General features: G+C 44.2%; 2 protein-coding genes across 4 annotated transcripts; one reads left to right on the top strand and one right to left on the bottom strand.

The window, feature by feature from the left end:
• Positions 1 to 14,667: 14,667 nt before the first annotated feature.
• phyhiplb (phytanoyl-CoA 2-hydroxylase interacting protein-like b) lies at positions 14,668 to 59,604 on the top strand. Its single transcript, XM_078413199.1, has 5 exons — positions 14,668 to 14,901; positions 46,666 to 46,862; positions 49,111 to 49,285; positions 54,193 to 54,310; positions 57,763 to 59,604. Exons 1-5 carry the CDS (start codon positions 14,805 to 14,807, stop codon positions 58,295 to 58,297), a joined length of 1,122 nt encoding a protein of 373 aa, XP_078269325.1. The 5' UTR covers positions 14,668 to 14,804; the 3' UTR covers positions 58,298 to 59,604.
• Positions 59,605 to 59,672: 68 nt separating this feature from the next.
• On the bottom strand, positions 59,673 to 107,674 carry fam13c (family with sequence similarity 13 member C). Of its 3 annotated transcripts, XM_078413198.1 has the most exons (11): positions 107,596 to 107,674; positions 107,292 to 107,406; positions 96,313 to 96,523; positions 85,429 to 85,567; positions 80,851 to 80,932; positions 77,382 to 77,584; positions 77,194 to 77,277; positions 72,457 to 72,552; positions 66,572 to 66,774; positions 64,649 to 64,750; positions 59,673 to 62,620 (listed from the first exon to the last, which is right to left on the bottom strand). In XM_078413198.1, the coding sequence occupies exons 2-11, from the start codon at positions 107,395 to 107,397 to the stop codon at positions 62,497 to 62,499; spliced, it is 1,350 nt and encodes a 449-aa protein (XP_078269324.1). In that variant the 5' UTR covers positions 107,398 to 107,406; positions 107,596 to 107,674; the 3' UTR covers positions 59,673 to 62,496. The 3 variants fall into 3 exon arrangements, with proteins under 3 accessions (XP_078269324.1, XP_078269322.1, XP_078269323.1); XM_078413196.1 differs by having other exon boundaries at positions 107,292 to 107,665; XM_078413197.1 differs by lacking the exon at positions 77,194 to 77,277 and having other exon boundaries at positions 107,292 to 107,665.
• Positions 107,675 to 144,179: the final 36,505 nt, after the last annotated feature.

Consider the following 144,179-nt stretch of genomic DNA (forward strand, 5'->3'; position numbering starts at 1 on the left):
GAACATACCAGGATTACAACCACCTTCAGCAAAGGCTATGGGACTTGACAAAATTCTGGCTGTACTGCATAAAATGTGCCTTAGCCAGGCAACTGCAGTGGAACTAAACACTGGTGCTCATCTGACAGAGTGGAAATCAATCACTACCCCTTGACTACAAATACTAAATGGATAATCACCACCCCATTGATAGTACCACCAAATGACATTTATTCACCAACTAGAACCGTTGGGCCCAAACCTCTCCTGCATTGGTGCAGCACCTTCGCCTACCCCCCTCCCCCCTCCCTCCCCTCCCCACTTCCCCTTCCCCCTCAACCCCCCCTTATCCCCCCCCCCTCCCCCCTCCCTCCCTCCCCCCCCCACCTCCCTCCCTCAGGCAGCCCCCAACTGCGCATGCGCTGGTTTTTAAAACTTTTAAAATGTTAATAACTTAAAAAATATAACACCAATTTCAATAAAACTACCATTGTTACCATTAAAGTGATGACGGTGAGTAAGGTGGGCCTAAAATTGTTGTGCTATCGTGTACCGTTTTGGCTGAAGTTCAGTCACAAACAAGATAACAAACGAGAGTTTTTGTATATAATAATAATAATAATAATAATAATAATAATAATATTCATTTATTGTCATTGCAACGAGTACAACGAAATTAAAAAATAGCCAATCCTGACGGTGCGTACAAACATATATGCAATAAATGCAAAAACAAATAAATACATAAATACAATTAAATACAATTATATTAAGTACAAGATTTTTTAACGGTGTTGCCTAGTGCAAAGGTAGTGTTCAGTTCTCGTATGGCCCTGGGGTAAAAACTGTTCTTAAGTCTGTTTGTTCGGGATTTGATCGACCTGAAACGTCGACCAGAGGGCAGATGAACAAACAGACGGTGGCCGGGGTGGGATGGATCTTTTATTATTTTGCCTGCTCTACTGAGGCAGCGTAGTCTGAACAGGTGCTCCAGGGAGGGCAGTGAGCAGCCGATGATCTTCTGGGCCGTCGTGATGACCCTCTGAAGGGCCTTCCTGTCCTTTTCTGATGCTGAGGTTAGGGTTTACCGGTACTATTCATGTCCAGGCCTATTTGGACCAAATATGAACAAAAGAGAGGTGAGGTGGAAGTGATTGCCCCTGACAGCAAAGCAACATTTGCCTGGGACAAAATCCTGGATCTATACTAAACAGACCTCTGGGCTGTTCGTCAAGACTGGGCTGTTCGTCAAAACTGGGCTGTTCGTCAAGACTGGGCTGTTTGTCAAGACTGGGCTGTTCGTCCCACCACATTCAAGTCAAGACTGTTTTATTGTCATGTATCTTTTGTTTGTAAAATTAGAGATACAATGTAGAAACAGGCACTTCGGCCCACCGAGTCCACGCCAAACAGCGATCCTCATACACGAGCACTATCCGACACACACTAAGGACAATTTACAATTATACCAAGCTTTCAGCAGTATCACATCATCAAGCATCCACCAATACCAATTATATTTATCAGCACATGATCTGTAACCTTCCATGTCTTACTAGGTGTGCTTATTTAGTTACTTCATAAATATTGTGAGAGCACTTGCCTCCAAGACCCTCTCAGATACCACTCACAGAATACCGCTTGATGGGGGTAGCGCTAGAGTTGACCTTACTGCAGTGAAGGTCAAGACGAAATGAGGTATTGTGTTAAAATCATGAAGGATTTTGTAGTAGTGAAGGTTTTGAAGTAGAGAAATAGTTTCCAGTATCAGATGGACTGGTAACTAGAAATCTTGAAGTTAATGTGATTATTAAAAGACAGAGAGCAGACAATAAGTGCAATGTTCATAGGTTCTTCGATATTTCCACTTAGTCATTGTCATACAGCACTGAAAGAGGCCCTTCTGCCCAATTTATCCATGCTGATCAAGATGCTCCATATGCTAATCCCATTTGCTTGCATTTGTCCCATATAAATCTAAGCCTTTTATGTCCACGTGCCTGTCCAAATGTCCAGTAAGGTGAGCTTTTGAACAAACATCCTTTATTAAAGGTAATCAACATTCAGCCAACATCTGTAGCAATGATAGAACAATGTATTAAACCACATTGTGCACTCACAATATATTTATATATGACATTAAGCTTTTTTTTAATGTGGCCAGTGGTGATCTTAATTTTTTTTTAGATTTAGAGAGACAGCGCGGAAACAGGTCCTTCGGCCCACCGGGTCTGCGCCGCCCAGCGATCTGCCATATATTTCCTGGAAAGGCAGTGGAGGCATATTCAATAAAAACTGGAATGGGAAAGGAAATTGGGAAAAACAGAAACGAGGCACTGCAGTTGGTGTGTAATAAAAGACGACATTAAGTGCTGGAGTAATGTTGCATGAGGTCATGTTGCAGTTGTATAAGATGTTGGTGAAGCCACATTTAGAGTATTGTGTTCAGTTCTGGGCACCGTGATATAGGAAGGATGTTGGAAAGGGTACAGAGAAGATTTATGAGGATGTTGCCAGGATTAGAAGGTCTGAGCTATTGGCAGAGGTTGAATTGGGTGGGGCTCTAATTCTTGGAGTGCAGGAGGATGAGGGGCGATCTTACAGAGGTGTATAAGATGATGAGAGGAATAGATCGGGTAGATGCACAGATTCACTTGCCCAGAGTAGGTGAATCGAAGACCAGAGGACATAGGTTTAAGGAGAAGGGAAAAAGATTTAATAGGAATCTGAGGGGTAACTTTTTCACACAAGGGTGGTGAATGTATGGAACAAGCTGCCAGAGGAGGTAGTTGAGGCAGGGACTATCCCAGCATTTAAAAAGCAATTAGACAGGTACATGGATAAGACAGGTTTAGAGGGATATAGATCAAATGCAGGCAGGTGAGATTAGTGTAGCTGGGGCAAGTTGGGCCAAAGGGCCTGTTTCCACACTGTATCACGCAATGACTCTATAACTCAGCAGTTCAGGCAAGGTGATGTTTTGGGTCACATTGTTTGATAGGGAGAGGGAGTGCAGGGATTACTTGTACCCCTCCCTCGCTACTCCCCCTCTGTGATTCCTCCTGCTCTCTGACTCTACCACCACATTTTAACACAGACTGGCTCAGCTTACAACCCAGTGGTATGAATATTGATTTTTCTCACTTCAAGTAACCCCTACACTCCCCATCTCTCAATCCTTCTCCCACCCAAGTTGCACCAGGTTCCCGTTCTCACCAAGCAGACAGCTAACAATGGCCTGTTTCCTTTATCATTGTTACTCTTTTTGCATATCTTTCTTTCATTCTATATCTCTCTACAACTGTCTATATCTCTCGTTTCCCTTTCCCCTGACTAGTCTGAAAAAGGTTCTCGAGCCAAACGTCACCCATTCCTGCTCTCCAGAGATGCTCCCTGTCCCACTGAGTTACTCCAGCATTTTAGACAATAGACAATAGACAATAGGTGCAGGAGTAGGCCATTCGGCCCTTTGAGCCAGCACCACCATTCAATGTGACAAATAAAGCTCTGTTGAACTGTTGAACTGTCGTTGATCATGGCTGATCATTCTCAATCAGTACCCCGTTCCTGCCTTCTCCCCATATCCCCTGACTCCGCTATCCTTAAGAGCTCTATCTAGCTCTCTCTTGAATGCATGCAGAGAATTGGCCTCCACTGCCTTCTGAGGCAGAGAATTCCAGAGATTCACAACTCTCTGACTGAAAAAGTTTTTCCTCATCTCCGTTCTAAATGGCCTACCCCTTATTCTTAAACTGTGGTCCCCTGGTTCTGGACTCCCTCAACATTGGGAACATGTTTCCTGCCTCCAACGTGTCCAACCCCTTAATAATCTTATACGTTTCGATAAGATCCCCTCTCATCCTTCTAAATTCCAGTGTATACAAGCCTAGTCGCTCCAGTCTTTCAACATATGACAGTGTCAATCTTGTGTGAATCTTCGGTTTGTGTCAATCTTTGGTTTAAACCAGCATCTGCAGTTCCTGCCTATGTTTCTTTTTTTTTTTTCCTAATCAGATGTGCAGCACTTTGGTCAACGTGGGTTGTTTTTAAATGTGCTATACAAATAAAATTGACTTGACTTGACTTGACTTGACTTGACATAGATAATAAGTTGATACAAGTAAGGAGGTTTTTTTTGATAGGGAGAAGGTTGGACAAAGACAAAAGGTGTGAGATTATTATAGAAGTGCGAATTGTGCTTGAGGTAGGAATAGAGGTGGAAGAGGATGGCAAGGGGAGAAATGGGTGCGCAAACAGGTGGTGTCGAGGGAAGAGATGGGGAGAAAAGGGGGGTTGTTCTAGGTGAATTATCTAAAATTGGAGAATTCAATGTTCATACTGTAAGGTTGTAAACTACCCAAGCTGAATATAAAGTGCTGTTCTTCCAGTTTGTCTTGTAATGGAGGTTGCTCAGGCCAGAAAGATCAGTATGGGAGTAGGAGGGGTTATTAAAATGGTTAGCGAACAGGAGATCCAGTAGGCCTTGGTGGACCAAGTGCTTTCTTACCGGGGGGAAAACACACTGCTGTGAAGAACAAGCCGAAAAATTAGCCATTTGAAGAATCCTCTCAAAGATTAAGCGTAATCACAAAGGGGTGAATGTCTCTACACATGCTATGAATCTTTGGACCTGTGTTGCTGTAGACAGTTAATAGCAATTTAAGAGGTTGGATTAGGAGTAAGAGCACCCATTGATGACGTGTTTAGGATTTTGGGTTTTGTGACGCAATCTATATATGCAATGTGGGAGGAGACATGTGGTGCATAAAAATAATCTCAAATAAGTTGTGCTGAATTACCTGATTCTGCATTATCGATTCTATGTAATTCTACAAAGATATAGCCACTGATTCTGGGAAATGGTAACAGGCTAGTTTCATTCGACATTTGGTAAAGGTGGAAGAATTACGTTTTCTTCATAATTTGCTATTGGTTAGTTTACATATACTTTTTCCCCATCCTCTGGACATTGAGAGAATATTACCAATAAACTCTTTAATATCCCCATTTCGTTAATTCTCGTCTGGCATGCAAATGATCACATCCATACTTTTAAGTCATGCCCTTTGGTCATTCCTTACAATACTCAGTATTTCCTGGTTTTGTTCAGATTTCAAGCATCTGCAGATTTTATTTTGATTTTTCTCTGCTCATTCCAATATATCAATGAAATGCCTATTTCTATTTGTTCCTGAATCCAGCCCACCTACCCTGCATTCTTTTAAAAAATGTTTCTATTGATTTCTCAATTTAATTTGTTCTTCATCTGCACTGAATTTGGTGAATTCAGTTTTCTTCCTCCACCCCAACCCACCTGTGTACTCATGTTTTGACTGCCCCCTTGAAACACTATTTTTTAAATTCTCCATTAAGAGATTTAAAGAAGTAGAAAAACTTATTGCTATGTATTATTGATGAAGCCTGGAGTGCTTTGTTGCAAGCCTATGGTATTACATTTTCTGAAGAAAGAGTGGACAAACCAATTAGGAAATCAATGCATGATAAAAGTGGTGAATGAATTCATGATTTTCTAGTTTAATCTACTCTGTTGAGAAATATCTCACACAAGGTTATTTTAGATCCAATGAGAGTGAATTAATTAATAGTCTTGTGATTAAAGGACTGCAGGGAGGAGTAATTACAATAAGGTAGAATTTTATATAACGATTGAAAATGATTTAGTTCAATGTTCATTAACTTTTAAATAAAGTATTACAGACGTGTGAGATTTGAGTTGGAAATAGATAATAGAAAACTACATTAAAAGAGATGATAGTAAACAGATCATTGGTAACATTTAGAGGGCAAATACATAGTTTGCAAGTAAACAGACAAAAACTAACATTAAATGAAGGTGACATCGTTTACAAGTACCTAACACTACAAAACCTTTGCAACCTAGATAAATGTTTACAAGAGAAATATATTACACCTTCTTATTTTGAATGATTGTTGTCTTTTTCCACGAGGACTGATACAAAATATTTGTCTAATTTCTCTGTCATTTTAATTTCCCTGTTCTTCAATTCTTGTCTCATCTAAAATTCCTGCAATTTATTTTCTTTTTACAAATAGTTTTTTAACGTCAGATCACTCTCATATTCTACTTTCACTTTTCTCAGGAATTTCTTTGTACTCATTTGCTGAATTCCAACATTTCCCCAATCCTTGGGCATAGTGCTCATTATGGCAACACTATAAGCATTTCCTTTGATCGAATAATAACTAAGGTTCCCCAAGTTGATTCCAAAATTGGGTGATTTGTCCCAAGAGGAGAGATTATACAAATTCTCGCAACTTAGGGCTCAGTCAGTAATTAATTAATGGCTGAGATATTTTTGGATATTTCCTCGCCTCTTCGTCAACAGTGTGAGATTGATCAACTTTAACCCGTAGCCGTACCTTGATGAAATCCAATCTAATCAAAGTAAAGTAAGTAAACCGAAGATAGAAACAAGATGCTGGAGTAACTCAGCGGGACAGGCAGCATCTCTGGAGAAAAGGAATGTGTGACATTTTGCATCGAGACCTTCGGACTGAAAGTCACGGGAAAGGGAAATGGGAGATATAGATGGTGATGTAGAGAGATATAGAACAAATGAATTAAAGATATGCAAAAACAAAAGTAACGACGATAAAGGAAACAGGCCATTATTAGCTGTTTGCTGGGTGAAAAAGAGAAACAGGTGTGACTTGGGTGGGCGAGGGATGGAGGGTGAGGGGAATGCAGGGGTGACTTGAAGTTAGAGAAATCAATATTCATACCACTGGGTTGTAAGCTGAGCCAGTCTGGGTTAAAACGTGGTGGGAGAGCAGGAGGAATCACAGAGGGGAGCAGCGAGGGAGGGGTTCAAGTAACCCCTGCACTCCCTCTCTCTCCATCAAGAGATCTGACCCAAAGCATCACCTTGGCTGAACTGCTGAATTACAGTGTCATAGTGCTGTTACAGTGTGGAAACAGGCCCAACTTGCCCACACTAGCCAATATGTCCCAGTTACACTAGTCCCACCTGCCTGCATTTGGTCCATATCCCTCCAAACCTGTCTTATCCATGCACCTGTCTAACTGCTTCTTCAACGTTGGGATAGTCCCTGCCTCAACTACCTCCTCCGGCAGCTTGTTCTGTGTAGGAACGAACTGCAGGTGCTGGTTTAAACCGAAGGTAGACATAAAAAAAAAGCTGAAGTAACTCAGCGGGACAAGCAGCATCTCTGGAGAAAAGGAATGGGTGACGTTTCAGGTCGAGACCCTTCTTCATACCACTGGGTTGGTTGTAAGCTGCCTTTCGTTATCTCCTACACATAAAGTAAGTGAACAGCGACTTACAGTGTTGGTGGCTGGAGGTCGGACGGGTGGCGGTTGGCGGGAACCGCGCCGCGCGGCGAGTGAGTGAGTGAGCCAGTCAGTGAGTGAGCCAGTCAGTGAGTGAGCCAGTCAGTGTGCATGAGTGAGCCAGTGAGTGTAAGTGAGCGTGTGAGCGAGCCAGTGAGTGAGTGGGTGAATGAGCCAGTGAGTGAGTGGGTGAATGAGCCAGTGAGTGGGTGAGCGTGAGTGAGTGAGAGCAAGCCAGTGAGTGGGTGAGTGAGTGTGAGTGGGTGAGTGTGAGTGAGAGAGCGCGAGCCGGGGGCCCTGCCCACGTGCCCACCATCCGGGGCTTTGAGCGGCCGTTGGCGGCCACAGGCGACGACGTCAGCGGGGAGGCGGCGGAGGTCGAGGACATCACCTGGGCGGCGGAGGTGAGGGGATGTCACCTGGGCGGCGGAGGTGGGAGGGGGGGGGGTAGAGGACATCACCTGGGCGGCGGAGGTCAGGGGATGTCACCTGGGCGGCGGAGGTCAGGGGATGTCACCTGGGCGGCGGAGGTCAGGGGATGTCACCTGGGCGGCGGAGGTCAGGGGATGTCACCTGGGCGGCGGAGGTGGGAGGGGGAATCATCTGGGAGGGGAGGGGAGGGGAGGGGAGGGGAGGGGAGGGGGTAGAGGACATCACCTGGTCGGGGGGACACCACCTGGGCGGCGGAGGTCAAGGATATCACCTGAGTGGCGGAGGTCGGGGGGCATCACCTGGGCGGCCGGTGGTCTGGTGAGTCTCGCCCCTTCCCCGGGGGAGGTGGCTTGATGGGGATGAGCAACACGGGGGTTGTGCTGCATTAGAGAACGGGCGTGCAACGCCTGGAGGTTGTAGTTGGAGAACGGGTGTGCAACGCCTGGAGGTTGTAGTTGGAGAACGGGTGTGCAACGCCTGGAGGTTGTAGTTGGAGAACGGGTGTGCAACGCCTGGAGGTTGTAGTTGGAGAACGGGTGTGCAACGCCTGGAGGTTGTAGTTGGAGAACGGGTGTGCAACGCCTGGAGTTGTTCTGGAGTTGTGGTTTGAGAACGGGTGTGCAACACGTGGAGGTTGTGGTTGGAGAACGGGTGTGTAACGCCCGAAGGTTGTAGTTGGAGAATGAGTGTGTAACACCTGGAAGAGGGAGAGAGGAGGGATGAGTGTGTAACACATGGCTTTAGGAGTTATTGGGAAATGGGTGAGGTGTTTTGGGGATTAAGATTGTAGAGGTGATGATTGTGGAGGTGTTGAGTGTTCAACACATGATTCTTGGATGATGGATGCGCAATTCTTTGGGATTAAGCTCGTGGGGATGCTGATGAGTGTGTCACACAGCTTCACAGATGTATGGATGGGTATGGAGGGAATGTTTGAGTGTGCATAACACAACTGGGAGGTATCACAAAATGCTGGAGTAACTCAGCAGGTCAAGCAACTTATGGGAGAGAGGGAACGGGTGACGATTCGGGTTGAGACCCTTCTTCAGAAGAAGGGTCTCGACCCGAAACGTCACCCATTCCCTCTCTCCTAGATGCTGCCTGACCTGCTGAGTTACTCCAGCATTTTGTGATACCTTCGATTTGTACCAGCATCTGCAGTTATTTTCCTACATAACAAAACTGGGAGTTTTTGGATGATGGGTGTGCAACACGTTGGAGGTTAAGATTCTGGAGATTACATGAGTATACATGGTTTGGGGGTTTTTCTAATGATGATTGGGATTTGTCACGTATTGGGTTCATTTAATTTTGAGATGCAGCGTGGAAACAGGCATTTGGCCCACCGAGTCTGCCTCGACCAACTATCAACCGTATACTGGCTCTATCCTACTCACTGGAGACAATTTTTTAACCTATTTTTGGAATGTGGGAGGAAACCGGAGCACCTGGAGAAAACCCACCGGTCACAGGGAGAATGGACAACATACAGACTGCATCTGTAGTCGGGATCAAACCCGGGTCTCTGGTGCTATAAGGCAGCAACTTTGCCGCTGCTCCACTGGTCATCAATGGATGGTGTGGACTGAATAAACTATTTTTCTTTAAAAACTAAATAGGCATACCAATAATTGGATGTGCGTGATTCAAGATGATTTCCCTAATAAGCAGGGGGGCAGGAGTGGTGAAGATAAAGCAAACCGGCCCATTGCTAGACACCTCCTCCACACCCATAATCCTACTTAGTTTGGTATTGCCTGCAAATTTATAAATCTAATATTTGCACTGAGCAAAACACAAAAGTGTTGGAGGAATTAAGTGGGTCAGGTAGCATCACTTTAATGTCATTTCAGGTCAGGACCCTTCTTCAGACTCGGGTCTTTGTGTTTTGCTCAGAATTCCTGCATCTGTAACCTCTTGTGTCTCTGTCTAACATTTGCACTCTTTGCAAATAAAATAGAGAGACCAAGTTTGTATGGTGACAGGATGAGGGACAAATTACATTGGCTTGAAAAAACACTGGATGGATAGATAACTTGGAGCGTATGATCAGGTAGCTTTAGCTGCAAATTGCCCAGGGCTGAAAATTTAGGGGCAACATGAAACCCAAGAAAAATAGTACGGCAGCTAGCATAACACTAGTGATTAGGGTAGGGCAGAACAGGTGAGGATAAAATAAGGAGTAAGCATGCAGAAGATAATTTGGCATTTGAATTATAAAATAGGAAAAGATGGAAGATATGTATAGGACCACCAAATAGCAGCTGTGGCATAATAGCTTAACGTCTAATCATATGTATTCTGATCCTCTTATGTAAATTAAAAGATTAGGCAAGCATGTAATATTAATGTGGGACTTTTTACTTTGATTTGTATTGCTTTCAGTGACTAACTGTTGTCATTTATTTTCAGAGTATGTTCAGAAATAGATTTTGGAATATTAACTATTATATGACAAATTATTGATCTTACGAGGAAATTAGGTGGTCAACAGGAGAATGGGACTAAATTGAATGGTGTTGAAAAATATGCTTTGACATCACAATGAATTTTTAAAAAACCATGTTTGTTTTGTTGCAAGAAATAAAGTGTTGTCAGTCTTGTTTGCCGCCTGAGTGCAAATCCACGAGGTCCACCTTTGTGAGCAGCTAATTGAAACAAGGCCTGCGCTTCTTTGTAATAAAAAGGAACTGCAGATGCTGGTTTACACCAAAACTAGACACAAAGTCCAGTCCGGTCCAAAGTCCGGACCGCCCGCTCGCTTGGTCCAATGGAATAGTTCCTGATCCTGGTAAGCCCCAGGCTCCTGCAGGGTCCTCTTCCGTCGCCTTTGACCGGATTGACCAGCAAACTGACGTCCCATCTTTGTGTGCCTGGGCCGCCACCTGCAGACGATTTTGAAGGTGCTGGAGGCAATACCCTTGTTCACCCTCCTCCTGGCACTTGCTCCTCATATGCAACATCTCCAGTGACTTCCTCCTGGTACCGCGATCTGCTGAGCCTTCGGGTCTTCAATATGACCGTTCGTTATGTCATAAGTCATAGGAGCAGAAGTGGGCCATTCGGTCCATCGAGTCTACTCCACCATTCAATCATGGCTGATCAATCTTTCCCTCTCAACCCCACTCTGAGAACCCCTTCTCCCCATAACCCTTGACACTCCTACTAATCAAGAATCTGTCAATCTCTGCCTTGAAAATACCCAATGCCATGGCCTCCACTGCTGTCTCTAGTAAAGAATTACATAGATTCCATCTGATATGTTGCTCACAGCTCTGATACGGATGGACACAAAGTGCTGGAGCAACTCAGCAGGTCAGATGGCATTTCTGGCGAATATGGATAGGTGACGTTTCGGTTCGAGACCTTCTTTGGTGCTGCTCACTTAATATCTGAGATAAAGAATCTGTAAATAGTGAAACTTTGGGTGAGTAGCCTGCAGCCAGGACAAGATCGTGCATGTAGCAACTTCTTGCTTGGTGAGATTGTACCAGAGCACTCTGATGAGGATTTTGATTGGACAGCACACAGAAGGAAGGTGATGGATAAACAAAATGCTTGTTTTGTTGGCAGACATGCCTGAAATGATGTCCAGCTCCAATCTTAAACAGGTCTTTATGTAAATATTGATCGTGCAGTCTATATTTCTCTGATGACAACCACACCGCCCAAGGGCGGGATCTTTTGTAAGTGTTTTATTTTCGATGTTAAGGACCTTAAATTTAAAAAATATATATATTTTGTATAATGTAATGAATTTTGGAAGCTTGAAAATAACAGAAACATTTGCAGAGAAAGTTATTTGATAGTTTTGACTGCTAATAAGGCCAAGTTACCGCTCAATGCTGTGCTGTGCACTCTTGCCTGAATTGGCAACATGGCAACATGGCTTCCAAAGCTAGCTCATGATTCGAGAAGTGCTGTACATCGCAAGGCCTCCCCACTGAAAATAGCAAGCCTTATCCCAGAAATGATTTGGCAATTGGCTAATTCATGCCCTCAATCTGTCAGAAAAAAACCTTTCAATGTTGCTGATAGTCACAAAGTTATTATTTTTAAAAAATAAAAATATTAATCAGTTCAAAAGTAAAGCATTTAACTAAAATGTATTTAATTGTATATGTTTTTACATACAAACATGTGAATTATGTGAAAATTACCTGTCTCTCATAATTACAACTCTATTGAGTTGAATGGAGTTGCTAAACTTTGTCAACTCAGGGATGAAGAAAGAGAACTTGACTCTAGAGTAGCGATATCTGCATATTTGCACTAGTTTTCAATGTGGGAGAGTCTAGGACCAGAGACCATAGCATCAGAATAAAAGGACATACCTTTAAAAAAGAGATGAGGAGGAATTTCTTGAATCAGAGAGTGGTGAATCTGTGGAATTTATTGCCAGAGATGGCTGTGGAGGCTAAGTCTGAGTATCCTTAAGGTGCAGTTTGACAGATTCTTGATTAGTAAGCGTGTCAAGGTTTGTGGGGAGAAGGCAGGAGAATGGTGTTGAGAGGGAAAGATGGATCAGCCATGAGTGAATGGCAGAGTAGACTTGATGGGCTGAATGCCCTAATCCTACTGTATGTTTTGTAGGCCAAAACATACATGTGAATGGCAGGGTCCGGGGGATGGGGGGGGGTTACTGAACATTGAGATTTTGGGACACAGGCAATTAGTTCCATAAAGATGGCAATAACAGTTAGATGGAATGGTGCAGAGGTGTATGATATGCTAACCTTCATCGGCCAAGGCATTGAGCACAGGAGTTGGAACATCATGGTCGGTTGGATCGCACTTGGTGTATTGTGAGCAGTTCTGGTCACCACACTATATGAAGGATGTGATTAAGTTATCGAGGGTTCAGAAAAGATTCCCAGGAATGACGTGTGGACTGGAGGGTTTGAGTTATAAGGAGAGATTGAATAGGCTGAGACCTTTTTCCCTGGAACAAAGAGGCTGTGGGTGACTTTGTGGAGATGTATAAGATTGAGGTGCATAAATTGGGTAGATAATCAGTCTTTTTCCCAGTGATAGGGAAGTCTAAAACTCGAAGGCATAGCTGTAATGTGAGAGTGAAGATTAAAAGGGGATCTGGGGAGCATGCAAAGGGTGGTGGGTATAACAACATGCATGGAATGGAAAGATTTAGAGAGACATGGGCCAAGCACAGACAAATAGGATTAGAATATGTAGACTTCTTTGTCGATATGGATGAGTTGGGCTGAAGGACATGTTTCTGTGCTGTATAATTCTATGAGCAGGTTTTCTTTTATTGACAGACTGTATTCTACAACGATCATTTTGAAACCACACCTGCTATCTATATTTATTAATGACTTAGATGATGGGATAGAAAATGATAAATTCATGACTGCTAATACAAAGATAGGAAGCTTTGTAAGCAGTGTACATGAATGCATAAAATGACAGAGATAATATTTTAAATAATTAGACAATATTGTGGTGAATGAGGTCCATTTTTGACCTACAGTACAATAACCTGAATGGTGGAAAGCTAGAAATAGTGGAGGTCCAAAGAGAATTATTGGTAATGGGTTATTATTGTCATGTGTACTGAGATGCAGTGAATTAAGTCATACATGTACCAACACGTAGTGCAAAGAGAAAAATACCAGAGGGCAGAATATAGTGTTGCAGCTTTGTAGCATTAGCAAATAAGTCCAAAAGTCCACATTTGAATTTGTTTGGAAGATCGGAACTACACCCTAATTTATGGGAGGACCATTCAGTAGACCGATAGCAGTGAGGAAGAAGCTATTATTCCTGAATCTGGTAGAATGTGATTTCAAGCTTTTATATCTGACAGAAGAGGGGAAAAGAGGGAATGACTGGGGTGAAAAAGATCCTTGATTATTTTGGCTGTTTTCAAAAGGTAGTGTAGATGGAGTGGAATGGGGAAGCTGGTCTTGCAATGGATTGGATTTATCCACAACCTTTTGCAGAATTATTTCCAAACCGAGCTGTGATACATCCCGATAAAATGCTTTGTATTGTGCATCCGAAGAAGTTGGTAAGACTTGTTGGACACATGCTGAACATCCTTGAGGCACAAAGAGATTGTAGAGGAACTCTCAGGGTGTTGTTCCTTGGCACTTAAGGTGTAATTTACTTTCAGGGAATCACGAAATGATTGGTAGAAAGAGAGAAATTTAATGTGTGGTCTTAGAAATTACAACTAGGCCTTTCAGGAACAAAGTTAAACATTAAGTGCACGAAGAGAATGATAGAAGTTTGGAGTCATTTTCGATTACTGCATCGCCAGCTGTTAGGTCAATTGTTCATTTTATGATTAGAGTGATAGATATTTGTTAACCATGGTGATTAGGGTGAATGGAGAGAAAATCCATTTATGGAGATATGTTACAGATCAACCAAAACTTACTTAAATGTTAAAACAGGCATGAGGGGCCAAAGAGCTGCTATTTGTCCCATGTTCAAGGACAGAATTGGGCAAATGCCAGGGACTGATGGGCAGCAAGGGTCCCACGCCTAGGGTCGAAGGATTTAAAAAAAAGGCTAATCTTGTGCAGAGGCGGAAGACGAGATGTTGAAGGGGAGCCTGTGCTAGTAAGCTAATTTCTGGAAGTTTCGTCCATCAATTTACTGAATGGCAGCACGGGCAGTGAATGCGAATGCTTGGTAAATCAGCAAGGCGCTGGAATTCTGCCCTCTGCTAAGGGCACTCGCGGGTAATCGCAGTGCAGAGCATTCCAGGCTGTTGTCTCTGACCTTTGGTAATGATTTGAAATTGTAGATTGGATGTGAAGGGGATAGTTTTCGAATTGGGGATGATGAATGAATGCAGATTAATAAATGCGGCTTGAACCTGAATTGTTTGCGCAGCTTTGGCGGCGTGTTGCTCTCGGCTTTGCTGATTGCTGTGGTTTTTCTCCCCTGCACAGCGGCCTGCAATAGTTGAGTCTGGAGCTGTCGGTGACGCTATTCCCCTTCCTCGCCAGTGAAAGCGCCCGAGCAAACTGTACCCGACACTCAAGGTGCAGGCGGAGAACAAACAAAAATCTTCTCGTTAAACTGCAAAATGGACAAACATCTTGCTCACAGTCCGACCAGCCCCTGTGATGACATGTTGAAAAATATCAGTAATTTGGAGGCTATACAACTGTGTGACAGAGAAGGTAAGGTTGATTATGAAGGAAAAATTCAAGCCAATCTGTGGAAAACTACCCAGTTGGCTCGTGCCTGTGAGCGTTCATTGTCAAGTAGATGGGATTTAAATTCACCGGTGGATGTGCCAATTGCTCGGTTTCAGCCCCATTTACATTGCTGCATGGCAGCTCGTTTTTAATTCTGCACGGTGAATCCCAGGCGCGCTCGGTTCTTGCATGTATTTCGTTTGCCTGTCAGCTTTGCACATTGCCTATCTGATCAATGTAATTATGCAGGGTGCTCCAATCTTCATTATCTCGTATTTTAAATCGAAAGTGTGCCGCGGGTCGTCAGATATGTGAAACAGTTCGCAAGACGTAAAGAAAATTCGGGGTGTATTTTTAATTGTTTTCAGCACCATGGACAAGATCGGGCAGGGTCGCTTTGTCCACTGCAAGGAACGGTCAAACAGAATAGATGCACTACTTGTCGTCTATGGGACACAATGGTTGATTCAGTCAGGGCATTCAAGTTGACTTGCCTTTTGTATTAATCAAATTGCTTTGCTTTCTTGAATAAAACACTAATCTATACATAAACGGATTGCTAAGATTAATGTTTCGTTGATAACAGGCGATCTTTTTAGCCACATGGGTGCAATGACCGATGCTGAAGTTCCCTTTAATTATTGTCTTAAAACAAAATAGCCAAAACGAATATGAAGCATTATTTTAATAGTCAAGCTGAAACATAACTTGATTTCAACGAGTAATATTTCAAAAGACTCAAACCAGATGTAGAAGATTGTTGTTGAATCTATTTAATTCCATTAATAGTTAAATTCTAACTGGCTAGAGCTGCTTCGGCAGTAGAATATATTTAAATAACAGTTTTGTTCTTTTCTGAATACAATAATGTAAAACAGAACAGATGTACTAACAATGTAATTGTTATATAAAATGTATGAATTTATTAATATTTGATATCTGAGTAGAGCACTTGACTGTGCTTATTTTCCCAAATTAGAAAATAAAGAATATAACTTTAAATAACATTAATATAAAAGAAAGGAAACAACAGAATATATATGGATACATTTTCCCCAAAATGAAAGAAAAGAATAGGGATCATCTGTGTGAAAACGAAAGACTTTCAACTGTGCAATAGATTGTATCATTGCGCAACAAAGATTTGTTACCTGTAGGTCCAGAAAGAGAAACCATTTGGACTCTGGTGCAATTTATACCTTGTGTTATCTTTCTGTGAACTTCAGAAAATAGATACTGAAATACTTTGTCAGCCAACCAAGGTTTTAAAGTCTGCACTTTAAAGATTCCTGAGAATCTTATCACATGGTTCAGTCTGAAACAAGTTGTGGCTAGTAGGATTTCATTTAATATTGATTTATACCATATTTGGAAAGGCTGCATTTTTTAGATGCCAATACTTTAATTTCAAATTTGAAATATATAAGATTTGAACAGTTGAAATGAAATTCATATTGATAAATCCTTAGTGTATAATTGTACATAAAATGGTACTGCGACATGATATTCTTCAATTATCACATTGTTTCAATGTTGGAACTTGTGCAATTAAAATCATTCTAAAGTACTCACAGAAAAGCAAAATTCTGTGGATGCTAATTTTTTTAAAATAAACATAAATGGCTGGAATTACTCAGCATCTCTGGAGTGATACTGTCTGAAACAACTGAAATTATTACACTGTTTCTGGTCAACATGCGGAATATTTCCAGAATCTTCAGCTTCGGTTTATAATTAGAAACATGAGTATTTTTCACAGTCAACTATCATTCTTTAATGGATGTCAAGTGATTAAAAAAAATAACATAAGTAGAAGCAGCTCAAGGCTCTGCAACTCTTTGCTGATCTTGTGACGTGTACCTTGCTATCTGACCCTGATATTCACCTAACCCCTTCGTATTCAGGGAACTATTGATCTCAGTTTTGAATATAATCAATTACAGAGTGTGCAAATATTTTTTTTAAGCTACAAGCTCCTGCATTACGGATTTTTTTTCCTTTCTAATCTCATTTGTAAAGGACCAACTCCTTAACTTGAAACTTGGCTTGCATGTACCTTTACTCAAAATTAGGAAATAACCTCTTGATGTTTATCTTGTCATTTTGTCATTGGAAGCCCATATCTTTCACTAAGATCACCTCATTCTTCTAACTTTAAGTATAGGCTAATCTCACATGCTCTCATTTCATTGAACCTACTCATCCTGGGAACCAATCTAGTGCATGGACACAGCATTGAACAGAGGTAAGTAAATCATTAGTTATCCAGCATGGAAAGAGGATATTTGGCTCACTACATCAATGTGCAGAATTAATCACACCTTCCAGAATTTGACCTGCAACATTCAAAAATAAATGTGATTCAAGTGCTCATCTCAACACCCCTAAAGTGCTGTTTCCATCATTCTCTTTGGTAATCATCATATCATATCATCATATATCTACAGCCGGAAACAGGCCTTTTCGGCCCTCCAAGTCCGTGCCGCCCAGCGATCCCCGTACATTAACACTATCCTACACCCACTAGGGACAATTTTTTTTACATTTACCCAGCCAATTAACCTACATACCTGTACGTCTTTGGAGTGTGGGAGGAAACCGAAGATCTCGGAGAAAACCCACGCAGGTCACGGGGAGAACGTACAAACTCCTTACAGTGCAGCACCCGTAGTCAGGATCGAACCTGTGTCTCCGGCGCTGCATTCGCTGTAAAGCAGCAACTCTACCGCTGCGCTACCGTGCCGCCGTGTCATGTGTTCCAGATATTCATCACTCTCTGGAGTGAAAAAGATTCTCCTCAGATCCATATGAATCTCTTGCCCTTTGCCCTATATCGGTGATCTCTAATTTTATTCACTTTTGATAAGGGAAAAAGATTCCTGCAATCAACCCTATCTACACCTCTCATTTTATACGCCTCAATCATGGCATGCCCACTCTTAATTTCCTCCACTCAAGGGAAAACAAACTCAACCTCCCCTGTCTCTCCTAATAACTAAAATGCTCTATCCTAGGCAACATGCTAGTTAATCTCATCTGCATCCTCTTCAGCACTATCACATCCTTGTGTTGAGCAGAAAGCAAGTACTCCAGCTGAGGTCAACTTTTATAACCTATCTAAGGTTGCATAACCTATCTGCTCTCTTATTCAGAGCCCTGAAGGCCAGTACCCTATATACCTTCTTAACCACGTTATCTCCATGCTCCGTCATCTTTAAAAATCTGTAGAATTGCACAGATCCCTCTGTTCTTCAATACACCATAGGATTTTACCATTCGTGGTGTATGTTCTTGCCTCTTTACTACGACTAATCTCCATCGACCATTTTAGTTTAGTTTAGTGATACATCGTGGAAACAGGTCCTTTGCCTCACCAAGCCCACACCAACCAGTGGTCCCTGTACACTAGCACTATCCTACACACCAGGAACAATTTACTTTTTTTTAACAGAAGCCAAATTAATCTACCAACCTGTACACCTTTGGATAAATGGTTGCATTCAAAAGTGGTATAAAAATGTTTGGCACCTTGCATTTCTCCAGTAAGTGCATTACCACAATTAGGGATTCTGGCCTGCTAACACAAATCACAATCCAGAAGCAAGTTTAATTGATAATGTGCTGAGCTGGTTTATGGGTCATGATTGAGATGTTTGATGGCAACAGGCATGAAATGTGCATGTGGAAGTTTATAATGACTAAATGTTCTAATAGATGAGATAGTAAAGACAACATTATTTTCAAAAGTAACTATTGAAAGGAATAGCCTTGCTTTAAAACTTTTATCATATGGTGATTGCAGTTTTCCTGCCTCTTTACATGCTCGGTAACCATGCCTCACCTAATTTTAATTGTTCATACAAAATAGCTTTGGAACAAGTACTTTTATTACCTCATCCTTTCATCTATCTTACCCCACCCTAATTTAACAGTAAAATAGTGTAATTTAAAATGACTGCGCAACATGAACTAGCTGATTATATTTGGTTACTGGCCCTATGGGTTGATAAATGAATTATGGCAATAGGACCCTCAATGCACCGGTTGGGTCTGCATGATTTATATTCTTCATAGCCACATGGTCGCTTCCTATTTTAAGTCATTTTGACCTTGGATGTTTAATCTTTAGCCTGCAATGTAGTCTTGTTTTCTGCCTATATCACGAAACCCGAGTGGTAATTATTTCACAACCTACCTTAGTTTATTGTAATTGATTAGTCCTTATATTTTTCAGGTTGTAGTCTGCAGGTGAGAGCAGATCAGCAAAATTAGAAGATTTTTGTGATTGTGGATTAGGCATAAATTGCACAAGAATAGTGAGTTACAAATTCTGTGTTTATCACATCTAGTTCAGGAGATTTATTTTAAGGTGTAGATTAGTATGGCTACCTGCTTTCAAAGCGACAGAAATTGCAAGACCTTTGGTCAGATACATGGAGGGGAGAGGTGTGGAGAGAATCGAGCCAAATGCAGGCAAATGGGATTGGATTAGATGGGGCATTTGGTTGGCATGGACGAGTTAGACTCAAGGACCTATTTCCTGGCTATATTACTCTGAGGTAGGGAACAATCTCTTTAATGCTACCCACTTCAATCTCTCAGCTGGGATACAATAGGATAAGGATGAATACAATAATGTACCATGGTTGAGAGACTAAAGTGTCCATCATCAAGGATGCCACAGTTGCATTTCTAGTGACCAGATAACGTAGTCCTGAAGAGCATAGCTGTGGGGCTGGGTCTAGAGAAGGTATTGAAGGAACCAATGAGGGATAAACATCTTGACCTCCTCCTCAATGATCTACCGCTGCAAATGCACATGTCCATGACAGCATTAGTATGGCTGGCTTCTGCATAGCTCTTGTGGAAACAAAGCCCTGTCTTTATCTGTTATGTATATTACGATTTAGTACGGATCTGTCAGATCAGAAGTGGACATCCATGAGGTACTGAGAATCATCAGGAGCATTTAAATTGAACCGTCTCAATTTATAACCCAATGGAATGGAATTTGCCTTAATCTATACATTCAATTCGAGGAATCGACTCTGGAATGAAGAAAGGCAAGTTTGGTGCAACACCAGATGTATCTAAAGTTATTGTCCCATCCTGGCAGTGTTGCAACATAGAAATTCATATGTTTGAACAGTAAAATAGCAAGCAATAGATAGAACTAAGTGGTCCTAAATGAATGGATCAAAATTCTACAGTCCCATTCCATCTAATTGTAGAAAGAATGCCAAGAACGTTCCCATCTCAATGATGGTGGGGCCACTAAATAAGTACTAAAGAAGAGGCAGAAGCATTCAGTGAGAAGTGCCAAGTGGGTGGTCTGTACTGGGTTCTTACTGAAATCCACCATCAATGCAGACCATTTTAAGCCAATTTGATTCACTTCATATGATATCAAGAACTATAAGAATGAAAAGAAAGTCCTTTTGCAACAAAACAATGCCCCAACTGTAGTACTGCAGAATGACTTATTCTTCTCACTAAACTCTTCCTGTACATTTATAACTCTGGCACCTGCCTGACAATGTGGAAAGTTGCCGATAAATATCTATCTACAAAAAGTAAGATCATTCAATCCAACCAAATACCACACAATCATTTGATTCTCCATAATCAGTAAAGTGGCAGAAAGTGTCATTGACATTTGAATCATGCAGCATTTACTGATCAAAACTCTACCCACCAATTTTCAATTTGGATTTGACCAGGATCAGTTAGCTTAGTGGATCATTAGAGCCTCGGTTCAAATGCAAATAAAAAAAAATATGAATTCTAGAAATTACGTGAGTTTTACTCTCCTTGACATCAGGGTAGCATTTGATTGGGAATAGTATTAAAGGGCCTGAAGTTAATGCGCATCAAGGGACAAAAAAATTGCCAGGACAAAGAGGAAATAGTGGATGTTGGAGGTCAATCATTCCAGTCCCAGGACATCACTAGGAGTTTCCCTGGCCCATCAATGATTATGCAATGCTCAATTCTATTCATAGCGCTTTAGAAATCTAGTCAACATTCAGAACTGAGCTGATATCAAGTTTTCAAGTCAAGTTTATTTGTCACATACACATACAAGATGTGCAGTGAAATGAAAGGTCACCCACAGTCCAGAAATAGAGCAATAAAAATAAACAATTTCACACACAATCACAACCAACACAAAACAAAAAAACCAAAAAAATAAAGAAACATCCATCACAGTGAGTCTCTTCCATTCACCTCCTCACTGTGATGGAAGGCCAGAATGTATTTTCTCTTCCCCTGCCGTCTGCCGTCTTATGAGCATATATGAGATATTTGCTACTTTGTGACTTAAATGCCAAGCAAGGAGCATCTCCATGAAGGAAATCTAACCACCTGTACTTGACATTTGTTGATATTGCTTTTGCTGAGTCCTCGACTGTCAACAGCCTTGGGTCAATGTTCTTGGCAAACAGAAAATAAACTTGACTACCTATATAAATAATATAGCTATATGAGCACGTGAGATATTGGGTATCCTCCAGCAAGTGATTTATCTTTGACATTCCAAAACTTTCAACCAGCTACAAGACCATCTTGGGCCTCATCACAGACACCAATGAGACGGCCTACAGAGAGGAGGTAAAGGCACTAAACAGCTGGTGCCAGGAAAATAACCTCTCTCTCAATGTCAGCAAAACTAAAGAGATGATCGTGGACTATAGGAGACAGCAGGGGAATGAACACCTCCCCATCCACATCGGTGATGCTGAGGTTGAAAGGGTCAGCAGCTTTAAGTTCCTCGGTGTGCACATCACTGAGGACCTTTCTTGGACACTGCACACGGACACAATCACAAAGAAGCGACTCTTTTTCCTGAGAAGACTGAGGAAGTTTGGCATGAATGCCAGCATCCTCAAAAACTTCTACAGATGCACCATCGATAGCCTGCTGATGGGCTGCATTACAGTCTGGTACGGGAACTGTTCTGCCCACAGCCACAAATCACTACAGAGTGGTGAAGACGGCACAGCACATCACTGGCAATTGTCTCCCGGCCATTCAGGACATTTTCTACCGGCGGTGCCTGTGGAAGGCATGCAGCATCATCAAGGACCACAGCCACCCAGCACGCAGGCTGTTCTCCTTGTCAGGCAGACAATACAGGAGTATGGCTGTGCGTACCACCAAACTAAGAACAGTTTCTACCATCAGGCCATCAGGCTTCTGAACTCATAAACACATTTCACATCATATATGTTGATTATTTTAATATTGTCTTTTTACCTTACTAATGTTTTTTTAATCTTATTTATCCTTGGAATATTACTGCTGAGGTGACCCGTTGTCTTGTCAAATACATTTCATTGTATCATTGACCTTGTGCCAACCTACATATGACAAATAAAATTATTATTATTATTAATTAGGCATGTCAGGAAACTACTTGATTGGCATTCCTTCCACTATTGATAGACCATGTTGGCATTGGATCCAGTCTTACAAACTGCATTACAGTTACTCACCAAGGCTTCTCTATTGATATTCGCCAAAGCTGTTGGGCTCTACCACCAAGACCTCCAAGTGTAAATAAGAAAGTTAACACATTTCAGGATACATATCACGCATGATTAATCAATTATCAAATGCAAAGCATGGCTTTGAAGTCAAGTCTTGTAAGAAGTTTAAGCCGGGATTTGACATCACTCAAACTCAAACAGATAAGTGAATTCAATGAAAGGCGTGATTGTTCAAATAAAAAGTATTTAATAATTTGTGAGTTAGTGTGCATTTTAATATTTCATATAATCAATCAAGCAGGGACTTAACCTAATACGCTAAATATACTAAATTAAGACATAATTAATAGACAGCATATTAAGTCCACCTGATAATTTAGTAATGGAAGTGGTTATATTATTGTGAACTAAATATGGTTGGTAGTGATGGATATCAGTGGATGCATGAAACCTACCAAGACTGACAACATCTACCTACTCTCTGGCATTGCACCTCCTGGAATCAGAAGAGCTGTAGCCAGTCAAAAAGTGCGCTTCAGACAATCAGAGGATGAAAAACACCCCCCGACGTGACCATCCTTTGCTACCTCTTCGTTTGAAATCACGCAGAAGTTTCCTCTCGTCTGTCCATCCCCTGGACTGTAGTGCATCGTCCAGAAGGCTCAAACTCTGGGAAGAGAGACTAGAGAAATCTCCGGAAGACATTCACATGGCAATTGACCCCTCTGAGAAACTCCCACCAGGTTCCGACCAACCGTGGATAACCTGGCACCGTCTCAACAGACTGCGGACAGGCATGGGGAGGAATAAATCGAACATGCTGAAGTGAGGATATACTGAAGATGCGTCAGACTGCGAGTGCGGACGGGGCCTCCAGACTATGGAACATCTGAGTTGTGACATGCTACATGACATGCAGTGTAAAGGATCTTGCAGAGGCCAACGACGTGGCACTAAAATTTGCTCGCTATTGGCAAACAGTTGTGTGATGACACGAATAAATAAAACTAAATATGGTATCAAAAATGGCAGTATATGTGTTGGAAGTGTCTTAAATTGCTATGAACTTGCTATGTCAAGATGTGCATGTTGCAAATAAGAGGAAAAAGACTAGTAAGATATCCTTAAAGGCTGAGATAATTGAAATCTCAGCCTTTAAAGATATCTTTCTAGAGACCTTTCTAGAGGTCTCTGGTTTATCTCAGTCTTACATAGATAAGTGTAAAAGGAGCAAAATATTACATAATTCTAGATCATAAAAATAACAGCATTTCTAAAATTACTGTTTAAAATAAAATGTGACTATTTACAATTTACATTTTTCTGATAATGACATTGACACCGTGGGACACGTGTCTTAAATATGCAAAGCTATTTTTTTGCCAGAATGAATAGTGTCTCACTGTCTGGCCATAATGTGCTTCACACATCGTCCCCTGCCATTGTGCTTTCATAGAGATATCAGTGCTCCACTTGTTTTAGTGATATTATTGCAATTTATTTAGTGCATTGTTCAAAATGGTTTCAAACAGTTCTAAACAATACGGTTTTGTTAAGAAATCACAGAAAACAATAACCATTGTTATTGTTATAAAAAGACAGTGCTGGAGTAACTCAACGGGTCGAGCAGTATCAGTAGAAATGTTGCCTGACCCACTGAATTACTCCAGCACTCTTTTTTTATAGAGCACCAGCTGCAAGTCATGTGCTTGCCATTAATATTATGCTGAATGTAGCAAATGGATGTGAAAAATATGAATATATATTAGCCATTCATGAAATCGTTTAGCATCAACTACCCAAAAAATCCTTGACGACGCTGTGAAAAAAGAACTTAATTACCCTGGAAGCTTATTACACATTGCAAAGGGCAGGGACGTCACAATGGGAAAAGAATACGAATGCAATTAGAAGATCAGAATCAATGATAATGTGCCCATGAATTTGATTACATGCAAAATAGTGTGATGATTAGAAACAAATAGTGGAGCATGATGGGGGTTTTAAAAGGCACTAGTACATTCAAGGCTAGTTTGAAAGTTTCATGAAAAATGCAGATTCCATGTCCAGATTTGCCACCAGCACCTGAACACCAGTAACACCTTTGTAATATGTTTTCCAGAAAGACAGCCCTTACATAAACCTACAGAATAATGAAAGGCATAGCATAGATAGTGGATGTGGAAAGGATGTTTCCACTGGTGGGAGCGACTAGGACCTTAGGTCATAGGCTCAGAATTAAAGGGCGCTCTTTTAGAAAGGAGGTGAGGAGAAACCTCTTTAGTCAGAGGGTAGTTAATCTGTGGAACTCATTGCCACAGAGGACTGTGGAGGCCAAGTCAGTGGATATTTTTAAGGCAGAGATAGACAAATTCTTGATTAGAACGGGTGTCAAGGGTTGTGGGGAGAAGGCAGGAAGATTGGATTAGGAGGCAGAGATCAGCCATGTTTGAAAGGCGGAGGAGATTCGATGGGCCGAATGGCCTAATTGTACTCTATAACTTGTGAAATTGAGAAATTACTGTAATGTCTTCATATCCAGAGTGTATGTATGAGATCTATGATTTACCAAATGCATGTTGGATCAAAAACTGTACGAACTACACAATTAGGGTTAAGCACCATAACTACAAGGTACACAAATATATGTATATGAAATTAAGAATATAGTACATAAACTTAAAACTTTTTTGGTTGGAAGTTTCAATTAATCTTCAAGAATATGATGTACTCAGTGCTTCAGAGACCTTACCAAGCTGGGCTAAATATTCTAGGCTATGAATTGTTAACTAAGATCAGGCAAACAAATAATGGTAATATTGGTAACATCATTGCAGTAGAAAGAAAGAGCATCAGCAAGTGTTACAAGTGACTAAATTACTAAATAGGATTGAAGAGCAGCAAGGAATGCAAGATGTAAGGAGAGATAACTATTGTCAAGGCAAGAAAAAAAACTAATGTAGGAATTAGGTAGACATGTAGCAGTTCCTCATTATAATGAGATTTGTTTTTAAATGGAGACTGAGGAGTAAAATAGCTCAACTGACAAAGGAAACTTAAGTATTAGAGTATTTGCAATTTCAGTAGAGCATTTAAGAACCTGAAAGAGAATATAAAAATATGGCTGCTGAATGATTTTAATGATTTTTTGTTTTGTTTGAGTAAATCACGATCTGAATTGCAGTTAACGTAACTGCCACAGCACCTTTCATCTTATCAGTCTCGTCCCCTCTCACTCTTTGGATCCCTCAATTGTCTGTGTGTGTGTCCGTCTCTCTATCTCTCCCTGTTTGTATCTGTCCCTCTAGTTTTTGGATCTCCGTAGACATCTTTCACTCTCTCGTTTTATCTCTGTCTGTATCTCCTCAAAACCAGTTACAATGATGCATCAAATCTATTTAATGTGATAGTAAAAAATGATACTGATTTTATGTAATCTTTCTTTGTCAGGCATATTTCGACAATGGATTCCCTTGTCTGAAACTAGGCAGCTGAGGCAACGTATTATTGGTGGTGGTGGGGTTACATAATGGTAGAAAATCCAATTTATTTTCATGAGGTCAAGTTAATGAGGTTAGCCCTTTAATAAAGTGGAATTTAGGAACACACACAACCTTTAGTCTGACGTGGTTTTTGAACAGTGTTTAGAATCCAAAGATAGAAAGGAATGCAGTGAGGATTCACTGTAAGTGGGTGCATTCAGGATCTAAGATGCGAGTGGGATTTTTCTAAATATGCGATTCTGTGCACGTATGTTAACTGGTGCAATTAATTAATTACAAAATATACATTAATATCCCTTTGTGTTGTTTGAGCACTCTAATAATCATAAATTGACATCCCAAGCTAAAACCTTTCTCTTTTTTTTGGTAGTATTAAAATAAGAGTGGTTAAAGATCGTGTACTCGAGACATCCTGTGAATAATAATCATAAATGCTGAATTTGATATTTAAATTTGAGCTATCTTTTTAAACTAGATTGAGTTGCATATGCTTGGAAATATACAAAATGGTGACAAAATCTGCATCTGAAGTATATTTAAAAAATAATAAAGCCTGGATATAGCCAGTGAAATTTAGAAGCATACGATACCTATGATCTAACTTTTTTTATAACTGTATTTGTTTGGAACCCAGGCAGAGAGAATGACCTGCATATGTAGAAACGAGGAAATGCAGATGCTGGAGTAAGTCAACGTGTCAGGTAGCATCTTTGGAGAACTTTGATGGATATAGAACTCCTTCCATGTTCGCCAGAGATGCTGTCTGACCTGCTGAGTTACTCCAGCAATTTGTATCTTCACCTGGAAATGTAATCAGGACAAGATAAGTGGCAGCTTGTAGGATCTATGATGAGTGAGTAGAATACTACGGTGGAATAGAGCGGCACGGTGGTGCAGCGGTAGAGTTGCTGCCTTACAGCGCTTGCAATAGACAATAGACAATAGACAATAGGTGCAGGAGTAGGCCATTCAGCCCTTCGAGCCAGCACCGCCATTCAATGCGATCATGGCTGATCACTCTCAATCAGTACCCCGTTCCTGCCTTCTCCCCATACCCCCTCACTCCGCTATCCTTAAGAGCTCTATCCAGCTCTCTCTTGAAAGCATCCAACGAACTGGCCTCCACTGCCTTCTGAGGCAGAGAATTCCACACCTTCACCACTCTCTGACTGAAAAAGTTCTTCCTCATCTCCGTTCTAGACCCTGGTTCAGTCCTGACTAAGGGTGCTGTCTGTACGGCGTTTATACGTTCTCCCCGTGACCGCGTGGGTTTTCTCCGAGATCTTCGGTTTCCTCCCACACTCCAAACACGCACAGGAATGTAGGTTAATTGGCTTGCTGTATGTGTAAATTGTCTCTGGTGTGTGTAGGATGGTGTTAATGTGCGGGGATCGCTGGTCGGCGCAGACTCGGTGGGCCGAAGGGCCTGTTTCCATGCTGTATCTCTGAACTCAACTAATACTCTTATTAATGTTTTTTTTAAATGTGTGATTGTGTGTGGGTACCCTTGTCAATTGATGCAATATATTCCCTTGCAATATGGTTCTAGTAACATCCCGACTTCAACCCTAAAGGCATGGTGCAGACCCCCTTTATTGCTCACAAGTTCATCGGAAAATTGGCAATTATCTCAAAAAGCAAAAAATATCCCTGGTGTGTACTCTTGTGCGGAAGCATCAGGATAAATCTAAACTGATCTACTAACGCTGTCTGACTTAACCCAAATGATGAAATATGTTGTTGATATTCAGTGGTATGTAATCACCAAAAACCTACTATTTGACCCTCCATTTGGATTTTGGCATAAATATTCACCTCAATCACACAGTGCTTGGTCCAAGAGATGAAATATAATGGTTAAGTGACAGTGACTTGCCCAAAAATTGCTACAAAGAGATCCAGTAAAATTAAAGTTAAAGGCAAACGAATCAGGAATTGGGGGGGGGGGGGGGGGGGGGAGGTGCATAGTGGCACAGGGATGGAGTTGTTACCTTACAAGGGCAGCATGGTGGCACAGCAGTAGAGTTGCTGCCTTATGGTGAATGCAGCGCCGGAGACCCGGGTTCGAGCCCGACTACGGGTGCTGTCTGTACGGAGTTTGTACGTTCTCGACGTGACCTGTGTGGGTTTTCTCCAAGATCTTCGGTTTCCTCCAACACTCCAAAGACGTACAGGTTTGTAGGTTAATTGGCTTGGTAAATGTCAAAATTGTCCCTAGTGTGTGTAGGATAGCGTTAATGTGCGGGGATTGCTGGGTGGCGCGGACCCGTTGGGCCGAAGGGCCTGTTTCTGCGCTGTATCTCTAAATCTAAATCTAAATCTAAACCAAGAACAGTTCTTCCATGTAGAAACAAGGAACTGCAGATACTGGTTAATACACAAAGTGCTGGCGTAACTCAGCAGATCAGTTAGCATCTCTGGAGGACATTAGTGTGCGGGGATCGCTGGTCGACGTAGAACCGGTGGGCCGAAAGGGCCTGTTTCCGCGCTGTATCTCTAAACTAAACTAAACTAAAATGCCAAAGACCCGGGGCAATCCTGACTACAAGTGCTGTCTGTACAGAGTTTGTTCGTTCTCCCCTTGACTGCGTGGGTTTTTCCCAGGTGCTCCGGCTTCCTCCCATATTCCAAAGACGTACAGGTTTGTAGGTTAATTTGGCTTTGGTAAAAATTGTAAATTATCCCTAGTGTGTAGGATAGTGCTAGTGTATGGGGATCACTGGTTGGTGCGGACTCGGTGGTTCAAAGGGCCAGTTATCGCGCTGTATCTCTAAACTAAACTAAACAGAAAGAATATTCCACCTGTTGCACTAAGGAATTTGATTGTGGTTGTTGCTCAGTCACCCCAGCCACTCCTGTGTCCATCAGTTCAGACGTTCCTCAGGACAAAGGTCCTACCAACTGATTAATCAATCACTTTACCACCATCATAAATTCAGAAGCAAGTGTTCATTGATGGTTGTACAGTATTCATTAACACGAAGCAGATGTTCACTGTTCAATGCATGGTATTCAGTTTTTTTTAACTTAAACCTAATGAATCAGTCTGCCTGCATGAGGAAATAGTGTCAACATTCAGGCAAAGGGAGGGAAGGGGGAAGGTGAAGACACCTACATTTCCCCACCTTCACTCTTGCTCCACCTACCTGGTTCTAATTGGCTTTTTTTGTCTGCCTTAATCTTTCATCCACTGCCCTTTTGGCCCGACTCTATCCCACCATCCCTACTAGCTAGATAGAGCTCTTAAAGATAGCGGAGTCAGGGGGTATGGGGAGAAGGCAGGAACGGGGTACTAATTGTGAATGATCAGCCATGATCACATTGATCAGCCGTGATCACATTCGGTGCTGGCTCGAAGGGCCGAATGGCCTACTCCTGCACCTATTGTCTCCCCCTCTCCTGCCTGGCTCGATCTGCCTGTCATCCTTCACCCCTCCTCAGTCCACCAATCACCCACTGGCCCCTGTGTTGCCACTTCCCCTCTCCTCTTTATACTGGATATCTTCCCTTTCCACACATACTGTACCTGATGCCAGTTTGTGACCTGAAATGCAAACCATCCCTTTCAGCCAAAGACTGTGCTTGTCCTACCGAGTTCCTCCAGAAGATGGTTTGTTGCTCCAGATACTAACATTTCAGTCTTTTGCTTCTCTCGTCATCATTCAGGTTTGGGCTATTAACTGTTGAGTACCATTTGAGCCATAAAAGTTTATTTATTCACAAAATGCTGGAGTAACTCAGCAGGTCAGGCAGCATCTCGGGAGAGAAGGAATGGGTGACGTTTCGGAATAAATCAATTTGTACCAGCATCTGCAGTTATTTTCTTATATATGAGCCATAAAAGTGGCAGGTAATGACAATTTTGAATGTGATAGAGCCTAACAACCTGGCATTGATATTGGTACCATTACTAAATTGCCCTAATTCAAAATCCTGGAGATCAGCAAAAAAATTAACTGATGAGTCACGTAATTAATTTCCATGGCTGGAAATTCTCGTGTATCACATCCTTAAAGCTTTTCCATTTCCCCAATCTATTTTAAGCTTTTGTTTGTCCAACCAAAATAAAATTATTGCAATAGGTATGACATCTGCAGGATGCTTCCAGCAACCTGCCAAAGCTTTGATAAAACCACGGTGGCACAGCGGTAGAGTTGCTGCCTTACAGCGCCATAGACCCAGGTTCAATCCTCACTACGGATGTCTGTACAGAGTTTGTACATTCTCCCCGTGACCACATAGGTTTTCTCCAGGTGCTCTGGTTTACCTCCCCTACTACAAAAGACGTACAGGTTTGTAGGTTAATTGGCTTAGCTGAAAATTATAAACTGTCCCTTGTGTGTACGATAGTGTTGGTGTACAGGGATTGCTAATCGGCTTGGGCCGAAGGGCCTGTTTCCGTGCTGTATCTCTAACCTAAAACTAAACTAAACCTCCCCAATCTGAGAACTCTACCTTCTATAGATGGGATGGTGTGCAACCAGGAACTCCTACATGTTCTTGGTTACATACTACCCCAGCTTGGAAATACATTGCTGTTGCTTCCTCGTTGCTATTGTCGCAAAAGTCCTGGAAATCACGACCCAAAATCACTGGTTACACTTTAATCACACTAGTTTTTTAAGAAAGTGTTCACCATTGGCATTTCAAAGGCCTTGCAAGCTAAGCACACAGACCGTGCACAAATAAAATTAAATTACTATTTATTTCAACTTGTGCCTCCTACATTGACTTTTTGGGAGGTCGTGCCTTCAAAATAATAAATAATAAACCTTGCATGAACTGTAAAGCAAGCATTTATAATGGAAAATAATTATACATTGATATTTAAATGGATTATGTCTCCCTCAGCAATGTTCAGCACTTGTACTGAACCGAGCATAGATTTATTGCAGCACTAAATGGTAGTGAAGAAACCAATTGAACTGTTTGATAATGGTGTGGGTGGAAGAGAGAAGGAACTGAATTTAATTAATTGAAGCTGCACTGCATATTTTGAAATTTACAAAGATATTTTAAAGCCTTGCTAAGTAACCTATGTTCTTAACTGGCAACTACATTAATTCTACCCAATGGTCCAGGTAAATTTATGCACTGTTATACCTAGCAGTGTTTGTAAAATCGCATAAGCATTAAGTCCTCTGGTATAGTATGTTATGCAGCATCATTTAGCAATACTAATGCATCACTTGCATACTGCTGATATAAATCATTCTTGCACTTTACTTTATTCTGACTTGTTATTGAAAATGTTTTTCAAAAAGGCAACAACCTCTTCCTCAATGTGAGCAAGACAAAGGAGATTGTCATTGACTTCAGGAAGCAAAGCATACACACACCCTGGTACACATTGTATACAAAGCTCCAAAGTAGAGATAGTCAAAAGCTCCACGTTCGTAGGAATAAATATCTCCAGCATTTTGTCCTGGACCAGCCAGATGCTCGTCGAAGCTATGGCCAAGAAAGCACATCAATGTTTCTGCTTCCTTAGAAGACTTTGGAAGTTTGGCATGTTCCCAACAACCCTTACCAACTTGTACAGATGGGCGGTAAAAAACATTTTATCGGGATGCATCACAGCCTGGTTTGTGAACAGCTCCATTCAGGACTGCAAGAAATTGCAGAGAGCTATGGATGTAGCCCGGATCATCACACAAATCAACCTCCCTTCCATTGACTCAATCTATACTTCAAGCTGTCTCGGCAAGGCCACCAGCATAATTAAGGACTAGTCTCACCCCGGTCAGTCCCTCTTCTTGCCTCTCCCATCATGCATGAGGTACAGAAGTTTGAAGATGCATACCTCCAGATTCAAGGACGGTTTCTTGGCAGCTGTTATCTTGCACTAAATGTTGTACCCTTTATCCTTTATTTTTGCACTGTGGCTAGATTATAATCATGTATAGTCTTTTTTTTGGACTGGATAGGATGCAAATGAGGGCTTTTCACCGTACCTTAATTAAACATATGTAGTAATATTTTGAAGGAAGGCATATGTTTTTTAATTTATTTTTGTGATGTGAATGCCAATAGTTACTATCCATTCCTAACAGCCTTTGAGAAGGTGGTGGTGAGCTACTGCCTTGAACCTCTGCAATCCTTCCAGTCATTGTACTGATGTTATATCGGGTATCGCAGGATTTCATGATGCTGAAAAAATGCAATACAAATCAGCCTAGAGAGAACCAGCAGGTGGGGATATTACCAACCCCGTGCTGTTCTTGACCTCTATGGTGCTACAGTGGTAGATTGAGTGCTGAAGGAATAGATATTGGTTATTACTGGAAATAGGTAAAGGGAAGATTGACTGGGAATATTTGCCCATGAAAATTAAATTGGGTGACCAACAGAACTAAAGATCACTTGAAATTCATCATGGAGAAATTAATCACACCGTGACAAAGGAAAGTCAGGAAACCAATGTTAACAAGTAAAAAAACTACACCTAAAATCAAGTTCGTGATAAATCAAGACACAAAAAACTGCAGATAATTAATTCTTGATCAAAAAACAATGAAGTGCTGGAAGAACTCTGTGGGTCAGACAGCATCTGCAGGGAATGGGTAGACAACATTTTAGATCAGGATCCTTCTTCAGCCTGATGGAGTAGTGGGGAGAAAGTTAGAAAAGAGAGGTGGAGCAGGGCAAAGTGTGGCAAGTGACAGGTAGATGCAGGTGAGAGGGAAAGGATCGGCAGATGGGTGGAGATGGTGACAAGGGCAATAAGTGAACATGAGACAAAAGGGTGTCCGATAAGGAAAGAAGAGGGAAAGCAAAATGTAAAGTGGGAGGGAGGAATCTGAGTGGGAGGGAAAAGGAAGATGGAAAATGGGGTAAAGGGAAGAGAGATGAGTGTATTGGGGGGGGGGCGCAAGAAGCATGGTGATTGAGATAGTAGAGATGATGGGAGAAGTAGATGTGCAGCAGGGTGAAGATGAGGGCAGGAGACGAGGGTGGGGAGGAGGGTAGGGTGGTCTAACTTGAAATTGGAGAATGTTCATCTTCTCCACCATACCGCTTTCATCGCTGCAGCTCCTTGGTTCACTCATTCTTCACCAACCCGCCCCTTCCCCAGGCAGTTTCCCCTGCAGCAGCAGGAATTGTAACGCGTCTTCCCACACCCTTCTCACTTCCATCCAGGGACACCAGCAGCCCTCCCAGGTGAGATCTCCTCTAATATTGACCAATGCATTTGGTGCACCCAATGTGACCTACTTTGCATCGGCAGGGCCAAGGGTAGAGACTAGGTGGCAATTTCGTTGGCTGGCTGGCCAACCGCCACCTCTCTTTTCCAGCTTTCTCTCCCCACTCTGTCAGTCTGAAAAAGCATACCAACTCGAAACATCATCTGTCCATTTCCTCCATAGATGCTGCCTGACCTGCTGAGTTCCTCCAGCACTTTGTTTTTTGCACACCATAAATCAAACCAGTTGCAAAACATGTTCAGCGATAAAGCAATCAGATATTGGAATAAATTATGTCAACATTAAGCCATTGAGTTCACTGCTGTAATTGCACTTAGATTCTTTCTTGCTACAACTGTCAGAATGAATGAGGAGAGGAGGGATTGGATTCTGAATAATGATCTTGTAAATTGACCTTTCTCACCACAAATGGAAAACACCAAGAGATGATTTGATTTTTGTTTCAAGAATTTAAAGGGAAGATGCAATTTTCAGTATGTGCAGAACAGTAGAACTAGGAGTCAAGTTCAGAGGGTCATATCTCCAAAATGATCAATAGAAACTATATTGTGGTGAGTGAGTGGTAAATGAATGGATCAGACTCCCTGTGGAAACAATGGACGCAAGCTTTATTCATTCAAATGTAAATTAGAATGATTTCTTTTGGAAAATAATATAAATAACATCATGTAAATACTTTGATACTTGACATATTCAAGCTTGGGTTCCTGACCTAGAAATAGTGGTTCGCAAAGCTCTTATACCGTATGTCTAGACCCATTGTAGACTCACTAATAAAGATTGATTGCCATGATTAATTGTATCAGGGGATTAGCAGGATGATAAGAGATGGACCAGCTGGACTATGGTCTGTTTCCACCAATTTTATTATGTTGTGTGTTCATATGCTTTGAATAGTTGTTACAGCCTGTTTAGTTTGTAGGGAGCACATTACAGCTTTTAACTTGTGTATGGTAAAAATGAAGAACTGATTTAATTGGGAGTAAGGACACTGGGCATAAGGCAAATGTATGTAGATTGTTTGTTGCTTTTGTTGTTTGACTGCACAGCATCAAGATAGACTCTGAATGCTCTGTTTTGGGAAATGCAGTATTATTGCTCTGGTAAGTCATAAGGAAACAGTCCCCCTCCTTGGAACTGAATCAGCAAATATGGATATAACGATTCGTTTGCATAAACTAATGAGAACCCTTGGCATTACACTACATACATTCGTACTTGTAAATTATTCCACAAAGCAGCTCATACTTCACCTGTGCTTCAAGAGCACAGGAAAATTATGTCTTGGGAATCGTCAGAACATTCCTATTAATGTCAACTTTTCCATTAGGGAGAATTTTTATTATTTACAGGTAACGTAGACAACAAGCAAATTGCACAGGGTTCAGTTTCAGATTCTGCTGGCGTGGTTTCTTTTCTTTTAATGAGAAAATGTAAAATAATATTTTCTTATATTTTGAAAGGTCATTCCTGGATATTTTTGTTTGTGATGAAAAAGCCCAATTTAGCTTCTTGTTCTTTCAAAACTCATTAACCATAAATTTGTTATGAAATAATTTGGTAAACTGGGGATGATAGAATATTCAGTTCCTTATTTGTTGTTTGATGACATGAAGCTGCTTGCAATTGCTGCCGGAAGACAGCCGGGGAGGTCTTAGTTTCTTGGCCAAAGGTATTCCAGGATCCAGCAATGAAGGTCTGAGTGGTAGCAGGTGCAAGAACAATGCCTTCGAGAAGTCCCACTGCCAAACCTCCCCAACAACTTTGAAAGCAAAACCTGCCCCCCCCCCCCCCCCCCCCCCAGCATTTCTGGCCATCAAAACTTTTTAAATTGTAAAAATCAAATTTTTGAAATAGCTTAATTAAGTAAAATTCTATTAACAAATCAAAAAAAGGATCAGCTGAAGAAAACACACATAATTAAAAGTAGTATGCCATCTGCCCCCTGTATGCTCCCTGCTGTTCATTGAGAGCATGGCTGATCTTTTATCTCAGTGCCATTGACCCATATCCCTTAAGTCCTTTAATATCCAGAAATCAATATATCACTTTGTATTGAATATACTCAGCAACTGAGCCTTCACAATGATCAAGGGTAGACAATTCCAAAGATTTATTCCCCTCCCGGTGAAGCAATTGCTTCTCATTTCAAACAGAATACATAATTTATAAAGAAGCTTACTTTTCTTCCCTAGAGTCCTACGATTCCCATTAAAGTCAACGGGGTCATGAAATGAGTAGTGTGTGAATGAATATACAGTAAATGGTGGTGTATGACTGAATATAGAGGAACAGAAAGATTTTTGAGAGCATGTCCACCGGTCCCCAAAACACAGGTTGAAAAGGTGATTAAGAAGGTTTTTGGATAAAGTGTAAAATATAAGAGCAAAGGTATATTATGGTAGCAATGAAAATAGCATCAGTTAGACTAGAATGCGGAAACGTTAGAGAGAGGAGATTTATGAGGATATTGCCAGAATATGAAAACCATGATATATCAGAAACCAGACACTGTCAAAGTTAGGGTTGGTTTTTTTTGGACAGAGGAAAATGAACAATGATTTAAGTGTACAAATTTTAAAATAAGGTCTAGACTGGATAGGCAGAAAGCAGAAAGGACCCATTTCTCTTGGGAACAAAATCAGTTACTGAGGACATTGATTAACGTTAATTGGTAGTATAAGAAAATAACTCCAGATGCTGGTACAAATCGAAGGTGTTTATTCACAAAATGCTGGAGTAACTCAGCAGGTCAGGCAGCATCTCAGGAGAGAAGGAATGGGTGACGTTTCGGGTCGAGACCCTTCTTCTCCCCCTTCCCAGATCTCCCTCTATCTTCCTGTCTCTACCTATATCCTTCCTTTGTCCCGCCCCCCTGACATCAGTCTGAAGAAGGGTCTCGACCCGAAACGTCACCCATTCCTTCTCTCCTGAGATGCTGCCTGACCTGCTGAGTTACTCCAGCATTTTGTGAATAAAAACGTTAATCGGTAGATGCATTAGAGAGGAATTGAGAAAAAAATATTAGTCAATAAGTGGGGGGGGGCACACTCTTAAATGGATGTTGGAAGCAAAACTCAACACCATATTTTTTAAAGAAAATTATACCTGGACAAGCAGTTGAGGACCTAAAGCCTGTAATGTTAAAGAGCTGTGAAATAGAAATGAATCTAAAATCCATTTCTCAGCCATGATGTGATGTGCTGACTACCCCCATAACTTACCATAAATTTCTGTGGGTGTAACCTGGAGAAGGATCCAAGAGCCAATTTATTTTGTTTCTTTCTCGCCTCCCCTCACAACTCTCAATGTAAATGTTGATGGATTTCTTCGAAATAGGCGGATACTGGTGAATAGTTTGCCTCCTGCCCTTACGACTTGCAGTAGTCTGTCCACAACTGCTTCACCGTCACCATGCAAGGTCTTGGGGCCTTCTGCTTCCTTCTGGGACAAAGATTCAGCTAGGTCCCCTACGCTAACGCCTTCATCCCCTTGCAGAGTTAGTTGTTCTTACTCTCAGCAGCTTCTCTATCAATTTCTCCCATTTTCTACAAATCAAAGGTATAGTGCGGGGATCGCATGGACAACAGCTGTGCCTGTCTTTTAGCTGGCAATATGGAACAGTCCTTGTTCCAAACCTTCTCTAACACCTTCCCAACTCTTTCTTTACTACATTGGCGACCATAGTGCTGCTACCTGCACTCTGCAGAATTTGTCCATTTTATCATCTTTGCGACTAACTTCCATCCTGTCTTAAATTCACTGGGACACTTTCTCATACATCCCTCGCTTTGCAAAAATCAAGCTTCCGGAGGAATTCAGCAGCAGGCAGCATCTGCGGAGGCAAAGGGATAGTTGACGTGTCGAGTCAAGAACCTGCATCAGGACTGAGAGTGTAAAGGGGAGATGGCATTATAAAAAGCCGCGGGGAAGGGAAGGCAGGAGCTGCAAATGATAGATGGATCCAGGTGAGGAGAGGTTGATTGGCCGATGGAGCCAGATGAGGGAGGAAGGGCGTGGAGTAGTGAGTGACAAAAGTTGGGAGGTGATAGTGAAGAAAACAGAGTTGCTGATTATGGAATCTGGTAATAAAGGAAGGTGGGGAGGACACACAGTCTATGTGGCAATAGGGAGGGGGAGTTAAAATGGCTCACAACTGGGAGGTCAAGAAGGCCTTTGTGGTAAGAGTGTAGACGTCCAGCAAAGCAGTCACTCAGTCTGCACTTGGCCTCCAGGCCATATCAAAAACACCAAATGCAATAAACTAGATTGGAGGAGAGCATGTGAATCTCTGCCTCACCTGGAAAGGCTGTTTATGTCCCAGGATGGTGGTGAAGGGGAAGGTGTTGTACCTTCCTTCTATAGTTGCAGGAGAAGTACCTGGGTTGGGAGGAATTAATGAACTAGGAAGCCATGGAAAGAATGGTTGTGGGGAGGAGAGAAGGAGGAGAAGATATGACGTGATGGGATCATGTTGTTGTTGGTGAAATTGATGAAAAATAATCTTTAGTTTAGAGAAACGTCATGGAAGCAGGTCCTTCGGCTCACCGAGTCTGCACTGATCAACGATCACCCACACACCAGTTCAATGTTATCCCAGTTTCACATCCGACACACTACGGGCAATTTAAAGAAGGCAATTCCCCACAAACCTGCATGTCTGGAATAAGAGAGGAAACAGGAGCACCCGGGAAAACTGACCCATCATTCTTCATCTGACTCTGACATTGACCCCTCTGTCTTTGCATTCCTACACTGTTTCATTGAAGCCCACAATAAGCTCGAGGAAGACCACCTCAATTATGTTGCAGTTCTCACAAATCAATTTTGAATTCAAGAATTTTAGATACCGTTTCTATTTGTATCACAACTGGCCAATTCTGATGTTTTGTCATCCTCCTCCAACATCAACACAGTTACTCTGTCCCCATAGATGTCTTCCGATTCATCTATTCTTATTCATTCGTAAAAGATTGGCCCATTTAGTTTAGACTGGCTCTCAGAGCATTTCCATCAATTCCATTCCTTTATATTCATCAAAAGGATTCTCTTTAACATGCCATTATCATCTCCTCTCCCCCTCACCTTTTCCTTTCTGCTAATGAAATATCTGAACAGCAATTAAAATTGCATTGAGTTAACTCTGCAATCCCCCCCTAATCTCTCTACTCTCTAAATCTATTGTTTGTAGTTCCATTATCCAAACTAAAGCAATTTTTGTGAACAAAAATCTGTTTTTGTCTGCCTAATATTAATTTCCATGGACTGGCTTTCTAGTTTTCTGTCTGATTACTCTGTTAAAATTATCGATTATATCTCAACCTATCCATCAACAATAATTTCTAGACATGTTTGAAAGGGGCAACATGAATGAAGCTTTTGTTCCAATTGTCTAAGACAACAATTCATAATTTTTTTCTGGCATGGGTTATATTAATGCTTTCATCGAAAGAAAATAGAATTCAAGGAAAGAACATTGGCTATTCAACAATATGTGAATTTCATTGGAAAATGGATATGATTTAAGGATATCTAGGACATTCATCTTCTTCATAAAGACAGGTTTTATTTCATAGTAATTAACTTTCAAAGGCTTTATCTGCTATTCTTTTCTGCTCGTGGCTACAAAGCATTTCTGCCTATGGCGATGCCCAATTGTGGTTGGGATTACTTTGAGAACACAATCTATTGCCTCTCTGTAATTGCACAAAGAATTTCATATAAATTGAACTGTAATGCGAATTCTCAAAGATTTTATTCAAATTACAACTGTGAAATTTGAAGTCGTGGTGCTCTTATTAACTTGTACGCATGAGCTTCATATAACTGGTGAGCAGTACTCTCACCTTTCTTTGGATGTCATAGGTTGAAACTTCATCATATGATTTGAGCCTACAACCAAAACACTGGCTCTTTGGTGCTTTACAATGAATTCTGCATTGCTGATATCTCCTGGCTGAGATCTGAAACTGCTACCCTGTCTGCCTGTTTCAGTGGAATTAAAAGATTCCCGTTGTACTGTTACTACGAGACTGTCGCCTTTCAAATTTTCTAATCTACCCACTAAGTCCACACTTACTGTATTTTGAGCAGATGCACAAGAGCATTATTTGCAAAAAGGTTGCAGGGGAAAGTGCCTGGGGAGGGGGTGGTTTGGGTAGGAAGGGACGAGTGCACCAGGGAGTTTCGGAGGGAGTGGTCTGCGGAAAGCAGAAAGAGGAGGAGATGGGAAGATGTGGCCAGTAGTGGGATTCCGTGCCAACCTTCGATTTGTACCAGCTTCTGCAGTTATTTTCCTACACAACTATTCTCACCCTGGTCACTCCCCTTTCCCACCAGGCAAGAGGTACAGAAGCTTGAAAACCCACACCTCCAGATTCTGGGACGGTTTCTTCCTAGCTGTTATCAGGCAACTAACTGGTGAACTATCTTTTATCGGGCTTTATTGTGCACTAAATGATACACCCTTTATCCTTTATCTGTGCACTGTCGACAGCTTGATTGTAATCATGTCTAGTCTTTGACTGGATAGCACGCAAACAAATGCTTTTCACTACTTGGTGACAATGGTAAACTGGACTAAACAGGTCGGAGATTCACAGACACTATAGGCCTCCATATTTTCATTGCTGTATTTTTTTAATTTAATTTCAGTTACACCATATGTCATTTGCACGATGAGTGGCGAGACCAATATGATTTATTTTCACACTGATGTCAGAGGACTCTGTTCTCTTGGCATTTAACAGGCACTATCAAATCCCTCATTAAAGCAAAACAGTACTATCTATTTGTAAATGGTCTTTATTTAATCATGGAGTGGTCCAGCACAGGAAGGGCCCTGTAGCTCACCATGTCCTTCCTGACCATTTAACCCATCATTCCTAATCACATTTGCCTGCATTAATCCATGTTATTATCTGTTTAAGTGCCTATCTAAAAGCCCTTTAAAATAGTGACTGTATTTGAATCTACTCCCTCCTTTGGCAAAACAATTCCAGATAATAACCACTCTCTATGTAAAACAAAACTCTTCTCAAATCCCCTTTAAAATTCCTTGCCCTCTTCCTCAATGTGGACATCTATGTGTGGAGTGGCCAAGGTATTATATCAGTGTTTCTCATCTGTATTTACCATGGAAAAAGATATGAACTTTAGCATGCCCTTCGACAAGGTACTTACTATATAGTCTGGAAAGTTAGATCCTCATATTTTTTATACTATTACCATGGGGAAATGATTTTGATTATCTACCCTGTCTATGCCTCTTAGAATTGTCTATACCTCTGTCAGGGTATACTTCCAAATCCTCCTTCGTTCCAAGGAAAACAAGCCCAGCCGACTCAATTTCTCCCCATAGTTAAAGTCCACCAATCCAGACAACATCCTGGTTAATCTTCTCTGCAGACTCTATAACGCAACTACATCTTTCCTATAACATGACAGCTAAAACTACACGCAGTACTCCCAAGTATGGTCTAGTTGCAACTTTATGTCCAACTCATGGTCTATGCTCTAATGTATGAAGACAAGCCTGCCTTATGCCTTCGTCACCACTTTATCTATCTGGGTTGCTGCACATTTCTTAGTGCCCTGTCATTTAGAGTATATATGTCATACCCCTATTTGATTTCCCAAAATGCATTATCTTGGCACTTATCAGGATTAAATCCCGTCCGGCAACACTCTGCCCAACTTTCCAGCTGATCTACATCTTGATATAGTCTTGGACAACCTTCCTCTCCATCCACAACACCATCATCCACAATCTTACCAACCATACCTGTAACATTTATATCAAACTCATTATACCATAAACAACCAAGGGTCACACACGACTGGTCACAGACTTCCAATCAAAAAAGCATCCTTCCTCCATGACCTTCTGCGTCCTCTCACTAAGCCAATTTTGGATCCAATTTGCAAGCTCTCCATGGATCCCATATGCTTTAACCTTCTGGGCTAGCCTGCCAAGCAGGGATCTTGTCAAATATCTCGTAGACAAGATAAACCCATGCAAGTATGTTACTGGCATGGTTTCTAAAAAAGCTTCTTTAGTTCATGATTTTAAAATGAACTTAAAGCTTGCAAATGCTCAGTGATTTGGAGAAATAATTCCCTAAATAGTTTATATTTGCAGATTTAATCTTTGTTTTTGTTCTTTCGATTAGAAATTTGCCCTGTAGATTGGGTATACAATCTCTTCATTCTGGAACTGAATGTGTTGGTTTGATGCATGCTCGGAGAAATCCAATTTGCTGAGTTTTAAAGAGAATGTTCAATGGTCAGAATATTTTGGGATCAAATGATGTCCAATCCAAAAGGATACTTAGAAACAATAATAGAATTGGGAAGAGGTCAGTAAGGTTTTATGGAAGAGCAATTGTATTTGGCAGATCTACTGGAATCTTTTGAGGTTTAAACAGTAGAATGGATAAGGATGAAATAATGGGCATGATGTACATGGACTTCCAGAAGGTCTTTGATAGATGGTGTGATGCAAGTGATTGTGAAATTTGATTGTACAGTAATTGATAGTAAGATACTAGTGTGGATTGGGAATTGGGTAATGGATAGAAAACATAAAGTAGGATTTAATTCCTCAGTTTTGGGGTTGGGAGGTTGCGACTACTTTGATGTTGTGGGGAATGCTGCTGGGGCCCCAGATGTCGGCAATCTATTTAAATTATTTAGATGAGGCGATCACTTACAATATATTCTAGTCTGGAGTTGATGGAAAGGTGATGGTAGTAGAGGCTGTAAGAAGGATGCAGAAAAGTTTCAGGGAGATGGAGACGGATTAAATGAAAGAGGAAGCGCATGGCAGATGGAATATAACGTGGAAGAATGTGAGGTCATCTATTTTAGTAGAGACATTGAAGCAGAGAATTTCTTTAAATGATGAGAGCTTGAAAAGTATTGGAATTCAGAAGGACTAGATGTCCTTGTTCACAGATCACAGAAGTTACCAAGCTGACACAGCAAGCAATTAAGAAGGCAGGTGGTATGTTGGCCTTGCTTGCAAAAGGATTTCAAGTGTCCTTTTCAATTATCCTGAAGCTTGCTGAGACAGCATCTGGAATATTGTAAACATATCTGATCTCCCTTCAAGAAAACGGATGTTTGCGTTTGAGGGAGTGGAGTAAAGATTCACCACATTGAATCTCGGGATGATGGGTTTGTCATAGGATAAATTAAGCAGGCTGGTATAAATGAAATTAAATTCTCAAATTGAATAGCATAAAAGGTAATCACATTGAAATGTACAAAGGAGATTTGACAGGGTACATTTAAGGATTATATTTAGCTTGGCAATGATGTCTAGAACCAGGGCCCACTGTCACAGGTAATCTCAAGGATGAGAGGAAATTTCATCAGGGTGATCTAAAGTTTGGATGAATTTACCATACTTCTCGGACACCCACTCTTCTTACGGCTTGTTCATTCACAACTGTGCATTCTTCCAAATGTATGATGTGCCTTTCTTAAATTCCAACAGAACCTGACCTGTATGTGAGCCCCGTCTCTGATCCCAGCTATAAATTGTCCAAGCACACCGAGAGGATAGCATTTTCATACCTCTTCCAAATTAAACTTGCTTCAACCTTACCAGCATCTCTCTGATTCGCTCACTGTGACTTTTTCATCCCAGGTGAACTGAAATGAATGTTATGGCATGTATTAACACTTAATGGAGAAGGTTTTGTGGTTGCCCATCTATATACTAAAACTCTTGTTTGTTTGTTTGTTCCTGAACTACAGCAAAAATGCTGTAGCCCGACAATTTTCCAGAAGTTTCTTTGAAATCGGTGTTATATTTTTTAAGTTATTCACATTTTAAAGTTTAAATCTATCTCCTAGGGAGGGATCCCTCCCTCCCTAGGAGATCGATTTAAACTTTAAAATGTGAATAACAAAGGGGGGGGAGGAGGGAGGATAAGGGGGCTTGAGGGGGATGGAGTGGGGGGAGGGGAAAGGGGAGGGTGGGGTGTAGGGAGGGGGGGAGAGGGAAGGGGGAGGGAAGGGGGAGGGGGGGAGGAGAGGGTGCTGCACCAATGCAGGAGAGGTTTGGGCCCACTTGGTCTAGTCTATATACTAAAACTCTTGTTTGTTTGTTCCTGAACTACAGCCAAAACGGTACACAATAGTGCAACAATTTTAGGCCCACCTTACTCACCGTCATCCCTTTGGTGCTAATGGAAGAAGTTTCATTGAAATCGATGTTATAGTTTTAAAGTTATTCACATTTTAAAGTTTAAATCTATCTCCTAGGGAGGGAGGGGTGGGGGGAGGAGGAAGGATAAGGGAGGTTGAGTGGGATGGAGTGGGGTGGAGGGGAAGGGGGAGGGGGGTGGGGAGAGGCTGCTGCACCAATGAGGGGAGGTTTGGGCCCAACGGGTCCACTTGGTCTAGTAAGAAATATTGGAGGCTAATATCAAACCCTTTTGAAGCCATGGGGTAAAACGTAGAAATGGATAACATTCTGAAGTTGAAAAACAGAGAAGTTTGTTAGGGGAAGCAAGTAAGAGTAGGTGACAACCTGCGAGTACATCTAAGCTTTTCTTAACAGTCACTGGCATTATCAGAATCAGAATCAGAATTACCTTTATTGTCATCCAAAAAACTAGTCATTTGGACGAGATTTCGTCACCCACAGTCCAACAGTAAGAGCAATAAAATAAGTGAGAATTTGTGAGAATACCACTTCCTATGGTTTTCCTCAAAGTCATATATCATCCTGACTGGCAAAAATACTGTTGTCCCTTTATCATCATTGGCTCTAAATCCTGAAACTCCCAACCCAACAATTCTGTGACAGCAAACATTGCAAACTTGAAAACTGCTATTGAAAAGGAATTAATACTCTGAATAAATTTCCGGACAGAGAACTAAATGCGAAAATCATCTGAAACTTCTGATTGGATAAATTAGAGAAGGATGAATAGTCTTCATCATGAAAGATTATCTTGCACATTTGTCAGAATTTGATGTGAATGGACTCTGTGAAACACTGTAGCTGGGAGATTATGGTACAATCTTATGGTTATCTTAGATGCACATAGTAGTAGGTGCCGACAAGAGTTTTCGTTATTAAGCCTATATAATTGTTTCCAGTGAAGATGAATGAGACACAACTGCTGGCCAATATTGCAATATGTATATCCTTATACAATAGGAGAGGGTTATTTAACCCATCAGGTTTATGCCATCCCACAGGGTGATTCTTTTCCCCCACTTATTTCTGTGTAACTTATTCTGCTTTGCACACCCATCAATTCCGCTATCAATTCTCCTAATAGCCATTCATTTCCCCCAATAGTCACTTACAAGAATAACTTAGTAATCAGCTCTTCTTTGGTATGGGAGAGAAAAATGGAGCACCTGGGAAATCCTCAGTCATAGGGATGTGGCGAGTTTGTGCAAATTCGTCACAGACAGCATCAGATGTCAGGATCAAGCCCAAGTTGCTGGAGCTGGGGGACAGCTGCACTACCTGCTGTGTCACAGCTTTGGCAAATTTCTTCCGCGATACCTGCCATAATAAATCACTTTCCTTACCCCATGACTTCATTACTGTCCTAGACACTGTCTGATTAAGTCCAAGACTATTGCTATAATTCCATCCTATACGATTCCAAAAAGGCTTATAATCAAATCTACTACACGATTAAAGCTTTGTTCTTCCTCTTTTGCAACTTTACTTGACTCTGCGCTGCCTCAGCTTTCAATTTTGAAAATGTTATCCATGCTTTTGCATGTATTTGTGTGTGTGTGTATGTGTATGTTCCAGTTCTCCGGGTTGGTTGACTGGAGGAGGATTTGGGCAGATTAGTGATGCATTGGTTAGTGATGCTGCATTACAGCTCACAGGATTAAATCATGAGGGTTAAATCATGACGACATCGATTTCCTCCAGGTTCGCCAAATTCCTCCCTTATCCCTGAAACTTGCTGATAGGTTCATTCGATATCATGAATAATCCCTTAATTTAGTTAGTGGCCAAAATAAAAAAAGAGGAGTTGATGGGCACCTGTGTAAAGACTAAGTTGCAGGGACGAAAATAAATAAGGTGATGAGCATGGGATTCATAGGATTGGTTCCCTGGGAGTTAGCAGGGACCCAATGGGCTGAATGTCCTTCTCCTGTGTCATAAATGTAAGCTGAGTACCAGATAAAATAAATTTAATATGTTTCTTGGCTGAATATCTGGAAAAAAGGCCTTTGACTATGGAAAATGGTTAATGTTGGCTACAAAGGACGGTTGTAATAAATAGACACAGATGTATTGGAGTAACTCAGCGGGTCAGCCAGCATCTATGGAGAATGTGAATAGGTAATGTTTCAGACGGATTCTTCTGACTGACTGTGGAAGGGAGGAGAAAGCTTGAAGAGAGGTGGGAGCAGGACAAAGCCTGGCAAGTGATGGGTGGATAGAGGTGAGGTGGGGGGGGGGGGGTGTTTTTGTTGACATTGTTGGATATAGGCTAGAGATGGAAAGCCAAAAGGTATTGGATAAGGAGATAAGGATAGTAGAGCATGAAATGTGAGGCCTGAAGAAAGAATATAGGTGGAAGGGGACGGTGGGCAGGGGGAAGGGAGGGGAAAGGGAGATACGGAGCGCGTATCCATGTGGGGCAAAGGAAAAAGCGGGAGTAAAAGGGGTGGGATTGTTTGTAGGTTAGATATCTAAAATTGGAGAATGCAATGTTTATACCGGAGAGGAATATGGGGTGCTGTTCCTTCAGTTTGTGTGTGGCGGATAATGGAGAGCCCCCAGGACAGAAAAGTCGGTATGAGAATGGGTAAGGGAGTTAAAAATGGTTAGCAACTGGGAAATCCAGCAGGTCTTGGCAGACTGAGCACAAAAGATGGAAAAAACATTCGCCTAGTCGACGCTTAGTCTCGCCGATGTAAAGGAGGCCACATTCGGAGCACTAAATGCATTAGGTGGGGTTACATGATTGTAAATTTCCCCGTTGTGGGACAAATAAAGGAATATATTATGAACCTCCGTCTCACCTGGGAGGACTGTTGGGGTCTCTGGATGGATGTGAGGGAGGAGGTATAGTAGCAGGCATTAGATCTCGTGCAATTGCTGGTACCTGGGGAGGGGGGGGGGTTTGGGTGATAAATGTTGAGTGAACCAAGGAGTTGTGGAAGCAGCGGTCTCTGCAGAAAACAGAGGTAAAACGTAGTTTTTGCAAGATGGCAGACAAATGCTTGAATTGGGAAGATACACAAAGTGCTGAAGTAACTCAGCGGGTCAGGCGCATCTTTGGAGAAAATGGACAGGTGACATTTCTGGTCGGGACCGTCCTTTAGTCCTGACCCGAAACGTCACCTATCCATTTTCTCCAGAGATGCTGCCTGACCCGCTGAGTTACTCCAGTATTTTGTGTCCAGCTTTGATTTAAACCAGCGTCTGCAGTTCATTTTTATTGCTTGAATTGAGATCTGGAAATGTCTTGCTAATCCTTGGTGACTAAATTATTCTGAACCACGTAACCATGTCATTAATACTTTGAAAAATACTTATATTTTATACAGGAAACAAATCACAAGATAGTGGCATTGCAGAGATGGAAGAGCTTGCTGTTCCTCACAACATAAAAATAAGCAACATCACATGTGATTCTTTCAAAATCTCATGGAGTATGGATTCAAAATATAAAGATCGTATCACGCATTACTTTATTGATCTGAACAAGAAAGAAACCAAGAATTCCAATAAATTCAAGCACAAGGTAAAATACAATTGAAAATATGTATCTAGCTTCATGAGTTAAAGCCACAATGTTTATTTAATGTTTCAAAGATTAAAGTTGTTTTACTAAGTATTTCTAAATTCGTTTCAGTGAAAGTCAGATGTCTGCTTGATAAGGCAGTTTCTCCTTTTAAATCGTAATTATATAGTTTCATTGATGCCTAATTGAAATGGTATCTGTATAGTTACTCCAATTGTTCCTAATGCTAAACTTTAAAAGCTTCTGATTTGATGGGAGTACAGTAGTATACACTCCAAAGATATCAAAAGGATCAAGAAACAGAACTCCCCCTTGAGCAATAGGACAATATGGAGCAATTGGACGATGAAAAATGAATGAATTAATCAAAGACAAGGATGGCACAGCGGTACAATTGCTGTCTTATTGTGCCAGAGACCCGGGTTCGATTCTGACTATGGGTGCTTGTCTGTATGGAGTTTGTACATTCTCCCCGTGACCGGCGTGGGTTTTCTCTGAGATCTTCGATTTCCTCCACACTCCAAAGACATACAGGTTTGTAGGTTAGTTGGCTTGGTATAATTGTAAATTGTCCCTAGCTTGTGTAGAATAGTGCAAGTGTGCGGGGATCGCTGGTCGGCGTGGACTCGATGGACCAAAGGGCCTGTTTCCATGCTGTATCTCTAAACTAAACTGGACAATAGGAGGAAGAGGGCATTGATTCCATGTAAAGCACAAAAAAAGCCTAGGGGTCCAGAGGTGATATCATGAACTAGTTTGTGATGCAAATCAGTAGCAATAAAGGTTGAGGAAAGTAGCAGGTAAACATTAAACTTTTGAAATTTATATACAAGAATTATAATTTACAGTTAGCCTATTTTATGTTTGAGCTCGTGCTTATGATAATTTTTTCAAGTTTGTCTCGTTGCCTATGTTAAAAGCCAATTCAGGTAACAATTGCTCCATCAAATATAATAAATGCATTACTCAAGACTGCTGTTAACAGACCACCTGGGCTGTAAATTTTACTCCCATAAAAACCATAACTCTTGTTCACATGACAGTGGAAGTGGACAACTTAGGATCTGGTGGAATCTGCATCTTTCACGTGGTAGGGATTGGGGGATTAACAATGAAGCTGCTATAATGACACTATATTCCAAATTTCCTACAATTTCCACCTTTTTGCTGTCAATTTATTCTCTCAGTGAAATAGGAAGGTGCGGGATTTTAGTTCTTGTTAGCCACGCTCTCCAGTCACATGAAACCACCCAGACCTATGTTCAGCAGTGTTGTTCCTGATCATTTTTGTCACTTTTTCACTCCTTTGAGGGCGTCTCACAAGATTGAGTGAGCATTATTGCACACTGTGAAGTGCGACATCTATTGAATGTAGATCATGAAACAGCACAGTACGGCCCACAATATCTGTACCAAACATGATGCCAAGTTAAACGGCTCTATTTTGCGTGCATGTGATCCATTTAGAAGATTGAGGGGGGATCTTATAGAAACTTACAAAATTCTTAAGGGGTTGGACAGGCTAGATGCAGGAAGATTGTTCCCGATGTTGGGGAAGTCCAGAACAAGGGGTCACAGTTTAAGGATAAGGGGGAAGTCTTTTAGGACCGAGATGAGAAAGTTTTTTTTCACACAGAGAGTGGTGAATCTGTGGAATTCTCTGCCACAGAGGGTAGTTGAGGCCAGTTCATTGGCTATATTTAAGAGGGAGTTAGATGTGGCCCTTGTGGCTAAAGGGATCAGGTGGTATGGAGAGAAGGCAGGTACGGGATACTGAATTGGATGATCAGCCGTGATCATATTGAATGGCGGTGCAGGCTCTAAGGGCCGAATGGCCTACTCCTGCACCTATTTTCTATGTTTCTATGTTTCTAACCCTCGTTCGGAGTGCTGAGAAGTAGTGGTTGGGCAGCTTTCCCAAGAAGTGGAACTTGGTTCTTGCTTTCAGTTAAACCTGGGAGTTTCCTGCTATAGCTTCCACATAATTCAAGATGACATGAAAACACACAATGAAATTCCAGAAGTTTCAGTACTTCATCATGGAGTGTGTATGACACTCAGTGGTGTTGCATTCATAGTCATTGTTTTGGGAACCAAATTTTGAATAAGGATTGCAAAAATCTTAGATATTAGTTTCTGCGATTAACTTTTTTGTAACTTAAGGAAATATAGTTTTAATCATGAGCATTTTGCTGTCCTATTAATGCTTAGTTTATTTGACGGATCGCAATTTCATTTTATTTTGCAGGATGTTCCGACAAAACTGGTGGCCAAAGCAGTTCCTTTGCCAATGACTGTGCGTGGTCACTGGTTCTTGAGTCCCAGAACAGAATACACTGTAGCTGTTCAGACTGCCTCAAAGCAAGGTGATGGAGATTATGCTGTTTCTGACTGGAGTGAAGTTGTGGAATTCTGCACTGCAGGTAAAGTGGTATTTGAATTTTTCAACATTATATATAATAACCCTACTCAGAAACATGCAGTCACAAGATCAACTCTTCAGTAACCCCTCCAATGTGACTTTGCAGCCCTATCTACCACTGCATCAAATATTGATGAATGACTAATGAGATGAAAGTGTTTTATTGTTATAAGTACAGGAAACAGAACAATGAAATTCTTACATGTTTCAGCTTTACGGGCTCATTAATGCAATAACACAACAAATAAATACAGAAAAAAAATCAATAATACAATAAATGATCAGTAATACTAGGTAACCAGACTATAATAGTGCAAACCAAAGTACATAGTACAACCAAAACACAGTCCACAGTAGATCATTGCTGAGATAGGGTTGTGATAAAGGTTGAGCAGTGCAATTCAAGAGCCTGATAATTGATGGGAAGAATCTGCTCTTGAACCTGGAGGTCATGGTTCTCGAGTGCCTGTACCATCTCAAAGGTAGCAACGAGATGACAGCCTGCTGTGGGTCTTTGATGATATTAGCTGCCTTTTTGAGGCAATATTTTTTGTATATCCCTACAATGATGGGGAGGTTGATACCAATTATGGAACTGGCAACATCCACCACTTTCTGCAGCCTTCTTAATTTTTGGGCTGTCGAATTACTGATCCTGGCAATGGTTGATGCAACCACTCAGCATGCTCTCTACTGTCCAACTGTAGAATCTCAATAGGGTATTCAGTGATATACTGAATCAGTTCAATCGTCTAAGGAATCAGAAGTGTTAATGGGCATTGTCTGTGATTGCATCAATGTGCTGGGCCCAGGACAGATCTTCAAAGAATTGTATGCCGAGGAACTTGAGCCTGTAAATTCTGTCCACTGCCATCCCGTTGATGAAGACAGGTTATGGATCTGCTCTGCTTTCCCTCACTGAAGTCAACAACCAGTTCCTAGGTCTTGCCAACATTGCCAACAACTGAGATATTAAGTTCTTATCAGAAGTTATACGAAGGGAGATATACTAATTTGTTTGTATTGCTACTTCAATAAACGACTAACTAAACTGAAATCGTGAAGATCTCTCTGTTGTGGTTTTTGCGTCAAGAAATCTCGCTCCGCTCCTTCGTCAAGCTTAAGGACTTTATTGGGAAGGACTAAAGTTGCCGCTATAGTCATAGATGAGGAAGTATTGTTGCTAATTTGTACTGATTGAGGTTTGCCAATGAGGAAGCTGAGGATTCAATTGCATGGGGATGAGCAGAAATCCAACTCCCTGAGTTTGGCAATAAATTTAGAGAGGATGATGGTGTTGAACACCAAACTGTAATAAGTAAACAACAGCCGAATGTGATCTTACTGTCCAAGTAGTCCATTGCAGGGTGGAAAGCAAACGAGATTACAAGTACTGTTGATCTGTTTTGGCGGATGGAGAATTGTATTGGGTTCTGACTAAGGTAGGAGTTGATATGCATCATAACTAATCTCTCGAAGCACTTGAGCTCACTGGGCCTGAGTGCCGCCAGTCAATAGTCATTGGGGCACGTCACCTTGCTCCTTCTTGGACATCGATATTATGGATGTGCTTTTTCAGTCGGTGGGGTCCTCGACCGTGGTTGTGAGAGAATGAAGATGTCCATGAAAACTCCGACCACTTGGCGGCACAGTGGCGCTGCGGTAGAGCTGCTGCTTCATAGCGCCAGAGACCCGAGTCCCATCCTGACTACGGTGCAATCTGTGCAGAGTTTGTACATTCTCCTTGTGATTGCATGGGTTTTCTCTGGGTGCTCCAGTTTCCTCCCACACTCCAAAAACGTGTAGGTTTGTAAGTTATTTGGCTTCTGTAAATTGCCCCTATTGTGTAGGATGGGATAACATCGAACTAATATATGGGCGAGTGATGGTCTGTTAGGCCGAAAGGCCTATTTCCACACTTTATCTCTAAACTAAACCTCACCTGGCCTGTGCAAGTGTTAACAACGTGACCAGGCACACCATTAGGGCCTGCTGACTAGAAACTGGCCAGTTACACTATCACGGCTGGTCAACCAGAAACCTACCCAGCAAGATTTCCATTGTTTCCAAAATGGCGGCACTGCCCTAGCAGCTGCGGCTCACCTGCGGTCCATTTGTCTTTGTGTTTTTGTTGTTTTTTTTGTCTTAATTGTAGTTGTGATGTGGTGTTTTTGTGTTTGTGTACTATGTGTGTATGTGGGGGGAGGGGGGGAACTGTGACATTGTAAATATGTGTCCCTTCCGAACGGAGACCCGACCTTTGTTTTCTGGGCCGTGTCTCCGTTCCTGCTGCGGCCTACCATCGGCCCAACTCCTGGAGCTGGCTGCCTCCAGGGCTCTGGTTCGCAGAGCCCGCGGATCGGACTTACCATCACCGGAGCCGGCCGTCCTCGGAGGCTGCGGGTGCGGCTGCGACTCGCCTTAGGCTCGGGCCGCGTGGATGCCGACATCGGGAGCTCCGGCAGCGGCAGCGGGTTCACCCGCCCCGGATCGCGGGGCTTGGGTCGAGGACATTTCACCGTCCGGCGCGGCCTAAGATATGCCGCGGGATATTTCTCTGCTGGGCGGGGGCTTCAATGTCGGGAGCCACGACCGCCCCGACGTGCAACAACAGCGGCAGCGACAGCGTGTTCGCCTGCCCCCGGATCGGACTTATCATCGGCGGAGCCGGCCGTCTTCGGAGGCTGCGGGAGCGGCTGCGACTCGCCTTGGGCTCGGCCCGCTGCGGACCGTCCGGCGCGGCCTGCAACCACAACAACTGACAGCGGGAGAGGACGGCAGGAGAAGGGAAAGACATTGTGGCCTTCCATCACAGTGAGGAGAGGACTGGAGGAGACTCACTGTGATGGATGTTTCTTTGATGGATGTTTCTTTTTTTGTGTGTTTTTGGGGTTGGGTAATTTGAATGCCTATTTAATGCTTTTATTGTTGGACTGTGTTTTTGGGGGTTTTGGGGTTGTGTAATTTGAATGCATATTTAATGCTTTTATTGTTGGGCTGTGTTTTGGGGGTTTTTGGGGTTGTGTAATTTGAATGCCTATTTAATGCTTTTATTGTTGGACTGTGTTTTGGGGGTTTTTTGGGGTTGTGTAATTTTAATGCTTATTTAATGCTTTTATTGTTGGACTGTGGGTGACTGAATTTCGTCCAATATTGGATGACAAATAAAGCTATCTTGAATCTTGTTAGCAGCTGCAGAACTCGGAAGAAGAAAATCCTGGACAGTATCTGCAAAGTATTAATATCTAGTTTTTATTAATCCCAGAATTTCTGTGACCCGCTCCGGTTGCTCAGATAGAATGGAGATTACTATTTTAGATTTTTTTTTTTAACTGGTGATGGATAATGAAAGAGCTGGATAGAGTGGATTTGGAGAGGATATTTCCACTCGTGGGAGAGTCTAGAAGCGGAGGGCACAGCCTTGGAATGAAAGGACACGCCTTCAGAAAGGAGATGAGGAGGAGTTTATTTAGCTAGAGCGTGGTGAATCTGCGGAATTCATTGCCACTGACAGTTGTGAAGGTCAAGCCTTGGGTATTTTTAAAGCAGAGATTTACAGATTCTTATTAGTAAGGGTTCTAATTAGTAATTCTAATTAGTAAGGGTGTCAAAGGAGAATGGGGTTGAGAGGGAAAGGAAAGATAGATCAGTCATGATTAAATGGCAGAGTTACTCGATGGACCGAATAGCCGCATTCTGCTCCTATGACATAAACTTATGGATAATTCAATTATCATTGGGGAAGAAAATTATCCACTGTCCATGAGAGGAGTAAAGTATGGATCATAAGCTGGCAATAAATCACCTGTGGAAGCAGTGGAAAAGAAGTTTATGTTTGCCCAGAAAAAGAACATAGTATCCGAAAAGCTTAAAGGACAATGGTAAAAACAAGGTAGAGGTGAAAGCTGACTGAGTCGCAACCAGCGCATCAGCAGAACAGTTCAGTGCAGGAAAAACTGCACTGCAGTGAACTTCAAAACAGGAGTCAGCACATCTACGGGAAACTGAGACCTTGGTAAAAGATTGAGGTGAAAGCAAGATGCCAGTGTGTTGTGATCTAGGAATCTATCCAACAGCATAGGGAGGAACCAATTTTGCACGTTGTGTAGGAAAATAACTGCAGATGCTGGTTCAAATCGAAGGGATCACAAAATGCTGGAGTAACTCAGCAGGTCAGGCAGCATCTAGGAGAGAGGGTGTAGGAAAATAACTGCAGATGCTGGTACAAATCGAAGGTATCTCTTCTGAAGGTATCCTGTCTGAAGAAGGGTCTCGACCCGAAACGTCACCCATTCCCTCTCTCCTCGATGCTGCCTGACCTGCTGAGTTACTCCAGCATTTTGTGATACAACCAATTTTGCACAATTCATTCCCATTTTTCAATGACAGTGAAATCAGGCTATGTCTGCACAGTAATCTATAACACAGCTATGCCACAATGAATTCCATAACATCAGTTTTATTTTTGCCCAGGCAACAAATTGAAAATCTGTCACACTCGTGACAGGCTAAATGAACACTTTGGTGTTCTAAAGTCTGAATTGTGATATATTGCATATAGTTTACAACATTCGGTTTAATGTGGAGGCCTTCTGAACCTTGTCTGTGCTGGACCAATCCAAAAAATCCACATTTCAACATTCTTAAAATCTTGATCACAGCTATTTGATAAGCATGAAAAGTATCTGAGAAGTAAATTTAAAGAAAAGCATGAATATGCCCAATATTTTAATACACCAGAAAAAGCCTTCGACTAAAAGTTAATTTGAAAGTTTGCACCCGGAAGGTGATTGTTTTCATATGTATTTGGCTAAATAATATTTATCTTGCATAACAATTATTGTATTTGAAATAAAACTGTAACATTGCAATACCACTAATAGAAAGCCTTTTATTTTTTTCCTGCAGACTATTCCAAAGTTCACCTAACACAATTGATGGAAAAAGCAGAAGCAATTTCAGGACGGATGTTGAAGTTTTCAGTTTTCTACCGTAACCAGCACAAAGAATACTTTGATTATGTTCAGTAAGAAAAATCATGTTTATTATTAAAATTGCAGTTTAATATGACACCATTTTATTTAGAATGCTAATCAACATCTTAAAATTGCTTTATTCACAAAATGCTGGAGTTACTCAGCAGGTCAGGCAGCATCTCGGGAGAGAAGGAATGGGTGACGTTTCGGGTCAAGACCCTTCTTCAGATTCTTAAAATTGCTAATCAGCACCTTAAAAATTGATATAATTGGGAGAAAATAAACACTCCCCATATCCATAAATATTTATGGCTGAACTTTAAGCAAGGCATATACCTAAATTGTGAATAATCTAAAAATTCGGATGTACTAAGAACAAATAAATTTAACTTTAATTGTGTCCTCATGTAACTAAAGAAGTGAAAATGCTTTTAGAAATCTTTAAATTGGTGACTAAATTATGCAAAATGTCTGTCTACTTAGTTCAGAAAATGACTGTAGAGGGAAACTGCAAAATGTTTTAATTATGGTTTTTCCTGATCTATTATTGCCTAATACATGTAAAAATTCCAAAAATATAACAATCCTCTTTCTCAGGGAAGGAGGATTCTAGATATTCAAGCATCATTTATACACTCGCACACTAAATATACATGAATTTAACTTTAACTTGATTTTTTTCAAGAAGATAATGTGATTATGATTAATTCATCTGTTTATTATTTTCTCATTGAATCCCATATTGGGCCACTTAATAAACTGCCAACAGTATTCTAACTTACAGTAAGGTTCAGATCACCTAAGTACTGAATGGCAGGAGAGAACACAATATAGGGACCTTCATTGGGGTTGTAGAGCATGGAAATCTGTTACAAATTGCTCTGGAAGCGGAGAGGGAAATACCGAGCAAACTGGCAATTGTGGGGATCTTACCCAAGCATTAGAGAACTGTGAAACTTTGGACACTTTGCTGGGGTAATTCAGTAGGTCCGGCAACGTTTCTCGAGTACATGGATGGGTGATGTTATGGGTCGAGACCATTCTTCTGACTGATTGAAGGGGGGAGGGAGAGAGAAGAAAGCTAGAAGCTCTCCCTACAATCAGTCTGAAGAAGGGTTTTGACCCATAACATCATCTATCCATGTCCTCCAGAGATGCTAACTGATCTGCTGAGTTACGCCAGCACTTTGTGTATTAACCAGTATCTGCAGTTCCTTGTTTCTACATGGAAGAACTGTTCTTGGTTTAGATTTAGATTTAGATTTAGAGATACAGCGCAGAAACAGGCCCTTCGGCCCAACGGGTCCGCGCCACCCAGCGATCCCCGCACATTAACACTATCCTACACCCACTAGGGACAATTTTTACATTTGCCTAGCCAATTAACCTACAAACCTGGACGTCTTTGGAGTGTGGGAGGAAACTGAAGATCTCGGAGAAAACCCACGCAGGTCACGGGGAGAACGTATAAACTCCGTACAGTACAGCACCTGTAGTCGGGATTGAACCCGGGTCTACATTCACTGTAAGGCAGCAACTCTACCGCTGTGCCACCGTGCCGTTCCACAGCAAAATATATTAAGAAATATTTGGTCCATTGAAGCCAACTTAGATAGACTGCATGTAATCTAGGTAATGTCGAATTTTCTGGATTTTTGCAGCTTGTATTAGCACATACATTTGAGGGAACCAAATTCCTTCTGTCACAATTCTCTTTCTTTCTTCCCCCCCCCTTCCACCTCCCCACCGCCCCTCCCTACCATCTGCAAGTACTCTCAGTAGCATCCACTGGAATTGGTAATCTAATTCAGGAATGCTGAGTTGTGTCTCGCACATACAGTATTCTTTAGTGTCTCTCCTGCTTGGCCCTCTCCTCATGCAATGTTGTCAGGATCTTTCCCATTTCTAGACTGCTCAGAAATTGCCTTGAATATGGTATGAATTCCACAGGTTACTAATGCTTGGATAAGATCCCCAAATCTTCTGTATTGCCAATTTGCTCGGAATTTCCCCCTCCCTTCACAGAGTACTTTATGCTTGAGGCACCAGTCATCTCTTTACTGTAGGAACTCATTTGCTCTGGAATGTTTGATTTGAGCTTCCATTCTTTTTCTCTCCCTGCAGGATATTGAGGCATCCTTGACTTTTCTTGGAGTAATACATTTCTTGGAGTTAAATGATTTCTGTCAAGTCTTATTTCTCCAAAGAAATAATCACTTTGAATTAGCCAGCTGAGCCCTTCGATCTGATGTTTCTTAATTCAAAATCAGTGCACCTACTTGCACAGTACAAGATTTTGGGAAATTACCATAACAGTACGGAGTTTACATCAAATTACCATCGCCGTTTGTATCATTTGATTTGCAACTCAAATGGTACAAACAGAGGTGGTAATTTGATGTAGACACTGTAGTGCAAGGTTGGCTCAAATGTGAACCTATGAGTGCATCGTTCTTAGGTTTAAGGGATATTATGTCTTCACTGGGAGTCTGCCCAAAGGGGAAGGGAGCTTTTCACTTGGGATATAGATTTAAGCCAGATCTGGGAAGGGGATAGATACAGATTGCTGGAGTAATGCAGCAGGTCAGGGAGCATTTCTGGAGAAAAGGAATAGTGATGTTTCAGGTCGAAACCCTTCTTTGGTCTGAAGAAGGGTCTCGACCCGAAACGTCACCTATTCCTTTTCTCCAGAGATGCTGCCTGACCCGCTGAGTTACTCTAGCATTTTGTGTCTATCTTTGGTGTAAACCAGCGTCTGCAGTCCGGGAAGGGGTTATTGGTGCAGGCTCTTTAACTTGGCATCATGTGGATGGACTATTTGGCCTGAGAAAAGATGATCTGCAATTAACCTGAAAGCTGAGTTTCTCAATTGAGGTCACTGAAATATTCTGGTTCAACAGTGAGGAAAAATGTGATTCCAATGTGGTCTATGATTATGGCAGTCCACTGTGGATACAATGATTCTCTAATACCCTGCAAGTATACCTGCCATCCTTACTCAGTCTGCCTTTACGACTCCTTTCAGAGACAATTGGGGATGGACAATAACTGCTGACCTCACCAACAATGCCCACATCCTGAAAAATAAGTAAATTACAAACATTGAGTTCAGCTTCTAAGGCTTTCGTTCTCTTTGCATTCTCTGACATCTTGCTGATAATGTATAAAAGCTGCACTGTTGACTATTAAATAGGACTACATCTGCTCAATAATAGCTAAGTAGTGAATTGGTAGGTGGGTCAAGTGATCGGAAAGGTGGCCAAAGATGGAAAATACAATACTTATATTACCAATTTTTGCAGGCATGAGTAATTAAATCTACAGAGAAATTCTGGTATGTGCATCAAAAGGTGCCCAGTGATCCTTTTCCAACAATTTAGTGACAAAAAGGACAAATCATATGTTCCAGCATTGCAAGTCATGACAATCAACAATCAGTAATAGTTACTGCTTAGTACTTGTGAAAGATAAGTTGTATTAATTACATAAAAATCACTTTCAGGGAGAAACATGGAACAATAATGCAACCGTCCTCCAAGGATAACAGTGGCAGTCACGGTTCCCCCATCAGTGCAAAACTGGAAGGCATTTTCTTTAGCTGCAACATTGAATTCAACACGGGGAAACCTCCACACGACTCACCTTACGGCAGATTTCGCTATCAGATCCCTGCTGACAAACTCTTCAACCAAAACACAAACCTCTACTTTGGAGATTTTTATTGTATGTATACGGCTTACCACTATATTATCCTTGTTATCGCGCCGGTGGGATCGGCGGGAGATGAGTTCTGCAAGGTACGACTTCCTCAGCTGGACAAGGCAGACAACAAATTCCTGACATGCACCGAGGAGGATGGTGGGCCAGTTTACCATCATGTTCAGGATGCCATTTTAGAAATAATCTACACTGACCCTGTGGATCTCTCTCATGGCACCGTGGCTGAGATCCGTGGCCATCAGTTGATGAGCCTGTCCACAGCAAATGCAAAAAAAGATCCTAGCTGCAAGACCTGTAATATTAGTGTTGGACGTTAACTGAAAGCGCACAGTTCCACACCTGTGACATTAATATCGTTTTCACTGTTATTCTATTTTTTTTCCCTCTTGAAGCATATTGTGCAGCCTTTCATCAAAAGCTTACAGCTAGTTGTTTCACTTACTGAAATATGTAAATGTATGTTTCTGGTGAGATACTTGGTAATGTTGTTGCAAAGTTCAAAATAAAAGCTAATAATCACAAGTTCCCGCTTTAAGAATTACAATAATGCTTTGCTTTAAAAGAAAATAATTAATGTTACATGCTCTTGCAAAGCAAAGATGTTATCTTGTATAGTGTTCTAAGAGATATTTAACAAAATAGACTACTACCAATAGGAACAAGCATGGAGGTGCTTTTGCAGCATAACCTTATCTTGCAAGAGAAATACAATATCTGACACAATTAATTACAGAAGTTAATGGTCGTTACAAAACATTTAAAATTGCTGTATTTGAAGAAAATAAACGTAATACAATAGAAAAATATTTGTATTTGTACTCTTCAAAGATTTACAGTGCAGTGTATGCTTAACTATAGAACATTTTTGTAGTAATTTGAGTTATGAAAAATTAAATGCTTGTAAAATGCAGTTATTACCTATCTTATTTATTACATTCCAACACTGATCTTAAGATTTGTATCAATTCTTCTTTTTGCAAACATACACAATTTGATAAACAGTCGCCTGCAAAGAAATACGAGTGACATTGTGTAAAGCAAACAATTTACGTTCTTTAAAAAAGAATGCATATACTGTTTGCATCAGTGACCACGGCTATTGAATGTTCTGAGAGGAAGGAGGGAGAGCGGGGTGAATCTTTTCAAAACAACAGTTATAATTTTAAGAGTGGCAACTAACTTAACACTGCATTTGAAACTTTCCTCACAAATCAGATGTCTTTATCTGTTGAAATAAAAAGAGGAATTATAGATTGTGGTTCCAATTGTACAACCCGAGTTAAATTCTTACACTGCCAGTAAGATTTAAAATAAATGCTTCCATCCAATGATAAAGCTACACTTTGCGTTGCTTCTGTTAATAATACCTGAACCAAGCAGGCAAATTTAAATATTTGTTCAATTTTACATAGAAGTTCCAATTCAACAAATATTTCTGGTGACTAAATTTTTGATGACGTATTATAAAGATTTTAAATTTCTGTACATTCATTTAGAATTGCAAAATGCATTCCAAATGAGCTCAGTTCAAATAAATGTGTAGGAAGGAACTGCAGATGCTGGTTTAAACTGAATTTAGATGCAAAATGCTGCAGTAACTCAGCAGATCAGGCAGCATCTTTGGAGAAAAGGAATGGGTGACATTTCGGGTTGAGACCCTTCTTCAGACCGAAGAAGGGTTTCGACCCGTAACGTCACCATTACTTTTCTCCAGAGATGCTGCCTGTCCCGCTGAGTTGCTCCAGCATTTTGTGTCTGTCTTCAGTTCAAATAAACATTAAAATAGTCTTCAAATGCACAACGATACCTCATCTAGACTTTGAAAATTTTAATGTGGTAGCACCAACAGAATGTTAAAAGTTAGATAGGCTTAATGGTTTTAGCAGCTCCAAGTGCCAAGGGATGCGTAGATCTTTTTAAAATGCAAGAGTTTTGAAAGGATATGCAAATGGAGATCACCAGGGCAATGTCTCTCTCCCTCTCTCCATCCCTCCTCAACCCAATAAGTACACAAAGAACACATACCTATACAATGTGTATGATTTCCCCCGCCAAAAGCAGCCAAACTTGACCTCCTGTGAGCCCACAACTCCCCTTTTAATAAATGTTATTTGAAATTTCAGGATAAACCTCACAAATATAATTTTTTTTTAAACAATGCACATTATAAACTCTACAAGAAAATATGAGATGGGGAGGTGCAACTGCTGCTTTCATTATATATAATAAATTCAAATTAGACAATCATTAGCCCCAAAATTGAATCTTACACTGACTGCATTAGTTAGATTTGCCTATGCAAATTTAAATTTTTACATTTTTATTCCACATAAAGTAGATTTTCATGTTATTGAGGTTGACTGTTTTAAACTTAATTAATTTTCATCTTTAAAACTGTATCCAGACTTTCTGCTGTGAATTTTATTCATGTTAATTGTGGCAATAAAGCAATTTAAAAGTTTTTAAAATAGTGTGTCAGAAACCAAGACATCCTCCTCATGCAACCAGAGTTTTTAATGACTGGTAAGCTTCGAGTCGTGGTTTAACCAGCTACAAAGGCAATTCTGGGGTGGCTCAAGTCATTTCAAACTGGAACAACCTTGTTCAGCATTGGGACAATCTAGTAGGAGCTGTGAAGTTCATATCTCGGGACATATTCCAGGTAAGGCCAGAGGAACTGCATAGTTTGTCGATCAGCTGAAAGATCGAGCCAATATCAATGATATGAATGTCAGTGACATACATGGGCTCAAAATATAAGATCCGATTTATGCTGATGGAGATCGTGAGCACGAGGGAGGCCCTATTAAAATGCTAAAAAGCATGAGATTCAGCTAATGGTTTTACATTCCGAGCAGAAAATGGTGGAATTCATTACCAAGATCAACTTTAAGATTATCTGTACAACACCAACCCTGAACAGCAGTCAAGAATTTCTATTTGAAGGAGTCATTCTAAGTGGACTGAAGAAAACCTTGTCGCAACGAGCTATTTCCACAAGGTATCTGACAAAAACTTTAAATATCATTGCTAAAATTTCTAAATATTAAGGTTCAACCGAGAAAATGAGACATTACTAAAGAGAAGATATGTTATGCATTAGAAGAGGGACTTTAGAGTGGGCAAGATATTATTATATGGAACTGTGGTTCAAATGTATAATGGCAACTTGGTGCATAATTTCATGGCTAATTCCTAACTAAGGAGAGGGCTGTAATGAGCTAGTCAAGGAGCTACTTAAAATAAAACAGTGATAAAGTCTTTAGACTTTAGAGATACAGAGGGGAAACAGGCCCTTCGGCCCAAAGAGGCCATGCCGACCAGCGTACACTAACCTACACACTCGTGACAATTTTACAACTTACCAAAGCCAATTAACCCACAATCCTGTACGTCTTTGGAGTGTGGGAGGAAACTGGAGCACCCGGAGAAAACCCATGCGGTCCCACAGGGAGAATATGCAATCTCCATACAGACAGCACCCGTAGTCAGAATGGAACCCGTGTTTCTAGCGCTGTAAGGCAACAGCTCTACCACTGCGCCGTCCCCTCCAAGTAAGATGGCCCAAAGTAAGATGGCCCAAAGTAAGATGGCCCAAACTTTCCTTGTCTTTCCTTGTCCACATGCATCTTTTGAAAGGATTGATTGGGGCAGTTTAAGACAATCATTACATAATGCACATAGATCCATAAAGCACTGCAGGAATATTATGCATGCAAAAATATTAGTGTTTCAGAATGTAATTTATGAAAATTATGAAACTTACAAAACATTACAAACATTTTTTAGTATTCTATCCAAAAATATAAATGACAACATATTCAGTGAACGGTATAAGTTATGGTAACCCCAGGTATTAAGTGACTTTAAAATGGATTAAATAATTGCATCTTTAAATGATCTCGAGAATAGGGATTGTGTCCAAACAACTATACAATTTGAATTTCTTCCATTATCAAGCAATAATAATCTTTGATTGTATTTAAACTGCAAGCAACTACTTAATATATAACCTGAAATCATCACAAAAAAAACTTGAGTAATATGCAGGCTTTTATCACTGTACACGATCCTCCCTTTTCAGTCCACAATGATAAAAATAAAGTGCTATGGTGTCTCAAACAGAGACCATCAATAATTGTGTCCATCCAAAACATCTCTCCCGCCAGAAATTAATTCAAACATTGATAAACAATGTTCTATTTAATAAAATTCTCAAAGCTAGCTGCTCAAAAATATCAGTGCATCTTGAAAAGTTTTGTCCTTTAGTAACGGTGACTTTCACTAGTTGCTCAGCAACTTTTGTGATCCTTCTCGCTGTCACTGTTGCAATGTAGAGATGTCAGTAGTTAATAAAGTGCAGCCAAGAGTTTCTATGGCACAAATGCAAGCTTGAAATATTCAGGAGCTTTAGGAGGGTAGGGGGGTGGGGGGGTAGATTGAATAACTTCCTCTGCTTGCTGCCAGGATGAGAAAACAGTGTTCAAAGAAAGATTTCTTTTTTAAGAACTCTCTTTTAAGAAGTTTTTGAGCCATCGAGTTTAGTGATGAGCGCCTCCAACAATCGAAGCTTGGCTTTTATGTGTTTGTACTCATTGTATTCTTCTGCCATCGGTATGCGATCTTCTTTCTGTACATTCCTGCAAAAAACAAGTGGGTGCAACTATTTACCATTTACAGGAAATAATCTGGTCAAAAACAACATTTCGGACCACCGAGTATGTGAGTGTGAATTTGCAATCTTCCCCAGGGACGGCTCGCAGTTCTGCCATCAGGCAAATAAGTCAAGGCAAAGAGAATGTGCCATTTTGTTTGGAATCAAACGGACCGATTATCCAGCATCACAGGAGCAAAGGAAAACACAATAAAAAGTACACTGTCGGTTCTACCATTCGTAGTTTAGTTTAGTTTAGTTTAGAGACACAGCGCGGAAACAGACCCTTCGTTCCACCGAGACCGCACCGACCAGCGATTCCCGCACATTAACACGATCCTACACATGCGGAGGACAATCTTACAATTTTACCAAGCCAATTAACCTTTCAACCTGTACGTCTTTGGGGTGTGGGAGGAAACTAGAGCTCCCGGAGAAAACCCACGCAGTTCACGGGGAACATACAAACTCCGTACAGCCAGCACCCGTGGTCTTGATCGTACCCGATTGTCTGGCGCTGTAAGGCAGCAACACTACCGCTGCACCACCGTGCTGTCCTTATGCAAATTTTACTTATCCACCTTTGAAACAGGAACAAACTTTAAAACATTCCCAAAAGCTTTTATGAAAATATTTTGTTTTTCCGGATTTGCATTTAGCAGTTAGCGCCTAGTGCAATTGTCTTGTTCCATATTAATTTCAAGCAATTGATTCATCCATTCCCATCTTGTCCGTCCATTTTATCTTATTCACTTCATAGTTTGTGGGCAATTAAATGGAAGTGCCTCAATGTGGGGTTAAATCTTTTGCTTCCAGCTTTGTCTGGCTTCAGAATTAGTTTTAGATATTTGCTGGTCCTGCCAACCTAGGTGGGGAGGTAGGGTGGGTATGCAGTGGAAGGCAAGTGTGGTTGAAGAGATGTGACAGGCACAAATACTGAAAGGAAGCCAAAGAGAAATAGCAAATGTTGTAGATCAATGACAAAGGGGTTCTGTAGCGGCCATTTTTATGGATGGACTGGGGTACAGTAGGAGCGAATGGGGATTAGTGAAGTTACTTCATTTGGTGTTTGAAGACAATGGCCCAAAAGGAATTGTTAAGAATATCTCCATGGCAATAATGTGAATGTAAGTTCATAAGTGATATGCAGAATAAGTGAGTGGAATTAGGTCTTTCGGCCGATCAAGTCCACTCTGCCATTGAATCATGGCTGATCTATCTCCTAATTCCATTCTCCTGCCTTCTCTCCATAACCCCTGACATCCATGGTAATCAATAATCTATCTATCTCTGCTTTACAAATGTAGTAATAGAAGTGTATCTCAAAAATATAAGGAATGCCTCATTTTCTGGATGCAATAATCGATGTAAGCCGAGTGACATGGTGTATGCGTGTGAGGCACAATTTGCTATGTATGAAGCATTTGCATCTCAAGGAAACAGCTATTTACATTTTAATTACTAATTGTAATACTAAAAATCATTTCAGGTTTTCAGGTTTCACAATGGTGGAAGGAGCAGCACACTGGTGCAGCGGTAGAGTTGTTGCCTTAAAGCACCTGTGACCACGTGGGTTTCCTCCGGGTGCTCCAGTTTCCTCCCACACTCGAAAGAGGCACAGGTCAATTGGCTTCTGTAAATTGTAAATTGTCACTGGAGTGCAGGATAGTGCTAGTGTATTGGGCGATCTCTGGTCTGCGCGGTATGGGGAGAAGGCAGGAACGGGGTACTGATTGAGAATGATCAGCCATGATCACATTGAATGGCGGTGCTGGCCCGAAGGGCCGAATGGCCTCCTCCTGTACCTATTGTCTATTGACTCGGTGGGCTGAAGGGTCTGGTTCTGCACTGTGTCTCTCAAAATCTAAAGTTTATGGTTTGCATTTTAAAATAAAATTGATGAACACATCCTCTGATTAATGAATAATTCCCAGCTTCTTTCACTGATAATGTTTAAATGAACATGATTTATAGGCAATATACTCATGCGCATCTAACAGTTGGTCTCATTTACCTTCCTGTTTGTTTGTAGAATTGATCTTCGAACTCTCGGAGTGTTTTACGGAGTTTCTTTTTCTCTGCTCTAGTTTCACGAAGATATTCCAATAGTTCAGGCCTGTACGAACAATGAACAGACATTAAGTATATGGCAGTAGTCTACCGCCAAGAAAGCAGTTTTCTAAGAATATGAATATGAATAAGTTTATTGGCCAAGTATGCATATACAAGGAATGTGCCTTGGTGCTCCGCTCACAAATGACAACACAAACATACAGTTAATAATTAAGAATAAAGCATAAACACATCAAAGCAATAAGGATACAACATTACGGCCGAAACATGTGGGTGAAAATAAACCAGAGCAAAAGAGAGACTACAGACTTTGGTTTTTGAGTAGAACTATCACTCGTGGAAAAAAAATGTTTTATGTCCGGCTGTGGCTGCTTTGACAGTCCGGAGTCGCCTTCCAGAGGGAAGTGCTTCAAAGAGTTTGTGGCCAGGGTGAGAGGGGTTGGAGATGATCTTGCCCACTCGCTTCCTGGCCCTTGCAGTGTACAGTTCGTCAATGGGGGGGGGGAAGGTTGCAGCCAACAACCTCAGCTGTGCGAACGATCCGTTGCAGCCTCCGGATGTCGTGCTTGGTGGCTGAGCCAAACCAGACCATGATGGAGAAGGTGAGGACGGACTCAATGATAGCAGTATAGAATTGGACCATCATTGCCTGTGGCAGATTGTGTTTCCTCAGTTGCCACAGGAAGTACATCCTCTGTTGGGCCTTTTTGACTGTGGAGTCGCTTTTGTAAAGTAGCGGGATTAGCTGCCAAATTGTGCGGAGCAAAGTCCCACAGACATCAATAAGATAATGATCAGGTCATCTGAAGTTTGTACGTTCTCCCCGTGACTGTGTGGGTTTTCTCCGGGTGCTCTGGTTTCCGTCTACATTCCAAAGACGTGTAGTCTCCTAGGTTAATTAGCTTCCATAAATTTCCCCTGGTGTGTTGGTTATCTCTGGACTGCTACCGGTACCTCGTGCTGGTGAGGCCAGGAACAGAGAGATAGAGGGTATGAATTTATGGCTGAGGGACTGGTGCAGAGAGCAGGGATTTAGATTTCTGGACCACTGGGATCTCTTCTGGGCTAGGGGTGACTTGTACAAAAGGGACGGGTTGCATCTTAACAGCAGGGGGACAAACATTCTGGCAGGCAGGTTTGCTAGTGTGACACCTGTGGCTTTAGACTAAGTAGTGGGGGGGAGGGGTTAACAAATTGTGAATATGAAGATGAGGTAAAAGGGAATACAGGAGATATTGCAAAAGACTCTCGGAAGAATGGGAACAGAAGTTCTAGAGGGGAAAAGATTGGAATACGAGAGAAAACTGGAGCACGCAGAAAAAACCCACGCGGTTACGGGGAGAACGTACAAACTCCGTACAGACAGCACCTGTGTTCAGAATCGAACCTGGGTCTCTGGTGCTGTAAGGCAGCAACTCTACCGCTGAGCCACTGTGCCACCCCAAATTCTACATGTAGTGTATCTGGTAAATATATTGTCTCTTGCTATATCACCACAACTCTCAAAGATAGGACATTAGCTAGATTTACAGATTAATGAGAATACATAACTTTAGATTGACTTACAAAACACATTATTGGGGCTAACCATCTCGTAAAATATAGAAACATATTTATAAATCATGTCTTGCACCTGCCCCAACAATTCTTGATTTTACATTTCCTGAACAAAACATGAATAAATGAAATCACATACAGGAAAGTCAACAGTTTGCTAACAGTTAGCCTCCAACGGATCATGCAAACTCCACTGTAAAAGTGTGTCATTCAAGTATCAAATTCCTGACAAACCATTAATCAACTCATGCAATTTAATTTGAATGGAATCATTCAAAGAAAAATGCTCAAAAGTAGGCAAACTCACATGGAGGCTTCGTGTAAATTGGGCAGTGAAGTTGAGAGTTGCCTTGCATCCTTCCTTTCAACCAGGGGCATCAATCCTGGTTCGCAGTCTTCATCTCCATGACCTCCATTGTCTACAAATTCTTGGAACGGCAAGTCGGCTGCTGGCCTGCAAGATATTTCACATCCCTTCATGATGGTTTCTTCGTCTGAACCTTCTTCTTCCTGCGGAAGTCAGATTTTCAGCTTTATTACATTCTGCAATCACTCACTACGGATGATAGTTAATGGCTACTTCACTTTAAAACACAATGGGTGTAGCAGTGGAGTTGCTGCCTTACAGCGCCAGAGACCCGGATTCGATCCTGACTATGGATGCTGTTTGTACAGAGTCTGTACGAACTCCCCGTGACCGCGTTGGCTTTCTCCAGGATCTCCGCTTTCCTCCCACACTCCAAAGACGTACAGGTTTGTAGATTTATTGGCTTCAGTATAAATTGTAAATCGTCCCGAGTGTGTAGGATGGTGCTAGTGTCACTTGTCGGCCTGGACTCGGTGGGCCGAAGGGCCTGTTCCCTCGTTGTATCTCTAACCTAAACTAAACTAAACTAAACAATGATGAAGGCCTTTATTTAGATCGACTGGGCCATATATTTAACGACTACTGATAACCGCCACTGTTTTTGCAGGGGCCTGCAGGTGCGATGGGTTTGACTTTAGAGAAGTCAGTAAAAACCTGCAGATTAAGACACAAAGTGCTAGGGGGCAGTAGAGCTGCTGCCTCACAGCGCCAGAGACCCGAATGCGGTCCTGATCTTGCACGCCTGATTGAAGTTTGTACGTTCTCCCCGTGACTGTGTGGGTTTTCTCCGGGTGCTCTGGTTTCCGTCTACATTCCAAAGACGTGTAGTCTCCTAGGTTAATTAGCTTCCATAAATTTCCCCTGGTGTGTTGGTTATCTCTGGACTGCTACCGGTACCTCGTGCTGGTGAGGCCAGGAGATAGAGGGTATGAATTTATGGCTGAGGGACTGGTGCAGAGAGCAGGGATTTAGATTTCTGGACCACTGGGATCTCTTCTGGGCTAGGGGTGACTTGTACAAAAGGGACGGGTTGCATCTTAACAGCAGGGGGACAAACATTCTGGCAGGCAGGTTTGCTAGTGTGACACCTGTGGCTTTAAACTAAGTAGTGGGGGGGAGGGGTTAACAAATTGTGAATATGAAGATGAGGTAAAAGGGAATACAGGAGATATTGCAAAAGACTCTCGGAAGAATGGGAACAGAAGTTCTAGAGGGGAAAAGAAATTAAGGGCAGGGCCAATTGTGACCGATGTGAGAGGGGAGGTAAATACAGAAGTTAAAGTGTTGTACTTAAATGCGCGTAGTATAAAAAATAAAGTGGATGAGCTTGAGGCTCAGTTAGTCATGGGCAAGTATGATGTTGTAGGGATCACTGAGACATGGCTACAAGAGGACCAGGGCTGTGAACTGAATATTCAGGGGTACACAACGTATAGAAAAGACAGACAGGTGGGCAGAGGGGGTGGGGTTGCTCTGATGGTAAGGAATGATATTCATTCCCTTGCAAGGGGTGACATAGAATCAGGAGATGTTGAATCAGTATGGATAGAAATGAGAAATTGTAAGGGTAAAAAGACCCTAATGGGAGTTATCTATAGGCCCCCAAATAGTAGCCTCGACATAGGGTGCAAGTTGAATCAGGAGATAAAATTGGCGTGTCAAAAATGTAATGCTACGGTGGTTATGGGAGATTTCAACATGCAGGTAGACTGGGAAAATCAGGTTCGAAATGGACCCCAGGAAAGAGAGTTTGTAGAGTGCCTTCGAGATGGATTCTTAGAACAGCTTGTACTGGAGCCTACCAGGGAGAAGGCAATTCTGGATTTAGTGTTGTGTAATGATCCTGATCTGATAAGGGGACTAGAGGTAAAAGAGCCATTAGGAGGCAGTGATCACAACATGATAAGTTTTACTCTGCAAATGGAAAGGCAGAAGGGAAAATCGGAAGTGTCGGTATTACAGTATAGCAAAGGGGATTACAGGGGCATGAGGCAGGAGCTGGCCAAAATTGACTGGAAGGAGGCCCTAGCAGGGAAGACGGTAGAACAGCAATGGCAGGTATTCCTGGGAATAATGCAGAGGTTGCAGGATCAATTTATTCCAAAGAGGTGGAAAGACTCTAAGGGGAGTAAGAGACACCTGTGGCTGACAAGGGAAGTCAGGGACAGCATAAAAATTAAGGAGAGGAAGTATAACATAGCAAAGAAGAGTGGGAAGACAGAGGATTGGGACTCTTTTAAAGAGCAACAAAAGTTAACTAAAAAGGCAATACGGGGAGAAAAGATGAGGTACGAGGGTAAACTAGCCAATAATATAAAGGAGGATAGCAAAAGTTTTTTTAGGTACGTGAAGAGGAAAAAAATAGTCAAGGCAAATGTGGGTCCCTTGAAGACAGAAGCAGGGGAATTTATTATGGGGAACAAAGAAATGGCAGACGAGTTAAACCGTTACTTTGGATCTGTCTTCACTGAGGAAGATACACACAATCTCCCAAATGTTCTAGGGGCCGGAGAACCTAGGGTGATGGAGGAACTGAAGGAAATCCACATTAGGCAGGAAATGGTTTTGGGTAGACTGATGGGACTGAAGGCTGATAAATCCCCAGGGCCTGATGGTCTGCATCCCAGAGTACTTAAGGAGGTGGCTCTAGAAATAGTGGAAGCATTGGAGATCAGTTTTCAATGTTCTATAGATTCAGGATCAGTTCCTGTGGATTGGAGGATAGCAAATGTTATCCCACTTTTTAAGAAAGGAGGGAGAGAGAAAACGGGTAATTATAGACCAGTTAGTCTGACATCAGTGGTGGGGAAGATGCTGGAGTCAATTATAAAAGACGAAATTGCTGAGCATTTGGATAGCAGTAACGGGTCAGCATGGATTTACGAAGAGGAAATCATGCTTGACAAATCTACTGGAATTTTTTGAGGATGTAACTAGGAAAATTGACAAGGGAGAGTCAGTGGATGTGGTGTACCTCGACTTTCAGAAAGCCTTCGACAAGGTCCCACATAGGAGATTAGTGGGCAAAATTAGGGCACACGGTATTGGGGGTAGGGTACTGACATGGATAGAAAATTGGTTGACAGACAGAAAGCAAAGAGTGGGGATAAATGGGTCCCTTTCGGAATGGCAGGCAGTGACCAGTGGGGTACCGCAAGGTTCGGTGCTGGGACCCCAGCTATTTACGATATACATTAATGACTTAGACGAAGGGATTAAAAGTACCATTAGCAAATTTGCAGATGATACTAAGTTGGGGGGTAGTGTGAATTGTGAGGAAGATGCAATAAGGCTGCAGGGTGACTTGGACAGGTTGTGTGAGTGGGCGGATACATGGCAGATGCAGTTTAATGTAGATAAGTGTGAGGTTATTCACTTTGGAAGTAAGAATAGAAAGGCAGATTATTATCTGAATGGTGTCAAGTTAGGAGGAGGGGGAGTTCAACGAGATCTGGGTGTCCTAGTGCATCAGTCAATGAAAGGAAGCATGCAGGTACAGCAGGCAGTGAAGAAAGCCAATGGAATGTTGGCCTTCGTAACAAGAGGAGTTGAGTATAGGAGCAAAGAGGTCCTTCTACAGTTGTACCGGGCCCTGGTGAGACCGCACCTGGAGTACTGTGTGCAGTTTTGGTCTCCAAATTTGACGAAGGATATTCTTGCTATGGAGGGCGTGCAGCGTAGGTTCACTAGATTAATTCCCGGAATGTCGGGATTGTCGTATGTTGAAAGGCTGGAGCGATTGGGCTTGTATACACTGGAATTTAGAAGGTTGAGGGGGGATCTTATTGAAACATATAAGATAATTAGGGGATTGGACACATTAGAGGCAGATAACATGTTCCCAATGTTGGGGGAGTCCAGAACAAGGGGCCACAGTTTAAGAATAAGGGGTAGGCCATTTAGAACGGAGATGAGGAAGAACTTTTTCAGTCAGAGAGTGGTGAAGGTGTGGAATTCTCTGCCTCAGAAGGCAGTGGAGGCCAGTTCGTTGGATGCTTTCAAGAGAGAGCTGGATAGAGCTCTTAAGGATAGCGGAGTGAGGGGGTATGGGGAGAAGGCAGGAACGGGGTACTGATTGAGAGTGATCAGCCATGATCGCATTGAATGGCGGTGCTGGCTCGAAGGGCTGAATGGCCTCCTCCTGCACCTATTGTCTATTGTCTATAAAAGGGGGATAACATGGAACGGGTGATCTATGGTCAGTGCGGACTCGTTGGGCCGTTGGGCCTGTTTCTATGCTGTACCTCTTTTTAAACAATCACCGGGTCAGGCAGCATCTTTGGAGAACATGGATAGGTGACATTTTTAGACCATTTTCAGACTGATTGAAAATGCTGCAGATGCTGGAAATCTAAACCACAAAGAGAAAATGGCGGAAATACTCAGCAGGCCAGGCTGCATCTGCACATGAGTCTGACCTGGTGTAGTACTTGTGTATGAAGCAACTGCAGATGCTGGTTTAAACCAAAGATAGACACAAAATGCTGGAGTAACTCAGCGGGACAGGCAGCATCTCTGGAGAGAATAAGGGCCTCGACCTGAAACGTCACCCATTCCTTCTCTCCAGAGATGCTGCCTGTCCTGCTGAGTTATTCCAGCATTTTGTGTCTATCTCTGGTGTAGTACTTGTTCCACTTATATAGTGTAATTGGTTTCCACCCAAGAGCCAGCTCATTCTAGCAGAAACTCACTTTTATTGACCAATGCTCTCCCCCATAGGTTATTAAACGTTTCTTCCAAAAGGCATGCCAAAACACCCCAAATTGATCCATCTTATTTGTGTCCTCACTGATCTACATTAATTCCAGGTTGAGGCAGTGCCTGACATTTTTAAAAGAACTATTCTTATTTTTTAAATGGCTCTCTCCTCTAAATGGGCTCCCCCACCCTAACCTTGGAACCCACTGCAGCTAACAACCCTCTGAGAACTCAATGTTAATTAATTTCGTACACTTGGGTGTTGCCACAGAAATGTTTTATATTTTAATTTCAACTTTAGCCCTTCCTTCACGCACCATTGGCAAATATGTTTTTTTATCATTCAAGCCCCTAACTTTCGGGTTGAATTTGGTTCCAAATCTCTTTGCCTACTTCTATAGTCAAATGTTTGTGCTACTGACTCATTCTTTGAATTATTATCATTTTTGCTCGGCCTATACTCATCACACATTACAACATGGGGGGGATGGGTGGGGGCAGAGCTACTGCCTTACAGCGCCAGAGACCTGGGTTCGATCCTGACTACAGGTGCTTGTCTGTACGGAGTTTGTATGTTCTCCCCGGGGCCTGCGTGGGTTTTCTCTGAAATCTTTGGTTTCCCCCCCACACTAGAAAGATGTACAGGTTTGTAAGTTAATTGGCTTGGTATAAATGTATAAATTGTCCCTAGTGTGCGCAGGATAGTGTTAATGTGCGGGAATCGCTGGTCGGTGCGGTCGGTCTCTTGGCCCGAAGGACCTGTTTCTGCGCTGTACCTTTAAACTAAACTAAACTAGGAGCATGAAATAAAATTAACATGTCATTTTGTTTGCATTGAAGTCTTTCTTGTGAGTCAGGAACCACAATAAATACCACAAGTGCAAAGAACAAGGAAAATCGCTCCATTCAGCATACTATACACCCGTACCACTCAAGAGAGAGTTAGATATAGCTCTTGGAGCTAACGGAATCAAGGGATGTGGGGAGAAAGCAGGAAAGGGGTACTGATTTTGGATGATCAGCCACGATCATATTGAATGGCGGTGCCGGCTCAAAGGGCCGAATGGCCTACTCCTGCACCTATTTTCTATGTTTCTATGTTTACCTTGCCTTTGTGATCTACTTACAATTGTGGGGATTGTGGCTACAGGTGAGAGGAGCTGCCGGATGCTTCGGTATCTGTCATAGAGTGGCTTCATCAGCAGTTTTTCCTGCTTGGATACCTAAGCAAACAAAAACATACTGAAGTTCTGAATCCGATCATCAGTGACTCTTTGCAATACAATACGATTGGATACGATAGAACTTTATTTATCCCAGGAGGGAAAATGATCTGCCAACAGTCATAAAACACAACAAGATACATGAAACATGAAATTAAAGTGACAAGTGGAAAGGATTGGGGAGGGGTGGGGGGGGGGGGGGGGGGAGGGGAGTCAGTCTACCCCACGACAGAAGGGGGAGGAGTTGTACAGTTTGAAAGCCCCAGGGAAGAAGGATCTCCTGTGGCGTTCTGTGCTGCATCTTGGTGGAACCAGTCTGTTGCTGAAGGTGCTCCTCAGGTTGTCCGGTGTGTCATGGAGGGGGGTGAGCTGTGTTGTCCAAGATGCTCCGCAGTTCGAGGAGCATCCTCCCCTCCAAGACCACCTCCAGTGAATCCAACTCCACCCCCAGGACGGAGCCGGCCTTCCTGAAGGCTGAGGACTTTGACCGAGGAAAAGCGGCTGCAATTACATCACAATTGTGCAGATCGGGGCACTGATTGAGAATGATCGGCCATGATCACATTGAATGGTGGTGCTGGCTCGAGGGGCCGAATGTCCTACTCCAGCACCTATTGTCTATGATCACCATAGAAAGCATCCCACCAGAATGCATCGCAACTGGGAATGGTGGGTGCTCTACCCAAGAGCACAAAAAATAACCCGACAGCGAGTTTTGAAAGAAATGCAGTCTTTCATGCAAACCAGCCCCTCCCCACCATCAACACTTCACACTGCCCCAGGAAAGCAGCCAACATAATCAAGGACTATTCACACATTCTCTCCTCTTCTCTCCTAACAGGTAGAAGATACAAAAGCTTGCAAGGACTTACTATCAGATTCATCAATAGCCTCTTCTTCCCCTCTGTTATCTTGAACAGGCCTCTCACATGCTGGGGACGAATTACCAATCTTCAAATCCACATCCTTGCACGGCTTGCATGATTTTATCTGCACTTTCTCTGTGGCTGCCGTAGCACTACAATCCTTTCCCCGCCTGCACTACCTGATGTGCTCATGAATGATGTGATCTGACTGTACAGCTTGCAAAGGAAAGCTTTTGACTGCAACTTCGGTTCATGTGGCAATAACAAGCCAATACCACGAGGTGGTGTCCAGGGGCAAGGGCATGAGCTCAGATGGGAGAAGGATGGAGTAGATATCATAAGATCACAAGTGACAGGAGTTGAATTAGGCCATTCGGCCAACCGAGTCTACTCCGCCATTCAATCATGACTGATCGATCTCTTCCTCCGAACCCCATTCTCCTGCCGTCTCCCCATAACCTTTGACGCCCGTGCTAATCAGATGGTGTGTAAGTGAAGAGGCATATGGGAAGATATATACAATGGAGGGGAGGACTGTGTACACAAGGAGGTAAAGGAGTTGTTTAGAATTCAGTTCAGTTTAGAGATAGAGCAAGGAAACAGATCCCTTGGCCCACTAAGTCCACGCTGACCATCGATCAACCCGTCCACACTGGTTCTATGTTATCCCACTTTCTCATCCACTCCTGACAAACTAGGGGCAATTTTATGGTGGCTCAGTGGTAGAGTTGCTGCACTTACAGCGCTTGCAGCGTCAGAGACCAGAGTTCGATCTCGACTAAAGGTGCTCTCTGTGTGGAGTTTGTACGTTCACCCCGTGACCGCGTGGGTTTCCTCCGAGATCTTCGGTTTCCTCCCACACACCAAAGACGTGCAGGTTTGTAGGTTAATTGGTTCGGTACAAGTGTAAATTGTCCCTAGTGCGTGTAGGGTAGTGTTAATATGCGGGGATCGCTGCTCAGCGGGGACTCGGTGGGCCGAAGGGCCTGTTTCTGCGCTGTATCACTAAACTAAACTAATCTAATTAACCTACAAACCCATATGTCTTTGGGATGTGGGAGGAAACTGGAGCACTTGGCGGAAACCTACGCATCACAGGGAGAACGTGCCAACTCCACATGGTGTACAGTGGAAGGAGGGGTGTGTACAGAAGGGGATAGGAATGGTGCGTGGGAGGGGTGGAATTTGAGGGGAGGTCTCTGTAGAATAGAGTTTGAAATGGAGGGGCGATGCAATGGGCGGTTTGAGCGAGGGCAGATGGTGTTCAGGGTGGTGAGAGGGGGAGAGCGCGCAGTGTACTGTGGTGGTGCTCAAGAGCGCGAGGAATGGATGCACCAAGTGAGGGGACAATTGTTCGACTGCGAAGGCAGAAGTAAATCAAAACTCCAGCACTCTTGGTGTTGCCTGCAAACTTACTAAACAACCCATCTGTACTTATATCCAAGTCGTGTACATACATCACGAACAACAGAGGTCCCAGCAAAGCTCTACTGGTTATATTTTCACATATCTGATATTTTTTCAATCATGCAGCATAATGGCCCAATATAACAACAGTGATTTACACTCAATGAAATCAATGCACGAGGTACAGATTTATCAACCGAGGGCTGCCAAGTGGTCCTAAATGTGCCAAACATGAGGGTGGCACGGTGGCGCAGCAATAGAGTTGCTGCCTTACAGCGCTTGCAGCGCCAGAGACCCGGGTTCAATCCCGAGATCTTCGGTTTCCTCCTACACTCCAAAGACGTACAGGTACGTGGGTAAACTTTCTTGGTAAGTGTAGAAAATGTCACTAATGTGTGTAGGTTAGTGTTAATATGTGGGGATCGCTGGTCGGCGTGGACCAGGTGAGCCGAAGGGCCTGTTTCCGTGCTGTATCTCTAAACTAAAAAACTAAACTAAACAAAGAAATAAACGTCATTCCAGCACCAAGCTTATTCCTTCCACTTACTCCGCCCGGAGAGGACCCGGCGGCGGCAGAGGGGAGGTCGGTGCGGCAAAGGGGGCGCCGAGGGAAGGACGGACAAGGATGGACCATGAGGAGTGAGGACGCCACTCCTGAGGGAAGAAAGGAACAATGGAGGACCCGGCGTAGGGGGAGGGGGACCACTGTGAGGGAGGCGAGGAGGGAGAACAATGGACAATGGAGGACCCGGCGTGGGGGGGGGGGGGGCTGGCGTGAGGGAGAAGTGAGGGGGGGGAGAAAATGGACAATGGAGGACCCGGCGTGGGGGGGGGGGGGGATGTGAGGGAGAGGGTGAGAACAATGGACAATGGAGGACCCGGCATGGGGGGGGAGGAATGTGAGGGAGGGGGTGAGAACAATGGACAATGGAGGACCCGGCATGGGGGGGGGGGGGGGGGGGGAGGGCTGGCATGAGGGAGAGGGGGGGGGAAGGGCTGGCGTGAGGGAGAGGTGAGGTGGGGGGAGAACAATGGACAATGAAGGACCTGGCGTGGGGGGGCGGCGTGATGGAGGGGGTGAGAACAATGGAGGACCCGGCATGGGGGGGGGGGGGGAAGGGCTGGCGTGAGGGAGAGGTGAGGGGGGGGGAGAACAATGGACAATGAAGGACCCGGCATGGGGGGGGCGGCGTGAGAGAGGGGGTGAGAATAATGGAGGACCTGGCATGGGGGGGGAGGGGCGGCGTGGGGGGGGGGGGAGAACAATGGACAATGGAGGACCCGACTTGGGGGGGTGGGGGGGCGTGGGGGAGGGGAGAACAATGGAGGACCCTGCACGGTAATCTGTGTATAGTCTGTATATTCTGTAATTTAGCCACACATTCAGTACACACATTGTGGGCCAAAGAGCCTGTTCCTGTGCTATGTTGTTCTATGTTCGATGAAGGTGATATTATTACAATTTGTGCAGCAGACTTTTGCCAAAGTGTGTTCTGTTGGATATTTTTCAACTTTAAATGTATTGCTTTGGGGAGAAATGGTAAAGCGCATTTCTCGTGAAAATTACTGTCTTAAAAATGTATCTGCTCTTCCTTAATACTGCCAATCTTCATTTATTACCAGTCTTGGAATTTAATACGAAGGTAGACACAAAATGCTGGAGTAAATTCAGCGGGTCAGGCAGCATCTCTGGAGAGACGGAATGGGTGGCGTTTCGGGTCAAGACCCTTCTTCAGACTGATCCTTTAATACATTAGGGTATCATTCTCTGTGGACATGGAGATTGGATGCAGCTGGTTTTAATAGTTCATTTCCCCAGTGCTCTGTTTCTCTTAAGGACATGGGAGTTGTTCCTTACAAACAGTTAATGGCATTAATTGTGCAGAGAGGAACTGCAGGTGCTGGTTTATGCCCAAGGTAGACACAAAGTGCTGGATTAACTCAGCCGGTCAGGCAGCATCTCTGGAGAAAACAGTCTGAAGAAGGGTTCCGACCCGTAACATCATCCATCCTTTTTCTCTCGAGATGCTGCCTGACCTGCTGAGTTCCTCCAGCATTTTGTGTCTATCTAGTGGCGATATTTGTGTGTTTACATTCCATAGATTCAACTGCAATGATGTGCAGCCACCATTTTCTGTAAACAGGTTGACAGGCAGACTTTTCATCAAAATACTTTTAGCCAGATCAAAGAGCTAAACGTGGAATCCCATAGTTTAGAATAATGAAAACACAAGGGAAGAGTGACTCTTGTACAGCAATGACCTTATCCTTGGGCTCTGCTTGCAAATTACTTTTTACAAATCAGGAACCCACTGATGAGGTTAACTTTGTATTTTTTACATTTCTATTTCATTATCTGCATACGTACCGGTTTTCCATGAATGCTTTCAAAATGCAATAGGCAATTTTGCATGTTGACCTTATCTAACTTCAGTTGCTTTTGGGTCATTTCCTGTGCAAGATATTGTTGAAGTGTTTTGGTCAGACTGTTCAAATCTCTACGTTTCATTGCAAATTACTCAGTTACAGAACCATTCGCTAAAAAAGTTGAGGTACCTTGACATCTTCCGGAAGGCCAAGTATTTCCTGCTTTTCTTTTAATTTTTTCATCACTATTTGTACAGTCTCCTCAACACTTGGCTTCTGTTGCGACTCGTGCTGCTTGTTCTCTTTGTCCTGTCTGGAGTTTACCGACAATACGTTGCTTCGATGCCTGTGCCGTCTATTATTCTCCTCCTCAGAGATCTTCAGCTTCAGTTCTACAAGACCAAGCATACAAAATGGCAGTAATCAATAGTGATACCTTAAAGTTAGCGCCTATTAACATAGGAAATTGTTCACCAGATAGACACAAAGCACTGGTGCAACTCAGCGGGTCAGGCAGCGTCTCTGGAGAAAAAGGATAAGTGATGTTTCGGGTCGGGACCATTCTTCAGACTGAAGGGTCCCAAATCAAAACATAGAAACATAGAAAATAGGTGCAAGAATAGGCCATTTGGCCCTTCGTGCCAGCAGGTTCGATCAATATGATCGTGGCTGATCATCCAAAATCAATACCCCGTGCCTGCTTTTCCCCCCATATCCCTTGATTGCGTTAGCCCCAAGATACACTGGAATTTAGAAGGATGAGAGGAGATCTTATCGAAACGTATAAGATTATTAAGGGGTTGGACACGTTAGGGGAAGGAAACATGTTCCCAATATTGGGGGAGTCCAGAACAAGGGGCCACAGTTTAAGAATAAGGGGTAGGCCATTTAGAACTGAGATGAGGAAAAACTTTTTCAGTCAGAGAGTTGTGAATCTGTGGAATTCTCTGCCTCAGAAGGCAGTGGAGGCCAATTCTCTGAATGCATTCAAGAGCGAGCTAGATAGAGCTCTTAAGGACAGCGGAGTCAGGGGGTATGGGGAGAAGGCAGGAACGGGGTACTGATTGAGAATGATCAGCCATGATCACATTGAATGGCGGTGCTGGCTCGAAGGGCCGAATGGCCTCCTCCTGCACCTATTGTCTATTGTCTATATCTAACTCTCTCTTGAAAACATCCAGTGAATTGGCCTCCACTGCCTTCTGTGGCAGAGAATTCCAGATTCACAACTCTCTGTGTGGAAAAGCTTTTCCTCGTCTCAGTTCTTTAAAATGTCACCTATCCCTTTTCTCCAGAGATGCTGCCTGACCCGCTGAGTTCCTCCAGCACTTTGTGTCTATCTTCAGTATAAACCAGTTGTTTGTTTCTACATATGATCAGACAAACCTTTATTGTTGTAACCGATTCACTCTTGGGGGGATTTTTACAGATGACATACCCTGCGCTTTGCAAGAAAAAAATTAGTTTATTGCTGAATACTGCTTACAAAAAAAATATCTCCTTTAAATTGATTTGTTTAATGAGATAATGGATAAATAGCAAAGGTCACAAGTCAATCAGGATCACTATGTTGATAAAGCCTCGAGGCACCCTCTACTGACCGTTTCCTGATCTGTTGGGAATGGTCTCTGCGATTGGAGCCACATCTCATTTGAAGTTGGCCTGTAGGCACGGATGACTCAGTGATTCTTTTTATAGACGAGCCAGAATTTCTCCAGCTCTCAGGTCTGACATTGTACTCGGAGCCAAGGCTGCTAAAAATATGCCAGCTGATCTTTCAGCGAGTTTGCTGCATGCATACAGAAAATGGTTCAAGCCCACTGTCTCACGCTTCTGAACGACGACCATGAGAGGCAATGAGAGAGCGGGCGGATAAGTGCAAACCTTTGTTTTTTGATGTTCCCTGCTTCCTAAGTCGAAGCTATAAATCCTCAGTCTGAATAAGGGTCTCTACCCGAAACGTCACCTTTTCCTTTTCTCCAGAGATGCTGCTTGACCCGCTGAGTTACTCCAGCTTTTTGTGCCTGTCTTTGGTTTAAACCTGCATATGCAGTTCTTCCCTACATAAAATATATCTATCAATTTATTTTCTCTAGAGTCAGTGGGAGAGATTTAGGTCATGAGGTCAAAAGGAATAGGAGTAGAATTATGTTGGAAAAAACCCGCAAATGTTGGTTAAAATCGAAGGTAGACACAAAATGCTGGAGTAACTCAGTCTGAAGAAGGGCCTCGACCCGAAACGTCACCCTTTCCTTCTATACAAAGATCCTGCCTGTCCCGCTGAGTTACTCCAGCATTTAACGTCATAAGGTCATGTGATAGGAGTAGAATTAGGCCATTCAGCCCATCAAGTCTACTCCGCCATTCAATCATGGCTGATCTATCTCTCCCTCCTAACCCCATTTTCCTGCCTTCTCCCCATAACCTCTAACACCCCTGAACTATCTATCTATCTATCTATCTATCTATCTATCTATCTATCTATCTATCTATCTATCTATCTATCTATCTATCTATCTATCTATCTATCTATCTATCTATCTATCTATCTATCTATCTATCTATCTATCTATCTATCTATCTACCTACCTACCTACCTACCTACCTACCTACCTACCTACCTATCTATCTATCTATCTATCTATCTATCTATCTATCTATCTATCTATCTATCTATCTATCTATCTATCTATCTATCTATCTATCTATCTATCTATCTATCTATCTATCTATCTATTTCTGCCTTAAAAATATCCACTGACTTGGCCTCCGCAGCGCTGTGGCAGAATTTTAGATTCACCACCCTCTGACTAAAGAAATTTCTCCTCATCTCCTTCCTAAAAGAATGTCCTTTAATTCTAAATTAAATTCTAATTTTGTGTCTATCTTAAGAATTTAGAATAAATGGAATATGCATTCTCGGAGGTAACGTAGGCAGCTTTGGATGAACGGACTTGTTCTACGATGTACGATTCAATAAAAGAGATGGTCATGCACGCCACATTCACAAACCGTAAGTTCAATCAGTCGGAACTAGGAGTCTGCCAGCTGAACTGATCAGCCTTGTCCTGGAATACGTGTCCTGGGCCACAGTTTAAGAATAAGGGGTAGGCCATTTAGAACGGAGATGAGGAAAAACGTTTTCAGTCAGAGAGTTGTAAATCTGTGGAATTCTCTGCCTCAGAAGGCAGTGGAGGCCAATTCTCTGAATGCATTCAAGGGAGAGCTAGATAGAGCTCTTAAGGGTAGCGGAGTCAGGGGGTATGGGGAGAAGGCAGGAACGGGGTACTGATTGAGAATGATCAGCCATGATCACATTGAATGGCGGTGCTGGCTCGAAGGGCCGAATGGCCTCCTCTCCTGCACCTATTGTCTATTGTCTATTCCGGCTATGTACCAGCTGCGCCCACTCGTAACGCAGCGGAGTTTGATTTGCATGCACCATGTGACCAGCCAGCTTTCTCAGGCTTTAAAAAAAAAAAAGATTTGCAACTAATGACAATTTTCCAAGAACGGAATGTTCCGTCGGCCGAATGCGGAGACCTCTTTAGAAACCTGCCCCCTGGCGATGGGCCACTTGGTGTGTTGAGCTTCACCACCAACAGTGATTCGTTTCTCAAACTGCATGCAACCGCATGGGGGCTGTGAGGTTGTGTACCTTTTAACTGCTTGCGGGCCCTTGTTAGATCGTTCATCCACTTCAAGACCTCTGGATCGCCGACTTTATCACTGTGGGAGGGCTAAAAACATAACAATTGGGAGTTATTCGTAAAATAGTTTGATCTTTATTCTTATGCAACACAGACCCGCGCACACAAAAAACACACACGTAAACACACACATGAACACAGGCACACAGGCACTGTGTAAGGGTTAAACAGACAATTTCGGCTGAAATGGAATTATCAGCTAAATTAGCAGAACTGCATTCCAAACCCTTCGAAAACAAGATTTTCTCTAATTTTGTGTCTATCTTAAGGATCGAGACTGAATGGAATATGCTGCCACAGTCTCCCAGAGACGGCCTTGCAGGACACGTCTAACTCTTCAACTCTTCACTGGAATTTAGAAGGATGAGAGGAGATCTTATCGAAACGTATAAGATTATTAAGGGGTTGGACACGTTAGAGGCAGGAAACATGTTACCAATGTTGGGGGAGTCCAGAACAAGGGGCCACAGTTTAAGAATAAGGGGTAGGCCATTTAGAACGGAGATGAGGAAAAACTTTTTCAGTCAGAGAGTTGTGAATCTGTGGAATTCTCTGCCTCAGAGGCCAATTCTCTGAATGCATTCAAGAGAGAGCTGGATAGAGCTCTTAAGGATAGCGGAGTCAGGGGGTATGGGGAGAAGGCAGGAACGGGGTACTGATTGAGAATGATCACATTGAATGGTGGTGCTGGCTCGAAGGGCCGAATAGCCTCCTCCTGCACCTATTGTCTATTGTCTATTGTCTATTCACGCACCATTTCGTGGGAAAGTGTATCGTTGTATCTCCAGAATTAAAAACGAAAGAAAAAACTCTCATAGAGTTCAGAAATGTGAAAGCCAAAGAGAAGGATTGCAACAAACCACAGGAGTACTGGGGCGTGTAAGTGGGCAGACAATTTAAGGCAGGCAAATGTGAAGTGATTCCACGTTGGAAAAATAAAGGGAGGTTTAGAGGGCAAAGCTTGAATTACTCCTAGGGTCGGGCAAGTGACTGAGTGAGCACTTTGGACCAGTGACCACAGTTCTATTAGCTTTTAAATAGTCATGGATAAGGACAGGGTTGGTCCACAAATTAATGTTCTATAATTGAGTCATTGATGGTATTTGACAGGAACGTGCAAAGATGATTGAAAGCAGATGTTTGCGGGCAAAGGAACGTCCAGAAAGTGGGATTCTTTTAAAAGTAGAAACATAGGAGCAGGTCATTCGGCCCTTCGAGCCAGCACCGCCATTCAATATGATAATGGCTGATCATCCAAAATCAGCTCTCCGTTCCTGCTTTCTCCCCATATCCCTTGATTCCGTTAGCCCTAAGAGCTATATCTAACTCTCTCTTGAATACATCCAGTGAATTGGCCTCCACTGCCTTCTGTGGCAAAGAATTCCACAGATTCACAACCCTCTGGGTGAAAAAGTTTTTCCTCATCTCAGTCCTAAATGGCCTACCCTTATTCTTAAACTGTGACAATAGACAATAGGTGCAGGAGGCCATTCGGCCCTTCGAGCCAGCACCGCCATTCAATGTGATCATGGCTGATCATTCTCAATCAGTACCCCGTTCCTGCCTTCTCCCCATACCCCCTGACTCCGCTATCCTTAAGAGCTCTATCCAGCTCTCTCTTGAATGCATTCAGAGAATTAGCCTCCACTGCCTTCTGTGGCAAAGAATTCCACAGATTCACAACTCTCTGGGTGAAAAAGTTTTTCCCCATCTCAGTCCTAAATGGCCTACCCCTTATTCTTAAACTGTGACCCCTGGTTCTGGACACCCCCAAAAACGGAAACATTTTTCCTGCATCTAGCCTGTCCAATCCCATAAGAATTTTATATGTTTCTATAAGATCCCCTCTCATCCTTCTAAATTCCAATGGGTATAAACCCAGTCGACCCATTCTTTCATCATATGTCAGTCCCGCCATCCCGGGAATGAACCTGGTGAGCCTACGCTGCACTCCCTGGTGAAAGTTATGTATCGTCCTGTTAGAGTGAAGGGCACAATAGATAGATTCAAATATAACCAAGGGCAAGGTGGGAAGCGAGAGAGGAAATCGCATGAGTCCTGGCTGAGATATATGAATCACTGATAGACTCAGGTGAGGTGCCAGAAAACTGGAGGGTGACTCATTTTATACTTCTATTTCAGAAGGGCTGTAAAGAAACACTTGGGAACTATCGATCAGCAAGCCTGACATCGGTGGTGGGACAGTTACCAAAGAGATTTCTGAGGGATAATGCATTTGGAAAGACAAGGGTTGGTGATTAGGGATACTCAACATGATATTGTGCGTGGGCATTCGTGTTTTAAGAATCCGAATGAGTTTTTTGAAGAAGTAACTAAAAAGGCTGACGAGGACGTAGATTTAGTCTATATGGACGTCAGCAAGGGCATTGTTTGACAAGTCAAGTCAAGTCAATTTTATTTGTATAGCACATTTAAAAACAACCCACGTTGACCAAAGTGCTGTACATCTGATTAGGTACTAAGGAAAAAAAATGAAACATACAGTAGCACGCAAACAGTTCACAGCGCCTCCTCAATGAGCCTCAAACGCTAGGGAGTAGAAATAGGTTTTGAGCCTGGACTTAAAGGAGTCGATGGAGGGGGCAGTTCTGATGGGGAGAGGGATGCTGTTCCACAGTCTAGGAGCTGCAACCGCAAAAGCGCGGTCACCCCTGAGCTTAAGCCTAGACCGCGGGATAGTGAGTAGCCCCAAGTCGGCCGACCTGAGGGACCTGGAGTTAGAGAGGGGGGTTAGAAGATTTTTGATGTAGGGGGGGGAATGTCCATTTAGGGCTTTATACGTGAATAGGAGGAGCTTGAAGTTGATTCTGTACCGTACAGGGAGCCAGTGGAGAGAGGCCAGAATCGGGGTGATGTGGTCCCTTTTACGGGTACCCGTCAGGAGTCTCGCTGCGGCGTTTTGGACCAGTTGCAGGCGGGACAGGGAAGATTGGCTGATCCCAGTGTATAGGGAGTTGCAGTAGTCTAGGCGGGAGGAAATGAAAGCGTGAATGATTTTTTCTGTGTCGTCGAATTGGAGGAAAGGTTTGATTTTAGCTATGGTTCGAAGTTGGAAGAAGCTGAAGACAAGGTTCTGCATAGTAGGCAGTTCTGCGAGGTTAGATCGCATGGGATCCAGTTGACTGGATACAGAATCGGCTTCATGGTAGGAAGCAGAGGCTATTGTGGGGGATTGTTGAGTTTAGTTTATAGTTTAGCTTATTGTCACGTGCATCGAGGTACAGTGAAAAGCTTTTGTTTTATCAGCAGAAAGACAATACACAATTACAATCGATCCATTTACAGTGTATAAATTGTTTTTTGGACTGGAGGCCTGTGGCTGGTTGTGTGCTTCAGGGATTGGTGCTTGTCGTCTACACTAATGATTTGGATGAGAACATTTGGATGAGATTAGTAACTTTGCAGATGACATTAAAACAGGTGGTATCTCAGACAGCGAGGATGGTTATCAAGAATTAAACAAAGACACTCAGAAAATAGGTGCAGGAGTATGCCTTTGAGCCAGCACTGTCATTCAATATGATCATGGCTGATCATCCAAAATCATTACCCCATTCCTGCTTTCTCCCCATATCCCTTGATTCTGTTAGCCCTAAAAGCTATATCTAACTCTCTCTTGAAAACATCCAGTGAATTGGCCTCCACTGCCTTCTGTGGCAGAGAATTCCACAGATTCACAACTCTTTACAATGGTATCAATATCAAATTACAATGGTACCTTGATCAAATGGACAAGTAGGCCTAAGAATGGCAAATTGAGTCTAAATGCAAATAAGTGAGAGATACTGCAAACCAGAGCAGGACTTTCATAGTGAATGGCAGGGCCCTGGGGAGTGTTGTAGAGCAGAGGGATCTAAGAATAATGGCTGATCATTCTCAATCAGTACCCCGTTCTTGCCTTCTCCCCATACCCCCTGACTCCGCTATCCTTAAGAGCTCTATCCAGCTCTCTCTTGAATGCATTCAGAGAATTGGCCTCCACTGCCTTCTGAGGCAGAGAATTCCACAGATTCACAACTCTCTGACTGAAAAAGCTTTTCCTCATCTCCGTTCTAAATGGCCTACCCCTTATTCTTAAACTGTGGCCCCTGGTTCTGGACTCCCCCAACGTTGGGAACATGTTTCCTGCCTCTAACGTGTCCAACCCCTTAACAATCTTATACGTTTCGATAAGATCCCCCCTCATCCTTCTAAATGTACAGAGATATTTGTACTAAACCGTATACAAACATGAATTTCACTGTACCTCGGTACATGTGACAAATAAAGTGCCGTACATCACATACCATTTACCATTTACCAATCTAATAATCCCAGGCTGCTATTTCACTGTCGCTAAGTACATGATTCTAAGGAAACACTGGATGAGAAACATCACCTTTCAGGCACTGAATAACTACAAAAGTGAATTGTGGAGCAAGCTTTAAGAATATATGTTAGAAAGCCTCAGAGTGAAATTTACTCACTGTTATTAAATCAGATTTATTTTTTTTAAACACACATACCCGATATTTATTTTCTTGCTCAAATTTTTCTTCATATTTTCGTATTTTCTTTCTGAAATTCTGGATCTGTTTAGTCAGTTGCATCACCAACACTGGGCCGTTTTCAGCTTCGGAATTAACCAGTGAAGAGTTTCTCGGCCTTAAGAGAACAGCAAAGTGAAGGGTAAATTTAAACCATAATAGTTCAGAGGTCTGGAACAATCTTCCAGTGTGCTCAAATCTTCCTCCTATCAAAACGTCCTCTAAATATTTCCTCATAACAAAACAAAAAAATAAACAACTTTTCAACAACGCCTATACCCAAGAGTAAACTCAAGCTTTGCAGGGATACTTTTAGTTTTGTTTAGTTTAGTTTAGAGATACAGCGCGGAAACAGGCCCTTCGGCCCACACCAACCAGCAATCCCCACACACTAACACGACCCTACACACACTAGGGTATACACACACACGGTATACGTTTATACCAGGCCAATTAACTTACAAACCTGTATGTCTTTGGGGTGTGGGAGGAAACCGAAGATCTCGGAGAAAACCCACGCGGGTCACAGGGAGAGTGTACAAACTACAGACAGCATCCAGGATCAAATCTGGGTCTCTGGCGCTGTAAGGCAGTAGCTCTACCACTACACCACCATTTTGTTGGACTTATCTTGGAAAAATTATCTTTCCTAACTGTCTGGAGGATAACAGGTTACCTTAATCTCCATTAAAAAAAAACCAGACTGGTGGATAAAGATGCCCCACTACATTTCCAGGCATCACATTGAAATAGAAATTCAGCTTCCTCAACCAAAGTACAATCTCATCAAATCCCTGTGCTGAATATAAAATACTTTATCCATTTCATTCTTTAAATGATGTCCTGAACCTTCCAGTTAACTCCAGTGGAATTAATTGCCCACCGATTTATAAATATACCACAGGAAATATTTCATCATGTTTTATAGACAGCGAAGAAGCATAAAAGAAATTTAGTGGAGACTTCAGTTATTAAATGCAAATAGGTTATGGGGTTGCATAATCTAACATCAATTCATTGCTTATAGACAAAGCAATGGAGCCATCTAACACTTATGAGCCATCCCAAAGGATCTTCTCACAGAGCAGAAAGAATCCCAGACACATCATCCAAATGATTCTGACGTCAAAATTACTTCAAAAGGATTGGTGGCTTTTGACTTCTCTGAGACAGTGGGAATTATTCCTCGCGATGTATGAAAAATAATTCATTCAAATGACCAAGAGAAACCTTTTAAGTGTTTTATATGACTGCTGTTTCTGGATTTATTCGCAATTAAAAAAAACAAAGCACAGAGTCAGTTTTCTGTGTGCTCCAAATCTTGCCCCGTTCCGAATGCCTACAGTCTCATTTGATTTCAGACTCTGCGTAGAATTAATCCTGGAGCAAATAAGAAAAGACACTTGGTTGGGAAATGAGTGATAAAGGTGATAAAGGCACTTGGCTTAAAAAAGTATGTACATGGTTTTGTTTAATTTAGTTTAGAGATACAGTGCGGAAACAGGCCCTTCGGCCCACCGAGTCCGCACCAACCAACAATGCCCTGCACGCACTGGGGATGATTTACATTTTTTTAATAGAAAGCCAATTAACCTACAAACCAGTACGTCTTCGGAGTGTAGAAGGACACCAAAGATCTCGGAGAAAACCCATGCAGACTCAGGAAGAACGTACAAACTCCATAAGGACAGCACCCGTAGTCGGGATCGAACCTGGGTTCTGGCGCTGAATGCGCTGTGAGGCAGTGTCTTCACCGTTGTGCCACCGTGATTAAGTTTAATTGGAATAGAGTGAGGGATGGTGACAGGTTTGGGGCATAGATCCAAAATTGCAGGCAGAGAACAGGACGTATAGACAAAACATCTTTTTCTTCTTCAGCAAGGGGAACAGTTAACAATCCTAAAACCAAATGAAAGAGATAGAATCAATCACTGGCTCCAAAGCGGAACTGAATACAATATGAGAGAGAATAATTTACAAGGTAATGTTGAAACAGCAAGTGAACAGGACAGACGAATTTTCCCAACAGGGATCTGGCTGAGACCCAGCGGGCTGAATGTGCAACAATTCCACTAAAAGGTAAATGAGTCACTGCAAGAAAACTCATTCCAAAGTAGCAGGGTGATGTTGGGAAGAGACCGCTGTTCAATCAATGGAAAGGCAGGTGACCTTTAAAAGCGGAGAAAATATTGTCCTTGGAGTGAACACTGAAGAGTGAGATTACGTCCACAGTGCGTCATCGAAGTACGAGACAATTCACTGGACACAAGGAACTGCAGATGCCGGTATGCGAGAGGAAAAAAAGACACACAGTGCTGGAGTAACTCCGCGGGTCAGGCCGCGGGTCAGGCCGCGTCTCTGTAGAACATGGATGGGCGACGATTGGGGTTGGAGCCTTCTTCAGGCTAAAAAATTCACTGTATGATGCCAATAGTTCTCTTCTAGACTGGGTGTAGCTGGAGCTGAGAAACTGGAGGTAGTTTCAAGAATGATTATGAATGGCTTTCCTGGAAACAAATTAGCCGATTGCAGTAAAATGCTCAAGCAAGTTTCAGACTGATTGCTCTCTCTCTCTCTGTGTGCCGTAAACATAGATGAAGCCGATTGCTGAGAATTAGTTTGAGTCACACGGAGGGTTTCGGACCAAGCTGGCCTTGAGTGATGGAGTGACCTGGCCTGAAGCTGCATAGATGTGCGAGGGCTGACAATACTGTTGCTGGGAAGGTCAGCATTCAACACCTGTACTAGAAACATGTCCGTATAGGGCAGCACGGTGGCGCAGTGGTAGAGTTGCTGCCTTACAGCGCCATGGATCCGGGTGCTTGTCTGTACGGAGTCTGTGACCTGCGTGGGTATTCCCTGCGACCTGCGTGGGTTTTTTTCCGGGATCTCCGGTTTCCTCGCACACTCTAAAGACGTACAGGTTTGAATGCCAATTGGCTTGGTATAAATGTAAATTGTCCCTGGAGTGTGTAGGATAGTGGTAGTGTACAGGGATCACCGGTTGGTGCGAATTCAGTGTGCAGAAGGACCTGTTTCTCTAAACTAAACCAAACTGAACTAAACGTAAATGTGTATGTGTGGGGGGTGGTGGTGTGGGTGGGGGGTGGCGGGGGGGGGGGGTGGGGGAAACTTTTCTCTTCCTCACGGCGCGGGGTGCGGCTCGGCTGCGGGGCCTAACATCGCCCGGTGCGGCTCGGCCGCTGGACTTTACATCGCCCGGTGCGGCTCGGCCGCTGGACTTAACATCGCCCGGTGCGGCTTGGCCGCTGGACTTAACATCGCCCGGTGCGGCTTGGCCGCTGGACTTTTCATCGCCCGGCGCGGCTCGGCTGCGGGACTTTACATCGCTGGTGCGGCTTGGCCGCGGGACTTTACATCGCTGGTGCGGCTTGGCCGCTGGACTTAACAGTGCCCGGTGCGGCTCGGCTGCGGGACTTTACATCGCTGGTGCGGCTCGACCACGGGACTTTACATCGCCCGGTGCGGCTTGGCTGCGGGACTTTTCATCGCTGGTGCGGCTCGGCCGCGGGACTTAACATCGCCCGGTGCGGCTCGACCACGGGACTTAGCTGCGCAAGGCTTGGTCGCAGGGCCTTCCATCACCCGGCTCGGCCGCGAGACGTTTCAGCGCCCGGTGCGACTCGGCCGCGGGGACTTCCATCCCCTTGCGAGGACTGTGCGGGTCGGTCGGTGACGAGCTGTCTGTCCGTGGGCGTGGGGAAGAGAGTGGAAGTTTTGTTGCCTCCATCACAGTGAGGGGGTGTTTGGAGTCACTGTGATGGACGTTTGTGTTGGGGTTATGTGTCTTGTGTTCTTTTTTTCTATGACGGCTATGTAGTTTCGTTCGGTACTTCGGTACCGAATGACAAATAAAGCTCTGTTATACAAGACATGGAATAAACACACCAATATGGAACAAAAATGCTGGTCATCAGTGCTGGCCTCTAGATTACAACCTTGAGATCCTGTCATGGTCCTAGAATATAAAAAATTGGGAAGTCATGTTGCAGCTTCATAAAACTTTGGCTAGGCCTCATTTGAAGTATTGTGTGCTATTCTGTTTACCCTATTACAAACATTTCTTGATTAGTAAAGGTGTCAGAGGTTATGGGGAGAAGGCAGGAGAATGCAGCGCCGGAGAGTCAGGTTCGATCCTGACTACGGGCGCCATCTGTACGGAGTTTGTACGCTCTCCCCGTGACCTGCGTGGGTTTTCTCCGAGATCTTCGGTTTCTTCCCACACTCCAAAGACGTACAGGTATGTAGGTTAATTGGCTGGGCAAATGTAAAAAGATTGTCCCTAGTGTGTGTAGGATAGCGTTAATGTGCGGGGATCGCTGGGCGGCGCGGACCCGGTGGGCCGAAGGGCCTGTTTCCGCGCTGTATCTCTAAATCTAAATCTAAAATGGGGTGAGGAGGGAGAAAGAGACCAGCCATGATTGCATGGCAGAGTAGACTTGATGGGCCGAATGGCCTAATTCTACTATCACTTATGACCTTATGATCACAGGAAGGATATGGAGGATTTGGAGAGGGTATAGAAAAGGCTCATCAGAATGTTGTAAGGAGATATTGTCTGGAGAGATTGGACAAACGTGAATTGTTTTCCCTGGAGTACCAGAGGCTAAGGAGCAACCTGATGGAGGTGGGTAAAATGATGAGAGGCACAGGTAGGCAAGATCGTCAGTGCCTTTATCCCATGGTGCAAATGTCAGATACTAGAGGGTTTAAGGTGAGAAGGGATAAGTTCCAACTTTTTCTTATACAGAATATGGTAGTTGCTTGGAATGCACTGCCAGGTGAGGTGGTGAAAGTAGACACAATAGGAATGTTTAAGAGGCATTTAGACTGAACCTGAAGGGGCAGAAGAAAGAGGAGCATAGATCACGAGCGGGCTGACGGTAATAGTTTAAATTGGCATCATGTTAAGCACAGACACCATGGGCCAAAGGCCCAGTTTCTGTGCTGTGTTCTGTGTTCTATGTTCTGTGTCTGTGCTTACACAGTGATGCAGAGATAGAAGTGCTGGCTCGGCAGCTTACAGATTTCCCTACCGCCTTCATGCACTGAAATATCAAAAGATTAATGAGTACTAAGGGAATTTTTGACAAAGAAAACTATTTTCATGCACCAACATAAAACTTAATTGGAGAATTACAGATCACACGTTGTGGTTATTTTGTGTTGCACAGATTTTGTTTTAATGGCAATTGGTCTCAATTTATCCCTCAATTGTCTTTGTGTGAATATTTGATAACATTTAGCTAAAGGTCGAATGGAAGAATCAGGGAGCCTTCAATTTTTAGAGACTCAGTATTCGAAGGATGAACTGTACATCTCATGGCTGGTGAGTACTTTAGGAGGTTACACAGTCACAACACAGGAGTTGGGCGGCACGGTGGTGCAGAGGTAGAGTTGCTGCCTTACAGCGCCGGAGACCTGGGTTCAATCCCGACCACGGGTGCTATCTGTACGTAGTTCTCCCCGTGACTTGAATGGGTTTTCTCCCAGATCTCTGGTTTCCTCCCACACGCCATAGACCTATGGGAGGCCAATTGGCTTGGTATAATTGTAAAATGTCCCCAGTGTGTGTAGGATAGTGTAAGTGTGCAGGGATCGCTGGGCGGCGCGGACTCGGTTAAGCCACAGGGGCTGTTTCCGCGCTGTATCTCTAAACTAAACAAAGACTGCACTAGCGGATCCAGCGTAGAGCAATCCAACTGTCTTGACTCCAAAGATAAGACACAAAATGCTGGGGTAACTCAGCGGGCCAGGCAGCATCTCCGGAGAGAAGGAATAGATGACGCTTCGGGTTGAGACCCTTCCTCAGACCGGGAGTCAGGGGAGAGGGAAACTAGAGGTACAGAAAGGTACAAAGAGCCCCGGCGGGCGGGCGGTCGAGTCGAGGAGTGTCGGTGGAGGGACTGGTCTGGAGGCGGGCAAGCTTGTGATCCTTAGTAGAGACCAGGTAAGCGTTTGTTGAAGGCCTTGGATCTGGCGTAGAATGAAGTCAAGTCGGGGTCCATTGCAGGTGTGGGTGATGGAGGCCCGGAGGAGCGGGAGAGTCAGAGCGAGGGACTACTGGCTCCTGTGCATGGCGGCCAGTGTGGAACGCAGCGCACGGAAGGAGAACTGTTGCAAAAAGCGATGGATTGGCTTTGGGTATCCGTAAATCGGGCTGGGTCCGAACAGGGAGGTCTGGGACCAGAGTTGGACACTACTCCACTCTCCCTTTTCCTCATAGCCTTACCAATATTTCCTGTTCCTGTTACCTATCCAACCCTCTTCTGAATGCAACAGCTTAATGCATCTCCACTGCAACCTCAGGCAGTGCATGCAAAAACCCCTACCATTTCTTTCAGTTTAGTTTATTTTCACATGTACCAAGGTACAGTGAAAAGCTTTTGTTGCGTGCTAACCAGTCAACGGAAAGACAATACATGATTACAATCGATCCATTTACAGTGTATAGATACGCGATAAGGGACTAACGTTGAGTGCAAAGGTAAAGCCGGCAAAGTCCAATCAAGGATAGTCTGAGGGTCACCAAAGAGGTAGATAGTAGTTCAGCACTGCTCTCTGGTTGTGGTAGGATGATTCAGTTGCCTGATAACAGCTGGGAAGCAACTGTCCCTGAATCTGGAGGTGTGCGTTTTCACACTTCTATACCTTTTGCCCGATGGGAGAGGGGAGAGGAGGGAGTGGCCGGGGGTGCGACTCGTCCTTCATTCCAAGGCTGCCGGCCTTGCCGAGGCAGCGCGAGGCATAAATGGGAGCCAATAGAAGGGAGGTTGGTTTGTGTGATGATCTGGGCTGCGTCCACAATTCACCGCAGGTTAATTCACCTGCAGGGTCTCCCTGAAAGACGCGGAGAGTGGTTTTTACATTACGAAGGCAATCTATGAGTTAAGCGTTGAGTGTTACAGAAGATTTCTCTTGAATACAGCATTACTGCTCACAGGCAGCACTGTGCAATTACTTAGATGCCGATTCTGATGGCATGTCAGTGATCTAACTCAATTTCATGGACAATTTGGTGTCTGCTCTGCGGGTTGTCTGACAGTTATTGGAGATCGTCTACCTGGATGAGTTCATCTGCTCTCTTTCCAACTGCATAATTCCAAATTACAATTATTGGGTTAGAAATGTGATCACACGGTCTCCATTTGCAGACATCCAACGTGTCCCTAACTGTCTGAGAGGAAGGGGCGAATCCTCACTTGCTCCAGAACTTTTGGGAAACATGATAATGATTAAACTAAAGAGCACTATATGTCTAACCCTTTCGGAAAATGCTTTTTCACTGCCCGACTTAATACACTGTTATCATCTCATTCTGCTAATTAGGCAGCTACGCTACTTAAAGAAGTACACAGCTACACTACTTACAGAAGGCTGTGGAGGCCAATTTTAAAGCAGAGATAGACAAATAGATTCTTGATTAGTACGGGTGTCAGGGGTTATGGGGAGAAGGCAGGAGATTGGGGTTAGGAGGGAGAGATGGATCAGCCATGATTGAATGGCGGAGTAGATTTGGCCTAATTCTGCTCCTATTACTTATAACCTTATGAAAGGAGTATTTACGTGGATTGATTGCTTCCTGGCAAAACTCAAACCAAGGACCAGTGAGATGGTTACTGGTGAGCAAGTTGTTGTTGTTGTTCGTCCTTCGGGTTCGAAGATGACCATGACTTCACTTTCAGTTGGAGGATTGGTGACTGTGGGTCCGGGAGTGACTGGTGAGGCCAATCCAGGCCCGGAAGGCACGCCCACACGTAGGACACAAGTGGATGGGTGCTGCAGTGGAAGTGGAGGTAGCCCGGGCCTTGCGCGCGGTGCGTTTCCTCTGGACCTCTGCAGTGCGTCTGTTCTCTGCTGCACGGGCTCCTGTGGCGAGCTTGCTACCCCAGGTTGGACGGTCCAGAGCAAGAGACTCCCAAGTGCTGAGGGTGAGCAAGTACTGCCAGAGCACTTTCAAGACCACTTCCCATTATTTCACTGATGGCTGAGAGGGGATTGGTGGAACTGAACGCCCGGCAAGTATTTGACGAAACAGTTCAAGACTAGAGGCAGTGAAAGCACCATGAGGGACTGACCAGCAGCAGAGGATGAGAGGCAATGCTGATGCAGTACAGAGAAGGAGCATCCAAAGAAACCGAGATGAGAAAGTTTTTTTTCACACAGAGAGTGGTGAATCTGTGGAATTCTCTGCCACAGAAGGTAGTTGAGGCCAGTTCATTGGCTATATTTAAGAGGGAGTTAGATGTGGCCCTTGTGGCTAAAGGGATCAGGGGGTATGGAGAGAAGGCAGGTACGGGATACTGAGTTGGATGATCAGCCATGATCATATTGAATGGCGGTGCAGGCTCGAAGGGCCGAATGGCCTACTCCTGCACCTATTTTCTATGTTTCTATGTTTCTAAATCCACGCGGTGACAGGGAAAACCTGCAAACTCCACACAGACAACACCCGAGGCCTGTTTTGAGGCAGAGATCGATAAGAGTCTTGATTAGTACGGGTGTCAGAGGTTGCGGGGACAAGGCAGGAGAATGCGGTTTGGAGGGAGAGACAGATCAGCCAAGATTGAATGGTGGAGTCGACTTGATGGGCTGAATGGCCTAATTCTACTCCTATCACTTATGATTATGAGGATCGAACCGGGTCACTGGGGTGGCACAGGTGGCGCGGCTGTCGGCACAAGCTAAAACGCACCAGCTAGTTTATGCAGCAAGCTACCCCCAAAGACTGGGGTTTTTTTTGGTCCTGTGTCGCTGGGATACGGGATGGGTCGGGTGGTAGGGCCCCTGCTCTTCCTCGTAACGGTGTTTAGATGGAAAGCAGATGGACTCAGAAAGCAGAAGGCACCTCTGACTGTCCAACACTCCCGTCGCAGTCCAGCCACAGGTGTCTCAGCCCAGGCTCTGCAACAGGAGGCGAGGAGTTAAATGGGTCTACTGTGGATAGGGTGAGCAGTTTTAAAATACCTGGGAGTCCACATCACAGAGGATCTGACATGGACAACACACATTGCCGCACTGGTGGGTAAGGCAAAGCAGCGCCTTTACCACCTCAGACAGCTGAGGAAATTCAGAGTCTCTCTGAGGATCCTTCAGTGCTTCTACTCTGGGGCTGTAGAGAGCATCCTGTCCGGCAACATCACAGTCTGGTTTGGGAACAGCTCTGCCCAGGACAGGAAGGCTCTGCGGAGAGTAGTGCATTCGGCTGAACGCACCATGGGAACTACACTCGCCCCCCTGCAGGACCTATACATCAGGATGTGCAGATCCAGAGCCAGCAACATTATGGGGGACCCCTGCCACCCCAGCTACGGACTGTTCCAGCTGCTACGGTCAGGCCAACGCCTCCGCTGTCACGCTGTGAAAACAGAGAGGATGAGATGGAGTTTCTTCCCACAGGCCATCAGGACTGTTAACTCTCATATCACCAGGGACTAATTTAATTACTGTATTAATTTATTTTTTGTGTTAACATTTTTTTTTCTATTCTGTTTTGTAGTTTAGCACAATCCACAGGCATTGCGACTTTCATTTCACTGCACATCTTGTATATGTATGTGACAAATAAACTCGACTTGACTTGACTCTTGAGCTTTCACACTCGGGGAGTGGTGGAGATAGAACAGTGCAGCACAAGAACAGGCCCTTCAGCCCACAATGTGCGTACCAAACATAATGCCAAGTTAAACTATTCTCCTCTACCTGCACACGATGCATCTCCCTCCATATTCATGTGCCTGTCTAAAAGCCTCTTAAATCCCACTATCGTATCTGCCTCCACCAACACCCCAGGCAGTTCGTTCCAGGCTCTCACCACTGTGTGCAAAGAAAGTTGCCTCACACTTCTCCCTAACGCTCCCCTCACCTCAAAGCTATGCCTTCTAATCCTTGATGTTTATATCCTGAAACAAAAAACGAAGGCTCGGCCAATCTACACTGCAGTTCGAAGGTATTTATTCACAAAATGCTGGAGTAACTCAGCAGGTGAGGCAGCATCTCGGGAGAGAAGGAATGGGTGACGTTTCGGGTCGAGACCCTTCTCCAGCATTTTGTGAATAAATACCTTCAATTTGTACCAGCATCTGCAGTTATTTTCTTATGTTTTCTTACACTGCAGTTCGAGCTACTCAGTCTTGCCCGCCACCTAAATAGATCGAGCGGTTCATGAACCTGCGGGTTATGTCCCGCTAGGTTCCACCAGCACTTTGTGATTTGCTCAAGATTCCAGCATCTGCAGTTCTTTGTGTTTCCATCTAAACACACAGTACTCCCAGCTCTCAGGGGCCTGAGGTATGAAAGGGTAAAACACTTTTGTTTAAATTATTACTGCATTGCAAAGACATTCTTTGGTGGCGCAGCGGTAGCGCTGCTGACATACGTTGGGTGGCGCGGTGGCGCTGCTGCCTCACAGCGCCAGAGACCCGGGTTCATGCCTGTCTGCACGGAGGTTGCACGTTCTCCCCGTGACCTGCGTGGGTTTTCTCCGGGATCTCCGGTCTCCTCCCACACTCCAAAGCCGCACAGGTTTGCAGGTTAATCGGCTTTGGTATAAATGTAGAAAACATTGTCCTTAATGTGTGTGTGTGTGTGTGTGTGTGTGTGTGTGTGTGTGTGTGTGTGTGTGTGTTTGTGTGTGTGTGTGTGTGTGTGTGTGTGTGTGTACGCGTGTGTACGCGTGTGTACACGTGTGTGTGTGTAGGATAGTGTTAACGTGTGGGGATTGCTGGTCGGCGCGGACACGGTGGGCCGAAGGGGCCGTTACCGCGCTGTATCTCTAAACTAAACTGAGATATATATATATATAATGCATAAACAAAAGGAGGAAGCCTCTCCTGCCCTCACATGATGAAGAGTTGAGCACTCGGTGGGGATGGAGCGGCCTCTGTGTCCAGTACAAATCTTTGGCTCTTGCTGAAACTTGAGCATCGTGGTGATATGAGCGGATTGTCCCCTTCAGCCACGTGGTGCAGCAGCCTGCCAGCCCCCGGCGATCGATGGGCTTCCCGTCCGTTATCCAGCTCGCTCTGCCAGCTCTCAAAGGCCGGAATCGGTTCTGCAACATTCGAAAAGACATTATGAGGTTTGGTTCAACGCACTCCCTGGTGCGATTGCATCACGTTATCAGATCAATAATCATCCTGTACGGTGGGGGGAGAGACAAGAGCAGCAGTGTGCTTGCACAGTCAGAATCATGTGAATCAGAAATGCATTGGAACCTCCTAAGGCCACCTCCGGTGCTGACAAAGTTACAAAGTACGCGGGCTCCTCCTTTGCAGTTCCCCTACACCAGGTCCCCCAACAGCAGTTCCCCCACACCAGGTCCTCCATTGTCCATTGTTCTCCCCCCCCCTCCCTCCCCCCCCCTCCCATTGTCCATTGTTCTCCCCCCTCTCACCTCCCTCCCTCCCTCCCTCCCTCCCTCCCATCCCATTGTCCATTGTTCTCCCTCCTCTCACCTCCCTCCCATCCCATTGTCCATTGTTCTCCCCCCTCTCACCTCCCTCCCTCCCCCCCCATTGTCCATCGTTCTTCCCCCTCCCTCACGGCAGTCCCCCCCCCCCCCCCCCCCCCCCCACGCTGGTCCTTGACAACTGATCCCAGGATGATGAATGACGATGATGAAAAACAAAACTGCTCGATCAGGCAGCATCTGTGGAGGGAAATGGACAGACGCCGTTTTGGGCCGAGACCCTTCGAACTGATGGGGATGAGGGGAGAAAGCTGGAAGAGAGAGTATCTTCACTCTCATGTGTCACTCCAATAAATAACTAGTTCATGGATCAGCCCATCCAGGGCCTTGGGCATCCTTGTCGAAACAAAGAACTGCAGATGCAGGTTAACACACCAAATGACACAAACTGCTGGAGTAACTCAGCAGGTCAGGCAGCATCTCTGGAGAACATGGATAGGTGACGTTTTCACAAGTTCACATGTTATCGGAGTAGAATAAGGCCATTCGGCCCATCGAGTCTACTGCGTCATTCAATCATGGCTGATCTCTCCCACCTAATCCCCATTTTCCTGCCTTCTCCCCATAACCCTTGACTTCCGTTCTAATCAAGAATTTGTCTATCTCTGCCTTAGAAATACCCACTGACGGCTTCCACAGCCCTCTGGCAATGAGTTCCACAGATTAACTGCCCTCTGACTAAAGAAGTTCCTCCTTACCTTTCTAAAAGAGCGCCATTTCATTCTGAGGCTATGACCTCTGGTCCTAGAATCTTCCACCAGTGAAAACATCCTCTCCACATCCACTCAATCTGTGCCTTTCATTATTCTGTACGTTTCAATGAGGTCCCCCCTCAACCTTCGAAACTCCAGCGAGTACAGGCCCAATGCTGTCAAACGCTCATCGTGTGCTAACCCACTCATTCCTGGAATCATTCCTGTAAACCTTCTCTGCACCCTCTCCAGAGCCAGCACATCCTTCCACAGATATGGAGCCCAAGGGGTCGAGTCCCTTCTTCAGACTATCCTTGGGCATCCTTCACAAGGCAGCGACTTCCCACTCCAGATCCTGCCTCCTAAACACCTGGGTCTCACACATCCTGGAATACTGCATGACAACCATGCTTGGGATTTTGGATGCAGATTCACTGTCCGGTCAAGAAAGAAAGAGGAAATCTCGTCTCTGATGAAAACAAACGCCCCGCGCCAGGCTTTGACCCGGGCCTTTCTTTCATTATGTCTTTCTCCCATGTGGAACCTCGAGAGTTCCACTCCTGCACCTACACGTTTGTGTCCCGAAGATATGAGCAATGTTCCACGATGGAGTTCTATTGTAATTAAGTTCAAGTTTTGTTTAGTTTATTATCACGTGTACCGAGGTACAGTGAAAAGCTTTCGTTGCGTGCTAACCAGTCAGCAGAAAGTCAATACGTGATTACAATCGAGCCATTTACAGTGTGTAGATTCATGGATAAGGGAACAAACGTTTAGCACAAGGTAAAGCCAGCCAAGTCCGATCAAGGATAGTCCGAGGGTCACCAAAGAGGTAGATAGTAGTTCAGCACTGCTCTCTGGTTGTGGTAGGATAATTCAGTTGCTTGATAACAGCCGGTTAGTAAATGCTAAAGGATAATCTAGCAGATTGTGGGGTCATACACATTTAAGGAGTTAATGAACTGCATGCACAAGAACGCAAAGCCAGTTATTGTAAGGACATTTGCATCACATCCCCACTGGTGGCAATCATTGCCATAGAAGACTGTGGAGGCCCAGTCAATGGATATTATTACGGTGGAGATTGCTAGGTTCTTGATTAGTATGGGTTTCGTTTAGTTTAGTTTAGAGATACAGTGCAGAACCAGATCCTTCATCCCACCGAGTCCACACCGCCCAGCGATCCCCGCACATTAACATTACCCTATACACACGAAGGACAATTTTACATTTTTATACGTTTATACCAAGCCAATTAACCTACAAACCTGTACATCTTTGGAGTGTGGGAGGAAACCGAAGATCTCGGGGAAAACCTACGCAGGTCACGGGGAGAATGTACAAACTCCGTACAGACGGCGCCCTTAGTCAGGGGTTATGGGGAGAAGGCAGGAGAGTAGTGTTGAGAGGGAAAGATAGATCAACCATGATTGAATGGCGGAGTCGACTAATTCTGCTTCTGTGACTTATGAATTTATGAGCTGCAGGTGCATGGAATAGGTTCTCCAGGAAGAAGCACCAAAAAAAAAACATCACCCGAATCTGGAAATTTAGATAGGTTCTGTTCATGAAGTTATGAATGTTCTGCAGTGCAGATGGAGAGGGTGGAATGGGTCCAAAATGTCATTAAACTCAGAAAACACGCTCGTTCATTTGGAGATACTTCCTGGAGTGAGATAATTGGTTTGAGCTAAATTTAGCATTCGGGAATGCATGAAGCAGGCAGCAGGTTAAAACAGCTCCATCCAATTTATAATGAACTATAATACACCCGGGGATCAGAGAGAAACTTAATCTCAAATACGACTCAAGGGCAGGGTGTATATTATGATGGATCTCAACCTTAGTCTCTTACATGCAGTGTAGCCTCACTTATTTGCCCATCAATTTTGAAAGCAAGCATGCAGGTGCAGCAGGCAGTGAAGAAAGCGAATGGTATGTTGGCATTCATAGCAAGAGGATTTGAGTTTAGGAGCAGGGAGGTTCTGCTGCAGTTGTACAGGGCCTTGGTGAGACCGCACCTGGAGTATTGTGTGCAGTTTTGGTCTCCTAACCTGAGGAAAGACGTTCTTGCCTGAGAGGGAGTACAGAGAAGGTTCACCAGATTGATCCCTGGGATGGCGGGACTTACATATGAGGAAAGACTAGATAGACTGGGCTTGTACTCGCTGGAATTTAGAAGACTGAGGGGGGATCTTATAGAAACATATAAAATTCTTAAGGGGTTGGAGAGGCTAGATGCGGGAAAATTGTTCCCGATGTTGGGGGAGTCCAGAACCAGGGGTCACAGCTTAAGGATAAGGGGGAAGTCTTTTAGGACCGAGATGAGAAAACATTTCTTCACACAGAGAGTGGTGAGTCTGTGGAATTCTCTGCCACAGAAGGTAGTTGAGGCCAGTTCATTGGCTATATTTAAGAGGGAGTTAGATGTGGCCCTTTTTGCTAAAGGGATCAGGGGGTATGGAGAGAAGGCAGGTACAGGCTACTGAGCTGAATGATCAGCCATGATCATATTGAATGGCGGTGCAGGCTCGAAGGGCCGAATGGCCTACTCCTGCACCTATTTTCTATGTTTCTATGTTTCTAATTTTGGCAGATAATATGCACGATCAGAAAACCTGGCCAAAACAAGACGCAACAAGAGGTAAAACTTTAAATTAAAAATGTCATCTAATTTCAAGCAACAATTACTATTTGTTTTTAATATAATTTTTGCAGTCAACATGCTGACACAATGAACTGCAGATGCTAGAATTCTGTGTCAAAGACAAAGTGCTGGAGTAACTCGACGGGTCGGGCAGCAACTGCGGAAGGAATGGGTAGACGACATTTTGGGTTGGGACCCTTCTTCAGACTGGAGAAGGGTTCCCGTTCCGAAGCGTCACCGATCTACTCCCTTCCACAGCTGCTTCCTGAACTGCTGAGTTACTCCAGCGCTTTGCGTTTTACTTTAAGCCTGCACCTGTAAATGGCAACCCGACACTTGCTAAATTAGTGGTGACCACATCCTTCCCGAGTCATATTGAGGATGGTGGTCCCATCACAAAGACCTTGCCTTCCCCATTCCCACTAGAGCCTGGATCCCCTGTGCTGATTCTCCTCCAGGATAATTTGTTTTGAGATACAGCGCGGAAACAGGCCCTTCGGCCCACGCCGACCAGCGATCCCCAAAGATTCACACTATTCTACACACACTAGGGACAATTTACACTTATAGCAAGCCAATTAACCTACAGACCTGTACGTCTTTGGAGTGTGGGAGGAAACTGAAGGATCTCGGAGAAAACCCACACAGTCACGGGGAGAACGTGCAAACTCTGTACAGTCAAGCACCCGTAGTCAGGATCGAACCGGGGTCTCCGGTGCTGCAATCACTGTGAGGCAGCAACTCTACCGCTGCGCCACCGTGTCAAGTCTGTACGAAGTTTGTACGTTCTTCCCATGACCTGCGTGGGGTTTCTCCGAGATCTTCGGTTTCCTCCCACACTCCAAAGACGTGCAGGTATGTAGGTTAATTGGCTGGGTAAAATGTAAAAACTGTCCCTAGTGTGTGTAGGATAGTGTTAATGTGCGGGGATCGCTGGGCGGCGCGGACTCGGTGGGCCTAAAGGCCTGTTTCCGTGCTGTATCTCTAAATCTAAAAAAAAAAATCCACTGTGACACCATGACACTGATAGACTCAAAACCCCCTCTGGCTCCCACCTTCTTTTAGTCCTCAGAATTTCAGACAGTCCTCGGATTTTCTCCAGCACTGTAGCATTTATTGATTACTAGACCAAGTGGACCCGTTGGGCCCAAACCTCTCCTGCATTGGTGCAGCACCCTCTCCTCCCTCTCCCCTTTCCCCACCCTCCCCCCCTCCCCTTTCCCCACCCTCCCCCTCCCCTCCCTCCCCCCTCCTCCTCCTCCCCTCCCCCTCCACTCCATCCCCCTCAACCCCCCTTATCCTCCCTCCTCCCCCCTTTCTCCCTCCCCCCCCCTCCCTAGGAGATAGATTTAAACTTTAAAATGTGAATAACTTAAAAAATATAACACCGATTTCAATGAAACTTCTTCCAATAACACCAAAGGGATGACGGTGAGCAAGGTAGGCCTAAAATTGTCGTGCTATCGTGTACCGTTTTGGCTGTAGTTCAGGAACATACAAACAAACAAACAAGAGTTTTGGTATATAGATGCTCTTTCTGAATGGGTTAGGCTAATTTAAACCTGGCAACCTATCTGATTCATGAATGATATATATCACTGCCAACAGTTTCAGGTTAATAGGGGGTCTTGTATAGAATCTACTACTCAAATATCCACTTCAAACCCTGTGACAATGATGCAGGCATTTCTGGGCCTTAAAAGCCAGTGTCCTCCCTTTCAGTAAAGTGCTCGCTGCATCTGAAAAAAATCCTCCTTTGCTCTTTCAAATATACAAAGTGCTCCACGGTCATGCACTGCACTACAGTGAAGCAGTTTTCTTCTTTAGTGCGAGGTTAAATATAAATTCTCAGTACTCTTGAAACGATTGTTCACCCCACTCAGACCCGAGTCGCAAAGAACCTAATAGCTTTAGCCGCATAAATACAATATGAATTCGTCCATCACTGGCACGGTGGCGCAGCGGTAGAGTGGCTGCCCTACAGCGCCAGAGACCCGGGATCGATGCTGACTGCAGGTGCTTGTCTGTACGGAGTTTGTACGCTCTCCCCGTGACCTCTACGGGTTTTCCCAGGTGTTAGACAATAGACAATAGGTGCAGGAGGAGGCCATTCGCTCCAGTCTTTCAACATATGACAGTCCCGCCATTCCGGGAATTAACCTAGTAAACCTACGATGCACGCCCTCAATAGCAGGCCGTTCTTAGTGGGACAGGATGGACGGGCAGGTTGGGAGGTGGTGCGCAAGTCATCTGAGATCTACACCGGGCTTCGATGTGCTCCCAGCCAGGAGACTCATCATTCTTAATGCCATCCCATTTTCCTGTTTAGTGCCGTTCAGGATCAGGGACTCCCACAAATTGGTGGGGCACGTTAGACGTTTCCAGGTGGCTTAGAGAACACCCTCGAACGGTTTCCTGGTAATCACGTGCCACGATGGAGCTCAGAGTTACGATCCTGTTTGAGGGATCCGGTGTCAGTGTCTGCCTAGGGGTGCCGACTGAGTCTTGCTGCTGGAATGTTGAACTGTGAGAGAGGCGGCTTGTGTGTTAAGTCAATGGATTTGGAAGACTTTGTGGAGAGGTGCCTGGTGCTGATAGTCCATGTCTCAGAACTGTAGAGAAGTGGAGGTTTGTTTCAAAATACCTAGAGTCAGAGAGTCGTACAGTGTGGAAACAGGCCCTTCAGCCCAACTTGTCCACAACGACCAACATGTTCCATCTACACTAGTCCCACTTGCCTGCGTTTGGCCCATAACCCTCTAAACCTGTCCGTCCTATCCTATCTGAAGCATTAAGCTTGTTAATGATATTGTTCTTTTTTTAAAAGAGTCAGAATTCCCCATTTCTTTCAGAAGGCTCAGTGGAGCACTAGAAAGGATGTGGTCTTAGCTTGGTTTAGATATAGTGCGGAAACAGGCCCTTCGGCCCACTGAATCTGTGCCGACCAGCGATCCCCGACGCACTAGGGGCAATTTACAATTTTACCAAAGCCAATTAGCCTACAAATCTTGTACGTCTTTGGAGTGTGGGAGGAAACTGGAACACACTGGAATACACTGGAATTTAGAAGGATGAGAGGAGATCTTATCGAAACGTATAAGATTATTAAGGGGTTGGACAGGTTAGAGGCAGGAAACATGTTCCCAATGTTGGGGGAATCCAGAACAAGGGGCCACAGTTTAAGAATAAGGGGTAGGCCATTTAGAACTGAGATGAGGAAAAACTTTTTCAGTCAGAGAGTTGTGAATCTGTGGAATTCTCTGCCTCAGAAGGCAGTGGAGGCCAATTCTCTGAATGCATTCAGGAGAGAGCTAGATAGAGCTCTTAAGGATAGCGGAGTCAGGGGGTATGGGGAGAAGGCAGGAACGGGGTACTGATTGAGAATGATCAGCCATGATCACATTGAATGGCGGTGCTGACTCAAAGGGCCGAATGGCCTCCTCCTCCACCTATTGTCTATTGTCTATTGCCCCCCCCCCCCCTTCAAGCTGGTCCTATTTGCCTGTGTTTGGCCCATCTCGCTCACAACCTTTTCTATCCATCGACCTCAAATTACTTTAAAATGTTGTCATTGCACCAACCTCAACTTCCTCTGGCGGCTCATTCCATTTACCCATCACCTTGTGTGAAAAGGTTGCCCCTCAGGTTCCGATTAGGTCTTTCCCACTCTCAACTTGAACCTATGCCCTCTTGTTTCAGGAATGCTGCCTGACCCGCTGAATTACCCAGGCACTCACACGAGTGAGATTGGAGGAACAGCACCTCATATTTCGCTTGGGCAGCTTACATCCCAGCAGCATGAATAATTGACTTCTCTAACTTCAAGTAACCCTTGCTTCCCCTCTCTCTGCGTCCCTCCCCCACCCTAGTCGTCCTGCTACTTACTGATTGTATCACTTCATTATCACCTTTTCTCCAGCAAACAATGGACCATTGTGGGTTCCACCTTTCCAGTCGTCAGTGCAGGCTCTGCTTTATTCTGTACCTTCCTGTACCTCTCGTTTCCCTCTCCCCTGACTCTCAGTCTGAAGAAGGGTCTGGACCCGAAAAGTCACCGATTCTTTTTCTCCAGACCGAGTTACTCCAGCATTTGTGTCTATCTTCAGAGAGTTGTGAATCTGTGGAATTCTCTGCCTCAGAAGGCCCTGGAGGCCAATTCTCTGAATGCATTCAAGAGAGAGCTAGATAGAGCTCTTAAGGATAGCGGAGTCAGGGGATATGGGGAGAAGGCAGGAACGGGGTAATGATAATAGACAATAGACAATAGGTGCAGGAATAGGCCATTTAGCCCTTCGAGCCAGCACCGCCATTCAATGCGATCATGGCTGATCACTCTCAATCAGTACCCCGTTCCTGCCTTCTCCCCATACCCCCTCACTCCGCTATCCTTAAGAGCTCTATCCAGCTCGCTCTTGAAAGCATCCAACGAACTGGCCTCCACTGCCTTCTGAGGCAGAGAATTCCACACCTTCACCACTCTCTGACTGAAAAAGTTCTTCCTCATCTCCGTTCTAAATGGCCTACCCCTTATTCTTAAACTGTGGCCATGATCACATTGAATGGCGGTGCTGGCTCGAAGGGGCGAATGGCCTCCTCCTGCACCTATTGTCTATTATCTCCGCTGAGTTACTCCATCACTTTGTGTCTTTTTTTGTTGTTGTAAACCAGCTTCAGCAGTTCCTTGTTTCTTCACTACTCTCCCTCTTGCTCTGGATTCCCCTGCCCTGGGTCAAAGACTACGTCCATTCACCCTGTCTATGCCCCCTCGTGACCTCTGTAAGATTCATTGACAGAAGCCATGACCATGTCCCAGCCGAGCTTACAAACCTTAACAAATGGATTTTAAAAAAAGCTATTTACATCCAACGCAAATACAGGTCGATATTAATCAGAGATGACAATTTGAAAATTTGCCACGGGTGTTTGACTTTGCACGGGTGATGTCAGTGAACAAACAAACCACTCTCCAGTCTTCGGTAGCGACTGTTGTGGGAATAAACGTGGGTATTTCCTCGCACGCATTTACACTGGGTGCGACAAGCTGTGGAAGGGGACTATCAAGAGTAGGAAGGAACTGCAGGTGCTGGCTCACACCGAAGATAGACACAAAAAGCTGGAGTAACTCGAACGGGACAGGCAGCATCTCCGGAGAGAAGGGATGGGTGGCGTTTCGGGTCCAGACCCTTCTTCAGGCTGGTCTCAACCTAAAACGTTGCCCACTCCTTCTCTCCCGAGATGCTGCCTGAGTTACTCCAGCATTTTGTGTCTATCTTCGAAGGGAATATAAACTTCGCTGGTTTAAAAGAGCAGATCTCAGAAAAGTGCCTTTTTAATTGAAAGCGTGAAAACGTACTCACCATCATTATCTCTTTGCTGATGCATTAATTTGAAATCAATGATAGGGGCAATGATGCTGTGCTCTGACAAAACAAAGACAGTGTACAAAAATAAAAGAGAATGCAGCAAACCTTGCTTATAATAACGATGGGAATTTAAATTGCACTTCTATTAATGGAAAAACGAGTTGAACGTAAAACGGCCGATAATTGAAAGCATGTGGAGAGTCACAGAGTCATACAGCACGGAAACAGGCCCTTCGACCCAACTTGCCTCCTCTACACCAGTCCCACCTTCCCGCGCTTTGTCCATATCCCTCTAATCCCTCCTTGTCCATCTACCTGCCCAGCTTTTTTTCCCCCAGAGGATTTAAGATGTGTTGCACAGTATGTGCCGTAGTTTCCGAATACACCGTTCCAGATACAAGAACAATAAATATCTCAGATAGACACAAAAATGCTGGAGTAACTCAGCAAGACGGGCATAGCATCTCTGGAGAGAATGAATAAACAGGCGACATTTCCATCCGAGACCCTTCTTCAGACTGAGAGTTAGGAGAGAGGGAGAGATATGGAAGGGTACGTAGAGCGTGTAAAAAAAGGAAAGATCAAAGCGGACAGTGATCAAGGAAATTTACAAGTGTGTAGGAAAATAACTGCAGATGCTGGTACAAAATCGAAGGTATCACAAAAATGCTGGAGTACCTCAGCATCTCAGGAGAGAAGGTCGGGTCGAGACCCTTCTTCAGACTGAGAGTCAGGGGAGAGGAAGATACAGAGACAAGGAAGTGTAAGACGTGAAAACGATACATCAAGAATTAGATCCATCAAGCATTAGGAAAATACTTATCAGAGTTAAAAGGAAAATGTAGAATTATTATTATCTAGTTGGCTTTATTATTATTATTAAGATTATTATTATTATTATTATTATTATTATCTAGTTGGTATTATTATTATTATTGTTAATATTATTATTATTGTTATTATTATTATCTAGTTGGCTTTATTATTAATATTATTAATATTATTATTATTATTATTATTAATATTATTATTATTATTATTATTATTGTTATTAATATTATTGTTGCTATTAATATTATTATTAATATTATTAATATTATTATTATTATCTAGTTGGCTTTATTATTGATATTATTATTATTATTGGTATTAATATTATTGTTGCTATTAATATTAATATTATTAATATTATAATTATTGTTATTATTATTGTTGTTATCTAGTTGGCTTTATTATTATTATTGTAATGTAGTTGGCTTTATTATTATTAATATTATAATGATAATTATTATTATTATAATAATAATTATTATTATTATGTAGTTGGCTTTATTATTATAATTATTATCATTGTTAGCTGGGGAGAAGGCAGGAACAAAGCAAACAGGGACGGAATGTACAGGGGCAGTGCAGTGAGAGTGGGGGTCGGACAGGGACTGAATGTACCCAGGGGCAGTGCAGTGAGAGTGGGGGTCGGACAGGGACTGAATGTACCCAGGGGCAGTGCAGTGAGAGTGGGGGTCGGACAGGGACTGAATGTACCCAGGGGCAGTGCAGTGAGAGTGGGGGTCGGACAGGGACGGAATGTACCCAGGGGCAGTGCAGTGAGAGTGGGGGTCGGACAGAGAGGTAGGTGTACAATGTCTTACCATCGTTGTTGCGAGCCAGCTCCTTGCTACACTGTGTCGTGGGGTTTTCCTCCGGGCTGGTCGAGAAAGCCGAGCACAGGTCGACGTCGAGAGCTTGCAGCTTCATCAGGGAATTCTGCAGACAAAAGCAGAACATGGTGATGCCAGGCCACGCCGGTGCCGGTGCGGGCGACCCTCCTCTCAGCTGCCTGTCCGGCCCCGGGGCGAGGGGAGACCGCGGTGAGATCCTGCAACAACCCTGGTGCGGTGATGGCCAGAGGCGCCGGGTCGCTCTTAAAGCCATCTATCTAACCAACCAACCAACCCAGGGTGACTAATGGGCTCGCGTGTTGCTCCGTCTGGGCTCCGCGGTTCAAGCACATCCTTGGCTGAATCGTGACCGGGGTCCCAGTGGGAACATCTATTCCGTCAGCAGTCCGTCAACCAATGTAACAAAGACGCGCTTTGGCAGCGAAACCGTGTCCTGGTTTCATTGTAGCTCCTGACATCATCTCTGCTGACTATACGCCCCTCCCAGCGCAGCTCATTCACAAAAAACCCCACGCACACACACACACAGAGAGACACAGACACACTCACACACACACACACACAGACAGAGAGACACGCACACACACACAGAGACACACACACACACAGACACACACACACACACACACACACACAGACACACACACACACACACACACAGACACACACAGACACACACACAGAGACACACACACAGACACACACACAGACACACAGACAGTCACACAGACAGACACACACACAGACACACACACACACACACACACAGACACACATACCCACACAGACACACAGACACACTCACACAGACACAGTCACACACACTCACACACAGACACCCACACGCACAGACACACAGACACACACACAGACACACATACCCACACAGACACACAGACAGACAGACACACACACAGACACAGTCACACACACTCACACACACACACACACACACACACACACACACACACACACTCAGGTGCAGTTGCTGCCTCTGCGAAACAAAAAAAAAATGAATCAGACCAAGGATTATCTTCCCGGAGAGTACGTCTTTGTAGGAAATTCATAGCGGGCAAAAATAAAAATATTGATCATTGTTTCTGCTCTGTGGGCTCAGATCTACCCGCGTCAGCTGCCATTAGCAGGAGATTGTGTGTAGGAAGGAAACTGCAGATGCTGGTTTAAATCAAAGGTACTAGAGTTAGTCGAGTATCTTTGGTTTAAATCGAAGATAGACACAAAATGCTGGAGCAACTCAGACAGCATCTCTGGAGAGAAGGGATGGGTCGAGACCCTTCTTCAGACAGAGGAGATTTTTTTCTTCAGATTTTCCTCCCATTTAGATGCAGCATTTTAAATGGAGCTACCTATACAACAGCTCCAGAAGCCCGTCCTGTATTCCTGCATGTCCTTGTGCAAACAGTTCAGACCGCTGCAATAAAACAAAACCTTTTGTTTATTTGTTTAAAGCGTTTTTGGTTCGTGTGCAAGCTCGAAAACAAGCGGGCGACCACAGGACATATGAGTTAAGCTGTTCACTACAGCAATCGTGCACTGCTGTTTTCAGTCGGGGACCTGCACAACGCGTGTACTACATGTTCATGTGTACTACAAGCACGTCTCCATCCATCCCGGAGTCCACAATAGACAATAGGTGCAGGAGGAGGCCATTCGGCCCTTAGAGCCAGCACCGCCATTCAATGTGATCATGGCTGATCATTCTCAATCAGTACCCCGTTCCTGCCTTCTCCCCATACCCCCTGACTCCGCTGTCCTTAAGAGCTCTATCCAGCTCTCTCTTGAATGCATTCAGAGAATTGGCCTCCACTGCCTCCTGAGGCAGAGAATTCCACAGATTCACAACTCTCTGACTGAAAAAGTTTTTCCTCATCTCAGTTCTAAACGCCAGCAGCAACCCAATCCATCCCCAGTCTGCAACCAGATTCAACGCAAAGCCTGGGCAGGAAGGGAGGAACTGCAGCAGACGCTGGTGCACACCGAAGCTCGAGTCCAGACACAAAATGCTGGAGTAACTCAGCGGGACAGGCAGCATCTCTGGAGAGAAGGAATGGGTGACCTTTCGGGTCGAGACCCTTCTTCAGACTGAGAGTCGGGGGAGAGGGAAATGAGAGATATGGAAAGACACACACGAACAAATTAATGAAAGATCTTTTTGCATATCTTTCATTAATTTGTTCTATTTATCTTTTCATATCCTTGCAAGGACATCAAATGCAGGGAATAAAACTGCAGATGCTGGTATAAATCGAAGGTAGACAAAAAAAACTGGAGTAACTCAGCGGGTCAGGCATCATCTCTGGAGAGAAGGAATGGGTGACGTTTCGAGTCGAGACCCTTCTTCAGACTGATGATTAGTTTAGAGATGAGCGCAGAAACAGGCCATTTGGCCCATTGAGTCCACGCTAACCAGTAATCCCCACACACTAACACTATCCTGCACACATGAGGAACAATTTTTCAATTTTACCAAAGCCAATTAACCACCAAACCTGTATGTCAAGTAAGTTACCTTTACTGTAAACTGCAGCTAATTTTTGTTTGGTTTAGAGATGGAGCACGGAACCAGGCCCTTCGGCCCATTGAGTCTGCTTTGACCAGCGATCCCTGCACACAAATACTATCCTACACACACTAGGGACAATTTGCAATTATACAGAGCCAATGAACCTGCAAAGCTGTACGCCTTTGGAGTGTGGGAGGAAACCAGAGATCCCAGAGAAAACCCACGCAGGGAGAACGTACAAACTCCACACAGACGGCGTCGGTAGTCAGGATCGAACCCGGGTCTCTGGCGCAGTAAGGCAGCAACTCTACCGCTGCGCCACAGTACCCTGGTATTGAGTTGTCCACTATTGAGATCCACTTTAAAGGCAGGGCGAGCCTGAGGGTCCACAGCACAAGTACCTGCCCTCATGTTGGCACTGTCCAGCACAAAATACTTCTGCTATCACGGGCCTGCCAGGACACAAGGTCCATTTCATTCTCAGCTCTCTAGCTAGTTTGCTTTCGGCCCAATGCCCTCGGGATCCAACGCATTGATTTTGAATTCGTAACAAAACATCTGAGCTTTTACCCTCCACATTGAATGACCAACACGGACACATACCATTGAACCTCCATTCATGTACACGAGTGTTTATACCCCTCCTCCCATTTCCTTTCACACAATTCAATCAGAATATTCTATTAACTTTCTCTCTTCCTTGTGTGTTTTAAACAGCGGCCTCTTTAATATGATTCAAAGCAGAAAATACCCGCCGATGGCTGTTGGCCTGAAGTTTCAAAGAATGAATTCAAATATTTTGCGTTTTTAAATCAATGTTTAAAATTATTGGTTTAAGTATGGTATATACAAATTCCCTTTTGTATACAGTTCAGTGCAAGTATCACTGTACATAAGCACCGAGATACATATTAAATAGGCATCTTAGTTACAGTACTAGTGTACAGAGGCAGGACACTGAGACGGTATACAGAGTCACCAGTTTGGCGCCATTTTCAAGTCCCAGGTGCTGTAAGTTTAACAGTTTCATGCTATTTAATGCTTAAAATATTAAACAAAGTAGTGGTCTAGTGCCTGAGAAAAGTGACCCCACCTTAAGCTACCTGTAAGCAATGGTCCCAAATACAGACTAAAGCCACTCCACTTGGTAGCAATGCTTATAGTAACATCAAGTGATCAGTGTAAAAGTGTAATACGGCTAACATGGATAAGTGGAGTAGAAATAGAGAAAATAGGTGCAGCAGTAGGCCATTCGGCCCTTCGATATGATCATGGCTGATCATCCAAAATCAGTATCCCGTTCCTGCTTTTTCCCCATATCCCTTGATTCCGTTAGCCCTAAGAGTTCTATCTAACTCTCTCTTGAAAACATCCAATGAATTGGCCACCGCTGCCTTCTGTGACAAAAAATTCTGGAGTAGTGGTGGGAACCATTCCAGTGTTTTGGGCAAATGTGCCTTTTATAGATGAGAGTTCTGGAATTCAGCCATTCTGTTCAAATAAAGTTTTCTATGGATTTCCCATTGAATTGATAGTTCCCTCAGGATTTATCTTTATTTGAAATTATCAACAGTAATCGTCTTGCATTCTCTGCAACTTTTCCCAAGTGACCATCTTTCTATAGTTTTCACATTTGGGAAAAGAGGACTAAAAATAATCCTTCCCTTTTTTCTTTACTGTGGCAGCTGTGGCTTAGTTAACTGTCTTGTGAGTGCAGGTTCATGATAGAAAATAGGTGCAGGAATAGGCCATTCGGCCCTTCGAGCCAGCACCGCCATTCAATGTGATCATGGCTGATCATCCAAAATCAGTACCCCGTTCCTGCTTTCTCCACATATCCCTTGATTCCCTTAACCCTAAGAGCTCTATCTAACTCTCTCTTGAACACATCCAGTGAATTGGCCTCCACTACCTTCTGTGGCGGAGAATTCCACAGATTCACAACTCTCTGGGTGAAGAAATATTTCCTCATCTCAGTCCTAAATGGCCTACCCCTTATTCTCACACTGTGACCCCTGGTTCTGGACTCCCCCAACATCGGAAACATTGTTCCTGCATCTAGCCTGCCTAATCTGATCTGAGCATGTTGTGCAGGAATTCTGTGTGTTCACAGATGCTGCTTTTTCGCTGCAATATTGAATCGGTTTGGTTTCGTTGAGAGATACAGGATGGAAACAGCCCCTTCGGCCCACCGTGCAAACACAGGCAGCACCCGAGGTCAGTATTGAACCTGGGTCTCTGGCACTGTGAGACAGCAGCTCCACCAGTTGCATCTTTTCTTTCTTTAGAATATTTCGAAGAAGAAAACATCTTTCAAGAGCCTGAAAGGTCGTCAAATTTATAGCTATGGACTTGGTCTTCTCCAAAGGCACGGTGGCACGGCGGCAGAGTTGCTGCCTTACAGCGCCAGAGACCCGGTTTCGATCCTGACTATGGGTGCTGTCTGTATGGAGTTTGTACGTTCTCCCTGTGACCTGTGTTGGTTTTCTCCGAGATCTTTCCAGAGTTGGAACCGATGGATTAGATATAGAATTTGTAGGAAGGAGCTGCAGATGCTGGTTTACAGCGAAGATAGACACAAAATGCTGGAGTAACTCAGTGGCTTTCGACCCAAAAAGTCGCCTATTCCTTTTGTCCAGAGATGCTGCCTGACTCGCTGAATTACTCCAGCATTTTGTGTCTATCTTAGCTATAGAATTTAACTCCTTTTGGATTTGAGTTGAAGAATTTTAGATTATCCCTTCAACTGAAGTAATTATTAGATGAGGTTCACAGTAAGCTTTGGCTTGCCTGAGCCATTCGACTGAAAATCACCATCTGAATTGTAACCTCCCATCTTCCCTCATCTAAATTTATCAGTCTGAAAAAAGTTCCAAAATGTCACCTATCTTTGTGCTCCAGAGATGCTGCCTGACCCACTGAGTTACTCCTGCATTTTCTCTTTTCTTTTAAGCCATCATCTGCTGTTCATTGTTTCAATAGACAATAGACAATAGACAATAGGTGCAGGAGTAGGCCATTCGGCCCTTCGAGCCAGCACCGCCATTCAATGTGATCATGGCTGATCATTCACAATCAATAGCCCATTCCTGCCCTCTCCCCATACCCCCTGACTCCGCTGTCATTAAGAGCTCTATCTAACTCTCTCTTGAAAGCATCCAGAGAATTGGCCTCCACTGCAGTCTGAGGCAGAGAATTCCACAGATTTACAACTCTCTGAGTAAAAAGGTTTTTCCTCATCTCCGTTCTAAATGGCCTACCTCTTATTCTTAAACTGTGGCCCCTGGTTCTGGACTCCCCCAACATCGGGAACATGTTTCCTGCCTCTAGCGTGTCCAATCCCTTAATAATCTTATATGTTCCAATAAGATCTCCTCTCGTCCTTCTAAATTCCAGTGTATACAAGCCCAGTCGCTCCAGTCTTTCAGCATACGACAGTCCTGCCATTCCGGGAATTAACCTAGTGAACCTACGCTGCACTCTCTCAATAGCAAGAATGTCCTTCCTCAAATTTGGAGACCAAAACTGCACACAGTACTCCAGGTGCGGTCTCACTAGGGCCCTGTACAGCGTTTTGGAGTCTTGTACTCTCCAAGACATGTGTAGGAAGGAACTGCAGATGCTGGTTTAAACCGAAGATGGACACAAAATGCTGGAGTAACTCTCAGCAGGGACAGGCAGCATCTCTGGAGAGAAGGAATGGGTGATGTTTCGGGTCAAGACCATTCTTCAGACTAGCCAGGGGAAAGGGAAATGAGAGATATAGATGGTGATGCAGAAAGATATAGAAGAAATGAATGAAAGATTTGCATAAAAAGTAACAATGAGAATGGAAACGGGCTGTTAGCTGTTTGCTAGGTGAGAACGGGAACCTGGTGCGACTTGGGTGGGGGAGGTTTAGATTTTTTTTTTAGATTTTAGAGATACAGCGCGGAAACAGGCCCTTCAGCCCACCGGGTCCGCGTAGCCCAGCGATCCCCGCACATTAACACCATCCTACACCCTAGGGACAATTTTTACATTTGCCCAGCCAATGAACCTACATACCAGTACGTCTTTGGAGTGTGGGAGGAAACCGAAGATCTCGGAGAAAACCCACGCAGGTCACGGGGAGAACGTACAAACTCCGTACAGACGGCGCCCATAGTCAGGATCGAACCTGAGTCTCGGGCGCTGCATTCGCTGTAAGGCAGCAACTTTACCGCTGCGCCACCGTGCCGCATTTATTGGGATGGAGAGTGGGGGAATGCAGGGGTTACTTGAAGTTAGAGAAACCAATATTCATACCACTGGGTTGTAAGCTGCCCAAGTGAAATATAAGATGCAAGAAATGTAATCTCTTTCGACCTAACAATCAAAATGAACCAGCATGCATTTAACTCTGTTGATCATTTCCCAATCACTTGCTAATTCTACAAGTTTATTAATGCCCTCACATAATTTATTACCATTCTCCTTAGTACTTGTGGAACACCACTGTCACTTCCACTGTGAACAGCTAGTCTTTACTCCCACCCTGCTGTCAGTCTAAATCAATCAGCAATCCATGAGATCAAAGGACACTGACTGGAAGTATTAACTCTCTCCATCCGTTGAGTATTCCCTACAATTTTTTGCCTTTGCTTTGAGACCCGTTCTGCCACATAATCTCTGGTTCCGTGATGCCATTCATTAGTCTATAGTGGGTTACTTTTATGAAAACCTTTTGAAATTCGAGATAAATTACATCCAGAATTATATCTCAGGCAGCACAGTGGCGCTGTGGTAGAGCCGCTGCCTTACAGCGCCAGAGACCTGGGTTCAATCCTGACTACGGGTGTTTTCTGTACGGAGTTTTGTACGTTCTCCCCGTGGCCCCGTGGGTTTTCTCCGGGTGCTCCGGTTTCCTCCCACATTCCAAAGACGTGCAGATTTGTAGCTTAATTGGCCTCTGCAAAAATAAATTGTCCCCAGTGTGTAGGATAATTCTAGTGAAAGGGTGATCGCTGGTGGGCACAGGCTTAATGGGCCAAAGGGCCTGTTTCAATGCTGTATCTCAAACTAAATCTATTGCATTCTCTATTCTCAGTTACCTCATCAAAAAACTCAAAGCAGCAGGGATGGGGGATAATCAAGCTGGATCATGCCTTTTGAAAACCATTCTCCATATTCATTATTACACTTGTTTGACCCTCAATGTTCTGTTCTATCCTTTGCTGGATAATATTATTTTTCTCTCCACTCCCTCTCAGCTGACTGGTTATTGATTGTCTGAACATGTTCTGTTCCTTGTCCTAATGTAGGAATTGCATTAGGTATCCACCAGCCCTCTGACATACACCATTTTATACATAACTATGAAACATGCAGAAATAATCTCTTCCTTGGGATGCTTTTAAAATGGGTGGATGCAATCAATGCAGGCAACGGTTTTATCTTCTAGGTTGATTTGCTTGTTTACTACATCGCCTTTTTCTATTTTAAGGGCACTTCCTATTACAATGTCTGCATGTTCTACCTTCTGAGTAAATATTGAAGCAAGATAATGATTTCATCTTTCAGCATTGTTCCGGTTGTTGCCTATGGCACAATCCTTTCAAACCCTTAATTATTCTACTGCCATCTGACATTTTTTATTGATGTGTTCGTAAAATATTTAAAGTCTTATTATATAATCCTTGATAATTTTTCTCTTTGCCTTCATGATTCATTTCCCCCACTTCTTTTCTATTTCCTTTGTAATCTTTCTTATCCTTTTAGGCATTCCCATGGGATTGCTTTGCTGGGAGCCAGCATTAGCCCATTGGGCCGAACGACCTCCCATCGTGCTGTAATTGGGAAGGACTTGATGGTTACCAGCGAGTTGCTGGATCTCCTGGACTCTTTAAGCCAACCATATTTGCGTCAGGTCATGTTTTCTTTCAGTTGCATTCATCGGTCAGGGAAATAGTTTATTTTGATGGCTCAGAATAAAACATTGGAAAATGGAGTAGCCAACAATGTAAGAAGACAACAGAAGTGTTGCATTCACTTCAGATGCCAAGAGAACTGCTTTTCTTTTCACTTGAGATACATTGGTATTTCCAATCTAAGCACACCTTGTGTTTTGTGGTCAATTATTTCCCAGTGGGGTCAAGGAAAGAGCATTCACGTCGCGGCAATGTTTCCAACAATCTTTCCACCAAGAAGCACAAGAAGAGCAAGACGCCATTGCATGCAGATGCCAAGAACAATTTCTAATCTTGTGACGTGGACTCGATAAGAAGTTCCTAGTCATTCTTGTCAAGTCACCCCATGTCATTTTTTGGAGGGAAGGGCCAAGTTGCTTCACAAGTGTTAGTTATAGGTGGACCCGTATAGTCTAGACACTGAACAATCCATCACTCCTGTTGGTTAGGATTGCATGCAGAGCTGGTATCGTATATCATGCAGTCCTCTGGCACTATAAACCTAATGTATGCCTCTTTCCTTACCTATGATTATTCCCTTCGTTAAATCATGCAAATATTTAGTTCATAATTCCTTTTGTCCAAATATGCACTTACTGGCCCCAGTCCACAATCATTTAAAAGTTTCCGTTGCATTCCTACATTGTTGGCTATTTTATTTTCCGATGTTTTAAACATGGAAACATAAGAGACATAGAAAATATGTACAGGAGAAGGCCATTCGGCCCTTTGAGCCAGCACCGCCATTCAATATGATCATGGCTGATCATCCAAAATAAGTACCCCGTTCCTGCTTTTCCCCCATATCCCTTGATTCCGTTAGCCCTAAGAGTTATATGTGACTCTCTCTTGAAAACATCCAGTGAATTGGCCCCCACTGCCTTCTGTGGCAGAGAATTCCACAGATTCCCAACTCTCTGGGTGAAAAAGTTTTTCCTCATCTCAGTCCTAAATGGCCTATCCCTTATTCTTCAACTGTGACCCCTGGTTCTGGACTCCCCAAACATGGGGAACATTTTCCCGTAAGAATTTTATATGTTTCTATAAGATCCCCTCTCATCCTTCTAAATTCCAATGAATACAAGCCCAGTCGACTCATTTGTTCATCGTATGTCAGTCTCGCCATCCTGGGAATTAACCTAGTGAGCCTACTCTGCACTTCCTCAACAGCAGGAATTATTCTGAGGCCAGGTACAAATTAGAGGAACCACATCTCATATTTCACTTGGGCAGCTTACAAACCAGTGGTATGAATATTGATTTCTCGAACTTCAATAAACCCCTGCATTCCCTCTCTCTCTCTCCATCCTTCCCCCACCCAATTCACACCAGTTTCTCGTTCTCACCTAGCAAGCAGCTAACAATGGCCTGTTTCCTTTATCATCATTTGTTCTATATCTCGCTACATCTCCGTCTATATCTCTCATTTCCCTTTCCCCTGACCCGAAACGTCACCCACTCCTTCTCTCCAGAGATACTTCCTGTCCCGCTGAGTTCCTCCAGCAATTTGTGTCTTTGTTCCATCAAAATAAGCTATTCCCCGATCTATTAAACTGTTTTTTGTCATGCTTGCGAACTTTTCGTATATTATATTATGGTGACTGTTGCCTTTATCTTCTCCTGCATTTTCTTCTCTGCTCTGAGTAATTCTCCATTAAGAGCTATAATGATGAATCCTTGCTGGTTGGATGCTTAATGGGTCTAGTTTAGTTTAGTTTAAAGAAACAGGGCGGAAACAGGCCCTTCGGCCCTCTGTGTCGACCTGTGATCCCCACACACTATAACTATCTTACACACACTAGGGACAATTTACAATTATACCAAGCCAATTAACCTACAAAAACCTGTATGTCTTTGGAGTGTGGGAGGAAACCGCGAAGATCAAGGGGAGGGGAAATGCGGTCATGAGGAGAACGTACAAACTCCGTACAGACAGCACGCATAGTCTGGCTCGAACCCGGATCTCTGGTGCTGCAGGTGCTGTAAGGTAGCAACTCTACTGCTGCGCCACCGTGCTATAGACAATAGACAATAGACAATAGGTGCAGGACAATAGACAATAGACAATAGGTGCAGGAGTAGGCCATTCAGCCCTTCGAGCCAGCACCGCCATTCAATGCGATCATGGCTGATCACTCTCAATCAGTACCCCGTTCCTGCCTTCTCCCCATACCCCCTCACTCCGCTATCCTTAAGAGCTCTATCCAGCTCTCTCTTGAAAGCATCCAACGAACTGGCCTCCACTGCCCTCTGAGGCAGAGAATTCCACACCTTCACCACTCTCTGACTGAAAAAGTTCTTCCTCATCTCCGTTCTAAATGGCCTACCCCTTATTCTCAAACTGTGGCCCCTTGTTCTGGACTCCCCCAACATTGGGAACATGTTATCTGCCTCTAATGTGTCCAATCCCCTAATTATCTTATATGTTTCAATAAGATCCCCCCTCATCCTTCTAAATTCCAGTGTATACAAGCCCAATCGCTCCAGCCTTTCAACATACGACAGTCCCGCCATTCCGGGAATTAACCTAGTGAACCTACGCTGCACGCCCTCCATAGCAAGAACATCCTTCCTCAAATTTGGAGACTAAAACTGCACACAGTACTCCAGGTGCGGTCTCACCAGGGCCCGGTACAACTGTAGAAGGACCTCTTTGCTCCTATACTCAACTCCTCTTGTTACGAAGGCCAACATTCCATTGGCTTTCTTCACTGCCTGCTGAACCTGCATGCTTCCTTTCATTGACTGATGCACTAGGACACCCAGATCTCGTTGAACTCCCCCTCCTCCTAACTTGACACCATTCAGATAATAATCTGCCTTTCTATTCTTACTTCCAAAGTGAATAACCTCACACTTATCTACATTAAACTGCATCTGCCATGTATCCGCCCACTCACACAACCTGTCCAAGTCACCCTGCAGCCTTATTGCATCTTCCTCACAATTCACACTACCCCCCAACTTAGTATCATCTGCAAATTTGCTAATGGTACTTTTAATCCCTTCGTCTAAGTCATTAATGTATATCGTAAATAGCTGGGGTCCCAGCACCGAACCTTGCGGTACCCCACTGGTCACTGCCTGCCATTCCGAAAGGGACCCATTTATCCCCACTCTTTGCTTTCTGTCTGTCAACCAATTTTCTATCCATGTCAGTACCCTACCCCCAATACCATGTGCCCTAATTTTGCCCACTAATCTCCTATGTGGGACCTTGTCGAAGGCTTTCTGAAAGTCGAGGTACACCACATCCACTGACTCTCCCTTGTCAATTTTCCTAGTTACATCCTCAAAAAATTCCAGTAGATTTGTCAAGCATGATTTCCCCTTCGTAAATCCATGCTGACTCGGAATGATCCCGTTACTGCTATCCAAATGCTCAGCAATTTCGTCTTTTATAATTGACTCCAGCATCTTCCCCACCACTGATGTCAGACTAACTGGTCTATAATTACCCGTTTTCTCTCTCCCTCCTTTCTTAAAAAGTGGGATAACATTTGCTATCCTCCAATCCACAGGAACTGATCCTGAATCTATAGAACATTGAAAAATGATCTCCAATGCTTCCACTATTTCTAGAGCCACCTCCTTAAGTACTCTGGGATGCAGACCATCAGGCCCTGGGGATTTATCAGCCTTCAGTCCCATCAGTCTACCCAAAACCATTTCCTGCCTAATGTGGATTTCCTTCAGTTCCTCCATCACCCTAGGTTCTCCGGCCCCTAGAACATTTGGGAGATTGTGTGTATCTTCCTCAGTGAAGACAGATCCAAAGTAACGGTTTAACTCGTCTGCCATTTCTTTGTTCCCCATAATAAATTCCCCTGCTTCTGTCTTCAAGGGACCCACATTTGCCTTGACTATTTTTTTCCTCTTCACGTACCTAAAAAAACTTTTGCTATCCTCCTTTATATTATTGGCTAGTTTACCCTCGTACCTCATCTTTTCTCCCCGTATTGCCTTTTTAGTTAACTTTTGTTGCTCTTTAAAAGAGTCCCAATCCTCTGTCTTCCCACTCTTCTTTGCTATGTTATACTTCCTCTCCTTAATTTTTATGCTGTCCCTGACTTCCCTCGTCAGCCACAGGTGTCTCTTACTCCCCTTAGAGTCTTTCCACCTCTTTGGAATAAATTGATCCTGCAACCTCTGCATTATTCCCAGGAATACCTGCCATTGCTGTTCTACCGTCTTCCCTGCTAGGGCCTCCTTCCAATCAATTTTGGCCAGCTCCCGCCTCATGCCTCTGTAATCCCCTTTGCTATACTGTAATACCGACACTTCCGATTTTCCCTTCTGCCTTTCCATTTGCAGAGTAAAACTTATCATGTTGTGATCACTGCCTCCTAATGGCTCTTTTACCTCTAGTCCCCTTATCAGATCAGGATCATTACACAACACTAAATCCAGAATTGCCTTCTCCCTGGTAGGCTCCAGTACAAGCTGTTCTAAGAATCCATCTCGAAGGCACTCTACAAACTCTCTTTCCTGGGGTCCATTTCCAACCTGATTTTCCCAGTCTACCTGCATGTTGAAATCTCCCATAACCACAGTAGCATCACATTTTTGACACGCCAATTTTATCTCCTGATTCAACTTGCACCCTATGTCGAGGCTACTGTTTGGGGGCCTATAGATAACTCCCATTAGGGTCTTTTTACCCTTACAATTTCTCATTTCTATCCATACTGATTCAACATCTCCTGATTCTATGTCACCCCTTGCAAGGGAATGAATATCATTCCTTACCATCAGAGCAACCCCACCCCCTCTGCCCACCTGTCTGTCTTTTCTATACGTTGTGTACCCCTGGATATTCAGTTCCCAGCCCTGGTCCTCTTGTAACCATGTCTCAGTGATCCCTACAACATCATACTTGCCCATGACTAACTGAGCCTCAAGCTCATCCACTTTATTTTTTATACTACGCGCATTTAAGTACAACACTTTAACTTCTGTATTTACCTCCTCTCTCACATCGTTCACAATTGGCCCTGCCCTTAATTTCTTTTCCGCTCTAGAACTTCTGTTCCCATTCTTCCGAGAGTCTTTTGCAATATCTCCTGTATTCCCTTTTACCTCATCTTCATATTCACAATTTGTTAACCCCTCCCCCCCACTACTTAGTTTAAAGCCACAGGTGTCACACTAGCAAACCTGCCTGCCAGAATGTTTGTCCCCCTGCTGTTAAGATGCAACCCGTCCCTTTTGTACAAGTCACCCCTAGCCCAGAAGAGATCCCAGTGGTCCAGAAATCGAAATCCCTGCTCTCTGCACCAGCCCCTCAGCCATAAATTCATACCCTCTATCTCTCTGTTCCTGGCCTCACCAGCACGAGGTACCGGTAGCAGTCCAGAGATAACCCCTCCCCCCTACTCCTCCCCACCCCTTCCCCCTTTCCATGCAATGTGATCATGGCTGATCATTCTCAATCAGTACCCCGTTCCTGCCTTCTCCCCATACCCCCTGACTCCGCTATCCTTAAGAGCTCTATCTAGCTCTCTCTTGAATGCATTCAGAGAATTGGCCTCCACTGCCTTCTGAGGCAGAGAATTCCACAGATTTACAACTCTCTGACTGAAAAAGTTTTTCCTCATCTCAGTTCTAAATGGCCTACCCCTTATTCTTAAGCTGTGGCCCCTTGTTCTGGACTCCCCCAATATTGGGAACATGTTTCCTGCCTCTAACGTGTCCAACCCCTTAATAATCTTATACATTTCGATAAGATCTCCTCTCATCCTTGCTGCCCAATCATGCATGGACCTCCCGACATTGTAAAGACTCCAATCCCTCATCCTCATTATTTGGCTCTTCAGTCCAACCAAAACTGAAATAGTTGAAAGCCATGATTATTATGCTATGTTTCTGATTCATTTTCCTAATTTGTCTCCAAATGTCTTTCTTGATTCTTTCCCACTACTTAGTGACCTGTAGACATTACTTATTCGGATGATCAAAACTTTCTTTACAACGTTTAATCTCAATCTCTCCGGAGCGCTATTTCTGTGGTTCTCATCTTTCTTCTATTAGATTGTTCCTCATAATCACCACAATTCCATGCTGCTTTATTTCGCTCGACCTTGTATAGATATGTTATCCCCTGTATACATTAATTCACAGTTTTGATTGCTTTGCTGAGTCTAATTTCCCCTCACACATCATACCTCTAATATCTCCTATTACATATAGATATTTATGTCCAATGTCTGAAAGATCGTTTCAGTTAACATTCGTTCTCACTAAGATAGAAAACAAAATGCTGGAGTAACTCAGCGGCAAAGGCAGCATCTCTGGAGAGAAGGAATGGGTGACCAGTGGCGATACTGAATAACTTTACTGCTTGTGACCTACCTCACTGGAATCATGCATAACGGCTGAAGTTTCTTGTTCCACTTCCACTGGCGACATGTTGTTGACCTTCCCTCTGGAACAGAGATGAGATTGAGTTGATAAGTCAGTCGCAAGGGAATAGTGTCACTGAGATGTTGTGGGAAAAGCTATACAAGACTGAAAAGCATACAGATACCAATAGAAGATAATAAAATCACACATCTATTGGGACTGAGATAACGGTGTTAGAACTGGGGAAAATCATATAGGTCACTTTCTTGCAACAAGGCTGAGAGACCAACGAGACTTTGGTGGCACGGTGGCACAGCGGTAGAGTTGCTGCTTCACAGCACCAGAGACCCGGGTTCGATCCTGACTACGGGTGCTGTCTGTGCGGAGTTTGTACGTTCACCCCGTGACCTGCGTGGGTTTCCTCCAGGAGCTCCGGATTCCTCCCACGCTCCAAAGACGAACATGTTTAAATTGGATTGGTAAGAATTGTTAATTGGCTTTGGTAAAATTGCAAATTGTCCCTAGCGTGTGTGGTAGGATAGTCCTGGTGTGCGGAGATCCCTGGTCAGTGCTGACTCTGTGGGCCGAAGGGCCTGTTTCCACACTATCTCTAAACCAAACTAAACTATCTTTCGAAATGTTGCAATGATTGAATATCTATGCACAGGACATTTTTTTCCTCATCTCTGCTATTGAACCATTTATTTCCAACTTGAACTCCCGCTGAGAATTAAATTGCAGCTGAATTTTGCAAGACAGGAAACTGGCAGGAAGACACCATCTCAAAATGCAGGAATAGAGACCTGATCAGATTCTATACTGTATGTAAACTAGTGCTAATACCCATCAAAGTACAAAAGTATTTTCTGCTCAAACACACTCGTACCTCATTGAATTCTAAACTCCTAAAACTGTTAATGATTAAATAGTGAAAGACGTTTCACATGTTTCAAGTGTATAAAGTTATGAGAGGCATAGATAGAGTAGACAGTCAGAACCTTTTTCCCCCGAGTGGAAACGTCAAAGAGTGGAGGACATAGCTGTAACAAGAGAGGGGCAAAGTTTAAAGGAGAGGCGTGTGGCAGGTTCATTTTTTGCACTGAAAATGACGGGACACACTGGTGGTGGAGGCAGATACGACAGTGGCATTTGAGAGGCTTTTAGATAAGCAAAATTTGACACAAAGTGCTGGAGTAACTCAACGGGTCAATCGCCATCACCGGAGAACATGGATAAATGACGTTTCCCGAACAGGACTCTTCTTCTGATCCACTGATTTGCAGGGATATTCAAGAGAGAGTTGGATATCGCTCTTAGGGCTAATGGAATCAATGGAAATGGGGAGAAAGCAGGAACGGGGTACTGATTATGGATGATCATATTGAATGGCGGTGCTGGCTCGAAGGGCCGAATGGCCTACTCCTGCACCTATTGTCTATGTTTCTACGATATGGGTCATGTGCCCGGAGATAAGATTAGCTTATTTTGGCATCATGTTTGGCACAGGCATTTGCGAATTGAAGAGTCTGTCTTTGTACTGCATGTGGTGGAAGGAACTGCAGATGCCGGTTTAAACCGTAGACACAAAAAGCTGGAGTAACTCAGCGGGACAGGCAGTACCTCTGGAAAGAAGGAATGGGTGACGTTTCATGACCCGAAACGTCACCCATTCCTTCTCTCCAGAGGTGCTGCCTGTCCCGCTGAGTTACTCCAGCTTTTTGTGTCTTTCTTAGAAACATAGAAAATAGGTGCAGGAGTAGGCCATTCGGCCCTTCGAGCCTGCACCGCCATTCAATATGATCATGGCTGATCATCCAACTCAGTATCCTGTACCTGCCTTCTCTCCATACCTCCTGATCCCTTTAGCCACAAGGGCCGCATCTAACTCCCTCTTAAATATAGCCAATGAACTGGCCTCAACTACCTTCTGTGGCAGAGAATTCCACAGATTCACCACTGTGACCCCTTATTCTGGACTTCCCCAACATCGGGAACAATCTTCCTGCATCTAGCCTGTCCAACCACTTAAGAATTTTGTAAGTTTCTATAAGATCCCCCCTCAACCTTCTAAATTCCAGCGAGTACAAGCCGAGTCTATCCAGTCTTTCTTCATATGAAAGTCCTGCCATCCCAGGGATCAATCTGGTGAACCTTCTCTGTACTCCCTCTATGGCAAGAATGTCTTTCCTCAGATTAGGAGACTGTACTGTGTAGTTCTATATTCGGTTCACTTCCCTTCCTGAACACCAAAAAAAGCTATTAAAGGCTTAAGTAGAAAGACAGACAAATGTCTGTTCAGCAGAATATGAAATGTGATGCTGTTCACTTCAATTTGGACTCCCTCTCTCGTGAAAAATTCTCTGGGTAGAGATTTGGGTGAATTTTCTAAACTATACTTTTCGCGTAAACTCTAGATTCAGGTACTGGAGGATAGAAAGCTACACCAGAATTACTGCAAACTCAAGGAAGTATTTGCAGTGAGGATGCCTGATTAGTATACTGTAACAGCCAACAGAACAATAGACAATAGACAACAGGTGCAGGAGGAGGCCATTCAGCCCTTCGAGCCAGCACCGCCATTCAATGTGATCATGGCTGATCATTCTCAATCAGTACCCCGTTCCTGCCTTCTCCCCATACCCCCTGACTCCGCTATCCTTAAGAGCTCTATCTAGCTCTCTCTTGAATGCATTCAGAGAATTGGCCTCCACTGCCTTCTGAGGCAGAGAATTCCACAGATTCACAACTCTCTGACTGAAAACGTTTTTCCTCATCTCAGTTCTAAATGGCCTACCCCTTATTCTTAAACTGTGGCCCCTTGTTCTGGACTCCCCCAACATTGGGAACATGTTTCCTGCCTCTAACGTGTCCAACCCCTTAATAATCTTATACGTTTCGATAAGATCTCCTCTCATCCTTCTAAATTCCAGTGTATACAAGCCTAGTCACTCCAGTCTTTCAACATATCTGCTTCCCGAGGAACCGTCAACACTACCGCCCTTTCAACCCTTTCCACTGGTTCAAAGACAGACACAAAGTGCTGGAGTAACTCGGGAAGCATCTCTGGAGAAAATGGATGGGCGACGTTTCAGATCGGGACCCTTCTGCAGACGGCGAAAAAAGCTTTTCACTGTGCCTCGGTACACGTGACACCAAACTAAACTAAACTAAACCCGAAACATCAGCCAACCTTATTCCCCGGAGATGCTGCCGGGCCTGCTGAGTTGCTCCAGCACCAATTGTCTATCTTTGGTATAAACCAGCTTCTGCATTTCCCCGTTTCCACTTTCGATTCGCTTGCTTTGCTGCAACTGTTCGCAGCTCTCATTAGCATCATCTTTAATTCATGTTCCATTTAACGTCTCCCCATTTATATTTAATATCTCCAGTCCCCCGCCTTACTCCAAACCTGCCCATTGTTGTTTACCCTGCCCCAAGCCCAACTCTATCCACGGATCCTTGCTTAGTTAAAAAACGAAACTGTGCGTCTTGACTTTTCGGGGATGAAAGGTCACTGGCCCGAACATTAAGTCTGTCTCTCCACAGGTCCAGGTTGTCCCATTGAAATTTTCAGCTTTTTAAAAATAATTATTTCAGGGTTTTTTTCCAGCGGCTGCGGTCATTCGAGTTCATTTTTTTCTTCTTGTCACTTGCAATGTAGAAAAGGCTATAAATTATTAAGCCAGATTGATGTTCATGTGCTTGGCTCCACCAGAGACCAACACTTGACCGAGTCTAGACTTTAAAAATATATATTTAGAAATAAACAAACCCCAAGTTGCGTAAAAACAAAGATAGACACAAAATGCTGGAGTAACTAACTCAGCAGGTCAGGCAGCATCTCTGGAGTGAAGGAATGGGTGACGTTTCGGGTCAAGTTAAAAAACACTTTATTTGTCCCCCGTGGGGCAATTTACAAAGGCACGTAGAGTAGTATAAAAACTATTGGGGTGGGGGGGGGGGGGGAGCAGTGGGACAAGGGTGGTTGGGAGTTGAGGAGCTGAACAGCCTTGGGGACAATGGTTGCCCTTCTCCTCTGTGTCCTGCAGCCTGGGCAGCGAGGCTGGCGTCCTGAGGGGAGCCACTCAAATGCAGAGAACAGGACGTGTGAGGATCCTTCATTGCTTCTACTCTGAGGCTGTAGAGAGCATCCTGTCTGGCAACATCACCGTCTGGTTTGGGAACAGCTCTGCCCAGGACAGGAAGGCCCTGCAGAGAGTAGTGCGTTCGGCAGAACGCACCATGGGAACTACACTCGCCCCCCTGCAGGACCTATACATCAGGAGGTGCAGATCGAGAGCAAGCAAGATTGTGAGGGACCCCTGCCACCCCAGCAACGGACTGTTCCAGATGCTACGGTCAGGCAAACGCCTCCGCTGTCACGCTGTGAAAACAGAGAGGATGAGACGGAGTTTCTTCCCACAGGCCATCAGAACTGTTAACTATTATAACTCCAGGGACTAAATTTTGTCTTCTCTGTATTAACTTTTATTTATATGCTTTAACTGTAATTCTTTTTTTTTTGCACAATCCGCAGGCATTGCCACTTTCATTTCACTGCACATCGTGTATGTGTACGTGACAAATAAACTTGACTTGACTTGAAGGGTCCTGTAAAATCCTGCCAGCTGACCCTTCTAGAGGCTCTTCTTCAGACTGATGTCAGGGGAGTGGGCGGTACAGAGATAAAATGTAGTTGGAGACAGTAAGACCGCTAGGGGAACTGAGAATGGGGAGGGGATGGAGAGAGAAGGAAAGCAAGGGGTTACTTGAAGATAGAAAAGTAATTGTTCATACCGCTGGGGTGTAAGCTACCCAAGCGAAATATGAGGTGCTGTTCCTCCAATTTGCGCTGGGCCTCACTCTGACAATGGAGGAGGCCCAGGACAGAAAGATCAGTATGGGAATGGGAGGGGGAGTTAAAGTGTTGAGCAACCGGGAGATCAGGTAGGTTTAGGCGGACTGGGCGGAGGTGTTCAGCGAAACGATCGCCAAGCCTGCGCTTGGTATGGTCACAAATCTGTCGAGATCCGTGCTCGTATCACGAATGAATTAGCCGTCACGTTTTCTGCTGTATAACAGTGGTGTGGCACAGTGGTGTCACACCTTCTGCTGTGAAGTGCGGCAGGGTGGCCCAGCGGTAGAGTTGCTACCTTACAGCACCGGAGACCCAGGTTCCATCCTGACTACGGATGCTGTCTGTACGGAGTTTGTAATTTCTCCCCGTGACCACGTGGGTTTCCTACGGGTGCTCCGGTTTCCTCCCACACTCCAACGACGTACAGGTTTGTAGGTTAATTGGCTTGGTAAAAGTGTAAATTGGTCCTAGTGTGTGTAGGATAGTGCTAGTGTGCGGGTATCGCTGGTCGGCGCAGACTAGCGTTTAGACAAGCGGACCCTACAAAAGGTTGTAAACTCTGTCCTTGACATCTCAATGAACCACGGGTTCAGTTTCAATTGTTAGCTTTTGACAATCTCATCCAGCTTATGAATACAGGCAGGTACTTCAATTCCCGATAACCTGTACCTCCTGTGCGTTTATTTACCTCCCCCTCCCACCCACCTCCTTCTCGTCCACCTCCACTCCTCCCATTTTTGTTCCCTTTCTCACACTTCCCCTTCCTGGTTCCATCCACACACTTGACTGATAGGATCCCTCCCCTCTACCATCTGGTTCCGGTTCTGGTCTCATTTGCCCATCACCTCTTCCCTAATGGTTCCCATTATCACTTTCTTTACTTTACTTATGCCACTGTATGTTTCTTTTTTTTTCCTAGTCAGATGTGCAGCACTTTGGTCAACGTGGGTTGTTTTTAAATGTGCTATACAAATAAATTGACTTGACTTGACTTGACTTATCAGATCCTAGCACTGGGAGTCTTTCTGTTCCTACTTTTCACCCTCGTTAGTCTGTCCCTCCATCCTGTCCCCCTCTCTGTCCTTACCCTCCCCCGCCCCTCCGCCCTGTCCCTCCCCATCCTTTCCCCCTGCATTCCATCCCCCTTCCTTTCTGTTCCTCCCTGTCCCATCCACCTCCCTCCCTCCCACCTCCCTCTGTCCCATTTCCTCTCCCTTCGTCCCATCCCCCCCTGCCTCCCTCTGTCTGCTCTCCCCCCCCCTCTGTTCTTCCACCATCACTCTGCCCCCCCCCCCCCCCTCCTTCCCCTTCCATCTCACGATCTCCTAACTACACCACTCTCCCTCCCCTACCTGCCCCAATCTGCCCGTCCTCCCCGTCTTTATCACTGGCTCCATCCCCCTTCTCCATTCCCAGTCCCGAAGGAGGGTTTGGACCTGAAAACATTGGCGGTACCTCTGCACTCCCCTCCCCCCCCCCCCCCCGCCGCAGATGCTGCTCGACCCGCAGAGTTTCCCCCAGCAGAATGTTTCCTGCTTACTCCTTTCGGTCGCTTTTCTAATCTCAATTGTTTTTGCAATGGCTTCTTTGTGAGATCCAGGCCAGTGGCCGATATCAGTCGTCACCTAGCAACAAATAAGCTGCACTGGTTTCCCGAAATATGGGAAAGAAATCCTGTTTCCGCACTGCCACCCTCCCTCAAGCCATGACTTGGCATTTCTCCAAGTTGAACACTGTCTGAAAGCATTGAGTTTAGTTTAGTGCAGAGATACAGTGCGGAAGCAGGCCTTTCGGCCCATCGAGTCCGTGCCGACCAGCGATCACTCCGCACACTTACACTATCCTACACACAATGGGGAAAATGTTGCTCATACACTAAGCCAGTTAACCTAAAAACCTGTACGTATTTGGAGTGTGGGAGGAAACCGAAGATCCTGGAGGAAACCTACAGGGTCACGGGGAGAACGTACAAACTCCGTACAGACAGCACCCGTAGTCGGGATCGAACCTTGGTCTCCGGCGCTGTAAGGCAGCAACTCTACCGCTGCGCCACCGTGCCAGCACGGGCCACAAATGTAAAATAGAAATGACTCTGTGGATGGCTTCAATGACGGACACTAAGTGTAATAACTCAGTAGCAGCACCTACTAACCAAGTCCAGTAATATACTACTGCCAGATTTTAGCTGAAGTAGATAAAGAGAACAAAGATCACAGTGTTTAAGAAACAGTTCGACAGGTACATGGATAAGGCAGGTTTTGAGGGATATGGGCCAAATGCAGGCAGGTGGGACTAGTGCAGGTGGGACATATTGATCAGTGTGAGCAAGTTGGGCTGAAGGGCCTGTTTCCACTCTGTATGACTCTATGACAAACAGAATCTATTTAAGAGAGACACTGAGTGCTGGAGTAACTCAGCGGGTTAGGCAGCGTTTTTGGAGAAAAATGATGGGTGACGTTTCGGGTCGGGACCCTACTTCCTGCATGCAACAAGGCCTGGATGAACAAAGAGACACCTGGCTTGGTGGGAGGAGGGGGGGGGGGGGGGGGGGTGCGAGGACAAAGAAGGACCATTGGGACTACTTTGAACACTTGTAACTTTACAACTTGTAACTTTAACTCTACGTGGCTACTCTTTGCTTACTTTGAGCAGGGTACGCAAAAGTAAGAATTTTGCTATGACATGTCTCACCTGCGACAATAAAGTATCAATCAACCAGTTTAGGCACTGGCTGGTGAGTGACATTAGTGCCAAAGTACAGACACTTTCCTTTCCCAATAAAATTGCTGAAACCATCACCCTTGACAGTCACCAGATCCCACACCAGCACTCTGAGCATCACCACAGCACCAGTAAAGTTAACACTGAGCAGGTCAGAGGCTTGTCTTCCTGCAGCAAACACCCAAGCCTGACTTACTACTGCATTTCAATGACCTGCAAGGCACAGGGCAGGTTCTCTCCACTTAGCTGCATGCAGCTTCGGGCCTTCACACCACCATGATGCCCCAAAAGGCACGTCAACATTGTTATCATTTAGAAAGTCCGTTTATATATGTGGCACAGTGGCGCAGCGGTAGAGTTGCTGCCTTACAGCGTCAGACACCCGGGTTCACACTCCATTGGTATTCTGAAACGATATCATGTTTAAATTTAGAAAAAGTTAGGAGTGATATTGTTGAACCCTCGATTAAATTTGATAGGACTTGGGGAAGCTTTATTCAATATTTTCACACAATATAAGTTGTTCCCTCTCCAGCCGTTATAATAATTTTTTACCTTTATTTGGTGGAACAGATTTAACGACAAACAGGGGTCTAAACTGTTGACATTTTTTTTGTTGCAGCCCAGATTCTGTTTTTGTTTTTGTTTTTTTTGTTTGCTTATTTTAGTTTAGGGGGGTAAAAAAAAATTTTTTTTCTTTTTATCTTTAAAAAAATATATATATATAAGTTCTCTTTTAACCTTTTATCTATAATTACATAGAGACTGGGAGGTCTATACCCTATATGTATTTTGAAGCTGGATTTATATTAAGGCTACATTTGTTGTTAATGTAATCCTGATCCCTATGTATCAATATCACTGTTATGCTTATCATTTTTTTGAAATTTAATAAAAAGATTTGAAAAGAAAGAGACCCGGGTTCGATCCTGACTACCGGCGCTCGACTCTACGGAGTTTGTACGTTCTCCCCTTGACCTACGTGGGTTTTCTCCAGGAGTTCCGGTTTCTTCCCCCGTGCCAAAGACGTGCAGGTTTGTCGGTTAATTGGCTTGGTATAAATGTAAAATTGTCCCTAGTGTGTGTAGGATAGTGTTAGTGTTAGTGTGCGGGGATCGCTGGTTGGCGCGGACTCGGTGGGCTGAAGGGCCTGTTTCCGCGCTGCATCTCTAATCTAAACTTGAAGCCCAACCAAAAACAGGCAGCAAGTTCTGCAACCCTTCACAAGGGAATTTCAAGTTGGGTGATTAATGGCAACCTTTCCAACAATACCCACGCCCTATGAATAAATAATCATTAAATCAGTGTTCCTTTCAACATTGTGAATTAAAAATGAAGGCAAGAAATTTGAGGACATTTTATAGCCCCTGCAGTAAAATACATATTGAGTGGAACAAAAGATAGACACAAAATGCTGGAGTAACTCAGTGGGTCATGGAGCATGTCTGGAGAAAACGGATGGGTGACATTTCATAACTTCATCAGTTCAGTAGTGATAGGAGCAGAATTACGCCATTCGGCCCATCAATTCTACTCCCCCATTCAATCATGGCTGATCTATCTTTCCCTCCAAACCCTATTCTCCTGCCTTGTCCCCATAATTCCTGACACCCATACTAATCAAGAATCTAACTATCTCTGCCTTAAAAATATAAAATGACTTGGCCTCCACAGCCTTCTGTGACAATGAATTCCACAGATTCACCACCCTCTGACTAAGGAAATTCCTCCTCATCTTCCTAAAGGAACATCCTTTAATTCTGAGGCTTTGACCCCTGGTCCTAGACTCTCCCACAAACATCCCTCCACAGATTTGGGACCCTTCTTCACACATGCCCTGACCCGAAACGTCACCCATTCTCTTTCTCCAGGGATGCTGCCTGACCTGCTGTGTTGTTACTCCAACACTTTGTGTCTATCCTTTTGTACAAACCAGCATCTGCAAGTTCCTTGTCTCCACATATTGTGATTGATGTATATAGCTGTTACATATCGAAAGAGTTCTGGAAACAAAATCATTCCACGTCTCTTCGATTAGGAATGGGGACTAGGAATCATCTTGTTCCCAAAAAATGCTCAATTAATGCTCCGTAAGATAATATTTTAATCAGGCGCCGTGGTTCTCCAACCACATTCAGTGATTCACTGATACCACAAATGAGGATATCAATTGCTCGCAACGTGAACCGAACTGAAGAATTTGTGCTTGTTATTTGAATTTGGGATTATAAGAATTATATTAGAATCATTGGGATTTAGTGCCTCTGCCGCTCAGCGTCGAGGAACATTTATGATGGTGAATATTGTGTGAGGTGGCATTGTTGGCTTAAAATCACATGAGATTGCAGTGATTTGCCTCTCTGTATACGCACGACCCAATTCAATCCACACTCTAACCCGCCCATTCACCTGCAGAAATTTCCTTTTCCCATGAACAATTGATTAATTGTCAAAAGTAGCTAATGAAGCCACAAAGGTGGCACGGCGGCGCAGCGGCAGAGTTGCTGCCTTACAGCGCCAGGGACCCGGGTTCGATCCTGACTACCGCTGCCTGTCTGTATGGGGTTTGTACGTTCTCCCCGTGACATGCGTGGGTTTACTCCGGGATCTCCGGTTTCCCTCCACACGCCAAAGTCATACAGGTTTGTCGGTTAATTGTCCCTAGTGTGTGTAGGATAGTGATAGTGTGTGGGGATCACAGGTCGACTAAGAGGGCTGAAGGGCCTGTTTCCGCACTGTATCTCTAAACTAAACAAGTTCACCCCTGTCTCTGCACAGTAGATTCTAATGATGCATGGAACATAGAACAGTACAGCACAAGAACAGGCCCTTCAGCCCACAATGTATATGCCAAACACGATCCCAGGCTAATTCAATGTCCCCTTTAATCATCTTACATTTAAGTGCTCACTGGATACTGCACGAAGCATTTCCTCAATGTCATATCAAACCTCCTTCAATTTTTAGTACTTTATTAAATCTCTTCTCGACCTTCACTGCTGTAATAGGGATGCTCTTCCCACATGGATGGTTCCAGGAGCCCGTAAGTTGCACGTTCGTTCAATCTATCCTTCTTTTGTTGCGTATATGAAAAAATGCAATGCTGTCTAGTTTAGTTTAGATTTACAGCGCGGAAACAGGCCCAGAGGCCCACCGAGTTAGCAGCGACCAGCGATCCCCGTACACTAACACTATCCTACACACGCTGGGGACAATTTCACATTTATACCAAGCCAATTAACCTACAAACCTGCACGTCTTTGGAGTGTGGGGGGAAATCAAAGATCCCGGAGAAAACCCACGCAGGTCACGGGGAGAACGTACAAACTCGGCGCAGACCTGTAGTCAGGATCTACCACTGTATTCACTCTACCACTGCGCCTGTTCTATGTTCAATGTTCTAAAACCCTGGATGCAGCTCTTTATTTATAAAACAGTTGGATCCTACACCTTGGCAGGTTGACCAGGAGCCAAGGATCAGAAATGGTCTCCCTTACACTTTAGGAATAGTTGCCCGAGGATACTCCTGCACAAGCTCAGCAGGGTCAACACAAAAAGTGGACAGCCTGGCCCTTTAGAGATTTCTCATTCTTAATATACCTACGGCACAGGAAAATGTTACAGAGAAAGAATGAGAGAGGGAGATAGAGAGTGGGAGAGGGAGGGGGAGGGGGAGGGGGAGGGGGAGGGAGAGGGAGAGGGAGAGGGAGAGGGAGAGGGAGAGGGAGAGGGAGAGGGAGAGGGAGAGGGAGAGGGAGAGGGAGAGGGAGAGGGAGAGGGAGAGGGAGAGGGAGAGGGAGAGGGAGAGGGAGAGGGAGAGGGAGAGGGAGGGGGAGAGGGAGGGGGAGGGGGAGGGGGAGGGGGAGAGGGAGGGGGAGGGAGAGAGAGAGAGAGAGAGCTTTCAGAGGCCGCTGCGGCCTGCAGGGATTGGTACCTCACTGTGAGCATAAACGTTTGAGTCATGCTGCATTAACGATGCGGATTGAGCAGGAGGAGAGAGATGCTGATCTATGGATGGACACAAAATGCTGGAGTAACTCAGCAGGACAGGCAGCATCTCTGGCGAGAAGGAATGGGTGACGTTTTGGGGCGAGACCCTTCTTCAGACTATTTGGACAGAAGGAACGCGTGATGTTTCGGGTCGAGACCCTTCTTCAGAAGCTACTGCTCGGCACTTTGAACCCTTAGAACCGTGCGAGGAACGTTCAGTGGGAGCGTGACTCTTTCACACCCGATTTCCAAAGGTGCCGCGATGGCCCTTTACCGTTAACTCTCCCTCGTTCAGTTATTCTGATACTGCACTATATTTTTCCACTACCATCATGCACCATTCTGCAGCTTTGCACTTGTGTTTATTGTTGTCATTACTTTACCTATCATGTTTACGCTGAGGTATTTATTCACAAAATGCTGGAGTAACTCAGCAGGTCAGGCAGCATCTCGGGAGAGAAGGAATGGGCGACGTTTCGGGTCGAGACCTTGGTCTCGACCCGAAACGTCGCCCATTCCTTCTCTCCCGAGATGCTGCCTGACCTGCTGAGTTACTCCAGCATTTTGTGAATAAATACCTTCGATTTGTACCAGCATCTGCAGTTATTTTCTTATACTATATGTTTACCCTGAGCTTCAGGCGAACAAGGAATTTCATTGCACAAATGATGATTAATCCGAAGCTGACTAATCGGATGCAGCACTGTGGCGCAGAGGTAGAGTTGCTGCCTTACAGCACTTACAGCGCCAGAGACCCGGGTTCGATCCCGACTACGGGTGCTGTCTGTACGGAGTTTGCATGTTCTCCCCGTGACCGTGTGGGTTTTATAAGGTCATAAGTGATTGGGAAGAATTAGGCCATTCGGCCCATCAAGTTTACTCTCCCATTCAATCATGGCTGATCTATCTCTCTTTCCAAACCCCATTCTCCTGCCTTCTCCCCATAACCTCTGACACCTGTACTAATCAGGAATCTATCTCCCTCTGCCTTAAAAATATCCACTGACGGTCTCCACAGCCTTCTGTGGCAAGGAATTCCACAGATTTACCCTCTGACTAAAGAGATTTCTTTCGCATTTCCTTCCTAAAAGAACGTCCTTTAATTCTGAGGCTATGACCTCTAGTCCTAAACTCTCCCACTAGTGGAAACATCCTCTCCACATCCACTCTATCCAAGCCTTTCACTATTCTGTACGTTTCAATGAGGTCTCCCCTCATTGGCTCGAGTGTGGGTGAAAGTTTAATTTCCATTTATTATTGTCACGTGTACCAAGTGAAAAGCTTTTGTTTGCCTGCTACCCAGCCAAAGAAACGACTATACATCGATACAATCAAGCCATCCACGATGCACAGTTAAGGAAAGATTTAATAAAGAATGGAATGATTGGAATGGATGATAGCAGATTCTCTTCTGGGACAGTGTTGGAAGGAACTGCAGATGCTGGTTTAAAGGCCATAAGGTGATAAGGAATAGGAGTAAAATTAGGCCACTAGGCCCATCAAGTCTACTTTGCCATTCAATCATGGCTGATCTATCTTTCCCTCCTAATCCCGTTCTCATGCCTTCTCCCCATAACCCCCGACACCCATACTAATCAAGAATCTATCTACCTAAACCGAAGATAGACACAAAGAGCTGTAGTAACTCAGTGGGTCAGGCAGCATCGAGATGCTGAGTTACTCCAGCTTTTTGTGTCTCGCTTAGATTTAGATTTAGATTTAGAGATACAGCGCAGAAACAGGCCCTTCGGCTCACCGGGTCCGCGCCGCCCAGCGATCCCCGCACACTAACACTATCCTACACCCCACTAGGGACAATTTTTACATTTGCCCACCCAATTAACCTACAAACCTGTACGTCTTTGCCTTCTGGGATTGTCACACAAAAGAGTCTCCACATTCCGACGCCATCTTGGATTAAAAAAAGTAAAGCTGGTCCCATTTGTCCCGGACAGCATCAGAAAAAATCCTGATTCTAAACAATAACTTTTCAAGTCTGAAGAAGGGTCTCGACCCGAAACGTCAACCATCCCTTCTCTCCAGAGATCCTGCTGAGTTACTCCAGCATATTGTGGTCTATCTTCGATTTAAACCGGCATCTGCAGTTCTTTCCTACGCAATAACTTTTCAAGACTGCTTGTGTATTTTCTTTTTCTTAGAGCGTGTAACGAGCAAAACTTCATTTACAAAGCCAATAAAAAAAATTTAAAAAGTAATGTTACTTGCGAACAATAATTCTTACCTTGCACTGACAGGTGACTAATGGTTCACTGGACTCGATATACTGGTTACGGAAAGTTCCAGAGTCCGTCCGTGAGCAGCGCTTGAAAAAGGGCGCATGCTTGTTTGTGGGCAGGGAGTGTCACGTGCATCAGGCTGCAGAGAACTCACTGAGCACATGTCTCGCATGATTTTAATTGTACAAACACAGTGAACACAGCGGTGATTTCACTGCAGTCGGACAATCAAAATACCTTATGGAAATTGGTCAATCTGCAACCTTTTTACGCTTTGATATCTCCAAGAATACATCATTAACCAAGTTCACGTTCAGATTCATTTGGGCTTAAGACTTTAGAAATGGTGCATGAGACCAGGCCCTTCGGCCCACCGAGTCCGCGCCGACCAGCGATTGCCCCGTACACTCGCACTCTCCTACACACCAGGGACAGTTTACAATTTCACCCAAAGCCAATTAACCTACAAACATGCATGTCTTCAGAGTGTGGGAGAAACCTGGAGAAAGCCCATGCAGTCAAGGGGAGAAGGAACAAACTCCGTACAGACAGCACCCATGCTCAGGATCGATCCTGGGTCTGGCGCTGTGAGGCATTAACTCTACTGCTACACCACTGTGCAGCCATGGACAGGCTAGAACGTTATCCCTTGGCGCGCAGGTGAATGAGGGTTGATCTAAAAGAGGTGTATAAGATCATGAGGGGAATAGATAAGGTGCATGCACAGACTTTTACCCAGGATAGGGGAATTCAAACCCAGAGAACACGGGTTTAAGGTGAGAGGGGTAAGAATGAATACAAACCAGGAGGACGACTTTTTCACTCAGAGGGTATTGAGTATATGGAATGAGCTGGCAGGAGAGGTTGTTGAGGCAAGTACTATAACAACATTAAAAATATATTTGAATAGGTGTATGGACAGGAAAGGTTTAGATGGATATGGGCCAGACACGGGCAGGTGGAACTAGTGTAGATTGGTCGGCAAGGGCAAGTTGGGTCGAAGGTCCTGTTTCCACACCATATGACTCTATGGATAAATGCACCAGGCTGCAAAGAAATTCCTTGTTCGCGTGAAGCTCAGAGGGTAAACGATAAATGCCAATAAGCACAATGATAACTACAATCAATACAAAACAGCAGAATGGTGCAAAGATTAAATGTGTAGGAATTAACTGCAGATGCTGGTTTAAATCGAGGATAGACACAAAATGCTGGAGTAACTCAGCGGGTCAGGCAGCATCTCTGGAGAGAAGGAATGGGCGACGCTTCGGGTCGAGACCCTTCTTCAGTCTCAACCCGAAACGTCCCCCATTCCTTCTCTCCAGAGACACTGCCTGTCCAGCTGAGTGAGTTACTCCAGCATTTTGTGCCTGTCTATGGTGTAAAGATTGTTGTGCAACCTGAAGTAGTGCAAAAAATCAACTAAAGTGCAATGCAGGAAGAACTGAATGAGGTAGAATTACGAATAAGATTAAGTCGCAACGCTTCCAGAAAGGAAGAGTAAAAGATGTGAAAAATGTGATTGATTCAGGAATCAATCGGGACTAGAGGACATAGGTTCAAGTAGAAGGGAAAAACGCTTTAATAGGAATCTGAGGGGTAACTTTTTCCACACAAAGGGTGGTGGGTGTATGGAACAAGCTGCCAGAGGATGTTTGGAGGGATATAGACCAAACGCGTGGCAGGTGGGACTAGTGTAGCTGGGACATGTTGGTCGGTGTGGGCAAGTTGGGCCAAAGGGCCTGTTTCCATGCTATGACTCGATGAATCTGACAGCGGTGGGGACATTATATCACGCTGCTTTTGTAAAGGACGCAAGGTCACGGGCAATAGAGGTTTATTCTCTCAGAAAATCTCAGCGATATCCTTAGATAGACCACAAAATGCTGCAGTAACTCAGTGGGACAGGCAGCATCTCTGGAGAGAAGGAATGGGTGATGTTTCGGGTCGAGACCGTTCTTCAGCCCCATTCCTTCTCTCCAGAGATGCTGCCTGTCCAGCTGGGTTACTCCAGCTTTTTGTGTCTATCTTCAGTTTAGACCAGCATCTGCAGTTCCTTCTTACACATTTCGTCAGCTGTACCCTTGCCTCTCTAACAGCCTGCAACCTACCGACTGTATCGTTCCCTTTGCTTTAGTGCTGTCTCTTCAGTGTGTATGGGCAGACCACTCTCTGCACTCCCCCGACAGTCTGCCAGCGAAAGACATCCCCTTTCCATTCTCCTGCAGAATGAAAGAGTAACAGACCATCAACGTCTGCCTCACCCCGGCTCCAAAGGTTCGGCTTCAACGTGTGGGGGAAGGTTTTTATTTCGCACAGAGAGCACAGAGAGTTGAGTATAGGAGCAAAGAGGCCCTTCTGCAGTTGTACAGGGCCCTAGTGAGACCGCACCTGGAGTACTGTGTGCAGTTTAGGTCTCCAAATTTGAGGAAGGATATTCTTGCTATTGAGGGCGTGCAGCGTAGGTTTACTGGGTTAATTCCCGGAATGGCGGGACTGTCATATGTTGAAAGACTGGAGCGACTCGGCTTGTATACACTGGAATTTAGAAGGATGAGAGGGGATCTTATCAAAACGTATAAGATTATTAAGGGGTTGGACACGTTAGAGGCAGGAAACATGTTCCCAATGTTGGGGTAGTCCAGAACAAGGGGCCACAGTTTAAGAATAAGGGGTAGGCCATTTAGAACTGAGATGAGGAAAAACTTTTTCAGTCAGAGAGTTGTGAATCTGTGGAATTCTCTGCCTCAGAAGGCAGTGGAGGCCAATTCTCTGAATGCATTCAAGAGAGAGCTGGATAGAGCTCTATCCAGCGGATAGCGGAGTCAGGGGGTATGGGGAGAAGGCAGGAACGGGGTACTGATTGAGAATGATCAGCCATGATCACATTGAATGGCGGTGCTGGCTCGAAGGGCCGAATGGCCTCCTCCTGCACCTATTGTAAGAAGAAGAAGAGCAGTGGATGTCTGGAGCATGCTGCCGGTGTGGTGGCGGGTGGGTCGATAATATCGTCGCACTTAAGAGGCATTTCGATAGGCACGTGCAAATGCAGGGAACGGAGGGATATGGATCACATGGAGGCAGAGGAGATTAGTTTAAGGATTGTCTGAAGATTTGTCTGAAGAAGGGTCTCGATGCGAAACGTCACCCATTCATTCTATCCAGAGATGCTGCCTGTTCTGCTAATTTACTCCAGCATTTTGCGTCTATCTAAAGTTAGTTTCACTTGGTATCATGTCCGGCGTGGACACTGTGGGCTGAAGGGCCTGTTCCTGCGCTGCACTGTTCAATGTGCGGCACATTTTAACTTCGAAGAGGCCCTTTGTGGACGCACTCAACGCGCACAGACATGAGTCTGAAGAAGGGTCTCGACCCGAAACATCACCCATCCCTTCTCTCCAGAGATACTGCCTGTCCCGTGAGACACCCGTACTAATCAAGAACTTCTCTGCCTTCAAAATATCCACTGACTTTGCCTCCACAGTCTTCTGTGGCAAATCATTCCACAGATTCACCACCCTCTGACTAAAGAAATTTCTCCTCATCTCCTTCCTAAAAGAACGTCCTTTAATTCTGAGGCTACGACCTCTAGTCCTAGACTCTCCCACTGGTGGAAACATCCTCTCCACATCCACTCCATCCACTCTTCTGTATGTTTCAATGAGGTCCCCCCTCATTCTTCTAAACTGGATAGGACAGGTTTGGAGGCTTATGGACCAAATATGGGCAGGTGGGACTAGTGCAGCTGGGACAAGTTGGCCGGTGTAGACAGGTTGGGCCGAAGGGCCTGTTTCCACACTGTATTACTCTATGACTCTAAGACAGAACGGCACGGTGGCGCAGTGGTAGAGTTGCTGCCTTACAGCGCTTGCGGCGCCAGAGACCCGGGTTCGATCCCGACTACGGGTGCTGTCTGTACGGAGTTTGTACGTTCTCCCCGTGACCGCGTGGGTTTTCTCCGAGGACTTCGGATTCCTCCCACACTCCAAAGACGTACAGGTATGTGGGTTAATTGGCCTGGTGCATGTGTAAATTGTCCCTAGTGTGTGTAGGATAGTGATAATGTGCTGGGATCGCTGGTCGGTGCGGAGTCGGTGGGCCGAAGGGCCTGTTTCCGCGCTGTATCTCTAAACTAAACTAAACTAAAGTCGAACAATGTTTGGGAAACTTCACAGCAAGCCATGACAATTCCATTGGTGGTCTTTTTTCACTCTGTGTCCGTTGGCTAAAGGCAGCAGGCTTCACTCGAGGTCACCTTCAGCTAACCCATGTGTAGAGGATCCCAAGGGAATGCAGGGAAAATGCAGTTGAAAGCCTGATGCTGATCAAGTAAAATTATTTGGCAAAGGAAAGTTGTCCCAGAGGACCACAGGCGCAGAGGTCTGGAAATCGTCAGATTTCAAGACACCGCAATCTTTGGTGGGGTCAGAAACGGGTAGGCCAATTTGATCTAAATAGGAAACCCAAAACTGGAGTGAAGTCGTGGATTTTAAAGAATCGTTTGCAGAAAATTGGAGGTAAAAGCTCAGGAAGAGAATTCAAGGGCTTGAGGGCTTAGGTAGCGGAAGACGTGATCACCAATGGTACACCAATAAAAAGCAGCGAATAAACGCAGTGATAGAGAAAGGGAAGGTATGAGGTGTGGCTGATTAAAGCTCACAGTCCAAAGAAGGGTCTCGACCTGAAACGTCGCCCATTCCTTCTCTCCAGAGATACTGCCTGCATTTTGTGTCCATTCACTGTTTTGATGTGGAGACGCAAAGAACACACCTCCTCTCCAGTGAACAAAACACAAAGCACTGGGGGAGCGCAGCGGGTCAGGCAGCTTCTGTGGGGGCAATGGAGAGACGGACGTTCCGGGTCGAGACCCTTCTTCAGACTGGAAACGAAGTGCTGAAGGAACTTGCCAGGCCAGGCAGCATGTTAATTGCGTGCAACTTAAATTTGATGCATGGGGAAGCTGGTTATTATTTATATCGAGGCCGGTAGGAGAGGAGAGGTCATAAGGTCAGAGTGATGGGAGTAGAATTAGGCCATTCGGCCCATCAGGTCTACTCCCCCATTCAATCATGGCGGATCTATCTCTCCCTCCTAACCCCGTTCTCCTGCCTTCTCCCCAATAACCTCTGACACCTGTACAAATTAAGGGTCTGTCTGTCTGTCTGTCTGTCTGTCTGTCTGTCTGTCTGTCTGTCTGTCTGTCTGTCTGTCTGTCTGTCTGTCTGTCTGTCTGTCTGTGTCTGTCTATCTGTCTATCTGTCTGTCTGTCTGTCTGTCTGTCTGTCTGTCTGTCTGTCTGTCTGTCTGTCTGTCTGTCTGTCTGTCTGTCTGTCTGCCTATCTATCTCCACTGACTTGGCCTCCACTGCCTTCTGTGGTAATGAATTCCACAGATTCACCACCCTCTGACTAAAGGGGCTCGCCTGGAACGGGCACCCCTCATTACACCTACAATGTGGACTGAACTCGGATAATGGCGGCAAAACATGGCGCCTCTTGCCCCGGGGGAATCAGTGGACTATTTCTGCACAATCTGCTAATCGGGGAGTGGGCGGCACGGTAGCGCAGCGGTAGAGTTGCAGCTTTACAGCGAATGCAGCGCCGGAGACTCAGGTTCGATCCTGACTACGGGTGCTGCACTGTAAGGAGTTTGTACGTTCTCCCCGTGACCTGCGTGGGTTTTCTCCGAGATCTTCGGTTTCCTCCCACACTCCAAAGACGTACAGGTATGTAGGTTAATTGGCTGGGTAAATGTAAAAATTGTCCCTAGTGGGTGTAGGATAGTGTTAATGTACGGGGATCGCTGGGCGGCACGGACTTGGAGGGCCGAAAAGGCCTGTTTCCGGCTGTATATATATATATATGATATGATATGATGCCCTTAGGTACGGCAATATTCCACTGGGCTCTTTGGAAGAACAGAGTTTCACTGCGCGTTTGCACTTTGCACATGTGGCAATAAAGCACCATTGGCCATTGGTCTCGCCACCATCAACGAGAACAAAAAACATGTTTTTCTTTTATAATGAGCCCGAGGTTCTATTACGTCAGCCTGAGAAGGCAGATGGTTGAACATCAGCGCTGGAGGCAGTGGTAGATTTGCTAATGAATTAATGAACTAACTGAAGTGACCCAGGTTCTGTACATAGAACTGTACAGCACAGGAACCGAGCCTTCGACCTATTACATCTGTACCAACACTGTGGCCAATTTAACCTAATCTCAACTGCCTGCATAGTCTGCACCAATCTATTCCCTGCACATTCATGCGATTGTCTAACTGGATCTTAGACGTTGCCATCTCATTTGCGTCTATCACTTCTCCCGCCAGAACATTCCAGACTCCTGGCACTCTGCGTTAAAAAAATCTTGACTCACAAATCTCCTGTCATCTTTACCCCTCTCACCTCAAACCTGCACCCTCTAATATTTGGGATGGGATTGTGTAAGAAGGAACGGCTGAGGCTGATTCACACTGAAGATAGACACAAAATGCTGGAGTAATTCAGCGAGTCAGGCAACATCCGTGGAGAAAAGGAATAGGTGACGTTTCGGGTCGAGGGGTGGGGTCTCAACCTGAAACGTCACCTATTCCTTGTCTCCGGAGATGCTGCCTGACCCGCTGAGTTCCTCCAGCATTTTGTGTCTATCTTAACTATAAACAGATCATCTCATTACACATCCCGCAGCTCCGCTCTTGCTCCCCCTCCCCCCACTCGCAACAAGGACAGAATCCCCCTCGTTCTCACCTTCCACCCCACCAGCCAGCGGATCCAACGAATCATTCACCAACATTTCCGTCACCTACAACGGGACCCCACCACTGGTCATATCTTCCCATCCCCTCCCCTTTCTGCATTCCGCAGAGACCGTTCCCTCCGTAACTCCCTGGTCCACTCGTCCCTTCCTACCCAAACCACCCCAACCCCGGGCACTTTCCCCTGCAACCGCACGAGATGCAACACCTGTCCCTTTACCTCCCCTCTCAACTCCATCCAAGGACCCAAACAGTCTTTCCAGGTGAGACAAAGGTTCACCTGCACCTCCTCCAACCTCATCTATTGCATCCACTGCTCTAGATGTCAACTTATTTACATCGGCGAAACCAAGCGCAGGCTCGGCGATCGCTTCGCTGAACACCTGCGCTCGGTCCGCATTAACCAAACTGATCTCCCGGTGGCCGAGCACTTCAACTCCCCCTCCCATTCCCAGTCTGACCTTTCTGTCATGGGCCTCCTCCAGTGCCATAGTGAGGCCCACCGGAAATTGGAGGAACAGCACCTCATATTTCGCCTGGGCAGTTTGCAGCCCAGTGGTATGAACATCGACTTCTCCAACTTTAGATAGTTCCTCTGTCCCTCTCTTCCCCTCCTCCTTACCAGATCTCCCTCTATCTTCCTGTCTCCACCTATATCCTTCCTTTGTCCCGCCCCCATGACATCAGACTGAAGAAGGGTCTCGACCCGAAACGTCACCCATTCCTTCTCTCCCGAGATGCTGCCCGACCTGCTGAGTTACTCCAGCATTTTGTGAATAAATCTCATTACATTTGTAACTTTGTCGGCGTCAGAAATGTGGTGACACTTGTGCACTGCCTAGGTGAAGTCTGCTGTATGGTTTTACCAGGTTGTATGCAAAAACAAAGCATTTCACTGTACCTCGGCACATGTGACAATAACGTGTAGTTGATTCATAGAATCATTCTGTTTATGGAACTTTGGCGTGTCATTGTTTTCTACAACATAATAGTGGTGACCCGCCCGCTCAAAAATATGGGATGGGATTGTGTAGGAAGGAACTGCTGATGCTGGTTTACACTGAAGACAGACGCAAAATGCTAAAAACTTTGTAAGCTAAAAGGTTGTGAAAGGTATGTCATAAAGGCAATTTCATTTTTTTTCCTGTAAAATAGTCACCTTGTCGACTTTGGATCATTCAAGTCTTTAGTTACCATGCACTGATGCATGGGAGCTGCATTAATGGCAAGGCAAACAGGTATAGGAAAACGGTATGTGCAAGAAGGAACTGCAGATGCTAGTTTAAACTGAAGATAGAAGCTGGAGTAACTCAGCGGGGGCCTGACAGCATCTCTGGAGAAAATGAAGAGGTTATGTTTCGGGTCGAGACCTTTCTTCAGTCGAAACGTCATCGAAACGTATAAGATCATTAAGGGGTTGGACACGTTAGAGGCAGGAAACATGTTCCCAATGTTGGGGGAGTCCAGAACAAGGAGCCACAGTTTAAGAATAAGGGGTAGGCC

This window comes from Rhinoraja longicauda, chromosome 16 (assembly GCF_053455715.1).
Source record: "Rhinoraja longicauda isolate Sanriku21f chromosome 16, sRhiLon1.1, whole genome shotgun sequence".
NCBI lineage: Eukaryota > Metazoa > Chordata > Chondrichthyes > Rajiformes > Arhynchobatidae > Rhinoraja > Rhinoraja longicauda.

Excerpts from the sequence above, each read along its gene's own strand:
- phyhiplb (XM_078413199.1), top strand. The coding sequence starts at position 14,805 with ATGGACAAACATCTTGCTCACAGTCCGACCAGCCCCTGTGATGACATG. Across the intron at positions 14,902-46,665 it reads ACAACTGTGTGACAGAGAAG|GAAACAAATCACAAGATAGT; the intron begins GTAAGGTTGATT and ends TATTTTATACAG. Across the intron at positions 46,863-49,110 it reads CCAATAAATTCAAGCACAAG|GATGTTCCGACAAAACTGGT; the intron begins GTAAAATACAAT and ends TTTATTTTGCAG.
- fam13c (XM_078413196.1), bottom strand. The coding sequence starts at position 107,574 with ATGGCTTTAAGAGCGACCCGGCGCCTCTGGCCATCACCGCACCAGGGT. Across the intron at positions 80,933-85,428 it reads AGCAAGAAAATAAATATCGG|CCCTCCCACAGTGATAAAGT; the intron begins GTATGTGTGTTT and ends TTATGTTTTTAG. Across the intron at positions 72,553-77,193 it reads AAAGCATTCATGGAAAACCG|GTATCCAAGCAGGAAAAACT; the intron begins GTACGTATGCAG and ends TTGTTTGCTTAG.